The sequence below is a fragment of the Conger conger genome, chromosome 18 (genome assembly GCF_963514075.1).
Source record: "Conger conger chromosome 18, fConCon1.1, whole genome shotgun sequence".
Lineage (NCBI taxonomy): Eukaryota > Metazoa > Chordata > Actinopteri > Anguilliformes > Congridae > Conger > Conger conger.
Genome location: NC_083777.1, coordinates 22,968,060 through 23,085,559, shown reverse-complemented (window position 1 = coordinate 23,085,559; position 117,500 = coordinate 22,968,060). Strand labels below are relative to the sequence as shown.

Below are 117,500 nucleotides of genomic sequence, written 5' to 3'. Positions count from 1 at the left end.
TACCCCTGCTCCCTCTCATGCTCGCAGTATCTCACGTCCTGACCTTCTCCATTGTCATACGTTTATCTCTGCTCTTTTTTTATATACTTAACAGACTTTTTTAATAACACGTCAGCTCAGAGTGCAAAAAGAACATGAGAACGCATTAACGATGAGTATAGAAATTCAGTCTGGCCAGGCTAGGTTCATTCTTTTTCTCCTAGCTCTTAATGACTCATACACACAGGTTCATTCACAAAAGTACACGTTCCCTCTCTGTTACCCAATGCATTGTGACACTTAAACGTGTGACTCATTGAGGACCCAATGTCCACGCTGGGTCGCAAGGTGAAACTCCGTTACTGAAATCGATCTACTCTTTTCCTTCGGACTGTAGCAGCCGTCCCAGTTACCATAGAGATGCTGTGGTAAATACGTTACCTTTGTTGATAAACTGCACCCGATCATCTAGACCAACCCTGTTCCTGGAGATCTACCGTCTGAAGATTTTCACTTCAACCCTGGTTTGTCACACCTAATTCCACTAATCCACTCTAGCAGCTCAATGAGATCTGAAGCTGTTGAACGAGGCCTGCTTTGTTAGGGTTGGAGTGAAAACATACAGGACGGTAGATCTCCAGGAACAGGGTTGGTGACCACTGGACTAGATTATGCAAATAATACAGAAGTTTTTTCACGCTGGCTGGAGGTGTACAGTCATATCTTTACAGATGGCATATCGTAGATAAAGCTAGTGACTGTCAGCCCAAGTAACCCCAGCGAAGCACCTTTCGGATAACATCATCTCACCCAGGAGTGAGTTGGTTCATTCAGGGAGTTTCTGAGTCTTTGCATCATGAGTGAAATAAGAATGTGCATTCTGACATGTCATTCACAGAGAGCATTTGCAGAAGGGCCGGCGCACTGACTGAAACCGCGCCTTCGGTGGCGCAATGTTCGTTTTCGGGAAGAGGCAGGAAGTCAGTTCTTCTGTGAGGTGTGTCGCAGAAGTTACGAGTGTCACAGGTGGGTATCTATATGGAGTTAATTCGAAAGTGGCTGCAGAATATTCCGCTATATCATAATGTTTTGCCATAATGAGTGTGGAAGGAAATGCCTACTGCTGATATTGTTCAGTCGTATTGTGGTACTTTCAAACGGCAGACCCTGTTCACCATGGCTTTGCATTTTATATATTACAGTTTGACAGTATTATCAGTTAAATATCAGTTGGCTTCCAAGTTTAAATTTCTAAATAATCAAGCTCCACTTTTTATGACCCTCTGACCTTTCTGTGATGAGACACTGCAATGAGGTCAGACTACACGCACTTAGTTATTTTTGCATTCAATGAATACACGTTTACTTTGTGTGTTATTTCATGCATGATTATTCCATACAAGCACTCATCTGAGTAATGAATTAATGATCCCATGGTCTCATACTAAAATGGCGATTGTTGTGTCTATTTTTACTGAGGTGCTTTCTCAACGACCGCTGCCAGGAAGCAGCGTGGCACCTTCCGGCACCTTCTGGGACGCGAAGATGCTTCAAGGAGGAATTTCTCGCCGGTTCCCCTGGCACACCCAGGGACGGCCCCGAAAGGTGTACAGACCTCCCAAAAAAAGAGCAGGGATTCTCCCTTCATCGGAATGGCCACCCTGGTACCACTGGTGCCACACACACGAGCTGAGGTCAGTACCACAGTCTGACAGAGAAACAACCTCTTTCACACTGGCAGCCTCTATTATGCTTCTATTATGTACTATTATATCATTTGACCTTTGACCGGAGTACCCGGAGGAAACCCACACAGAAGAGAACATGCAAACTCCCAAAGACACAGGGAGAACACGCAAACTTCACACAGACACGTGGGAGAGCATGCAAACTCCACACAGACACGTGGGAGAGCATGCAAACTTCACACAGACACGTGGGAGAGCATGCAAACTCCACACAGACAGGGGTAGAACATGCAAACTCCACACAGACACGGGGAGAACATGCAAACTCCACACAGGAAGATGTCATCTCATTTCAATGTAATGTAATGTAATGTAATTTCCCAGCAAACTGCACTAAATAAACAGGAACTGAAGGAATTTCTGCGAGGTGAGTGTGGCTACTTGCCCTGGTCAGCATAAAACCAGACTTCACGCTAGTCCTCCTGTAGCTTCACTGTCAGCTCTGAGAAGCAGCCAGCTGTGTGAACACACTGTCCGCCGGAAAATTAAGCCACATCCTCATAAAATGCAACTTCTGCTTATGCTAAAAAAATCTGTTTTTGGTCTTATGAAACAGGGCTTCATATTCTGTTTTTATTGCCATTAACTATTTTCTTTATTTGAATCCATATTTGATTTTATAGTAGCTGGCTGTTTATCTTATGTATAGATGTTCGTGTTTATCTTCATCATAACCTTTCTGTTTTCCTTCATTGGAAAGGGACTCTAGTTTCTCACGACCGTTAAAAGTATCAGAACCACGCAGGTTTCAGAAAGCTTATTTTACCTCCTACAAACACTTTTGTTTCTTAATCAGAGGCCTGGTTTAATAAATGGTATAATGTTCTCCCTAATATATGACAAGATGTTTATTAGGAACATTTTTACTTTATTACACCTACTTATTAATGCGATTATCTAATCAGCCAATTGTGTGGCAGCGGTGGAATGTACACAATCATGTAGATACAGGTCAGGGGCTTCAGTTTATGTTCACATCAACCATCGGAACAGAGTAATCTGTGGCCATGTGTATGTGATACTGTTTTCAAGAAAATGTGATAAATGTTGGTTTGAGCATCAACAATGCAACCAATTATTAACCAAAAGAATCAGCAGGGAGACACGTACAGTACCTAAGTCATGAATCAGTGAGGTGAGTGGAGAGGTGTTTATAGGAAATCTTTAACCACCGGGGTACAAAGCAGCAATACACCCTCGTACACCAGCACCGGTGACTGACACTGGGAGGGAATTTTGGGAGGGAATTTTAGACCCACTCACAGCAGTGATGGGAAAATGTGAAATGATCTATTCTCGAAGACATGTATAAACCCTAAAACCACGCTTAACCCCAAACACCTGTCTCAGATCTGTCGCTCCAGGGTAATGAATCTGGCTCTGTCACATGTGATTTATGTCATGACTACTTCCCTCCCGACTCATTTCTCAACTAACTTATTTGCAGAACTGTCTTGTATCATGATACAGTTACCTGATAAAAGATTCAGATCTTAACCCCTTTATCTGAACTACTCACTTCAAAAACACTCAAAACAGAACTACAGAACTACAGAAACCTCACAAAATTATCTTTTAACAAATCTTCTGTCCATTTACGTTGCGGGGGCAGCCTGTAGCCTAGTGGCTAAGATACATGACTGGGTAGCCAGGATAAGATCTGCACAGCTATTGATCCCTTGAGCAAGGCCCTTAACCCCAAATTTGCTCCAGGGAGGATTGTCCCCCCTGATTAGTGTAATCAACTGTAAGTCGCTATAGATATAAGCATCAGCTAAATAACACATTATTATTCATTATTAAAGGATAGTTTTAGCCACCTAGCAGTCACTTTCCCGGGCAACACACATAGCTTATAGTTTATATTCTTTACATGCAGTGCATTTATATAGCTGTTCATCCCTGCGTCAGTGTCACTATGACACAGGACTGAACACTAGGTCAGGAGTCCTACTCTTTACAAAACAACCGAAATGACTGATCAACAGAAGAAGGCCGGGTCGTCTTACTTCATGCCATGAAGACAGCCTGCTAGCCGACACGTCAATGTGCAAGTGGCTCAATGCTGTAGTAGCACACGGCATGTTAAAAACGAGAAAATGAGTCAAAAGGCACACTACATGAGAGGAAAGGATCTACTGAAGAGCACACGCTTTTGTATACATAACAAGACGACTGACCACTTCCCTGCCACGCTTCTCTCCTTCCTATTTTCCTTGAATGACCTAAGACCATTGAACTGAATTGATCCATCCCACAGTGCACTGGGGTCCCTAACATGATGAAACACGAAGGCACAGATACAACCACCCAGACCACAGGACTGCTCACATATGAGGTCCTCACAACACACATGATTAGAGACAGCCACCACCAAAATGAAATATTTTCAAACAGCAATATTTTCTAGGACACAGTTGATTAAATGATGAAACCAGTTGGGCTGAACTCACTGTGTGTCCTTATCTTCATGAGTAGGCTGCCTATAATTCTAAATAAGTTTAATGGCAATTTCTCTGAAAGATATACCCAAGCACGCCCATGTCACTGGTTTTATCAGATTAAATAAATCTGTCATTTTAGAATCTGTGATTTTTGGAGATTAACAGTATGTAGCTTATCTGACCACGCAACAGTATGTAGCTTAACCACAAAAGTTATCTGCATTCACAACTCCTCCATAATACAAAGGCACTGAAATGATTACCCACCCGTAGAAAAGCAACGGACCCCACGTACCTCAATGTTCCAGACAAGGCCTCGTTCCCTGCACTGTAGCACTGCAGTGTTCTCCAGTGACGCACTGTAAACAATGGTGGCAGCGTCAGGCTGAGCTCGAATTTACCAAGCCAGACGGGCTACAGGACTTCCCAGCTTCCACCAGGAAAGAACCGTATGTACCGTCCTTCGCTTTGTGTACTCTCTGCAAATACACCAGCGGACTTTCCGCACCATCCCAGCTGACTCTCACAGAGAGGGTGTCGCAACGCCGTGGCAAGCGTTTCCTCTGGGGACGGTAACGCGGCCCTGGGGCAGCCAAGCTCACTTTACGTAGCTTATTACCCACAGAGTGCTGCTCTCGTGTGGAAAGCAGCATGCGTAAGTGTGCTATTTCATACCTCAGAATACCTGAAGTGTAATTAAAGTTTATATCAAGGATGCTGAGTGTACTGTTTTTTCACATGTGCTGTCTGAGCATCAAAACTCAAACGTTAACATGGATTAAGATCGTATAACATGTCAGAAATGTATTGCTTTTAAATTTACTTTTTTTTTCTTTTTTTACTTCTCTGTTATACAGTACTGAAAGCCCTTCTAGGGACAGGTGTTGGATATTAGCATAACTTGCAAACACTATGGGCCAAAACATCTGAAAACTGTGTACTGAGTTTGTCACTGTGAATCTGTATATGTACCATAAATAAATGAAACATAACAGAGTACATTCCAATAACTTAGGAGATTCTCTTATCCAGAGCACCTGGACAGAGCATATGAACAAAAAATGCATCTTATTGTTGCCAGTGACAGGAATAACTGAGGTCATGCCAACTGTATTAATAACATTTCAGCAGATTCTCTGAAATCTGCTTGGGTGTGGCAATCCTGCCAGTAATTGGGGGGGGGGATTTCACCCAAGGAAATGGCAATTCACACTGATAAGCCGTTTCTTTACGTCCACCACCATTATGCTATTCATTTGTGTGCAAGCAACCATATCCAAAGCAACGTATAGAGCTTACAGTATATCTGAAATATTATTATTAATTTCACAACTGGACATTTACCAGAGTGGATTTATCTAGCTTACTCTAGGGTAAAACAACAGTTCGTTAGCTAAATATTAAGACTTATCTATCAGACATTATTAATAGACAAAAAAGGATGACATTTAAAAGAAAGTTCTTTCTTGAATGAACACTGGTTTTTAGGGGTGAAGATTCTTCCTGCTCTGGGTACATTGGGGGGTTTTCCATCTATTTCAATAGGCGAATTTCCCAAGCACAATAGTAAGCTGACTTAGTGACCCCCAATTATTTTAATTTCCTGTTTACTGACATACATGGGGCAGGGAATTTGCTCAACAAAATATCAATGTAGAGTCCTGTAATGATATTCTCTGCACTGCACAAAATCTACCTGGCTGTTCTGGTACAGTAATATGAACGATATGCTTTCTTTCATATGCACATTATTTTGTACCCGTATCATACTGCCAACATATGAGTGCACCGTGCATTCATAACCAGTGCTGTTGCTGTGAACTTGGGGGAGGGGGTTGTTGCCAACATTTCACTATGGGAGTTTTTACCTCGTGAAAGGAACTAGTTTAGAATTATTAAACAAGTGCGCCTTATCAATCAGCCATGGAAACCCCACTGTCCAATGAAGCGCGATGTGCTGTATCTGAATTATTATACCACTGCAGAACTGGACAGCTACAGAAGCAATGCAACTTTTTCAAAGACACGTAGGCCTACAGCATCGGGAAATTTAAGTTGGAAGGAGCCAATGCGCGATGTTGCATATTGGCGACTATTTTAATTACAAATATTGTCAGCATTGTCCAGTGATTTCATCATGACATTTTGATTACTTTATCGTTACGTGTCTCACGGCACCAAAATGTGTGCGCACACAATCACATATATTAATATATAGCTGTCTGGCAGTGATCAATGTGACAAACGCTCTGCAAATATAATCCGCAGTTCAGTTATTAAATCTATTAAAAACTAATCATGCCCACTTCGTCTGACTTCATAATTCTATTTCTAGTGTAGTTAGGGCAGAAGCACACTTCAGTTTTTAAAGTATCTGGACTATCCAACAACATGAATCCTTGAAAAGAATTCTTACCTTGCGTTACTGTGTGCCACTTGGCTAAGGCACAGGTATTTCGTTATGCACGCTTCCGAAAGATAGTTATTTAGCGAACTACAAGATCACGAAATGTTTACGATGCAAAAACAAGATCCACACCGAAATCCAGGGTTTGTTCCATGAGAATTTACCTGTCTAGTCAATACTCATCCTGATAAACACAAACTGTTGCACAAGCGCCGGGCACATTCGTGTCATGTATCAACCAGCGGAAAGTCCCCGCTTGCAGGGGAATTCCTTAGACAAGTGTCAAATATCCGACGAGCACATTGGTTGTTGAGGTTGCGCACTTTGCATTTTTTTCCCACAAAGGTCCCGCCTTCTCAATAAAGTCACATCGACTCACCTCCGAATTTAATTAAATGCACTTATTTGGTCTCATTCCATTTTGCGTAATACGTACGTTTTCATATTATGCCATTTTAAAAATAATTTTATGCCATTCGAGTTTGAAATAACGTATGTATGAAAACCAAATATGGCTCATTTAAATTTTATAAATGATCCACAGAACAAATAAAGATGTACAGCATTGTAAAGAGCATGTAAATATTTATCTAGGCTATGCTATAAATGATGCAAGTATAACTTATGCTGTAGCGGTATACACTCAGTGAATACTTATTTATTAGACTTATCTATTGCTGTAGCTTATCCACTTAGAGTCATGATGCTTTGTGTGTTCAGAGATGCTCTTCTGCATACCACTGTTATGTAATTCTGTAATGTGTGGTTATTTGCGTTACTTTCACCTTCTTGTCAGCTTTGACCAGTCTGGTCATTTTGTTTATTTTTGCGGACCATTCTTTGCAAACTCTAGTGACTAGTGTGCACGAAAATCCCAAGAGATCAGTAGTTCCTGAGAAACACAAACCACCCTGTCTGCCACCCAATCATTGCAAGGTCAAAGTCTCTTAGATCAAATCTTTTTCCTATTCTGGTGATTGATGTGAACATTAACTGAAGCTCCTGACCTGTATCTACATGATTGTATCCATTGCACTGCTGCCACATGATTGACTGATTAGATAATCACATGAATAAATAGGTGTAATAAAGTAAAAATGTTCCTAATAAATTGCTTGGTGAGTACACGTATCACTGCTACCAGTGATTGGTGGTTGAGGTGAGTTTCCTACTCATGTAAAGCGCTTTGTGTGGTGTAAGGGTAATTTTCTTAATTGATTCTTAATTGACAATGTGTGTTAACATAAAGATAATCACGCGATTACAAATAACCTTTCAGTGATAATCCTTATTACTATTAGACCACTTTCTGAATTAACTGCATACTATGAGTCTTTCTCTGTCTCTCTCCAGTAGACAGACAGCCTTTGACCTTAATGTCTCTGCTTCTCAGCTAGCACATTCTGGTCTTACAGCAAGGTCAACAAGGGGTATTCAGAAGACAAAATTCCTGTAAATGTTTGTGGCCAGCTTCATGTCTTTTTGTTTTGGTAAAGCCCCCCCTTTGGGAAAAGTGAGTCTTACTGTGTCTGATGCAAATCAGAAAGCCGGTAAGCTTTCTCACTTTCTGTAATTTCTTTGCAAATAAATACGAAAGTTAAACTGAAGAATAGCTATTGTTGTTTTTTACTGGATCTGTTTCATCAGATGATGCTCACCTGTGAAATGTTAAAAAGGGCATTTCCCCCTAACAAGTGGCTAGAAAAGCACTATATAAAATGTAATTAGCTATCTCTCTCTCTCTCTCTCTCTCTCTCTCTCTCTCTCTCTCTCTCTCTCTCTCTCTCTCTCTCTCTCTCTCTCTCTCTCTCTCTCTCTCTCTCTCTCTCTCTCTCTCTCTCTCTCTCTCTCTCTCTCTCTCTCTCTCTCTCTCTCTCTCTCTCTCTCTCTCTCTCTCTCTCTCTCTCTCTCTCTCCCTCTCTCCCCTCTCCCATTACATTCTCATGGTATTGTTTGGTAAAATATAGAAACTTCTGGTGTCACTTGTGTAGTTGTAACAGTGAATGTCCTGCAGCCCGGTGTTACAAATACTGCAAAACACAAAACACACATAAATAAAATATAAATATTATTCACACCCCCTACTTGATTTCCTAATAAGAAAACAATGGGTTTTTTCCTAATTTTTACCTTAAATATTTCAGACATTTCTTGGATAGTTTTTTTCCCAATATTCCTTAATTACTGTGCATGACCAATATATGTGTATAATTTACTGCTTTTTCTCCACATCTTCTCCAACATATGCCTGAGATAAATTTTTTATGTTTTATTTGTATTTGTGGAGTAATAAAGTATCGCATGATATTCTCTCCAATATATAGAGTTGGTATTTTGACATATATTTTCCCATTCATGATTTGTTATATTTGTTTGTAATTCCTCTTCCCTTCCTCTTCTCTTTTTGGGTAGATATTTGCGATGTCCTCTTTCAACAATTTAATAATTTTGGCAAGTAGCTTTGAATGGTAATTTAACTGATATGTTTTGATCATGCATTTCACCAAGGGGTTTATGTCATGCCAATCCCTTCCTTTTACCACTTTATCTACATAACTTCTCACTTGTAAGTAGCGGAATAGGTGAGAGTTTGGGAATCCATATACAGAGGAAAGTTCTGAAAATGATTTCATACCACTATTATTAAATAATTGGCCATAGATACAATAGCCTTTTATGGCCCATGTTTTGAAAACTGAGTCTGTTCAATTTGGTATGAATTCCAGGTCTGAGGATATTTCTCTTAATAAAATTTGATCTTCCTTTAAACCCTGGATTCTGCACACTTTTCCCCAGACTTTCAATGTATTAATAACCCAATTATTATTCAATGTTTTACTATTATATTTTTTCTTATCATAAAAGGCTATATTTTTCTACCAAACACCTATCCCACTAATCTCAATTTCCCTCCATTTACTCTGTGAGCGGTCGTCCATTCATATGCTAATTGACCTTAATTGTGCTGCATTATTATATCTTTCTAGATCTGGAAATCCTCCCTTTTCTTTTTGAAGTTTCGGATAGTTCCTTTGTATCCATGGTTTCTGCCCATTCCCCACATAAGCCATTAGCATTCTGTTCCACCGTTTAAACAAACTTTGTGGAATGGGTATAGGCAGTGACTGAAATAAAAACAAAAAAACGTGGTAATACGTTCATTCAAATGGTCTCAATTCTTTCAAATAAGGAGAAGGGAGCTAGTTTCTATCTATTAAAGTCTTGTCTATTCTGTTTAACTAATACTTCATAATTATCCTTCCACTTTCATAGGAAATTTTTATCCCCAAATATTTTATTTTTTCACGATTCCACTTCAATTTATATCTTGATTAAATTTCCTCTGTCACTGTCCCTGAACCAAACATCATTACTTCACATTTACTTACATTCAGGCTGATACTTCTCCATACATCTCTATTGCTTGCATTAAAGCAGGGATGGATCTTTGAGGATTACCCAGGTAGACTATTATATCATCTGCGTATAATGCAAGTTTATAGGGCGGCCTGTAGCGTAGTGGTTAAGGTAAATGACTGGGACACCAAGATTGGTGGTTCTAATCCCGGTGTAGCCACAATAAGATCCGCACAGCTGTTGGGCCCTTGAGCAAGGCCCTTAACCCTGCATTGCTCCAGGGGAGGATTGTCTCCTGCTTAGTCTAATCAACTGTATGTCGCTCTGGATAAGAGCGTCTGCCAAAATGCCAATAATGTAATGTAATGATCTAACATTTTGACACTTTCTGTTGCTTGCTCTTGTCTTATATATTCAGCTAATGGTTCAATACTCAAAGCAAAAATAAGTGGTGATAAAGGGTCTCCTTGTTGAGTACCTCTTGATATAGAATACTTATTTACTATGTCTGGGATTATTTTTGCTAGTCGGTTTGCAATGATTGATGACAGTAGTTTTTGATCTCCGTTTATTGGTCAATAAGATTGGCACTCTGCAGGATCTTTCCCATCTTAATGCAGCAAGGTAGCCCATTGTCCGTAATCAACTGCCCAGTTGAATGCTTTCCTTAATAAAGGTGTTAGCTCCCTTTCAAATTCTTTATAAAACTCATTGGTAAACCCATCACTTCCAGGTGATTTACCCATTTTAGAGTTATTAATATGCGTCTGTTTTTCACGTTCTTCTATTGGCTCTATGAGGGTATTATTTTGTTCTATTGTTACTTTTGGTAAATAGATTTTCTCAAGGAAGGGTTTTATATTCTCATCTATGTTGCCTTCTTTCGAGCTATACAACTTTTCATAACAATTAGCAAATTGTGCTGCTAATTTTTCTGTTCTAGTTATAGGTTGTTATAGGGTCCTTCAAACTGTAAATGTGGGCTTTACCCTGTTGTTTTCCACAGCAGTATTTTAATTTGCATATCTGTTCCCCTCTCTCAGTATGACAGAGGCTGCCCTGAACTTGTGGTCTATGTGCGTTATGATGGTAATATTTGGCCCCATGAGTCATCTGGGCCCAGACACTGAGTCCACTTCCCTAACCCCTTACTGGTAATTTGACCTCCCTGCGTCTGATTCGCCTTTCTTTAAAATCGCACCTCTGCAAAAAGGGTGAAAAGAAGCATTGAACTGTTATTCGGTCAAAATAATCTTTTATTTTTCTGACCAGTTGTTTAACTACAAAGTCACTTTAAACAGATGTTATATTTTTATGAAAACAATGATCATAATTTACAGCCGGAATATTTACAGACATCCAAAAGCATGTTGACACACTGATGCATCAGGATAACAGTAACAGTAACAATAACCTTCACCGAACTGTGCTTCAAATATGCCATACATGTACAGTGTCTCCTTTTGGTCATGACTGGCTTAAAGGGACACCTGACCTGAATTTAGGCACACATGCAAACTGCATGTTATTTAATACCCAGATCCACAAACTCCAATTTCAAAGTTTTATCTGCATTTCCATGGAGACAGACAGTTTGAGTTCAGATAAAGCTGTACATTTACAGCATAGTGGCAGGGACAACTTGAGAGTTCAGAGTCTGAAGAGTAGGGGGTAAGGATGGATTCTGATCGGTGGGGCAGTTAGGGTTGGATGTCCAGCAGAAGGAAGTCCTGGGCGGTGGGGACGCTGTTCTCGTCGCACAGGAAGTGGCTGGAGATGGTCAGCAGGAAGTTGTCCCGGGGAATGGAGAGCAGAGACTGAAGCCTGTTGGCCACCACCTGGGTGAACTGCACGTCGGAGGAGGGGGCTGTGGGACCCAAGCAAGGAAAACGAGGTCATGATATCGGTGAGGTTAAAACTCTAAAAACAATGGGGAAAAACCCGAAAAAGCAGGAGGATAAACATTCCTCTATGAGTCTCTCTGCTACATGTAAGACATTATCTACTGACAAAGAACAGCTGTGAAAGCTTGTAGCCTATATCTGTGATGATTAACATATTAATAAAATAAAAAAATAAAAATAATCAAAAACGGCCCGAGGTTTCCTCATGGTCAAAAACGTTTTTTGCTTTTGCTTTTTTTTTTAATCACCATTGCTGAACCCTTCACTGTCGATTCACGACGGGCACAGACCGGCGAAGGCCCTTCTCTGTAGGTACCCGATGCTAATCACCTGCTATGTTTCGCACTCATTTCCACAAGTCAGGCTTGCATAGACATGAGTCAGAGGAGGACCCTTCATGTCCAGCTCAATGGGTGGTACTGCGGGCGCATGCTTGACCAGCAGGGGTCGCTGGTGCACAATGAGCCGCTGTCGTCCCAGGTGACTAAAACCCTGCCTTCCCAGGATGATGCTAGCTGGGAGTCACATTCAGACCCTGGGGTCCATGCGATGCACTAGAACAGTGCCTTAACAGGAGGAGCCACCCAGTAGCCTTACCAAAGGTCTCCGAAGCACAGAAATGTGAGGCCGGCTGCTTACCCACGGTCTTGCTCAGTTTGTCCGGGGGAGTGTTGAGCAGAATCTTCTGCACGAGGGAAGATGGAGCCAGGACACAGACCTTGCTGCTCCTGTCCCTCACCGTTAGCACAGCTGGCCTAGCACAGCAAACAGCACAGACAGACAAGCTCAATCACATGCACACTGAGCCTCACCTGAAATTGACCCTGTGCTTGGGTCATGTCTGTTCTCTTGGGTCATGTCTGTACTTTTTGTGTTGCCGTAGGAGACGGGGTGTCAGTGAATAGGACCGCCCCTTTTCCACCATATAAGTGACTCCTGCGGTCTGCCTGAGTAGAAACTACTCCAACAAAACAATAATATAAATTGATCCTGTAACCAGTTACAACCCCCGAAGATAGTGAAAATAGCATTTTTGTTTTGGGGAAATCTTCATTTAAGACAAATTGAGCTAATAGAGAAGAGGATGCACAGTGGAGGCAGCACTATGGTGCAGGAAGTGAAGGTTGTCACCGGAGCACTAGAAGAAGACTGGCTGCTTGTGGCTGACCTGTAGTAGCAGCGGACGCTGGTTTGGGGCAGGCAGGGGTAACAGGGCCGGTAAATCCCGTTGTCATCCGTGTCAAGCTCAGCACCGCACCGCCCACAGCCGGTGAAGGTGACGTCACCGGAAACCACTTCCAGAATCTTCCGCAGGGGCGTGTCCTCGTTCATCAGGAGCGAGGCATTCTGGGAGGAGGTGCCTTGGAACTGGAAGGCCACAATCTGCCCTTTGAACTCCACGTCACCTGATGGAACACAGGCACCACGCTGCTTCACAGACTACCCATGTTAGGAACGAGTAAGATTAGACACATTACATTACATTATTGGCATTTGGCAGACGCTCTTATCCAGAGCGACGTACAACAAAGTGCATACCCATAACCAGGGCTAAGTGCGCTGAAAGACCCTAGAGGGAAGTACAATTTCAATTGCTACCCGTACAACAAAGATAAGGACACGGCTGCCAAACACTGTGAATTTCCAAGATTTCACAAGTATGGAGTCGGTGCAAACTATATAATTTGCCTAATTTACTGGAATATTTTGCAGATTTACTTCCTCAAGCAGGACATGCTGTACGATTTAAACAATGAACATCTCTGTCATTAACACCAAAGACAGACAGAGGGCAATGGAGACTGCAGTGGATAAAAACTTTGTCACTGAGTATAAGCGGCTAAGAAGGTTAAATAGGTTAGACACACTGACCTCCCTTTACTGACACTCCTTCCAAAAAGAACAGCCCAAGTGAAATGAATAGTGCTTTTTTTTTTTTTTTTTTTTTTACCTGAGTACTTCTGAGACAGGAGCGTGTGCAGGTCTATCTCGACGCTGGCGGGCGGAGGTTTGGGACGGGCCCAGCTGTGGAACTCCACGGCCCTCCGGTCATCGGGGAAGAGGGGCTCGCAGGACCCCCACGGAGTGGAGTGCAGCTCCAGGCGCTCCGTGGCCGCGTTCCGCTTCACCAGGAGGACCCGGAACTCCCACACTGCACCTGGGGGACAGACGCAGCTCACTGTATACACTGGCTCAGGGGCCTCCTGTCTGAAATAATCAGGGAAGCACTTTCTTTATTATTGCACCTGCACAAGCTGACCAGTACGAGAACATGGCTGTACAGTATAGTATCTGTTTGCCCACAATGGCACTTCAGAACGGTTCAGTAAGATAAGATATGATAAGATATATTTTATTGAACTCCATGGGGTAATTCGTCCTCTGCATTTGACTCATCCAGCTCCAGTTCTGAGGCCAGTGCCTTGGACAAGGGCAACGGCAGGAGCACACCTAACCTGACATTAATATCTTTTGAGTGTGGGAGGAAGTAAACCCACACGAACACGGGGAGAACATGCAAGTAGTGTCTTCCAACGTGGTGGGTTTGCTGTAAATTCAGTATCTGATGGTGTTGCCTGTCAGTACTTTTACCAGTACTGAACGAGAACACAGGTAAGGGGCCGTGCCAACAGGAAAAACCCCAGGAGAGCACAGTCAGAGCCCGGCCCAGGCCTCACCTTGGTTCCTGCGGATCCTCTGCACCCAGGCCATGGCCGAGCCCCACAGCACCAGCGCCCCCTGGTGGCCGTCCCCCTGCTCCACGCTCAGCATGGCCTTCTGCACCCCCCCTGTCCTGGAGCAGCTCGCCGCCTCGTCCCGCCAGGCTGGAGGTAAACGCCGCCGTCACACCACGACCCGCCGCTTTCTACCACTCGCAGCCCGCTGTAACCGGGGGCCACCGTCTCCATGGCAACCGCACTGTCACCCCCAGGGCCGACCCCAGGGCCCCCGATATCAGGTGTGGAGTGAAAGGTCAGTGAACTGAACGGCAGTGCTGACAGAGTATCTATTTTTTCACTTGATGCCAGTGGGATAAGGAAGCCATTGCTAACTGGACCATTGGACTAAATCCAGATGACTTCGCTTTCTAAACGGCTGAACACACCAGGGTTAGGTCACTCCTGTGCCAGACCACAGCCAATACCAGGAGATGGGTACAGATGTGTGCACTGTGTGTGTGTGTGTGTGTGTGTGTGTGTATGTGTGTATGTGGGTGTGTCTGTGTGTGTATGCCAATATGTAAGTACTGTACGTGACAGTGTTATTGTGTGGTGTGTGGTGTGTGGGTGTGTGTGAGTGTGTGCGTGTTTTTGTGTGTATTCCAATATGTAAATACTGTACGTGACAGTGTTGTGTGTGTGTGTGTGTGTGTGTGAGTGTGTGAGAGGCGTGTGTGTGTGTGAGTGTGTGTGGCATGTGTGTGTGAGTGTGTGAGTGTGTGTGTGTGTGAGTGTGTGTGTGTGTGTGAGTGAGTGTGGGTGTGAGTGAGTGTGGGTGTGTGTGAGAGTGGGTGTGTGTGAGAGTGTGTGTGTGTGTGTGTGTGTGTGTGTGTGTGTGTGTGTGTGTGTGTGTGAGTGTGTGAGTGTGTGAGTGTGTGAGTGTGTGAGTGTGTGAGTGTGTGAGTGTGTGTGGCATGTGTGTGTGAGTGTGTGTGTGAGAGTGTGTGTGTGAGTGTGTGTGTGTGGTGTGTGTGGTGTGTGTGAGTGTGTGTGTGTGTGTGTGAGTGAGTGAGTGTGTGTGTGTGTGTGAGCGCACCATACTCGGGCACGCAGAGGATCAGGGAATGGTGGGCGGGGCGTACCTGTGACCGTGGCGGTCCCTGTGACCCTCAGCAGGGCGTGCACCAGCGTGTCGGGCTGCAGGACTCTGAGGCGGGCGTGCGGGATGGTGCGAGGGTCCTGGAGCACGCGCCGAGGGAGAGACACCAGCAGGGGGCGCTTCTTACACAGATGAGCCCACAGCTCCTTCACTGCACGGCCATTCACATTCTGTGGGACTGGGAACCCTGAAACGCAGCATGTTAAAACATTACTGAGCTCCCCAAATACCAGCCAGTATAACACAATACTGGACATTAAAAACAAGATTCACAAAGGTGTATGTCTATAACTGTTCATTAGAACTGCCATCAGTACTGGACATTATGCTCTTACCTCTTAATTTAGGAAGCTATAACTTAGAGGTAATTTCGTTCCTTTGTACACTGATAAACTTTGAAGATAATTTTTCGGAATAAATGAGCTGAAAAAAATTGTCTTGTTGTTTTGAATTATATTACGTTCAAGTTAAATATTTCAGCTCCAAAACAGTCGTCAAACACCATCGTCATAAAGTATGGTGTAACAGCTCACTTGCCTTGTATTGCATACATTGCATGTTTACTCTATAGTAAGTAAGTAAGCAAGCGATTTCAGACTGGGCCTGTATGTATTTAGCGCAAAGTTTTATGGCAGCTCCACAGCCCCACCTGGTGGAGGGAGGCTGGTAGTGAGTTGGCCCAGGTTGAGCAGCCTGCTGACGTAGGATGACTGCAGCACCATCTCTCCTCTCCACTTGTCTTCATTCAGTGTCAGGCCTGTGAGACACGACACAGTCGCAGAGTTTAGGCTCAGCAGGGGAGAGCGACCGGCAGGCGCTACACAAACAGCAGCCCACGCTCAAAATTCACCACCGTGACGTTTCTCCTCCTCCTCCTCCTCCTCTCCTGCAGGCCTTTCCACAGGGCACACTTTCACTCGCTGTGATGGGCGAACTGGGGATTTATCAGTTTCCGCTACTATGTACGAGACTGAAACCGAGAACATTTCAGCTCAGCGATTGGAGAGAACACGTCAGGTTCATCGTTTCTGTGTAGCCAAAACCAGGCAAAGCTGATGTAGCTTTTATTGTGGGTGAGCTAGACTGGAACTGAAACATCAGCTGAATTAGAACTTTGGGTTCATTTGTTTTTAAAGATAAATTGTTGCTTTAAAAAATATATATTGTATTGTATAACTGTAATATTTCGAACTCAAGTGGTATAAGTGTGTGCAAGCCTGTTCTTACCTGTAATAAGCAGCAAATCTCCCGGGTACACCGTCAAGGCCCAGAATGCCGCAGTCCTCCACAGGACAACCTTCATATCGACTCCCGATTGGTCGGTGACCACAATGGTCGCCAGGGGAACGGTGGAGCCCGCCCAGGTTCCGGACTTCACTTTGATCTCCTTCAGGTAGCAGGGGTACACCACGGCAACCAGGACGGAGTAACGCACTCCCCTGGCGACGCACCTGGTGAGGAGGGTGGTGGGTCCGGCCTGGGGGGGGACACAGGGGCGCCCTGTCCCTGTCTGTGCCCCCGTGGGGGACACCCTGCTCTTCTTAGCGGAGGGGGAGGTGGGGGAGGTCCGTAAGGAGGGCCCTGGTTTGGGGCTGGTCTCCTCTGCAGGGCCCCTGCTGGTGCTGGGGCTGCCCTGGGAACAGAGCACCCCCTCGGGCATGGCTTCCAGCACCACCCCGCCCTCCTCTTGCCTCTGGCTGAGGGTGTGGAAGAGCTCCTGAGAGCCCTCCTGTGCCCCCCTGGGGCTGCTGGTGGGGGTGTACAGCTCCGGGGAGCTCCCCGACCCTGGAGGGGGGCTGGTCTGGGGGGTACGGGGGCCCCCCCCGGCCTGCGGGCTGGACCCTGCCTGCAGGCCCCGCCTCCCCTTCAGCAACAGCGCCTGACTGGTGGTCCAGGCGCTGAGAAACTCCGCCTCCAGAGACAGGCGGGGCGGGGCCTCCCCTCCCGTCCCGGGCCGAGCGGGCAGGAAGCAGCTGTCCAGGTACGCCCTCACTGCCTCGGGCCGCAGGTCCGGCTCGTCGCTGGCGCTCCGCTTCTTCTGCGAGGGCCTTCTGTCCTCCGGGTCACGGTCAGACTCAGAAACGCGCTCACGCCCCCCCTCGTTCACACAAACAGGGCCGTCCGTCTCTGCCGGAACAGCGTCCAGGTCAAAGTTCAGTCTGTCCCGGTCTTCATTGGCCGGGTCGGCTGCGTCAGTCTGACCCTGCTGGTCTGAGAGCCCGTCCACGGTGGTGATGTCACTTCCCTGATCGCCACGCTCGTTCCCCCTAGGCCTCAGCCTCTCGCCCATCAAACACAGGTCCAGAGTCTCCCACTGCCCGCAGGCAGGCTCGCCGTTAGGGGCAGTGTTGAGGGTCGGGGCCCCAAGGAAAATATGAATCTTTGGCTTGTCCATCATCGGACGGTAAGCCCTTCCTGGAAGCTTTGTCTGTGACCTGAACTGTGATGTTCACTCCGGTGCCTTCTTTTAAATCTCAGCACGGTGGAATCTGTGAACAAAACAAGTCGTGTGAGTGTGTGCAGTTTGTGAGTTTGCCACACCAAGGTCACACGTCGTGATTATGAACACAAATCCTAGCTCAGAGGTCAATTTGAATTCTAGTCTGCACTGCAGTTGTGATTTTGGCTAAATATCGAAAGCAATCTTGGAGTCGAGTTATCTGGAGTGTTTTGTGGAAACAGGCAAGCGCACGCAGAGTAAACACTCTTTAGAAAGGCGTGGGCACATTCTACTGAGAGCCTGGGATGTGAAAACAGCTTGTTGCCTGGGCTACGGGCTTGGTGCTGTGAGTCAGTGGGTCAGTGAGAGGGGTCACCGAGCCACTCAGCGGGGCCATAACAAGGAGAAGACACAACTGAAACAGTGAGACTGCCCTGAGATTCAGCTCATGTTTGGACTAAGACAGACAGGGACTGTAACACAACATCAGCTTTAGGAGATGAGAAACCAAGCGGTCTTCAGTTCCCCATAACCAGGGGCCGGTAATCCCAGTCCCGGAGAGCCGCAGGGTGTGCTGGTTTTCGATGCTGCAGCAGTTGATTAAACTCACATCACCTTGCTTGTTGGGTCTGAATCTGGTACTGATTTTTAGGCGAAAATAAAAACCAGCACACCCTGCAGCTCTCCAGGACCAGGGTTGCTAAAATAGGCTCTAAAATAGGCTCCAGCAACACTAGTTTGACCAAATTAATAGTAATAATACTAGAGAGAGATAAAACTTTATTGAATCCTGTGGGTAATCCTGTGCTGCCCTCTGCATCTGACCCATCCTAGTTACTGAGGAGCAATGAAACAAGTGGAGAAAATACTCAGAGAATAGAGTAAAAATTGTTGGCATGAACACAACAATTTTGACCGCCACACAGCTCAAAAGCTTTGGCAGAATGTTGGGTGGTGCCCGGGCCTGTTCTTATCCCAATACATGGAATGAAACTGTTCGAGTGCAACAATACATACAATTCCAGTGAAACAAAACATCACATTACAGGAATTTCTGTGAAACACGTCAGGCTTTGTCTGTGCAGCGGACCTGAAACAAAATGGTATAATACCATTATGGTATAAATGTATTTGCGAGCCGCAGCGTGCGCTGACAGGTTAATGATACGAGCGCGTCCCCAGCTGAACACGGAGGGAGCAAATTAACGGGCTGCGGTAATAACAGCTTATCTGCGCGGCCTGACTGTGCGTCTACGACACGACGGGAGGTGGATTACATCACCCCTCAGCATGGGCCCGAACTGAGTAACGCATCCCTCCACTTATAGCTGACACTTCCTTTGAGTGCGGCTAAAAACAACACTCCATAAATATATTCCTGTTCTGTGCAGGATTCGATGTTGAACGATAAGGGAACAATAAGGCTTTCTGAAAAGTGAAGTGAAGCATATGTACCATAATAATTCTGGATGTGATGCTTTGACTTGTGGCAGAACCTATGCACTTGTAAGTCGCTTTGGATTAAAAGCGTCTGCCAAATGACTAAAATGTAAATGTAAATGTAAATGTAAGTGGGGAAGATCTATTACTTGGGTAACGCATCAACTGGCCAGCAGAGGTCAGTGCTGTCCACCTTCAGATCTCATTCCAGAGTGACTGTGTGTTTTCCACTGGAGCTGTCCCTGCTCTGAACACCACCCACAGAGCCGCAGTCAGTCTTACCTGCTCAGCAACATGCCCCCTGCCTCAGTCTGCAGCTGAACTCCCTCGCGCTCACACTGCTGAGGATTTGACTGACAGCCCAGGAACCACAGAGGGTACTAGACTATCTGGCTCACCTTGAGGGAAGGCAAGGGCAATGGAGACATTTACTCTCCAATCTGCTCCAATCCACTAAAAATAAATAACAGGACACCCTCGAAGAGCCAAAGTCGCCCGACAGCTGTTTTGTCAAAAAGACAGAGCTTCATTTCCGACGAGTCTGATGCTACACACATTTTTACTAGACACTCCAATTGTGATGTCACATCAGAATACTGTTTTTGTTATACTATTAACAGCATCAAATCACATATACTGTACACGCGGGAACGTGCTCGTGTATATGGAGGAGGTGGGAACGTTAATTAAAGCAATCTTGCCAAAGTGCTTTCACAGCCTCTGTAATTCCTCTCATTTAACAGCTTGTTCCCAGTATTAAAATATGCCGCGTAATGCAATCCTCCCGCCATAACTCCTCCCCATCCAGACAGTAGGTGTTGTCAGCACAGGCCAATGAAATGGCGGTGCGGTTTGAGAGCTGACCGTGATTGAGTCCAGCAGTGCTGCTGGGAGACCAGGATCCTGAGTAGGGGGGGAGGGGGGCCTCTGGTGGCTGCAGTATGCACAGACAGACAGACAGGCAGGCAGCAGTGTGTGTGTGTGTGTGTGTGTGTGTGTGTGTGTGTGTGTGTGTGTGTGTGTTTGCGCTTGTCTTTCTCCCTACCAGCACTAATACCTGCAGTGACGCGAAAGGCCTGGGATCTAAAGTACAACAGTAAACAAACACCAGGATCACTCTCTGCTACCGTTCAGAGAGTCACAGACTGGGCAAAAATACACAGACATATTTACGTCATAGGAAGGAACTGTCCTCATGAAGATGAACTCATTCGCTGTTGTGTGAAGGCTCTACGTGTGAATGTAACTGCTGTTCTGTTTGGGTCCAGTCTGAGATTTTTCTGTATCTGTTGTTATATTTAGGGAGGGTGTAAAATCACTACTGTTATAATATAATGGTATATTCATTGCAAAAATGCTCCGTCAGGGGCCACATTTGCCCCGTAGAATGAGCCTACAGCCGGCTCGCCCGAACAACGGACTTGCTAACATGACAACAGGTAGAAATTTCCCAGCATCCTCAGCCAAGTATTTTTACTCTTGCCAAAAATAACGGATCATGTGACCTCCACAGGCCGGGCACACAGCTGGAGGGAGTAAAAGTCGGTGAACTTCAGACGGGAAGGAAGGGCATTTGCTGAAATGGGAAATCTGAGCTCTCTTCGGTGGGTAACGTTTTTTGCTTCAAAGCCGATGACCTGTGTTGCGCTGGTATAACTGCAGGATGGCCCCGAATGGGTGATGTGATGACCACAAAACAGCCAACACTTCCTGAGACAGACTCACAAGGTGCTTAGCTGCCGAACTGACAAAATTCACAATACTATGAGCATGGTTCGACTGATAATCTTGGCATAACCTATGATCTCAAACATCAGTGAAAATTTCAGTTTAATTATTTCCTTCAGTTACAGTTAATAAGCTAAAAGCTGAAAGGTGAACGTAACTTTGATGGAATCTCAAATAGAGGCCGTCTCTCTTCCTCCGTGATTGACAGTTCGGTTCCAGTGAGCGATTGAACACGATAACATAACCCAGCTGTGTGTGCAGACATCAACCTGAACCTGGGTGTGCAATGATTGGTTGGAAGCCTTGGCCTGGGTCTGATCTGATTGGTTGGGAGCCTAGACTGAGGAATGCACTGGGCCTCACCAGCCCTGACACAGGAAAGTGTCCGGAGCCTTTGAAGGTGGGTGGAATTGTGGGAAGTAGAGTAGAGTATGGGTGTAAATATTCCATCCATCCATCCATCCATTATCTGAACCCGCTTATCCTGAACAGGGTCGCAGGGGGCTGGAGCCTATCCCAGCATACATTGGGCGAAAGGCAGGAATACACCCTGGACAGGTCGCCAGTCCATCGCAGGGCACACACACCATTCACTCACACACTCATACCTACGGGCAATTTAGACTCTCCAATCAGCCTAACCTGCATGTCTTTGGACTGTGGGAGGAAACCGGAGTACCCGGAGGAAACCCACGCAGACACGGGGAGAACATGCAAACTCCGCACAGAGAGGCCCCGGCCGACGGGGATTCGAACCCAGGACCTCCTTGCTGTGAGGCGGCAGTGCTACCCACTGCGCCATCCGTGCCGCCGGTGTAAATAGTCAACACTCTTTTTTCAACCCTTTCCTCACTGTGTGCACTATGTGTGTGTTTATACGAGTGATTCTGTGACACTGCGTGAGCTCTGTGTGCACATGCGGGACTTTGCATGTGCACAAGTGTGTTTATCCACTGCATGGTTCTTTACCGTATGTCAGTGTTTGTATACATAACTACATTCACATGTGGGTGTGTGTCTACGTTTGTGTGTTTGTGTGTGTATGTGTGTGTGCGTGTGTGGGACGGTGTGTGAGACTTAGTGAACGAGGAAGCGAATGAACGAGTTACTGAATTTCAGAAAGTGAACGCTCCCTTACATGCCAGTGAGTCAAATGTCTGACCTTGAATGTGAGGAGCAGTAAGTCAGGAAGCGGAACAGTTTCCAGGATTCCTATTGAGAACACGGTATGTAAAAGGCCAGTCGGCTCAAACAAGTCAAACCTAAATGCCTTTCAGGTTCACCAGCCACCATCTTAGGTGCACCTGAAATCCACAAATACTTGGAAGCTTCTCCCTTACCATTCAGCACACACGGCCATGCAAGGCTGGCATCCCTGAATAACCTTTCAATGGCCCTGTCAACTTGACATTCCAAAACAACTCCGCCTGCGAAGCCAAAACATTCGCCGGGGGTTAAACCTTCAACAAGACGTCTTCCGTGGCCCGCCGCCCTCCTGCAGGCCAGAATGCTGTACAGCACAGAGGCAGCCCGGCGGCTGAGGCCACAAGACTGTAGCAATGTGGAAATAAGATAGGCGGCGAAGGTTTGGCGGTCAAACGCGCGGTGGCTCGGGTCCAGAGGACAGGAACGTGGATCCCGCTGAGAGCTCCTCGGAGAGATATGGGAAGACCCCACTGCTGTGACACAGTGACCTCCATCGCAGATGGGTTCAGAGTGTCACCACGGTCAGGGTTACTCTACACGTTAGCCTCCCCTGCGTTATCTCAACCACGGAATTCCACTCCAGTGAGGCCTATTTTTGTAAATGAAATCATGTTATGAATGCTCTCTGCATATGTACCTTCGCCCAGCTACAAAGCACAGTACACGCCAAACAACAGACCTCACTGTGATATGAGTTACAACTGCATCATAATAAGACATACTAGAGGCAGACATACTATCAGACATGATAAAGCCGTTTCTCAATGGAACATGGCCAAACATCAACCCAACAGCTATCACTTGAGAAAGCTGCGACCCATTTGAACTAGTACTTTGGGAAAGTGAAAATTGCAGGTGAATAAACCCCAGGGAACGGGTTTAGTTGGACCGACCTGACTCTCACGCACACATACATGTACAGTAAACAACCATTACATTTGAATTAATTTCCCTGGGTTTTTTCCAGTCACAAACAACAGCCTCTGTGTGCCTTCTAAATGGCTGGGCGGAGCGGTACTCCTAATGTCTTCTCATCTCTTCAGGCTGCACCTTTCCCTCCCTACCTCATCACCATGATTAGCCTTGTATATGCCATAGACTATAATGGCACTTCTATAGTTAGATATAGATATTTTTGTGTTTTGTATTAGCTATTGTATTATTGTACTCAGGGTATTCCAGCTGCCAACAGTGGTATGCTAGTTTGTAAGTTGATGTATTCTTCAAGGGTTCCGATTGTATCTGTATGGTCACGCTAAGACTCGGAACCGCACTGTCCTCTCTGGTCCTCTTCTCACTTGTTCCTGTGTTTGATCTGCACTTCGTTGTACGTCGCTCTGGATAAGAGCATCTGCTAAATGCCTTGTAATGTAATGTAATGTAATGTGCAGAGCTGGGAGAGACTCATACCCCGCCTTTTGAAACACAGGCCCGGACTGCGTGACAAACCCTTCCAGCTGTTTGATCCCCAGGCTGTTTCCTTTTAGCATCCAGGACCGTGAACTGCTTCTCTGTGGAACATAGCATCCTGCCTCTCTCCACCTGGGATGCTGCTTTGTGTGCCCTCTGGCTGGAGGAGTGTACTACTGAAAGGTATGAGGTACACAGAGAGAGCACACTGGCCTCTCAGCTCTCCCTGCTCTGTGGCGTGAAGCACACACACCTGCTACGAAACACACACACCTGCCACATCGCTGTGTACCAGAAACAAACCTTCCAAAAAATATTTGACCAAGGATAATGTTTTTTCCCTTAGTGTGCGTGAAAGAACAATCCTAAAGCAGAAAAGGAAGGTGATTATGAAGATTCTCTTTAATTAACAGGCAGACATTAAATCAATACATGGAGAACGTGACTCTCTCTGTGTCTCTCTCTATTTCCCTCTCTCTCCCTTTCCCTCTTCCTCTTTCTCTCTCTCGCTCTCTCTCAGTGTCTCTCTAGGTTTCTGTGTTTGCGCTGCTGATCGCAGCAAACAGGAAGAGCGAATCGGTGGGGAGACAATGGAGCAGGAAAGGCGGCAAGTGGTGAAAGGGGGAGGTGGAGTCAGAGTCAAAGTGCTAAATTCTCAGCACTGTGACTGTGTGCATGTCTGCCAGAAAACAAGAGGGGAGGGAGGGAAGGAGAGAGATAGAGAGAGAGATTATCACTCACCTGGAGTAAGCAGGTTGCTGATGTCCTTTGGGTACATCCAACAATTGTGACACATGCCTTGGATCTACAGAGTAAAATGAGAAAATCACAAATTTAAACTAGACCGAAATCTAAATTCATCTTTGTAGAAACTTCATCCTGCAAGGCGACATTAAGTGACAGAAATGACTCTGCACACTGTGTCACTAGTCCATAACAGCTTGGAGGTAACTGTTGTACTGTATTACATCACTGAATAGTCACTCACCAGTGTTATTTTCACCCAGTGGTACGGTCTGCTGTTGTTCCCCAACCCTAATTAGTGTGACCCACATTTGTGAGAAGAATATGCTCTTCTTTATGGGGTTCAGGGAAATCCTACCCTCTAAGGCAAATGAGCAAGAACACCCTTCCTTAAAAAGAGTCCTCTAGTTTTTGCCTCATCTGTAGGACAGCACAGTTACCCCTTCACCATGCTTGGACATTGGATGTTCTATATTAAACAGAGGGAACAGTGCATCCAACTGCCACACCAACACCTTTTCCAGCGCTAACTTTGCCCAACAGGTTTCTTATCCAGGAACTAACCAAGCCCACACCCGCTTAGCAGCAGCATTTTGACACGAGACACGGGGTAGCTCAGATTCTGCAATACCAGAATGCCAGTACAGTCATTTAAAGTGTTCATTAAATAGCCAATATTGTATTGGGTTACATTCAACTGGATTATTTTCACATTATCCGCTTAATGGGTAACAGAAACGACCAATTTGGCAAACATCGTTAACTTTCACCGTGTGTCTGGGAGTTAATGATTGCGCACCTTTAATTTCTGCATATGACCTAACCTGGTTCATTCATTATTAATGCATTTTATAACTGAAAAACAAATTTAACTAGACCATTACATACACCTTTACGAAGTACAAGTTTTACCTCCCGACCTAACATTACACACGCGTAACACGAGGCAAATCGGAGGCCTCCAGGCCTGTATTTGGGAGTTTGCAGTCTACTTGCAATAGCCTACTGTCCGCTCCACGTCCATGTTCATATTCATGTTCATCCTTAACGCCCCTAGGCCATCCCCCGACACGCCTTCATAGGAGGAAGCGGGCACGCGAAGAGGGAAAACAAGCATCGACGCGCGTGCTCGCAGGCAGAAACATTCCTCCGCACCACTAGTATTTTCCACTGGTAAAAAAAAACTAACTTTCAGCTCAGATTAAAGCATTTCATCTCATTAGAGCATCACTTCCTAGGAACAGAACAATCTACAGATTTGGAGCTTAACTCAAATTTCTAAACTTTCTCAGCGAAGTACACAATGTTCTACAGGTGATCTGCAAAAAGAGAGAGTTTGGAGAAAGAGAGAAAGAGAGAGAGTTTTACAGAGGCATTTCTCTTTCGCATGTTTAGGGTGTAATAATAATAATAAGAAGAAGAAGAAGAAGAAGAAGAAGAAGAAGAAGACGAAAAGTACAGTAGTTATTTGTAACTGTATTGGTGTCCAGTCATTTTGGAAAAATAAAATCTAAGATGCTATGCAGCAATAAAGGCTGTCCAGACGAGTCACTTCATGGGACATGACAGCACCTAATTATCGAAGTTAACATTAAGAAGGAAAAACTATGTGTTATCTTTAGTTAAAAAACAGAAGATATTTTGGTATTGTATGGTACTGTGGCCTTTCATTCCTATAGAGTGTTAACTTCCCGGGTATGAAAATCATAATTTCTGATTAAGTTGGTAGAGAAGAAGAATCAATTTTGTGCATATGAGTTGATTGCCCATAGAAGAAAGTATATCTTGCTATTAATGTAATGTCATTTGGTTTGGTTTCTAAGGTGAGAGGAGTGACTTCTTATAACTTATATTTACTAAACATAGTTGTCAGAACTATGAAGGAAATACCAGACATTATGACACATTAAAAAAGAGAGAAATGTAAGTTAATGAATGCATGTCATTGGTGGCATTTACAATTTCGTATTCTTTAGCATAACCAATTTAAGCAGCCAGGTACAATGTGTTAAGTGTTATCTTTTTATATATTTTTTATTAGAGGTAACATGTAGGCCTACAGAAAATATACGAATGTATAAACTATCCGTTTTCTCCGACGTCCTATTCTGTCCCATTTTGAAACGTTTTTAAATAAAAAAGGAAAGTGCACGTGCGCGCGCATTATTCAGCTTTGCTCCACACAGCCCTCCCCCTGAGCCCTCAGAATGAACCGCACGCCTGCCTTTTAAAGCAAGGAGGGGACGGCATGAATGCTGTCAGTTAGATGCTGGACGGTCCAAAGTGAGGAGGAGTCGTTGTCTCGTTTTTCTTTTCCCTAGTCCATAGTATTCCCCGCACTTATTTTTTTTTTTTTTTTTACACACAGTGCCAGTTCGTCCTCATTGTTAAAATGTACAGGTATCTTGGGGAGTTACTCACTCGCGGAGCAGGTAACGTTAGTGCGTTGGCCTCGGGATGTGTCGACTCTGCTCTCCCCGTTTCCGCGTCTTTGATGCGGGTTCGTCACTACAGCGAAGCCGCTGGAGATGACGATCCAAACTTCTTCACAATGGTGGAAGGTTTCTTTGACCGTGGTGCCAGCATTGTCGAAGACAAACTGGTGGAAGGCCTGAAGAACAGGGAAACGCCGGAGCAGAAAAGGCTACGCGTCCGAGGAATTCTCAAGATTATCAAGCCATGTAACCACGTTTTGAGCCTATCGTTTCCCATTAAACGAGACAACGGCGAGTGGGAAGTGATAGAGGCGTATCGTGCCCAGCACAGCCAGCATAGGACCCCATGTAAAGGAGGTAAGCAAGCCCCGCTCCGGGTATTGGCACCGAGCAGTAAGCGATATGGTGGACTGTGATGACATCGCTTTAGGGGCGGGAGAGGTTTTTCTTGGGACAGGAGCAACAACTGCTAGCTGGCTAGCTAGCATGGTCGCCGGTCTGTCATTAATTTAGCTAAAGTTAGCCTAACTTTGTTGACTAGCTAAACGCTGCTATGAGCAGGAGAACAAACTTTCCATTTTGCTTACCATTATTAGCCAACATGGTTGGATTCACTGAAACGTCTGATATTAACTTTGCTAACGATTTCTACTATGAATAGAGTTATCTACAGTGACTTAGTCGGGCTGTCTAGAAGAGTTGGTGCAAGCTGGCTTGTTGGCTAACTTGCATTTTAATTGGCTGGCTGGGCAATTACCTGCACCGTTTAACGTTTGTTCGCTAGCTAGATCATTTATGAACTGGCTTAGCTGGACAGATTTCTAGATGTATAAACTAACTTCGCTAAATAGTTTTCAACTGACCTTATCGCCCAACTTATCTAGCTAGCTAGCTTTGTTGACGATAATGACGTTGAGTGATTGAAATGTCAATCTGAGAACCCCCACATGCATTAACTCGCTAACTATAGCCAGGTAGCAGTGTTCATTAATAGTGTTCGTTATAATTCATTTTCCTGTGATTACATTGAAGTTAAATACATGTAGTTGATCACCAGCTAGCTACCTGGCTGACAAGCTAGCTAGCTAACGTTATCCAAACGAAAAGACTGCGCATATCTGTTCATTTGAAACGAATTGGGTCGAATTTCTCAAAGTAAAGGGGAGATTAAACATTCTTGTTTCAGTAATGATCTTGACTTTGTTTTCAGGAGTGCAAACAATGAATGGTGATATGATTTGGTTATCAACTTCATAGCTTCTCACGCATAACTTAATTCAACACTTGTGGTATGTGGATAAATGCCTAAAACTTACTCTGCGTGATTCTTGCACCCGGGGTTTGAGCAAGCAACGTCCTGGGACAGTTTTAAGCACCTTAAACAAACCTATCCCCCGATCAATTTTGTTTTGCTTCATTAATGCCAATACAATGTTTTGTGTGTCCTCGTTTGGCTTGTCATTGGTATTCCTTCCAAATGTATTCTAGTTTATTAAAGTGACTTCAGGTGCATTTAGACCAATCCTCGCTGTATCACAGTAAACGCAATTTATTATTGAGAAATGTTTGTAATGATTTTACAAAAAGAAAATGCCTGAAGCACTGAATGTTTATGCTTCACATCACTCATGAAATGTCCTTCAGTCTTTTAAATGCAAACAAAAGATGTTCTTTGTCCCAACCTGATGGGCAACTACTGGGAATCTTCCTTACAGAGAATTTTCTGACTAGCGAGGGCTGTTAAAATATGCTTATGTACACACCTTATGAATTGGAACGGTTGTTGCAGCAAAACCAGAACGGCGCAACTCCTTTGGTTCGCATGGCTTTTGTGCAGCTTGACTACTATGCTGATGGGTCTCGCTCTTGCTTTTATCTTAATCCGTTTATAATAACAGGGAGCACTTCAATAGAGTGGCTGGGAACAAGACTGTATGGTGGTGTCCGTGTTTCTGAGCCAACTGTCAGGTGTCCTCAGCCACGCCCCATTATGAATGTTCACAGCAAGTCAAAAAAACATCATTGGCAGAGCTAAAGATTGAGCTCAACATCTGGTTAGTGTCGACTAAATATAGTGAAACCCATTTCCGGGGTCTGTTTAGGTTTGGGGACATGGCAAGTGTGCATTGTCGGAGAAGAGGACATTATTCTCTGCACTGCATCTGACGTGCAGCTAGAAGTGGAGGTGTCCTGAATGGGGTTTACAGCTGGGATACTTTGTTCAGACGCCAGTAAAAATGCTTCTGCATTTTCAATGACTGATTAATTAAATGAGTGTCCCACCAATTGTTCTGTGATTTATGTGAACGCCACCCAGTCAGTTGGAATGGAATGTTACACGGCTTCGCGGTGCGTGGAACCGCGAACGCCGTTCGGTTTTGGCGACGGTGCTCTAGCGCAGAGCTGATTGGGTGCTGTTTGCAGCCGCTCAGTCCCCTGGTGCCTCCCCTGGTGCCTCTCCTGGTCTGGAGGGGTGTTTCCGTCACGCATCCCGTCCTCCGAGGCCTCTGTTGCCGTGGAGAAGGGCGGCGCGGCTCGAACTGGTCTGAAGCGCTAACCGTTAACATATTTTGGAGCACACTAATGCATCCCAATTAGCAGATGCGCTCCTACTACTTTAAAAATAAAAACATTTAAGTATTTAACAACTAGCATGGCACATGATCGCTTGCACAACACTTCAAATGCAGGTGCGCAGTGCGGAACTACGTTTCCCCTCTTGGTTCCTGCGGGCCTGGGTGAAGTTGCGGCAGGGTTATAAACCCACGGCTGCTGCCCTTCACAGGGTTCTTCATGGCGCAAGTGCTGCCTCATCCAGCCAATGGGCTTGTTATCTTGGAAACCTGCCCGTCAGTGGGAGTATCTGGGGGTGGGTTGTGTTTCCCTGTTGGGGGTGGGGAGTATCTGGGGGTGGGTTGTGTTTCCCTGTTGGGGGGTGTGTCTAGTCATGCTTTATTTCTGTCAGGGTGAAGGGGCATCGGATGCCCTCTACACAAGCTCTACCGTAATGATGTCTGCACCCAAGCCACTTTGTCTAAGGTGACGCTATGTCAGTGGCAGTTGGTCTCGCCTATATCCACAATGGATCTTACCACTTAATGGTAATGACTTCATAGTGGGTTTGATGTCATGTTGGAGGTAAATTAAATGCCGCCCTTTTTTTTTTTTAACGACGTATGGCTTTTATAAAGCATTTTTGTGACTAAAGCAGTTTTGTTTTCTAGTTTTGGTTAGTTATTTGTCTTGTATACATGCTCTTGTACAACGTACCATAGCACACTTCCAGCAGAGAAAAGGTTTATCACTGGTTTAGTTCACTGGCGCTACATTGGTTGGGTTATTTAGTGTTTACTAAAGCAGTTTTGGAGCCCTTTTCTTCATAATGTTACTAGCCCTGTAACAGTGCCCATCCGGCTATCCCTGAGGCCTGCAAACGCCTGAGTGCTGGAGAAACGACCACACCCTCTTTCCGCAAAATCATCGCCCTCTTTAAAAGGCAGACCCAGACCTGGTTTTTTTGAATAGCTGGGTCATGAGTCATCATAAGGGAGGCGGGGGGGGGGGGGGGGGGGTTGGTCTCTGGCTTCTGCTCACAGAATGTTTCCCTCTCTGCCTCTCTCTAGGAGCTGCAGTTTTCAGTCAACATGCAGCTGCAGCCATTTTGTGTGTTTTGAGACCGCTGCTCTCACTGCACAGTTGAGTCTGGCTGGAGTCTGGCTGACACGTTTGGAGTCGTTTACTTGTTTGCCTGTTTGTCATATGTTTTTTTTTTTTAAAGACAAACTTTTGCAATGTACCGGCTTTGTGTAATTTGAAGCCGCAAGATAAAGCTCTGTACTCATTTCAGATTCATCACCTGGAATAATGCCTTTCAGTAAAGTGTGTCTGTTCTTTATGGGTATTGCATTCAAGTTCAGATCTGAAGGCAGCCCACTGAATGGGTACACTTCTGATTTGTATAAAATGGAAATGCCTGGTTAATCACGCAATAAACATGGTCTCCCGTTCACAAATACCAAAGGCACCTGTAGGGAACAGTATAAGCACTCTGTTGCTTTCAGGATAAACAAAAAGAGCTGAATAAAATGAGCTTCATATCATCAAGGGCACATGTTAATTTTCTTTTGTGTTATGTAACTATTTGTTTTAATAATGTATCTGGGTGTTGTTAACCCAAGGTTATACTTCCGTTCAGGTAATGGTGCTGTAGTGTTAAATGATGAAACGGCTGAGTGATCTGAAGGCGAGCCTGACGTTCCCTCCCGTGGTTCTGCGTAATTGGATTGCCACACCTGCTGTGTGGGTCTGGGTGGTCTGATCCCTGTCGGCATGGAGACGGGGATGTTCCCTGCCCTGTTTCCAGCCGATCCGCGCCCAGGTGACCGGCTGTGGCGTGTTCGGCGCGTGCCAGCTGTGCGCTCGTGAACTTGACAGATTCCGTTTTGTGGCGTTTGACGTTTCAGAACGCCCTGAGCCTGTTTGCAATGGGAGGAGCTGACTGGAGTCACAATAAGGGTAAACAAGATTAATGTCACAATGAAGATGATTCAGCCTCTGCCCGAGGGCTCCTTGGGCCCAGCACCTAATCCAGGAATGCAAACTGCAACAGTTACCTACAAACCCCAAGCAGGCTATACAAGTTCTGTGCGTTTTCCTGCGCAGGGCATGGCTGTCCTCAATCACCCAACAGCTTTGTTTTCAAAGTTTGCTCTTGTTTTTGCACTTTTGTACTGCACGGCACTCTGAGCTTCGGGAAATTATTTCTAAAAGAGAAGGGTCTGGCTCTGTGGTATGTGGCCTTCCCCTCCCCTCCCCTACCACCGACGCTGTGTTAAAGGAGTTCCTGTACGTTGTTTACCCGCTTCAGGCTAATCCCCCCCCCCCCCCCGCTCTGCTGCTCCCAGTCCACGGTTGAGGTGCGCCTCTCTTATTGGGCGTCTCGCCCGGGTTCCCTGAGGCCGAGTGTGGGCAGAAATGAGGGCACTGCTGCCGGCGATGTGGAGATAAACGGTGCCGATCACGCGATTCCAGTCCTGCCGTGAACTTGTGCTCCGGTGCCACCCCGGTTGGTAAATTTACATTCAGCGTCTGTCTCTTTGGGATCCTAATCTAAAGGGCTCTTGCGCACGGTTACGGCTTTGACATCTGTCGGCGTGCGGGGCTTTGTTCTGGGCGATCCTTCTGGGTGATCCTGGCCTGGCCATTTTGGGCTCTGAAGGTCCCTGGTCCTCTTCTGTGGCTCATGGCCCTGTGACCAGATGGGCCTCAGTGCTTGTGCCCTGTGTTCTGTTCTCGCACAAACCAGGTGCGTCCCAATGCATTTCTATCTTTGGCTATCTTTAGCAAATGGCAATTCCGTGGAGCACAGCGCAGAATTTCAAAACATTTGTGTTTTTGTTGTGTTACCATGCCAGTTTGGTGGAATGGTGCCAAGGTGATGAATTCATTAGTTTCCCAGCAACAAAGTTATTTCTGTTTTTATATTAAAAGAATGTGTGCTTTCTTCATTTCCCTCTGTTTCATTCGTGTGCTCAGAGGGCTTGCTGACGGCTGATTCTGTTTTCTCTTCAGGTATCCGCTACAGCACGGAGGTGTGTGAGGATGAGGTGAAGGCCCTGGCCTCTCTGATGACCTACAAGTGTGCTGTTGTGGGTGAGCCACTGCAGCCACACTCCCCAGAAGTCACAACGTTTCTAAAATGGTCGCCTGAACCATTTTCACTATGCATTCTGTTACAGTTTAACTTCACACTTCTGTAAGGAAAGGCAACACAGTGTTTTCTTTGTGCATTATTGCATTATTGGCATTTGGCAGACGCTCTTATCCAGAGCGACGTACAGTTGATTAGACTACGCAGGAGACAATCCTCCCCTGGAGCAATGCAGGGTTAAGGGCCTTGCTCAAGGGCCCAATGGCTGTGAGGGTCTTATTGTGTCCCAGTCATTTACCTTAACCACTATGCTACAGGCCGCCCCATTGAACTGTATTGAACACTGAAGTGATTTGCTCTGAAATGCCTTCTCATGTGCATGTCATTTCTTTCTTCCAGATGCGCCATTTGGAGGAGCCAAAGCTGGGGTGAAAATCAACCCTAAGAATTACTCCGTAAGCATCGTAGCACTGCTTCTATTGTAGTATTTTCAATTTAATATGAATTCAAGATTTGGGCTGATTCTGAGCTGTCCCCATCATGTAGTTATCCTGGAGAAATGGTGTCACTTTTGTTTGGCGTGGCAAGGAAGATTTACAGTCCACTCTATGGCCTTTATAGAATAAAAGTCCTAAGCACATCGTTCATTCAGTTAGCCGTGTGGAGAATTTAACCTTTAACCTTTAATATCTCTTGCGCCAGAACACATTTGAAAAACATGGATGTTGAGTGAATTGGAGGGAAATAGTTGTTGTGTATGGAGTAAAATCATAATAAATATTTCTTAAAGTTCTCTATAGTTAGTGTGCATGGGAAGTGAACCCAGCTGGTTTGTGCAGCATTTCCTGTCGCAGGCAGTATGCTCGTTACTGGTGGACATGTTTCCCTGGTTGGCGTCAGTTTTGGGAAGGGCAGGGCTGAGCGCTCAGCTGGGAGATCCTCACGCTTTTGAAACGCACGTGTGGCTCGGTCCACACTGCCTGGGGTCACGCTCCACTTCCTCTCTGAAGGCTTCCAAAAGAAAATCTGCGTGCCAAGTGTTCACTTTGCTTCACTTTCAGTACCCCCCACCCCCCCGTTTTGCATCTGCACGTTTTTAGCCCTAACGCCCACAGCTGAATGTCAGCCAATGAAAAACATGACTGTGAGCACCCTCCCCCTATGCTCCTGTTGATCTGATTGTTTAACAACAAAAAAAGTTTTCTCTAATGAGGCTCTTCTTACCCACACAGGACAATGAGCTGGAAAAGATCACGAGAAGATTAACCATCGAGCTGGCCAAAAAGGGATTTATCGGTACGTTTGTGTTCCTCTTTTGTGGCGAGATCCGGCGTCCGGATCTCTGTGGGTTTCGTTTGCGCGTGAAAGCTTGCGTCTGATTGACAGTGTAAGCATAAACATGCGTTAAGGAAGTCTATCCGTAGTTAATGAATGCTGCCCATGTCCTGCAGGTGGGTAACTGCATCAGTAGCAACCTGAGACCAAGGGATTACAGTGCCTGTGTAGCAATTACGCGACAGCCTTCTGCCTAAAAGAATCTGCACCCCATTATTCGCCAATAAACGAGACGCTCATTTGGTTCTTGTTTCAGAATTGTTTGCCTTTTTGTTATTTACCAATGTTGATGCCTTTGTTCATGAACACAATGGAGCAATTCAGTAATGGGACTGCTAGTTCCCCATCTCCAAAGTCTCCATTTTATTCCGGAACAGTTGCCTGGCCCCAGTGTCCAGGTCTGAGGTTTATTGCCACTGATGTGATTTGGAGTAAAGCCATGCAGTTCAATGCAAATCAAAATGGACGATGTTTGACCCAGTAATCCCATGGTGCTTTGCTCTGTTGCTTTAAAAAGCAAAGACCACAGCCTGTTTTTAAAAAGTAAATGTCTAAAAGTGATTAGTTTTGAAACAAGTTAATGTTTTTTCCAAGTGGATGTTCCCTGTACTTTCTTTACTATGAGATGGCAGCCATTTTGTTGAGTTGGTTTGAATGAGGCTGCTGCTGGCTGTAAGTACAGCGTTAGAGAGGGTGTATAGGGTAGCGGAGCATCTGCACGGTGCTGCTGGGTGTAAGTACAGCGTTAGAGAGGGTGTATAGCCAAGTACAGCCTTACAGAGGGTGTACAGCTGTAAGTACAGTGTTAGAGAGGGTGTATAGGGTAGCGGAGCATCTGCACGGTGCTGCTGGGTGTAAGTACAGTGTTAGAGACGGTGTACAGCTGTAAGTACAGTGTTAGAGACGGTGTACAGCTGTAAGTACAGTGTTAGAGAGGGTGTACAGCTGTAAGTACAGCGTTAGAGACGGTGTACAGCTGTAAGTACAGTGTTAGAGAGGGTGTACAGCTGTAAGTACAGTGTTAGAGACGGTGTACAGCTGTAAGTACAGTGTTAGAGATGGTGTACAGCTGTAAGTACAGTGTTAGAGACGGTGTACAGCTGTAAGTACAGTGTTAGAGACGGTGTACAGCTGTAAGTACAGTGTTAGAGATGGTGTACAGCTGTAAGTACAGTGTTAGAGACGGTGTACAGGGTAGCGGAGCGTCTGCAGGGTGTCTGAGCCTGTTATTGAGGCTCCGTTCTGACCCTTGTGCCTCGTGGGGTTAATGTGTAATGACTGTGCGAAACTCCCGGCCTCCCAGCTGTAACCACACGCTCACTTCTCCAGCTTGCCAAGCCGAAAAACATTACCAGGAACTCCGCAGGGCCTGGGGAGTCCACAGTCCTCCCCCCCTCCTCTGATTGGTGCGGGTTCTGACCCCCTATCGACACACAGGCCGCTCATCTCACCTCAGCTGGCCCACGTTATTTTTGGAGGGGGCACTTTGTCGGCCAGCGTCCCATGATATGGCCAGGTTTTGTGGTATCTGAATGTTAGAAGTGTGAGCCAATTTTTCCCTGCCACTCTGTTGCTGCACAGTGTCGTTTGGGGAAAGCCGTGAATCGATGAGCTGTCCACCTTTCAACAGCTGAACGTGGCGAGTACCAGAAAGTGCTGGTGCAGCATTAAAGTTTTCGAGATTCAGCCGAGCTTGAATGTGAGCTGTTATGTGCAGTTGAGCTGCTGTGCGTTCCCGTGGCTAACCGCATTGTGCCTGACCCACATCGCACGTGTTCCCTCCCTCCCTCCCTCTCTCTCTCCAGGGCCGGGCATCGACGTGCCTGCCCCTGACATGAGCACCGGCGAGCGGGAGATGTCCTGGATCGCCGACACCTACGCCAGCACCATGGGCCACCATGTGAGTACCCACAATGCACCGCTCGGCCACTTTCCCAAACCTCTTTTCGCTCATCCTATTTGTTGTGGGAATCTGCCCCTGAACAAAGGAGCTTCAGAGAAGTCTTTTCACACAGTCATGGGTCTTTTCACAGGGAAAGTGAAAAGCACTGTTGCGATTATCTCCCCTTTTTCTTTTTCCAATGGAGATGACCGCACAGGTGCTGTTTATATAGTGCTGTGAAGCACCAGAAATGAAAAATCATTTCAGCTTTCATTGTTGCACCTGATTACATGGAAGCCCCTGATCACTTAGTTGTTTAGAGAAGTGTCTCAAGAAGATGATGGTCGGCCATTCTAAATGGTAATGCATATTCTTGCAGTAATGGCTACTTTTCACTGAAAATGGGTTATTGATATTCAATTTATCCAGAACTTGGCGCTCGACCATATACTGCGTGCGTGTGAATTTGCGACTTTGCTCACTTCTTGCATCGTTCAGCTGGTCGTTGCAGGGGGTTGGACAGCCTTTGCTGTGTGAGCTCTTCCTGTGGGCCTGGCCTGTAACATGAGCCTTTCTGTGCCATTTCATCAGTAGTGTCAGCAAGGCTACCCCTGGCCTCCATCTCTTCTGTTTCACCGGCCCCTGGGGCTGACACCGTAGAGCCCCCGTGCTGCTCCTGTGGGTAAATGAACCTGCTCATACGCCGTCCGTGTGAGTGAAGCAAAGGGCTTTCTCTTCTCTTTAATGTGCCACCAGCAGGCCTCCATTCTGAAGGGAAACCTGTGTCGCCGGCTGTTCACAATAAAATGTTTCCTACATTACAAGCACTTGTGGATTTTCTGCAGATTTTCTTATCCAGAGTGACGTCCAGAAGTGGAGAGCAGTGTGCTTCCCAGGCACACAGTGGTGCAGTATCATCAACATGGCACAGAAGCCCAATTACAAATCAATAAGTGTTGACTTAAATTCATCAACAACTGGTTTTGCCAGCAAAAGTGTAAATTCCACTATACTTATTTTACTTGGCCATTTCTATATATTTTCCCTAGAGGAAATCCATAAGAGCATGGGTAATGTGGCTCAGGAGAGCCCTGGGGTAGGGTAAAGAGGGGTTGGTCTGCAGTCTGCAGGAGATGGGCGCGGTGTCTGCTGTCCTGACTGCAGTGGGAAGCTCATTCTCCCCGCGGGGCCCCAGAACAGACGGGAGGGAGGGGCGGAGTGCCCAGATGTAGTGGAATGGAGAGGTCTGACTGTCGGATCGGATTTGGGGTTCTTTTGAAGATCTAACGGAGCTGTCCCTTCAGCTGCAAAACATGCTAGCACCTTTTATTTGATGCAATTCGATATAGGTAGCCAGTGGAGGGCGATTAGAAGGAGGATATATAAACTTTCTGTATTTGCTCATGATTGGTTTGCTAAAGACGGGGAGCTGAAGAAAGTTTGCCTGTTTGTGCTTTCCCTGATAAGCGTGTCTTTGATCCGGCCCACCGTATCTGCTTGTCCTGGTGTTCCTATATCACACAGATAACCACTTTATTGGGCCGTTTGCCACACGAGAAACGGCACAGGCCTCAGGCAGCACTTATCTGTGTGCATTGGTGCGGTTATTCGTGCCTGCCTCAGTCAGACGAATGAGCGTCATATGACGGGTAGTGTGTGGAGCTGCTACCGTGTCTAACTGCCGTGAAGGGAAGGGTCTGCCACAAGAAGGTCAGCCATCTGCTGGGCTGGGGAAACTACTCTGAAAACTACCAGTTACTCGCCACTAGAAGTGGTTAAGCTGCAACCTCGATACTAGAAATGTAGGTGACTAAAGCTGCTTTTAAGTAGTAGTTAATCACTGGGGCTCTTCATCTAATACATCGTCTTGCCATGGCAGAACGCTGAAGAAAGACATCCCATGCACCGCCATGTTAAATCTCAGGAGACACCCCTCACCAGCTCTGAAATGTTAAGAGTGGAAACGTTCCTGACTGCATTTGCCTGCGTTTACCACACTGCCGTGCCGGGTACCTCCCTGTGTTTGTCTGACTCACTTGAACCGAACGAGACTGTGCCGCTTGAGCTACGCCGACCGGATCAGATCCGTGAGTCACGGGTAGATCAGGAGAACTCCACGCCCCGGTGGGGTTGAGTCTCCCTGCCCGTGGAGTTGGCAGTGAGCTGGGCAGAAGGGGCTTTTTACGCTGCACGGGAAGGCTGGGACCGGTCTGTTTACACTCACTACTGCACCGCGCCTTTCTTCAGCTATGACTCATGGTGTCCGTCCTATCTATTGCGTTTGTCTCATTTTAAAGTGTATTCACCTCTCTCTAAAGGCCGATCCTGCCTTTTCTCCTCAGATGCATGGGAACATTCGCTGGTGTCCCATTTCATCCCTGCTGCTTCCTTAATGATAATGATTTTTCTGTCCTGCTCAAGCTCCTAGTGTTTTGGTCAATACTCTACCATTTAAAAAAAAAAAGACATTTATTGTCTGAAGATGAATATGGCTCTGTATGAACCTGCTTTTATGCGCTGATAGGCATGGCTTCTCCCCTTCAGCTTTACTGTAGGTTAATGTGGTCACGGCAGTAGTGGCCATTTGAAATTAATGGAAACGGTGGCTGGTTTGTCCTCCGGTGAAGGATGCGTCCTTTCCCAGAACGCACTGCAGTGAGGATCACACCTCCCCTTGGATGCTTGCTTAAGATGGACGTCACGATGACACCGCTTGGCGCTGCTTACGGTACCTGCTATGGGTCTGCGCTCTGCAGATTTTATGCAGCTCACTTAATTAAATTTAGTCTGGGGCTTTTAGTGTGGCGGGAGGGCAGTGAAGTCACAATAAATCTAAAAATAGAGTGGGTTAGCGTGTGTAGACGCCGCTGCAGCCCCTCCCGATGCTGCTGCTCTGGGCCCCAGCCGTTTGAGTCCCAGCCTGGCACAAACGGGCCTGTGTCTGCACCCGCCTCTGGGCCTCCCCTCCCATCCTGCCTGGCTGGGGTCCACCGCTCCGTTAGCGCTGCTGGAGCCTCCTTATCCAGGGTATCTGTGCGGACCGGGCAGCGCTGGCGTTTCCGATGGACCGCACCCTCTCCAGTGTGGCTCTGCTCTCCGCCGCGCCGGGGAAGGGCTCCTGGAGCCCAGTCTTTGGGTTCTGCCTGGCTGCCACTTTTTCACTGCGACTGCTTAAAACTGAGCTTTTAATGAAGCTCAATTATTTTTTTGCGTGGGTGTGGGTGTGGGTGTGGGGGTCTGGGTGTGGGTTAGTATATTTGGGTGTGGCACATAGACAACTTGTTGGCACCACAGCAGGGGGTGTTTCCAGCTGTGTGCTCTTCGTTAGACCACAGAACATGTGAAAACGCTGCTGTTACATACCCGGCACACCCTCATGAATCCGTTAGCGCTGGGGTTTTTCCCCCGGAAGCTTCAGAAGTTTGGATATTTGCTACTGCGTCAGATATAATTAAAGGGGACCAGCCTGTAGGACCTGGCACGGTGATCAGGGCTGTGGCATGTTGCTCAGCCCTGTGGCAGCCAAGAGTAGGCTCCATCCACCCTGTTAATGTGCTGCACTGACTCTAGAACAGGTTGTGCCTGTACTGGCATCCTATCAGCCTTGGCACGTTATTACATTTCCAGCTTCCAGTTTTTTTTTCCGCCCGGTTGTTTTTGCTTTGGAGACGACCGCAGGTTGCATTCCTCTGGCCTGAAGGAAGCTGCATTGTTGTGTGTGTGTGTGATTCAGTCCTTCCTAACCATGGTGAACAATGGGCCATTTACACTTCTGCATGGAGATTCCACACCTAGTATCAAACTATAAACTACAAGCAGTTGCGCACTTTGACCCTCGTAATTCATTATTTCATTTGAAATCCAGTGTGCTGGAGTCAAACAACAAAAATTGTGTCACTGTCCCAGTATGTACAGACTGCACTGCATGTGTTCATTCTGTATCCTGACATGGGAACCTGAGAACACTCTTTAGCCTCACTAATTTTGGGTTTGCATAATTCATTTTGTTCATTGGTAGAACCAATTGAACCAAAAATGAAATCGACTCCCATCCTGGTTTAAAATGGCTGCCTTTCTGTGTGGATTTTACTTGTCCCCACGCCCCCACTGTGAGCCCTTTCTGCGCCTGACCCGGCCGCTGTGATTGGTGTGTTTCTGCAGGACATCAACGCCCACGCCTGCGTCACGGGGAAGCCCATCAGCCAGGGGGGCATTCACGGGCGCGTGTCCGCCACCGGCCGCGGGGTCTTCCACGGCATCGAGAACTTCATCAACGAGTCCGCCTTCATGAGCAAGCTGGGCCTCACCCCTGGGTTCGGGGACAAGACCTTCGTCATTCAGGTACAGAGCACTGCCACAGCACCACTGGGTCCCTTTATCGGATACTTTAAACCTTAAAAATGCTGCTCAGTTTCCTGCAGATTACTGGGTATTTACAGAGAAGCCTTTCCCCTGATGTTCAGAGCAGAATACGCTCGTATGATTGTACTTTTGTTAGAGGGCTTGTGTTACACTCTGCATGAGTGTTCAGGAAATTGACCATCATAACCCAAAGGCTATTTCTTGCACACATTGAAATGATTAGGTACAGTAGATGCTCTTATGCACAGCGACTTGCAGTGCAAGAGAACACAAGCTTTTCTTTTATTGTCTGCGTCTGTGCTGCAGGAAATTATACAAATGTTTTCTAGTTGGCTTTCCCTGATTAGCGCAGTCCTCTGATTTAAAGGGCATTTTCTGATAATTAAATATAACCTCTGCTGCAGGGAAGAGAGTCCTGGACGTCTGCACACTGTAGTGCCACTCATCTTAAACTCGGTTAGTCCAAATCACAGGCTCTAGATTGGCCCAGTGCGTTTTTGCTTGATTGACTGACGAGGCCCACTAAGTGTGTGACGCTCAGTGCACCCAGTCCAGTCAGGCAGCTGGCTATGCTAAGCTAAGCTAAGCATGTGAGGATCAGTGCACCCAGTCCAGTCAGACAGCTGGCTATGCTAAGCTAAGCTAAGCATGTGAGGATCAGTGCCCACTGCTGGCTATGTTAAGGTGAGTGTGTGAGGCTCAGTGCTCACAGCCCAGTCACACACAGCCGGCTAAGCTCAACTACTGCACACAGCCGGCTAAGCTACTGCAGCCCAGTCAGACCCAGCTGTGCTAAGCGTGTGAAGCTCTAGTCACACCTCTCGGGTGGGGGCGGCGGGGGGGGGGGGGGGGGTTGGGCTGGGCTGCCCGCCGTGCCTCTGCGTCTGTGCCCGTGTTTTCACGTGGGAGCCCTCCGGCTGAGCCCCTTGTGTGCGTCTCCCTCCCTCTCTCTCGCACGCAGGGCTTCGGGAACGTGGGCCTGCACTCCATGCGCTACCTGCACCGCTTCGGCGCCCGCTGCGTGGGCGTGGGGGAGATCGACGGCAGCATCTGGAACCCGGACGGCATCGACCCCAAGGAGCTGGAGGAGTACAAACTGGTGAGAGCCGTCGCCTGCCTGCGTCCACGTGCAACAGCAGGGGGCGGATGATTATAATAATTAATAATAATTCGTTAGCTGGCGACTTGGAGTTCATTAGGCGAAGCAGGAGACAATCCCCCCCCCCCCGGAGCAATGCGGGATTAAGGGCCTTGCTTGAGGGCCGCAACAGCTGTGTGGATCTTATCATGGCTACACTGGGACTTGAACCACCAACCATCCGGGTGCCAGTCATGTACCTTAGCCACTAGGATACAGGCTGATCCTGTTGGGGCAGGGGGGTAAGGGGGGGGGACATACTGAAATGGCCGTCTGTGGTTCGACAGGGTGCAGCCTTTCCCATTTCCCGCCCCCTGTTAAAGGAGTTTGTTCCTAACGTGGTGGACACAGGAGGTGGAGGGAGGCTGCCATCTAGTGCCTGTTCTGCGGTACTGCAGCTAAAGGCCTCACGGTCTCATCTGCCAGCTGCAGATTGCTGTTTGTATAGAGGCTTGAGCAAATATCAGTAGTCACCGGGGTTATTAAAAGCCATTTCCTCAGAATTGATTAGCTGCTGTAAACTCGCTGTGTGGAGCCAGAATGGAGGACAAGGCAACAGGTTGTATGGTCATTGCAGTGTTGGAATGGTGAAAAATATTTAAGCTTTCAGTGCATGGTGGTTATATTTCCGTATAGCTGAAATTTAGTAGCTATATTCATGAGTTTACTCTGCTTCTTAAAATAAATTTTAATTCCTTAAAAGGAATTACTGACATTGTAATTTCTATTTTTTGGGGTCTTATGTGGTTCTTTTTTTATTTAGAATGTAGAAATTTTTTTAATTAATAAAACTGAAATGAGAAAAATCCCCTGGTAATTCCCCAACTATCGAGTCATTTGTCCCTGACTTAATCCAAAGTGTTTTAACTTTGCAAATTTGTGCCATTTTACTATTAATTGTAATTTGTGTTTTTATTTATTATATTCATCATGTTTTTAAGTCTCACTACTTGCGTTAAAGGTTATCATGCAGAAAATAGTTTTTAGGACTCAAGGTGTCCATGGTTCAGATCTAGGAGTGCTCGTGTAATCTTTTGACCATATTGAGCTGAAGGGAAACGGTGGGGGAATGACCGTTTATCTCCTGCAGCAAAACGGCACGATCCTGGGCTTCCCCAACGCACAGCCCTATGAGGGCAGCATCCTGGAGGCCGACTGCAACATCCTGATCCCCGCGGCCGGGGAGAAACAGCTCACCCGCCAGAACGCTCATAAGATCAAGGCCCAGGTCAGAGGTCACCTAAATACCATAAATACTATACATTTTAACAAATGAGTTCATTTAATGAGCTGTTGCCTTGTGAAGTTATACATTGTTTTGTTTATTTATTTTTTCTCCTTCCATGAATATGCTTTAACCATATACTTTTTTTCTTCTCCCAAATACACTGAAACACAAATTAAATTACCAGCATGTGATTTTGGAATGAGCGCTTGAGGTCTGACAGAGCGCACTTTCTCTAATGGATCCAGCACACACTGCTGATTTAGATACGCAATAAACACAGTCACCAATGACCTCTGCGAAATTCTGGAACAATTCGGTATAAGCACTTAAAATGTCATTCAAGCTCACCTGAACGAAGTCAACGGTATAGGTTTTCTTTAGTTCTGTGTGTATAAATATTGCTTGGGGTCTTTAGGAGACTGTTCAGCATGCCAGTGCAGTGAGGTCTCTCCTCTTGCATTGTGAATCTCACTGGGCTGTTCATATGTTCCCAGATCGTGGCGGAGGGAGCTAACGGCCCCACCACTCCTGAGGCCGACCGGATCTTTCTGGAGAAGAACATCATGGTGATCCCGGTAAGCCCTGCTGCTGTTTAGTTTAGTGCATGGTCTCTGTATAGATGGCTAGTTTAGTGTATAGGGTGGATGGTTAGTTTAGTGCGTGGTATCTGTACCGTGCTCTGGATTAAACCCCACAGCTCCTCAAACTGAGTTGTGTGGCAATAAATCCTTTTGAGTGCACTTGTGTGTGTGTGTGTTCCCAAGTTCATCATCTTTGCAGGCTAGAAGGGCTCTACTTCCTACACTGCAGCTGCGTGTTTTTGTGCTGAAATGTGTTCTTGCTCTAGGCTGTAGTACAGAAACCTTACACAGAGATTTATTGTCTCTTGTGGTGGTCGCCCTTTATGAGCACAGTAAATTATAACTCTAAATCTGAAGCATAAAAAAATGCATCATGTGCAGTCTTCGGATCGTTGATTATTTCTGAGGAATGTCACATCTAAGACCTCAAATGCAAAATAATTTACCTTCAACTACAGTTGCTTCAAAATTGGATTATACTGGATTATTATATTGGATTATATGATTATAGAGGCGGACTATTTTAAACTTGTATTTGTGGTGGGGAGCTGGTGTGTGTGTGTGTGTGTGTGTGTGTGTGTGTGTGCTCCTGTGGGGATCTGGTGTCTGTGTGTGTGGGGAAGGAATGCAATGGCTCCCCGGTGTGCTGTAACCCACCCTCTCCCCTGGTCTCTCCTGGTCCTGGGCAGTCTGGCAGGGCTGGGCAGAAGGGACGTGTGGGTCATTTGGGAATGGCCCCCATGCCCCCATGCCCCGGTGAGAGGGGCGAGTGCTCCCGTTTCAGGGCCGCTGGCTGGCAGGCATTAATCATTCTGCGGGGTTGGGCTGTGAGGTGGGGGGGGGTTAACGTGCAGACTGAGCCGCTCCTCCCCAAACCACCCAAGACCACGTTTCCCTGCTTGTTTGAAGGGCCCCTGTCCTTATGCATTTGCATATCCACTGTGCTTTGAGCCAAAATGGAGTGCCCCCTGGGTTTATTGGATAGGATAGGTCTTGCATGCAATCGCTCATTGCCCAAAGGTTTTGGAACTTTACAAGGATGGAATTAGCCTTCTACATGGAGTTGCCTTTTTATGTGATGGACTCTCAGTTGGGTGCTATTGGGGGGTGTGGGGGCAGGGCTTTTGGTTTTGAGTTAGATTTGAGTGGGTGTGGGGGCAGGGCTTTTGGTTTTGAGTTAGATTTGAGTGGGTGTGGGGGCAGGGCTTTTGGTTTTGAGTTAGATTTGAGTGGGTGTGGGGGCAGGGCTTTTGGTTTTGAGTTAGATTTGAGTGGGTGTGTGTCTCCTCCTGCAGGACTTGTACCTGAATGCTGGCGGTGTGACCGTGTCCTACTTCGAGTGGTTGAAGAACCTGAACCACGTCAGCTACGGCCGCCTCACCTTCAAGTACGAGAGGGACTCCAACTACCACCTGCTGAGTAAGTCCCCTGTGTTCAGACAGCCTGCCTGTCGCATCTTCTGCCTGCAATTACTAGGACCAACCACCAGGTGGAGCCCTCGCACCTCTTCCCCTTTATTCTGGTTCGTCTTCTGAAGACCTGAGGACTATGATGCTACTTGACAGCCCCATTTTTAAACTATTGGCTTAAATTTGGAAAGAAGCAGCGACCATCAATCTCCACTCAGAATCCATGATCATTTTGGTGTAGGCATGAACCTGTTTGTAATGGTATGGTTTTTATCCTCAGTTTTGTGAGTGTGTGTGTCCTCTGTGGTTTGTGTTCAGTAGGGTGTGGCACTAATACTCTGCAGTGTAATAAATATCTCTGCGTTTCTGCTCTGTGGAGCGGTCACGTGCCCCCCGCCCCCCCTCTCGGGGCCTCTGCAGCAGGGCATTATTGGCAGTCATGTGAGCTGGGTGTTCCTGGAATCAGGGAGAGGCAGGCTGGTAATTGGCTCCTTGTGGCCGCGGCTGCCCGTACAGTCAGGTGGCTCCTCCGGGCTGGGCTGTAAGCAGCAGCATCGATCAGCCACGGTCTGCCCTGTTCTCCACAGAGCCAGGCCTCTCTCAGTGCGCTGTGTCTGCCCTGTTCTCCACAGAGCCAGGCCTCTCTCAGTGCACTGTGTCTGCCCTGTTCTCCACAGAGCCAGGCCTCTCTCAGTGCGCTGTGTCTGCCCTGTTCTCCACAGAGCCGGGCCTCTCTCAGTGTGCTGGGCTCTGCCCTGTTCTCCACAGAGCCAGGCCTCTCTGTGCACTGTGTCTGCCCTGTTCTCCACAGAGCCAGGCCTCTCTCAGTGCACTGTGTCTGCCCTGTTCTCCACAGAGCCAGGCCTCTCTCAGTGCGCTGGGCTCTGCCCTGTTCTCCACAGAGCCAGGCCTCACAGTGCACTGTGTCTACCCTGTTCTCCACAGAGCCAGGTCTCACTCAGTGCGCTGGGCTCTGCCCTGTTCTCCACAGAGCCAGGCCTCACTCAGTGCACTGTGTCTACCCTGTGCACCATGCAGTGAAAGGAAGAGGTTCTGAGTCTCAGGTGCTCAGTTTGGGCTCTCTCAGTGCCCATCAGAGCCCTGCACTTTGGCTCTGGAGAAACAGGCTGGCTCTGATCTCGGGTTGGGGAGTTTTTAAATCTGTTTTTCCCCGTGGTGTCAATTCGCAGTGACCACCTGGGAAGTCAGAATGGCGAGGGTCTGCGTAGCCAATCAAACGCAAGGCAGGATTGCGTGACCAGATGTTGTAGAGAGGCAGTTATTGTGGGAATTTGACGAGGACCCCCGGGTTGAGACTTCATCTCTTTGTAAGAGTGCTGTGCGCTCTTCTGTGATCACACGGAGTCACAGGGGACCCCTGTTGAATGTCTCATTCAGTAAGTGCATCACCACCCACGTCACAGTGTACCCATTACTGTGCTAGGGCTCTGGATATCTGATGATCCAGAGGGTCAATCGGTACCTCATTTTTCACAGTGCCTCCTTCCCAAATCCTAATTGAGCCCACACCTGCGTAGCCTTCGCATAACCGCACTCAGGTCTCCAGATATTTGCCTGGGTTCAGAAGTAAACGCCGTATTCATACGTGTCATTAAAAATGACCTGAACCACATTTTCGTCTGTAGATTGGTTCCTCGGGTGCTCGAATCTCGATTCTCACAGGAACTGTTGCCAAATTATTTAAGTTTTAAAAGAAAGGAAAGGAAGAAAAGGTTGTGTGTAATAGCAGTCTGGTCACAGTGGTTTGTGCCTGCTCCTTGTGGGAGCTGTAATGGAGGATTGTGGGCAGCTGAGGAAATGAGACACCATTACCCATAATGCATCATATCTTACCATCAGGAGACAGAAAAAAAAAACAATTGTGACTGAGGGAGTTGCATCAGAATTACTAACGTTTAAAAAAACGGAGGTTTCCGTTTGTCCCGGGCATGATCGGGATGTGTTGCCGTCTAATGCTACAACTCAAGAAGATGGAAATGCATCGGAAGGTTGCCGAGGTCGCTGATGGAGGAAGAAGCGTTTTGCAGATAAAGAATTTGATCTGCCTCCTTGGAAATGGTGTCCTCATAGGGTGCACGGTTAAGCTACATGTTTTCCTTGGGCATTGATTTTTTTTTTTCAGATTATTATTCATCAGATTTACTGAAGGTGCTAAAACTGTCTTGGAGAATTCATATTTGGGCATTGAGCACATTCTCTTGTTCAGAGCTACTTTGTGTTTTTGTTTTCCATGCAGTGGGTTTGTACAGCTGGATTCATTACAGAGGTTCAAAAGAGCTATAGCAGTACCCCCCTCGGATTTAAACCTGAACCCTTACCGCTGCAAGCCCAGTTCCCTCACCGTTATACCACCATGCCAGAGCACACATGGAAGATGTATGGGGCTGTTTTAGATTGAATTATGTGGGGTGCCATTATGTGGTTAGTGTGCAGAATGTGCCATAACCTGTGTGCTTATTTGCCTCCGCAGTGTCTGTCCAGGAGAGTCTGGAGCGGAAGTTTGGGAAGCACGGTGGAGCCATTCCCGTCGTCCCAACTGCGGAGTTCCAGGCCAGAGTGGCTGTGAGTGCCCCGCCCCGCCCGTCCGGCCCCGCCCCGCCCTGCCCTGCCCGCACTGCTGCCATCTGACACTGCAGCTAGTTTTCTCTCAAAACAATGGATGCTTTGTCATTCCAGCCTTTATTGCACTTTACCTTCTCAGCCTGAAATGCTATGAAGTTAGTTTTTTTTTTTTTTTTTTTTTTTTTTTTGAGAGGCGGGCTAATGCTAATTTGACAGAACAGACATGTGTAGCAGAAGAGGCTGTGGCTAACCCGAGGCAAACCTTTGTAGAATGGACAGTTTTTATTTATTTTGTTTTGTTTATTTTAGTCTCACAAGTTTGTTGTATTGATTAATGTAATGATCTGATGGTGAGGCTTGACCCTCAGAACGGTGTCGGTCACCTTGTTTGAGCCGCTGCTCACTGCCGGCTGTGGTGCAGAGACACCTGTAACGTGATCCAGGTGAGCTCATGCTGAGGGAGAGCTCAGACGAGATGCCCCGGGGCCTCACACCACGGCCCTCCCAGCCCTGTCGCTCAGACCGTAGGGCCTTTGTGCTGCCCTGTAGTCCTGTGAAGTGCTTCATCGTTTCAATAAACTGTGGCAGGAACCTCATAGGAAACGCGGAACAGATGGTCGACGGGCCCATTATGTGTGCTTCTGCGAGGCACGTTATTGTTTGTTTCATCTCTGAAAGCAGCCATTATCGATGTGGTTTCCTACAATGGGAAGCCCATTTGGTGATTGTGAATCGCTCAACCTCTTGTTTTACTGAATGCACTCAAGCGAAAGTCTTCAGGAAGGCTGAATATTGGACAGTATAAACACTGTAGGCTCTTAGCTTTTTTTTCCCTGCTTTTTCCTGCAATGTGTTTGTTGCTGAGTGTGTGTGTGTGTGTGTGTGTGTGTGTGTGTGTGTGTGTGTGTCTCTGTTGCTGAGTGTGTGTGTGTTTGTTGCTGAGTGTATGTGTGTTTGTTGCTGAGTGTGTGTGTGTGTGTGTGTGTGTGTGTGTGTGTCTGTCTGTCTGTTGCTGAGTGTGTGTGTGTCTGTTGCTGAGTGTGTGTGTGTTTAATGTGGATGAGTGTGGGTTTAATGTGGACCATCTCTGCCTGTTCCCAGGGTGCTTCTGAGAAGGACATTGTCCACTCTGGTCTTGCCTACACCATGGAGAGATCTGCTAGGGTGAGTGACACCGGTCTTTAACCATCTAAGACTGCAAACCTGACATCACGTCCTGCTACTCATATCTCAGGCTCTGTAATAGTAAATTATTATTATTGGCTGCTTATTGCTTGAACAAGACAAATAGACAAGATGAACCACCATATATTGATTTGGTGCTTTAATTTCTTGCTCCAGACCTCCACTCGGAAAGCTCAGGTCTGGAGTGCAGGAAGTGCCTTTGGTTTTTGTTCTCTTCAATGCTGAAATGGCATAATTGCATGAATTATTAGTCTTAAATGAAGGCAGGTGAGCACTTTCTCATGTTACTCTGTATTAGAAAACGAGCAGTCAGTTGCTGCTCTTGGGGAAAGGAATGCCAGCCCTCGGCTGCGGACCAAAAGCGAGGAATTGAGCAATCCGCTTTCGGCCATTTTGGAGGAGGTCGGTGTGTTTGTGAAAAGCCCATGCCTACGGCTCCATTTTGAAACGTTGCCTTGTGTGTCCACAGCAAATCATGCGCACAGCAAACAAGTACAACCTGGGCCTGGACCTGAGGACCGCTGCTTACGTCAACGCCATCGAGAAGGTCTTCAAGGTGTACAACGAGGCCGGACTGACCTTCACATAGACGCCCAACCGCCCCCCTGCCCCAGTCTATGCGTCGGTCTGTCCCGCTATGGAGATCCAGGCCTCCCCGCTCCCCCACCCAGCCCAGCCTCTATAACATATCGGGCGTTTACAGCTTATTGCATGTACTCCCCTCTCCCTGTGTACCGCATTGCCACCAGACCATTCCTCTCTCGCGTGTTAAGATGCTTTGTGCAGTCTGTCCTTCTGCTAGCTGGGCTCCCACTTCCTCCTGAGCCCCCCCCCGCTCCCTGCCTCTTCATCTTCATCTTCCTCTCCATCCCAGTCTTCGTCGGCCTGTAACGGGTTTCACTGCCAACAAACGCCAAAAAAAAACAAAAAAAAAACACGGATGTACGTGGCCTTTCGTCCTCACTGCCTCCTTTCCCCCCCCCCCCCACAAACGGTGAATAAAGCCGGTCGCGGTCCTCTTTTCTGTTCAGAGACGCTGGTTGTGTTCTGTTACCCCCGTGGTGTAACGTTGAGTTACTGCGTAACAATCCTCCTGTGTACACAGTCCTGCACACGTGCTTAAAATTGAGTCTCTCAAACCGTCCTCTGTTCTCCTAGCCCCTTCCACTAATCTTAAGTTCTCCGTTTTTAGTGGAATGGTTATGTTTTTGAGCAAGACAAGGCTCTTGGGCTGTAACCTGAATTTGGAGTTCAGGATATATAATAAACGGATTGGTTCTGTTTTTAATCCTGTAGTTTGTGACAAACGCGCTCCCAGATGCACTTCATTTTGTACTCTGCACGCCCTCGGCTCGCCTCTTCCTTAATCTTTCAGCAATACTCTTTCAGATTTTATTTAGCTGCTTTCAGGGCGAGTTGGAGATCCATCTCCCTCAGAAGCACATTTTCTCTGAAGCTGTGCTTGGGTAGCTTCATTTTCTCTGGATTATAAGTGTCTTATTTGGATCTGTAGGGATTATGGAAGCAGAGACTGAGAAGAGGGAGTTCATTTGGGAACCAATGGTTTTGTTTTTGTTGTATTTTTTTTTGTTTTTTTTGTCTCTCATTTCCTTGTTTTTTTTCCATGTAAGCCTTGATTTGAAAACTGCTTTGGGGTTATTGGTGCATTTGTATTGTCTTTTTTTGTTGTATACAAATAAAACGACAATGAACTCTACCGAACACCTTCCGTTGTGTAGCTTCATTGGCTGTGTGTACTGGGTAACGTTACAAGTGTACACAAAGAACGTTGGGACATTCACATCGAATTTCTCGGAAAGGTAAGGCAATGTTTGATACCCAATATACCCCTTGATATGTCATATTCAGCTTTAATAAATGGCTAATGAGTACATTTGTGTTATTTGGAAAATTGACCATTGCTCAAGTGGGAGCTGGAACGCTTTTTGCTCAGGCATTGGTTGAGTCTTGGGTATCAAACGAATCGCAGTGCCTCTTGTCCAATGTTTTCAAATGCCAGTTTTGGTTGTATTGGCAAAAATCAAGGCATTTGGATTTATGCGACTCGCTGTAAACATGGGATGAATGCTGCCCAAACTCGTCTTTCCCTGGGAGAGCCATTTAAGTGCGTTATGTCCAACACAAGGCATGCAAGTATTTTGACAGAGACCATCGCAAGAAAGGGACTAATGCTTGTGTGCCTTTTCTGTACCATAATTCTGGCATGCACCAAATATTTCCCCCAGCATAGCTGTGGGCCAGTTCTGCATAAAACCATTGAAACCGCTTTCTGCTTTCCATTTAGGAGGTGGACCAGCGCATTAATTGTCATGAACATTACCTGGGTGTGTAGGGAACAGATGTATGTTCTGTTCGTGTGGTCTGTTTAAATGACTCCTATCACTTCACACCTAAATAGAAGTCGTTCCTGTTCATGAGTTTGATATCAAATGTGTTTTGAGAAACAAATTTCAATTTCCTTGGTTAGCGAAATCCTTTTCTGCTGCTCTCTTTCTGTGCAACCCAAACTCTCCACCCATCTGTATTCAGATTCCTGCTGCCTACATGAGGTGTGTGTGACTCAGCTGGATAGGTAAATGTAATGTGCATACCGGCTGATGACTAAAATATGAGACTCAAAACAGTCAATGTAGATTTTAAATATACATTTATTTGAAATTGCCTCGAAGGCAAATGCAACTCTGAATATACACAGATTTCGGATCACAATTGCTCAGGATTGGGGGCTGGATGAGTGGTTGAGGTTCTCCCCAAAGAGTACCTCCGAGCCAGGGCCAGGAGGAGTCCTGGACGACTGCAGCTTTGGGTGGGGCTGGGCTGGGCTGGGCAGGGCAGGGCAGCTCCAGGAGGGCTTGGCCAAACGAGCCCCCGATCTGGCCCACGGGGTTGAACTATTTCTTTTCAGAAATATCGTCCGCCACGTCTTCTAGGGCGCCCATGAAATCTGGAGGAGGGAGCACATTGTGTTAGACACTGACAGACGCGTTTCACTCTCGGCTTCTTTAAAAGACGCCGCTGACTTTTCCAGCAACATGCTGAAGCGGTGGATGCGTGGAACATTTGCAAATATGCTCTCTAAACCTGTCCTGGCTATTGCAAATGAGTCAACATATATTTGACTGCAAAGGCAAAGAAACTTCAAAGGTCAAAGTGCAGACACGGGACATGCGTGTAAGGTCAACCCACACAGGCATGGCATAGATCCACCAAACGTTATATATTGTATAAGTATGCAAGCGCTGGTGCCCGCCATCTGTGCTTGCATGCTAACAGAAAAAAATCTGACGTGTTTCTATTGTCACTCAAAAGGAGGTTGCTATTAATTCATTCAGAGGTGAGATGGCATTTTCCAAGGAGCTGACTGGACGAATCATCTGCTCAATCCGTTACCATAGCGATATACCCTGATTTAAAAACGAGGTTAACGCTCCAAGTTTGCCTGCTAACCCCGTAATTTCACTTTGTAGTCTACCGGCTGGATTCCTGTGAACCGGATCTGGGTCAAATGCATAATTGTTTTGGATTCAAATACTTTTCTGTGCTGTATTGATCTTGCCCGGTGAATAGTATTTCATAGGTTCCAAAACACCAGACAAGCTCCGTAAAATGTTGAAAAGTATTTGAATCCGAAACGATTACTTGTTTGACTCAGGTCTGTTGGGAACATGATCTTCAATCCCCACGTGTAAGCGCAAGCAACTGTCTATGCCTGCACAATTTCTACCCCCCCCCCAAAAAATGGAGTTATAAAGAAATGTACAGAAGTACAAGTACACGTTGATGAGAAGGAAGATACTGTACCAAACCCTCCTCCTCCACTGCCTTTATCATGTGGCTTGTCCTCGAATGAGATGCCGAAATCTTCACCACCTCCTCCTCCAGTGCTCTCATCATCGTCTTTTTTCCCGGATGAGAAAAGGCTCCCGAATCCTCCGCCGCCACCTTTCACTCCGCTGTCCCCCCCGAATGAGAGATTCATTCCTCCACGTTCTTCTCCTCCACTCTTATTATCATCATCTTTGCCCCCCCCTGAGAGAAAGTTTCCGATTAGCCCTCCTACTCCGCCACCTCCCTTGCTGGACCCTTCTGTCTCATCCTCATCTGCGGTTCCTCCCATTAACTCCTTTGCCTTCTGCTTGGCTGCGTTTGCTGAAAAGAGCAGGAAGGTTGCGTTAATCTCTCAAATACATCTATTTATTAATCTTTATTTATACAGGGTAAATTGACAGCCCTGTTAATGCTACCCGCCAAGTAACCTAATGTCTTTTGTATGGTAGGAGGAAACCGGAATACCCTCACAGACTTGGGGAGAACATCCAAACTCCACAAGGAAAGGCCCAGGCCGCGATCGAACCTGGGACCTTCTTGCTATGAGGGGACAGTGCAGGTTGGGGGAAAAAAGTTTGGTACTGGCAGATCTAATCTAGATCAGTAGCTAACCTGAATGTAACTTTAAAATCATGAAATGTTATAGAAGTTATATTAATCATATTGTCGTAGTAACTTCCCTTTTGCTCTTTCCATTTAGTCAAATTTGTATTCAAACTGGGATAACCCCGTAAAGGAATTATATGTATATTATACATTACATTATTGGCATTTGGCAGACGCTCTTATCCAGAGCAACGTACAGTTGATTAGACTAAGCAGGAGACAATCCTCCCCTGGAGCTTAAGGGCCTTGCTCAAGAGCCCAACGGCTGTGTGGATCTTATTGTGGCTACGCTGGGATTTGAACCCCAGACCTTGCATGTCCCAGTCATTTACCTTAACCACTATGCTACAGGTCGCCTCTTATATAACTCCTTAATGGTTACCTGCAACAGTTCCTAATTATCTTAATTTATTAAATATAGAGCTCCCAGCAAGCCTTCTAGGGAGGCAATTTGCTTTGATGCTCTGATAAATTGGAAAACCCTGTGCCTTACCAAACTCTCATGGAAAGTTATAAATACAAATTAAAATGTGATTACAAACATCATACAAGCCCGTGGAAATGTGGATAGACTCTTCTCAGAAAGCTCGTACTAAATTAAAAAAATGGTAAAGAATCTGACATTGTTCTGACTGTCATCGAGGAGATGTGCGATTAAACGATAGAGAGAGAGGAATGCCACAGAGCTGGTTTTCTGCAGGGAAGGGTACGCTGAAGACGGCAGGACAAACTGAGGAGAGGACACGCTGCGCTCTGAAACGGAAAACTACTGAGGTCTGTTCAAAGAACTGGAGGTACTGAAGCCAAGAATCGGGTGCCAAAAGGATAATAAATTCTTGCGTTGGAAGGCTCTAAAAACTATAAATAATCATTTGATAATGTGTATGTTTACAAGGGTACGTTTATTCCAAATGTGATGCAATTGGCTCTTTCATCTGCAGAATTAGTCAATCCACAATCAGCTAAGTACTGTATAAGACATTTATTTTTTTCTTTGAAATTATTTTGAAAACGCTATCCCGACTGCATTATCCACCGCCACCACCACCACCACCACCACCACCCCCTCCCCCTCCCCCTCTCCCAAACCCCACCCCCACTGCCTCCCCCTACTAACACCACCGCCCCTGGATGCTCACCTGCGCAGTCGACAGCCTTGTCAATGAATCCAGAACAAAACGACATGCCTCCTGCGGTCTGACCTGCTGATTATTGAGTTGCTGTGTGTGTTCCTGCGTGAGAAGCTTGGCTTGGGCTCTTATAGAGGTCGGTGCTCTGAGTTTCGGGCCCCACCCCACAGCTCCGCCCATAGGACAGCGGGACTGGGGTGTGTCAGGGCAGCCCTTAGGGGAAGGGCATGCAGGACTGGTTCCTCTTGCTCTGATGTGCTCATTAGTTGTGCTACAACTAATGCTTTTGGTATTTTTTTTTGTGTGTAACCTTGTTACGAATTACAGGCTCTGAAACGTAGGAATGCAAAATGGCTCCCTCTGCTTTGTTTTCAGACGTGAATCAACAGGCATCAAACAATATTTTAGTGAGCAGTTCACAACTAGGAAAAGAAAGGGATATATATGTGCGAGTGTATATATATATATATATATATATCTATATATCTATATATGTGTATATATATATGTATATATATATGTATGTGTGCATGTATATACATACACAGGTTCCATTCCCTAGCTTTTCACTGGACGTTTCACGAGTAACATCCAGTTGTATAGAAGGATATCATGGACTGCATACTCCACTTTGGATGGGGGAATCTGCCACTCTAGAATAAAGAAACAATGAGTGAACGAAGTGCTGTATGTCTATCCGGTCTAGTTTCGGTGGATAAGCTGGCGAAGGCAGAACGTAGTCACTTCACAAGACGTGGGACACGGGAATGTCTGACTCATTCTGTCTCCTCCCTGTGCTGGAATGTCAAAATGTTCCGTTTTTCACCAATACCGCGTTCCCTGACAACACAGACCTCTCCAAAACTCGGCCAAACCACAGCCCAAGTCATCCAAGTGCTTCTGGTTCATAAAAAAAGGACTAAGTGAAAGTACTGCTGCTAAGAAGTACCTAAAACAGTCTGCAGAGTTCTGGAAAAGGTCCTGTGGACTGATGAGACCAAAAGACTGCCAAAGATCCAAAGCACGCCCTTCATCTATGGCTGCCACTGGTACTGGCTCACCCTTCTTTGATGTAACTGAATGGAATAATCTACTGAAGTTTCATCCAAATGCCTCCAAACAGCGCATACTGCAGTGAAACAATGATCCCAAACATACAGCGAAAGCAACAAAGAGGTTTTTCAAAGCCAAATTCTTCAAATATTATTGAGTGGCCAAGTCATTCAGCCAATCTGAAAAACAAGCTGAATTGTTTGATCAAAAATAGTAGAATACGGACCCAAATCAAGAATGCCTTACTCCTGAACGTTATGGAGCTTACTGCATGTTACTTTATTGTTGAATATATTTCACTTGCAAATATATTTTGTGCATAGGATTTCAAATAATATATACTCTATTGCAGTGTTGAAATTTTTTTTTATCCAAAAGGACCATTAAGTAGTGAAGTAAGTGCATGGTTCTGCTGTCTGAAACAGAGTTGCTCTCGCCCTGCTGATGATGAATATTTGATACCAGAGATCAGGCGTGCCTGAGAAACACATAAAGAGTGTGACGTGCGAGGACTCTGGGCGCGGTGGTGTCATCGTGTGCCTTTCAGTTTTTGTTTTTGTGTGTGTGTGTGTGTGTGTGCGTGGGTGCGCGTGTGTGTGAGGAGAGTGGGACATTGCATTCATGTGAATGCTGGTGGGATGGCGATTTCAGTTTGGCAGGGCGGAGGGTATCAGGAAACAGAGGGCCCTAGACAAAATATCTCCTTGTGAGGCCACATTACATTATTGGCATTTGGCAGACGCTCGTATCCAGAGCAACGTACAGTTGATTAGACTAAGCAGGAGACAATCCTCTCCTGGAGCAATGCAGGGTTAAGGGCCTTGCTCAAGGGCCCAACGGCTGTGCAGATCTTATTGTGGCTACACCGGGATTAGAACCACCGACCTTGTGTATCCCAGTCATTTTACCTTAACCACTACACTACAGGCCACCCACATAAATAAACATGCTTTATAAGAAACATAGCTTCCTCCGCAAGCACTATCTGTGTAGCGTAGATACTTCTTCAAAGGAATATATTAATTCAATAGTTCCCCTTGTTTGTCTCTATCCTTGTCTACCACAATAGGGTTCCTTGGTCTATAAATAAATGAATCCTTTGTGTCTCTGCAATCCGTTTAATGAATGGTGTATAACTTTTTCTGTACAGGCGGCAAAACCCATGAAATGCATTGCACGAAAATGTCAGTGCAGCAAAAATTTTTTCTTTTAACTTTCATTTTTAAGTTAAATTTAACAGTTCAGTTCTTTGAAATTATTTATTGTTTTTCCTAAAATGTATTTGATAGGATAAAAAAAAAAGAAGAAAAAGTTTAATTAATTATTTAGAGCTTGAAACATTTTACACTCACACATACACGCTAGAAATGTTTCTTGGACAGCTTGTGTTCTTTGTGTACTGCCACACGAGCAGGAAAAACATTCAAACAGACCAAACACTACAGTGCTCTGCCAAAGCTTCATTCCTCAAAACTCCCCACAGTGTTGGCTGCTGCTGCTGCTGCTTCAGGTGAGCTGTGCGATGATTGGCTGGCCTTGCTCTCCCAGCCCGTTTCAGAGTATCATTCAATCATTCCTAGTGCTTGGACCGGCTTGGGCGCATTCCTCAATGCTGGCTCATACTGATGAGGGTAGCCTTTTATTTTCAGCTGGAACTGAAATGAACTGAGATCAAAGACCAATTGTACTACCGACTTCTGTCCCCCCCCCCAGCCCACCCCCCACACACACACTCAGTAAAAAAGAGAGAATCTTATCACATTTATACACCAAGCAGAGGGTAGACTTCATGTCGTCATTTGTTTATTTGACAGGGTCAATGCACAAAAATCACTGTTCTGTGAACTTAGATTTTAAATTAATAAAGCTTAATTTCAATCTGTAGGCCCTGGGCATCATGTCCATGTTTGGACTGCGCTGGATATTACCATGGGGCTGGCCTCATGTAAACCCATGTAAATTAGTTTGCAAATAAAGGCACACTGCAGAGCGGCTCGCTGAAATGAACAGTGCCTTGTGTTTTACATATTTAGAATTTTTCCTTTATTTTTTCTTACTTTTACATTACATTACATTACATTATTGGCATTTGGCAGATGCTCTTATCCAGAGCGACGTACAACAAAGTGCATACCCATAACCAGGGATAAGTTCGCTGAAAGACCCTAGAGGTAAGTACAATTTCAACTGCTACCTGTACAACAAAGATAAGGACAAGGGGCTTTTTTTTTTTTTTTTTTTTTTTTTTTAAACAAACAAACAAACAAACAAACAGAGCAAAAGTCACCAAAGTTAACTATCCAAACACTGCTTACCTAGCCAACTAAAAATACCGATACACAAAGCAAGTCACAGAGACAACAATTAAGGTTCACAGGGAAGTAGGGAGGGATGGGGAGAGGTGCTGCTTGAAGAGGTGCGTCTTCAGCTTGCGCTTGAAGGTGGGGAGAGATTCTATAGTTCTGACCTCAACGGGGAGTTTGTTCCACCACCGTGGAGCCAGAACAGACAGTAGTCGTGAGCGTGAGGTGGAGGTTCTGAGAGGGGGAGGTGCCAAGCGGCCTGTGGACAAGCCTACTTGAACAAGAAGACCATAGACAAGGGTGACAAACTCTGCTGCTATCTGCTAGCTGTTTCAGCATGTTTGGTTATTTTATAAAGCTTAATTTCAATCTGTAGGCCCTGGGCATCATGTCCATGTTTGGACTGCGCTGGATATTACCATGGGGCTGGCCTCATGTAAACCCATGTAAATTAGTTTGCAAATAAAGGCACACTGCAGAGCGGCTCGCTGAAATGAACAGTGCCTTGTGTTTTACATATTTAGAATTTTTCCTTTATTTTTTCTTACTTTTACATTACATTACATTACATTATTGGCATTTGGCAGATGCTCTTATCCAGAGCGACGTACAACAAAGTGCATACCCATAACCAGGGATAAGTTCGCTGAAAGACCCTAGAGGTAAGTACAATTTCAACTGCTACCTGTACAACAAAGATAAGGACAAGGGGCTTTTTTTTTTTTTTTTTTTTTTTTTTTAAACAAACAAACAAACAAACAAACAGAGCAAAAGTCACCAAAGTTAACTATCCAAACACTGCTTACCTAGCCAACTAAAAATACCGATACACAAAGCAAGTCACAGAGACAACAATTAAGGTTCACAGGGAAGTAGGGAGGGATGGGGAGAGGTGCTGCTTGAAGAGGTGCGTCTTCAGCTTGCGCTTGAAGGTGGGGAGAGATTCTATAGTTCTGACCTCAACGGGGAGTTTGTTCCACCACCGTGGAGCCAGAACAGACAGTAGTCGTGAGCGTGAGGTGGAGGTTCTGAGAGGGGGAGGTGCCAAGCGGCCTGTGGACAAGCCTACTTGAACAAGAAGACCATAGACAAGGGTGACAAACTCTGCTGCTATCTGCTAGCTGTTTCAGCATGTTTGGTTATTTTAAATCATTGATTGGCCAAAGAATCCACACAACTTGTTCTCAAGGCCTTAGGTCGACACTGATTGAAAATAAACCTGCTGGCACCGTGGCCCTCTTTGACATGCCTGCTATAGATTTCGGTATTTTGCCCATTTTCCCACAAAAACCTAATTTTCAATAAAAAATTACTAAACACATTATTTGTCATTTCTTCCATTTTGGCTGTTGAATGAAAATGATTTCCCATTGGTCTGAATGAAAAGACAGTATAATATAATTTTTACATGTATTTTCCTTTTTTGACATAAAACCAAGTTTTCATCATGTCATAAAACACATTGTTCTTCAAGCTTATTCAACGCTCTCTGTGAAACAAATTCAGAGTAATGGTTTGAAAATACGATGCTTGTAAAATGCATTTAAAAATGTTATGTAATATTTTCAATCTGGGAAATAAAGTTTTTCAAAAGCCTCGGTGAAATAGATTATTAACTATTTTTGTTACTTTTTTTTACATGATTAGAAAGAAATTGTTTCAGCATTTGGACATGAGTCTATAGACTTACATATTTTGCCAAAATTAAACTGAAGCCAAACTTTCATGCAAGATGTGTTTTCATTCACCAGTTTAACTGGGTGTTGAATGAAAATGATATCCTATGAATGAAAAACAGCAAGATTTTTTTTTACTTTGTTGTAATTGAGTCTATGAAATGAAATAAATGACAAATTAATTTTTGCATTATTTCTCTATTTAAATTAAAGACTATAGTCTTATATATTTTTCCTATTTCCACTGAAAAACATTTTTCTTCATGAAAATTTTCAGAGACATTAATGATTATTTATTTAATTGTTAATGTTAAACGAACACGATTCCCTTCATATCTATATAATAAAATTGAATTTTATTTATTACACAATTTTTGGACATAAGACAATTATAGTCTTATATATTTTGCCTATTTCCAGTGAGAAACATTTTTCTTCATGAAAAATTTCAGAGACATTAATAATTATTTATTGAATTGTGAATGTGAACAGAACACCATTCCCTTCATATCTATATATTAAAATGGAATTACATTTTTTTCACCATTTTTGGACTTAAGACTATATTCTTATATATTTTGCCTATTTCCACTGAAAAACATTTTTCTTCATGAAAATTTTCAGAGACATTAATAATGATTTATTTAATCATGAATGTGAACAAAACACCATTCTCTTCATATCTATATAAAATGGAATTTCATTGTTTCACCATTTTTGGACATAAGACTATTATAGACATATATATTTTGCCTATTTCCAGTGAGAAAGATTTTTCTTCATGAAAACTTTTCAGAGACATTAATAATTCAATATTTGATCGTGAATGTGAACAGAACACCATTCCCTTCATATCCATATAATAAAATGGAATTTTATTTTTTTCACCATTTCTGGACTTAAGACTATATTCTAAAATATATTGCCTATTTCCACAGAAAAAAAATTCATAAAAATTTTCAGAGACCTTTCAAATAATTTATTTTGTTGTGAATGTGAAAAGAACACCATTCCCTTCATATCTACATATTAAAATGGAATTACATTTTTTTCACCATTTTTGGACATAAGATTATATTCATATATATTTTGCCTATTTCCACTGAAAAACATTTTTCTGCATGAAAACTTTCGGAGACATTAATAATAATTTATTTAATTGTGAATGTGAACAGAACACCATTCCCTTCATATCTATATAATAAAATGGAATTTTATTTTTTTCACAATTTTTGGACATAAGACTATTATAGTCTTATATATTTTGCCCATTTCCACCTAAAAACATTTTTCTTCATGAAAACTTTCGGAGACATTAATAATAATTTATTTAATTGTGAATGTGAACAGAACACAATTCCCTTCATATCCATATAATAAAATGGAAAACAGAAAATTTCACCATTTTTGGACAAAAGACTATATTCTTATATATTTTGCCTATTTCCACCAAAAACATTTTTCTTCATGAAAACTTTCGGAGACATTAATAATAATTTATTTAATTGTGAATGTGAACAGAACACCATTCCCTTCATATCTATATAATAAAATGGAATTTTTTTTTTTTCACCATTTTTGGACATAAGACTATTATAGTCTTTTATATTTTGCCCATTTCCACTGAAAAAGAATTAATAAAAATTTTCACAGACATTTCAAATAATTTTTTGTGTTGTGAATGTGAAAAGAAGACCATTCCCTTCATATCTACATATTAAAATGGAATTACATTCTTTTCACCATTTTTGGACTTAAGACTATATTCTTATTTATTTTGCCTATTTCCACAGAAAAACATTTTTCTTCGTGAAAATTTTCAGAGACATTCATAATAATGTATTTAATGGTGAATGTGAACAGAACACCATTTCCTTCATTTTATTTTTTTCACCATTTCTGGACTTAAGACTATATTCTAAAATATATTGCCTATTTCCACAGAAAAAAAATTCATAAAAATTTTCAGAGACCTTTCAAATAATTTATTTTGTTGTGAATGTGAAAAGAACACCATTCCCTTCATATCTACATATTAAAATGGAATTACATTTTTTTCACCATTTTTGGACATAAGATTATATTCATATATATTTTGCCTATTTCCACTGAAAAACATTTTTCTGCATGAAAACTTTCGGAGACATTAATAATAATTTATTTAATTGTGAATGTGAACAGAACACCATTCCCTTCATATCTATATAATAAAATGGAATTTTATTTTTTTCACAATTTTTGGACATAAGACTATTATAGTCTTATATATTTTGCCCATTTCCACCTAAAAACATTTTTCTTCATGAAAACTTTCGGAGACATTAATAATAATTTATTTAATTGTGAATGTGAACAGAACACAATTCCCTTCATATCCATATAATAAAATGGAAAACAGAAAATTTCACCTTTTTTGGACAAAAGACTATATTCTTATATATTTTGCCTATTTCCACCTAAAAACATTTTTCTTCATGAAAACTTTCGGAGACATTAATAATAATTTATTTAATTGTGAATGTGAACAGAACACCATTCCCTTCATATCTATATAATAAAATGGAATTTATTTTTTTTCACCATTTTTGGACATAAGACTATTATAGTCTTTTATATTTTGCCCATTTCCACTGAAAAAGAATTAATAAAAATTTTCACAGACATTTCAAATAATTTTTTGTGTTGTGAATGTGAAAAGAAGACCATTCCCTTCATATCTACATATTAAAATGGAATTACATTCTTTTCACCATTTTTGGACTTAAGACTATATTCTTATTTATTTTGCCTATTTCCACAGAAAAACATTTTTCTTCGTGAAAATTTTCAGAGACATTCATAATAATTTATTTAATGGTGAATGTGAACAGAACACCATTTCCTTCATATCCATATAATAAAATGGAATTTTATTTTTTTCACCATTTCTGGACATAAGACTATTAATGTCTTTTATATTTTGTCCATTTCAACTGAAAAACATTTTTCTTCATTAAATTTTTCAGAGACATTAATAATGATTTATTTAATCATGAATGTGAACAAAACACCATTCTCTTCATATCTATATAATAAAATGGAATTTTATTTTTTCACCGTTTTTGGACATAAGACTATTATAGTCTTATATATTTTGCTTATTTCCAGTGAGAAACATTTTTCTTCATGAAAAATTTCAGAGACATTAATAATTATTTATTGAATTGTGAATGTGAAAAGAACACCATTCCCTTCATATCTATATAATAAAATGGAATTTTATTTTTTTCACCATTTTTGGACTTTAGACTATATTCTTAAATATATTGCCTATTTCCACAGAAAAAAAAATTCATAAAAATTTTCACAGACATTTTGAATAATTTTTTTGTTGTGAATGTGAAAAGAACACCATTCCCTTCATATCTACATAGTAAAATGGAATTAAATTTTTTTCAGCATTTTTGGACTTAAGACTATATTCTTATATATTTTTCCTATTTCCACTGAAAAAAAATTTCTTCATGAAAATTTTCTGAGACATTTTCACTCATTTATTTCACTGTGAATGTGAAAAGAACACCATTCCCTTCATATCTATATAATAAAATTGAATTTTCTTTTTTTCACCATTTTTGTACATAAGACTATATTCTTATATATTTTGCCTATTTCGACTGAAAAACATTTTTCTTCATGAAAATTTTCAGAGACATTCATAATAATTTATTTAATGGTGAATGTTAATAGAACACAATTCCCTTCATATCTATATAATAAAATGGAAAAAAAACATGTTCACCATTTTTGGACAAAAGACTATATTCTTATATATTTTGCCTATTTCCACCTAAAAACATTTTTCTTCATGAAAATTTTCGGAGACATTAATAATAATGTTTTAAATTGTGAATGTGAACAGAACACCATTCCCTTCATATCTATATAATAAAATGGAATTACATTTTTTTCACCATTTTTGGACTTAAGACTACATTCTTATATATTTTGCCTATTTCCACCTAAAAACATTTTTCTTCATGAAAATTTTCGAAGACATTAATAGTAATTTATTTCATTGTGAATGTGAACAGAACACCATTCCCTTCATATCTATAAAATAAAATGGCATTTTTTTTTTCTCACAATTTTTGGACATAAGACTATTATAGTCTTATATATTTTGCCTATTTCCAGTGAGAAACATTTTTCTTCATGAAAAATTTCAGAGACATTAATAATTATTTATTGAATTGTGAATGTGAACAGAACACCATTCCCTTCATATCTATATATTAAAATGGAATTACATTTTTTTCACCATTTTTGGACTTAAGACTATATTCTTATATATTTTGCCTATTTCCACAGAAAAAAAATTCATAAAAATTTTCACAGACATTTCAAATAATTTATTTCACCGTGAATGTGAACAGAACACCATTCCCTTCATATCTACATATTAAAATGGAATTACATTTTTTTCACCATTTTTGGACATAAGACTATATTCATATATATTTTGCCTATTTCCACAGAAAAACATTTTTCTTCATGAAAATTTTCAGAGACATTCATAATAATTTATTTAATGGTGAATGTGAACAAAACACCATTCTCTTCATATCTATATAATAAAATGGAATTTTATTTTTTCACCGTTTTTGGACATAAGACTATTATAGTCTTTTATATTTTGCCCATTTCCACTGAAAAAAAAATCCAAAAAATTTTCACAGACATTTCAAATAATTTTTTTTGTTGTGAATGTGAAAAGAAGACCATTCCCTTCATATCTACATATTAAAATGGAATTACATTTTTTTCACCATTTTTGGACATAAGACTATTATAGTCTTATATATTTTGCCTATTTCCAGTGAGAAACATTTTTCTTCATGAAAAATTTCAGAGACATTAATAATTATTTATTGAATTGTGAATGTGAACAGAACACCATTCCCTTCATATCTATATATTAAAATGGAATTACATTTTTTTCACCATTTTTGGACTTAAGACTATATTCTTATATATTTTGCCTATTTCCACAGAAAAAAAATTCATAAAAATTTTCACAGACATTTCAAATAATTTATTTCACCGTGAATGTGAACAGAACACCATTCCCTTCATATCTACATATTAAAATGGAATTACATTTTTTTCACCATTTTTGGACATAAGACTATATTCATATATATTTTGCCTATTTCCACAGAAAAACATTTTTCTTCATGAAAATTTTCAGAGACATTCATAATAATTTATTTAATGGTGAATGTGAACAAAACACCATTCTCTTCATATCTATATAATAAAATGGAATTTTATTTTTTTCACAATTTTTGGACATAAGACTATTATAGTCTTATATATTTTGCCCATTTCCAGTGAGAAACATTTTTCTTCATGAAAAATTTCAGACATTAATAATTATTTATTGAATTGTGAATGTGAAAAGAACACCATTCCCTTCATATCTATATAATAAAATGGAATTACATTTTTTTCACCATTTTTGGACTTTAGACTATATTCTTAAATATATTGCCTATTTCCACAGAAAAAAAATTCATTAAAATTTTCACAGACATTTTAAATAATTTATTTTGTTGTGAATGTGAAAAGAACACCATTCCCTTCATATCTACATATTAAAATGGAATTACATTTTTTTCACCATTTTTGGACATATAACTATTATAGTCTAATATATTTAGCCTATTTCCACTGAAAATCATTTTTCTTCATTAAAATTTTCAGAGGCATTTTTACTCATTTGTTTCACCATGTTTTTGACCAAACTTCATTCCTTTTATATCTGTATAATAAAATGGCTTTTCATGTTTTTCGCCATTTTTGACATAAAACTATAGGCTTCTGCTTCTGTCTTTTTTCAGTGATAATGCATTATCACAATGAGTGAACTTATGAGTTTGAATTGCACAATGCAAGGTTTTGAACAGGCACAGACACTGGCTGTGTTACAAGTGCTGACCGTTTTGAGTCTTGTGCCTAAGACTTTGATAATTGAACACAATGATTCATGATAGTACAACACTGCAAATGGAAGAAAGAAACATGAAAATGAGCTAGAAGGCATGAGATTTACAATACAATTAGGTTAAAAGTTTTGTTTCAATTTTTCATTTTACAGAAACACACTCACTGTAACACACACCAAAGAGGGAATAACATGTAACCACAGTCAACAAACCAGAATCTTAAACAAGAGTTTGGATTTCAACAAAATTGTCTTTATTTTTAGTTTTACAGTTTATAAAATCAGCCGTCTGCTTTGATGCCAACTTATAAATGTTGTGAGTGCATGTATATGTGAGCATATTTGTGTGCATGTGTTTGTGCGTGTGTGCATGTGTGAGTGTGTGCATGTATATGTGAGCATATTTGTGTGCATGTGTTTGTGCGTGTGTGCATGTGTGAGTGTGTGCATGCGTGGATGCGTGCATGTGTGCATGTGTACTGTGCATGTGAGTGTTGACCTGAGTTTGTGTGGGTGTCTGTGTATGTATTATACATGTGTACATGGGCTTGAGCATGTTTGTGTGTTTATGTATTTGTGTGTGTCAGTGCATGTGTCAGTGAAAGGACAAACATACAATTGCTGATAAGGCAACATGCAGTCTTCGGTTTCCATTGGCTTCAAAGAAATAACACTGCTGTACTTTAAAAGACCTGTTCTAGTCACTTTAAGCAGACACAAGGCTGGGTGACGGTTGGGTGCTGAATGATAGGGTGGAGGTAGGGGCTGAGATTATGGGGGGGGGGGGGCAGATTGACAACGCTGGAGACACTTTGTTAGCTGAGTTAATCCACATGCATCCCCACCCACCACTGGGATGAACACACTGCACTCTGACAGCCTGGCAACTATCAGCCAGAGTCAGATCTTACACCCGCTTTCCTTGTAACTGTTTCCCATTGGCTTATATGGTCGGCGGGTTGTGGTCCCAGCAGTACGGGTGGCTCCCCTCTTTCTCTGGGCACGAGTGGCGCTACAGCCCTCTCTCAGGTGTCTGTGTTGAAAAACAGGGACAGGTGACTTAATGGGAGATTTTTATACCCCTTAGTTTCCCAAACCTGGGTATCCACACTGTGTGGGTTGGGGTGGGGTGGGGTGGGGTGGGGTGGGGTGGGGTGGGGGGGGAGGGGGGTATATGCAGGTGCGGTGGTGGGGGGTGGGTGTTAGATAACAAACTGTTAGGTAACACAGGCCTTGTTCAGAAAACCTTGTAAAGCAGACTATTACTGTATGAGGACATCTAACGTTACTGCATTAGTACAGGCGTTACATTATTCATTAACGTATTAACGTGCACACTACCGGTTAAGTCTTTACATTTCTGCACTTCTAAGACGACAAGAGTTACACAAACTGGTTATCGGGTGTGTACGTCTCTCTGACCGGATGGGCGGGGCCAATGCGCGGGGACTGCAGACAAACACCGTCCTGTTCGGGAGGGGGGGCCGTGTTTTTGGTGATGGGGGCAGATGGGTAGGTAGGAAGGGAGGGTAGCGGAGGAATTAATGTATGGGCAGATTGTGAGAGGGAGGGGGCTGGGCATGGAGTCCTTTCCAAATTTGGTTTCCATTAAGCCGTGAATAATATTAGCCAGGAGATGTCCGGGGCTGGTGTTGTTTTGGGTATGGGGGCAGGGGTGTGGTGGGGTGTGATGGGGTGGGGCAGTTGGGTGGTCTGAGCTGCTGCCATGGGCACTCCTTGCAGCAACTTGGGGGGCCGGGGGGGGGTCGCTGCTGGTCCCTGGACAATGGACTAATATCCCTGAGAGAGAAAGAGAGAGTGAGTGAGTGAGTGAGAGAGAAAGTGAGAGAGTGAGCGTGTGAGAGCGAGAGCGAGAGAGAAAGAGTGTGAGAATGAGTGAGTGAGTGAGAGAGAGACAGTGAGAGAGAGTGAGAGTGTGAGTGAGAGAGTGAGAGAGAGACAGTGAGAGAGAGAGTAAGTGAGTGAGTGAGTGAGTGAGTGAATGAGTGAGAGAGAGAGAGAGTGAGTGAGAGAGAGACAGTGAGAGAGTGAGTGAGAGAGAGACAGTGAGAGAGAGAGTGAGTGAGTGAGAGAGAGAGAGAGAGAGAGAGAGTGAATGAGTGAGAGAGTGAGCGTGTGAGAAAGAGAGATATAGATAGGGATAGAGAGAGAGAGAATCAATTTCTTGTAAATCACATGCATCTGCGGTAGAAGATGCTTCATTAATCTGCACCCTGGATGTTTTTGTGGTACATCCAATAAACTAGCATGGATGAGGAGTAACAGTCCATTAGCATCACAATTTCTGCCAGAATATAATGTGCTTTCTGGCACAGGAAGGTACAACACAAATTCATCAGGGAAAATATATTAAAATTGTTTTTAGTTTTTTTTTCAATATTGGACTAAAACACTAACACTATTTTTTTCTTTTAAAAGCAGGATGTCCAATTTTACAAGTTGATATATTCATGTGGTTTTCAATCCTAAAAGAGGATAACATGACAACATAATGTCTCACGTACTTCAAAAATGAATAGCATGTCAAGTTTCACGATATTTGCAGACATCTGTAAAGCAAATACAAATGTGCAGTGATCCCCATAATGCGGTTGAACACCAGCTCAGATGTTGGCTCTGCTTACACTGTACCTTCTCATCTCCATTCTCCCTCTCTGCCCACACCTCCTTCCCCATCCACCCATCCCTCCATCCATTTCCCCTTTCTCTCCACATCCGTTTCCGCATTTCTCATCTCTAATTGCTGGTAGTCTATCTCTGTCCTTCCTCTTAGTGAGACCAGTTTGAATTTGAATTCAGTACTTTGCCAGCAGTACTGGCAAAATTGAGAAATTGTGCCACCAAACGTGTCAAGTAGTAGACAACGGTGACCTAACAAGGCGGTCTCCCTCCCGTTCCCCCCACCCCTCTCACCTACTGTCCTGCTTCTCCTGCCTGCTCCACAGCTCCCTCAGGGTGGGTCAGGTTCCCCTGCGGGGGGCACAGAGAGGGGCATTAGGGGGCTGGAGTCTGCTGATCACCGGGCCCCCAGGCTCACAGAATGTTAGTGCTGCTCCGTCTGAGCCAAAAGCAGGGCAGGTTTATAAGTAGCAGCCAATCAGCACTCAGAATCCAGTGTGCCACCCACCGCTCCTGCCCTGCAGCAGCCAATCAGCTCTCAGAAACCAGGGTGCCACCCACCACTCCTGCCCTGCAGCAGCCAATCAGCTCTCAGAAACCAGTGCCGCGCCATCCCCTTGTCCTACCAGGCAGTGCATCCAGCCTGCTGGCTCGCCAGTGAATCACACCAGCATCTCAACATGTTACATAATACTCACTTTAACCCACACTGAGACTCCCTCCCCACAGAGCGAAGGCATCAGTGAGTATCTCTTTATGAGAACAGTAAGATGCAACCGAGGCTGCCGTGTGGATGCTTTAGAGCTGGGCTCCTGCAGGTACACTACACCTGCAGACACACTCGCACACAAAAGCAGACGTGCGCATACATACACGCAAAGAAAGAGAATCTCAGTGAATGCTAACAGAAAGATGGTCTCAAGTTCAGTCAGGAGCACAGTTCATTAATCAAGGGCAGAAATTCAAAGGGGAATTTTGTAGAAGATGCATCATTCACCGCTGGGAATGGAGGATAGTTAAAGGACAGAGAAAGGATCAGGGTCAGTCCGATAGAGTAACGCAGGGATGGGAAACCCTTTTAGGCCAGTGTGTACAGGGGATGTTTTCCACAAGTTACCCGATTAGTTCATAAGCTTTGTACTCTGGTTCACTTGACTAGACCAAAGAAAAACACTTGCATACAGGGACACAAGCAGAGGCCTTAGTGGTCATTCATGAGCTTATCAAGAAATGCAGTTAAGATTTATGGTCCCATAAATGGTTGGACTGATTAAATAGAGAGCATGAGTAGGTATGAAATCTGGAAGCACACAGTACAGTATATGGCTGTCCAGTAAAAGGTTCCCCACCCCGAGAGCAAAGAGGGATTTCAGCAGGAAAATTGCAGTGCTGTTAGTGCATTTCAGTGGTATTTCAGTGTGGAGGTATTTCAGCTGCAAGCTTCAGAGAGCCTATTCCATCAGCCTCCCTGTGTTCCCAAACACCTCCTTCTCTCACACTCCTACCCCCCCCCACCATCTTACTTTCTAATTTTGTTACTCTATCACAGTCTTCCTCTCTAATCTTTATGTTACCATCTGTCCCTGCACACACACACAAACACACACACACACATACATGCACACGCACACACACACTCCCGCACATGCACACAAATACACACACACACACACACACACACCCGCACACACACATGAACACACACACACACACATACGGATGCAAAGCATGCATAGACACACACACATGCACATGCACACACCCGCACACGCACACACGCACATGCACATGCACACACACACACACTCACAAACACGCACATGCACACACGTACATGTACACGTACATGTACACATGCACACAAACACGCACATGCACACACACGCACACACGCACACACACACACACACACACACACACACAGATGCTCCCTGGGACAGTGTGAGGTGAGCAGAAGGAGAAAGACAGGGAGGGGGTGAGAGAGCAGAAACCATGGATACAATTACAGCCATGCCTGCTTTTAAAGAGGGGAAACATTAGCCTGAAAATGGAAGCAGGATTAAAGAGACACACGCAGAGCAAGGGGAGAGTCCAGGAGAAGAGAAACGAGGTCACCGCGATGGCGAGACCCAACGCCATTGTACCCCTCACAAAAGCAGTCCTCCCAGCATGCACCATGTCTGGCTGGCATCGAGCAGCCAGCCCGCTGTTTCTGAAAGGGCAGGGGTGCATTCTGGGACAGCAGCTTTAGAGCCGGCATGTCGAAACACATTACCCTTCACCCAGCTCTTCCTCTACCAGAGACTGAGACTCAGGGGACCGCCATGTCCCCAACCTACTCTGCTGTGGAGCGCGTCTGTCTGCGAGGCAAAGCAACAACATTTTATTTATCTATTTTACGTTCTTTTTTTTTCACAGTGCCCACTTCATTAGGTAGACCTGCTTGTTAATATATGCACATATCTGATCAGCCAATGATGTGGCAGCAATGTGATGCAAAAAAGCATGCAGAAATGGTAAAGAGGTTCAGTTGTTGTTTAGACCAAACATCAGAATGGGGAAGAAATGTGATGTTGAGTGACTTTGACCGTGGAGTGATTGCTGGTGCCAGACAGGGTGGTTTGAGTGTCTGAGAAACTGCTGATATATTGGGATTCTCACAATTAGAGAGAATGGTGCAAAAAAACAAAAAGAAATGCAGTGAGCAGCAGTCCTTCTTAATGAGAGAGGTTAGAGGAGAATCCTCATACTGACAGGTTCAAGCTGACGGAAAGGTGTCAGTAACTCAAATAACCACCAACAGTGCAACAGTGGTAAGCAGAAGAGCATCTCTGAACACGCAACATACAATAAGGGGCAGCCTGTAGCGTAGTGGTTAAGGTACGAGACTCGAACCCACAATGTCGGTGGTTCGATCCCCGGTGTAGCCACAATAAGATCTGCACAGCCGTTGGGCCCTTGAGCAAGGCCCTTAAGCCTGCATTACTCCAGGGGAGGATTGTCTCCTGCTTAATCTATTCAAATGTACGTCGCTCTAGATAAGAGCGTCTGCCAAATGCCATTAATGTAACAACATATCGAACCTTGAAGTGGATGGGCTACAGCTGCAGAAGACCCCATTAAGTCTAAAAATAAGTGTAATAAATACCTAATAAAGTGGTCACTGAGGGTAAAAATCTGTTTGAAGTGAAGCGCGTATGATGTGTGCTTGCTTTGCCACTCACACATAAAGTCATTATCTTTTCCTTTCCTTCACTAACATTGACCTGTTTTATAATCACTGAAGAGGCCCATTAGCCGTGGGGCCAGGGATGGGTAGGATATATCTAAACTTGTTTAAATATTTGAAGCACTTTGCCCCCCTCAGCCAGCTGGGGTAAGAAGGCATGGAATATTTGGTAACTTATGACAGAATGACTAAACAACCCACCCCCCATGATTCTCCACAATAGTGGTGGATGTGTTTTTTTGTTTTGTTTTTTTAATCAGCGGGCACCGCAAAGACAAACAAGTTGCAAACAGCAAGCAGTGCATACACCCCACCCCCTCCCAACAGAAACACACCCCCGCCCCTCCCAAAAAAGGCACCTCAGTGACAGCTCCATCCTGATGCCGGTTACAGGGGTCATCCCATGGAGAGACAAAAACACAGGTTAATGACACCATCACAGAGGTCAGAGGTCACAGCCGAGGTGGGGCGAGGAGTACATGTTACAGACACTGACATGGAAACTGCACAGGTAATGGAACTGCACAGGGCTGCACAGGTAATGGAAGTGCACAGGGCCCATAGACACTGGACACTCAGCTTCCTCACAGGACAAGAGAACGTCCTAGAATTATCTCTGCTGTAAAAGAAACAGAAGCGGTCAACAACACAGGTCTCACCAGCCCTTCTGCGGTTCTCAGTTTGAGAGTATCTCTGCCATGCAATGATACCTTCGCCTGACCTGAACACGAGCTCCATGTGTGATAGACTGCATAGACTGTGGTCTACAGTGGTGAACGCACTCTAAACTTTCCAGTGTCGTTACCCGGTGACCACAATGCTCAAATATTCCTAGACTAGAGCACTATTGCTACCCTTTGCTATAAAGGCGGAGCAAGTTACATTTGAAGGGATGAGCTCCTTGGATTTCCTTTTACGTTTTGTGATCGGCTACTGTATATAGAACATTTCACAGAGTCACTGTCATATCACTGCCCTCCAGCACAGTAATGACTCACTCAAGTCCCAGTCTGTGTGAAAGAGCATTAGATTGTATCACCCCCGCATACCGGATTGACCAGTCCGGTGGAGAGCGCCACGTTCTCCACCCCCTCCACTGTTTTCTGGGACATTTCGTTGGCACCGGTAACCGCCGCTTCTCCCACGATATTCGCCTGTTCGGTTGTTTTCTGAGACACTGTGGAAGAAGGGGAGAAACACACTCCGTTGGCTCAACGGGAGGGCCCATCCCCACCCACTAAATCACCAGGACTGGGTAAAGCGCACGCCGTCTGCTGAATTTAAATGAACCGTTTTAATATTCTAAACCGTTAGCATTAAGACAAGTCCTCCAGCTCCAGATCCAGCCAGGTCTAGTGGTGCTAACATCAGGCATATCTGAATCAGGCCAGAGTAGAGAAGAGAGAAGTCTTCACACTAGCACGTCCTAAAAAACTCATGCAGCCAGCTGCCACTGATTTTGAACTCTATGGTGCAGCAGCTGAGCTATAAAATATTGATCTAAGTGATATGCTTTTTCAGAACAAGCCACAAGTCCTGCAACATCATAGCACTTTTATTTCGATCCATGGTGTCTTCTACAGAGAGCAGTGATGCAGCATACTCACTGTACCTGAATCCTTACCTGTATTTACCCCGGAGACCACTCCTTCCTTTGTCTTTGTACCTGCCGGGGAAAAAGGAAAGACCGTTACTTCTGTTTCTTCAGCCCTACAGCCCTGTGTGTTTCCTCTTCTGTCTGAGAGGGACTCATCATTTTGAAGCCCATCGCGGTGTCGTGACTGACATTCCCCACGCACTCCCGCCGTCAATTTCAATGTCACGCGCCAACGTCAATCATTCATTCGGCGGGTCACTTGTCCTCCATGGTTACTGCGGCTGGCTTGATGTCGTTTTCTGCCTGTTTTTCTGTTCAACTGCTGGCATGCGATTACGAACAGTGCTGGCCTAAACACTGTGCAAAACCGGGCCACACAATTCAAGTCACATTTTAACTACAGTAATTTAGTGTCTGAGGCTATTGGCTCCATGATCTGCAATCGCTTCTGGCAACACACCCCAACGACCCCCCCCCCCCCGTCCCATCTCCTCCCTCCCCCCGATAGTTTAGAGCCACCGAAATCCTCGAGCTGGCTCTGCATGAGACAGCAATTCCAAACAGGGAAGAGATCAACACCCTGCTTCCCCCCCAAATTGAGCAAGAACAGCCCAGTCTGTTTCTCCAGCCGACGGGCCCTGTCTGCTCTGCGGGGCTGGGCTGGTCTGGACAGACTGTTGTCTCTCTGGGCCCAACAGCCCGCCTCAGTCTGGCAGCTGGAGCTCTGCCTGTAGAGCTGTGGGGAAAGGTCAGCAGGACTGGTCCCCCCCCCCGCCTCCCCGCCCCCATGCCAGCCCTGACGGGAGCCGGGTCCAGAAACCCACCATCTTCAAAGACCTGGCAGATAACTCAGTCTCTCTCTCACTTTCTTTCTCTGTCTCTCTCTCTTTTTTCTCTCTCTGTCCCTCTCACGCTATCTCGCTCTGTCTATCGTGCACTCTCTCACCGTCTATCTCTCTGCCACCGTATCTCTCTCGCCCTCTCTCCCTCTCTCTCTCCCTCTCTCTCTCGTGGACGCCCGGCTGTAACAGACCGGCGCTCTGTTCTGCCCAACGTGCGGCGCTGGTCACGTGTGTTCATAACGGAGGCCTCCTCCGGTGCATCCCGTGGCTCGCACGTCAACGCTCCCGCCGTGACGGACAATGGGCTTCTTCAGAGTAAACACGCACACACAGACACCAACAGGGTAACGGGCACCAATGGATTAAACGAGACTCAGACACCCAGACAACTTCACACCAGCCAGAAATTAGAGACGGTGGAGCACACTGGGCAAAGAGAAATGCACTCTGTTTATTCTGAGACTGTCGTTTCCACGACAAACGACGTCTTCCCGAGAGTCAAAGTGAGGAGATGGATTTTTAGGGTTTAGACCATACAGGGGAGAGAGCAGGTTAGAGTTTAGACCATACAGGGTAGAGGGCTGTTTAGGGTTTAGACCATACAGGGTAGAGGGCTGTTTAGGGTTTAGACTGTACAGGCACTCTCAATAAGGATGTGTTAATATTTTGTCTCAAAGTCACTGCTTACGTGTTAGGCTAAGTGGTACAAATGGAGGCTTTTTAATGCAGACTGCATCGAACGTAACACAAAATGTGTCATCCTTAACTCGACACGGAAGCGTGTTAAAAAATGACACGTCGTGCGCTGTTTTTAACACATCTGCTTTGATAGCGGAGGAGAGGGTCATCGTGATCGGCAGAGTAGGTGAGCGCCGTCTCCTAACCGACACAGCTCCTGTTTACGCGCCGAGTGTGCCGTCTCCACCCCTCTCGCCATTAGAGGCTTTTCTTGAAGGCGTGTTGAACACGCTCACATCCCCAGCAGTACAGGAAATCTCGATGTGCAGTGAAGCGGGACTTCAGAGAGATTGCTCTGTGTAATTGGGCCAGTGTCGGCTCCCTGAGAGCTGCATAAGATTCCTAATTTCCCCTCTCCGCTTGTGATTAATATGTTATGATTAAACACTACTTATGTAACCACCTGGAGGGGGGGGGGGGGGGGGGAGGCGGTGAGAGAGAGAGAGAGAGAAAGAGAAAAAGAAAGAGAGAGAGGGGACTATAGAATCTGTACGATGGCGATCAAACACAAAGTAGACAATTCTGATTATTGGAAATGTTGCAGTGTCAGAAAAGGAGGCTGGTGCAATGCCTTCTGGGAACGCGTGAGCATGTACATTTCATGCACCGTACAGAACCACAACAGGCCACAAGCACATCATGTCTCAGACATGCCTCAAAACGCTGTCAAGCTCACATCACACCGTTACATCACATTACGTGGCATTTAGCAGACGCTCTTATCCAGAGCGACGCACAACAAAGTGCAAATCAAACATAAGAAGTGCAAAAGTGGACCTGAGAGGACAGTACAGTACACCATACTAAATTACATTTTACATTTTAGTCATATGGCAGACGCTCTTAATCCAAAGCGATTTACATCGCTACAGTACATGCTACAGAATACTACCATACCATACCAATAAATACCATGCTGTGTTAAAATATACAATTCAACCATACTAAAACATAAACACCCCACACCATGCAGTATTGTACAATGCCGAATTCAAAAATGGAAATCTTCTCAGCGGTGCATTATTACAAAAATATATGCATTGTCTGCAAGTCTATTTTTGGTGCAAAGACTAGAGAGATCAGTTGCAATAAATAACATCTCTATTAATAGCTCTAGAAATAGCATTATGGGGTTATTGAATTAGCATTTTTTTTAAAGTCCCAACTGGCATTTAAACTAGGCACCAGCATCCAATAATGAACATTTTTAACTGTTTGAGGGGGAAAAGGGGTAACCTCAATGAAGAGACCACTGACAAGTATTGTTCATGGGATTTTATTTTGAGCTCTGTCTTTGAAGGGAGGGGGTGGCATTGTGACACCATTCTGCAAAATAACTTCATCCATTTCACACCAGAGCATGACACAGCACCCAAACAATAACACAACACACAATATGCACATCAGAGCATGACACAGCACCCGAACATTAACACAACACACAATATGCACATCAGAGCACGACACAGCAGCCAAACTGCAAACAGTAACACACTGTGTTATATCCCCACTAGACAGAGTGCTCAAACAGTAACTCAACAAACTGTAACCATACCACATGATCCTGCACTACCTCAGACTGAAACCAACCATGGTGCCAACAGATCAGGCCACACTTTCACCTTTCCGCACCACTCTACACCACACTAGTCTACTGTATGCAATACCACTCTATAACATACCAGTCTGTACCATATCATTGTATAGTACACCAGTCTGTACCATATCATCCTATCCCATACCAGTCTATACTTTATCACAGTATACCACATCAGTCTATACCATAGCACTCAATACCACACCAGTCTATACCATATCTCTCTACACGATATCACTCTATACACAAGTCTATACCATATACAGTATCTGCAGCCACTCTGCCTAGATGGACCACTTGTATTTTAAAAGAACAAATCAATACATGATTTAAATCAATCAATCACTCAACCACATCGGTCTATACCATGTCAAAGTGCACAATATTCTGAAACACCACAAAACCACCTCACCCAAATGCCTCGGCAGCTATGCCGTAATGAGAGCACTGAAGTCCTGTATGCCACATGCAGACGGCAAATGGTAACATTTTGATGGTGCTTTTAGTACTGCGGGCAATGCCCTTTCTGAATGTCAAACAATGGCTTGTTAATGAGGCTCCAGAAGATTTACCCACACTCCACTGCTTTACCAGAGCCGAGCCACGAGTGTTGATGAGACGTCCCTCCCTCTGAGACTGGCCCTTGAGCATTGAGTACCTCATCGGAGTCCATTTGAACTGGCCTACCGATAGCAGACCACAGAACAAATGGTGCAAGCTAGTCTGCTAGTGAGCTAGTCGCCTTAGACCTTCCGATGTGCTAGCAGCTATGAGACCCTGCAACAGTACCTAGGCCAGGGCAGGTACAGTATGCACAATGCATGTAACTCTTGGACAACATCTTACCAATACTGCCATGTCATGTGTGACTTTGTCACAGATATTTATTGTTTACTATTATTACTGCTATGCTGCTGTGTCGCACAAATTTGAGGATCAATACAGGCATATGTGTCTCTCTACGGGGTGTTTCCGCTGAGTCACGGGCTCTCAGTCGGGAGGGTAACAGCTCAGAGACTCAGACGGAGCGTACGCTGGCCGGCCAGCGCGCGCGGCTCCCCGTCGAGCCCAATTAACCGCATTGCTCCGCCAGCCGTCACCCGCTCCGGTGGTTCACCGAACCGGGGAGACGACCTTGATGCGTGCGCCGTATCCAGACGGGCAAAGTCTGCTGAAGATCCTGAAGTCTCCTGGACTGAAACCTTCCGCTTCACGTAGCCCGTGGAAAATATCCCAGAAATAAAAAAATGTCTCTCTCCCTCTCCCTCTCCCTCTCTCTCTCTCTCTCTCTTTCACTCCCTCTCTCTTTCTCTCTCTCTCGGTTCCTGGACTAGACAGGTCTCTCTTGAAAAAGAGTTTCTCAACATCAACAGGTCTCCTAGTGAAATAAAGGTTAAAATAAATCATAGTAATCTGCACTGGACCTAAATGTTCTACTGAAACACAGCAGGGTTGTGAGCTGGAAAGATCTAGAAGGGGCACTGAGTGCTCATGGGAGATCAGTATCAGGGCCTTAAGGATGTTGTTTTTACATGTCTTTGGTAAGCCGCCTTACGGAAGAGAAATGGGCCGGATATAGGATATTGCTTTAATAAGATCACTGCTGAATGAACGGCTGAAATATTCATTATCATGCTCTCAATACGCTCACACCCTCCCTCCACATTATCCAATATGCTATCCCTCTCTCCCTTCCTCTTTTTCTCTCATCCTCTGTTTCTCGCCCTCCAGTAAAACAGACTATGTGGAAAACAAGGCACTAGTATAGCTAGTATAGACAGATACAGTGATGTAGGGTGGCTATGGTTCCTGATTGGCTGCATGCTTGTATGGGAATTTACATATTATTTGCTGATGGATGATTGGCACGGATTCAAAACTAGGTGGTGCAAGCAGGATAGCCTGCCATCGATGTATGATGAAAAATTGGTCAATAATATTTCAGCATGATACTTGGATAGTTCCACTCTGCTTTTTTCTGCTGTTTCGTATGTTGAGGTTGACATAGTATATTAATGCTGGCCTTTTCTGATTAAGAATTGAAGTCTCGCTCTCTCTCTCTCTCACCCTCCCTCCGTCTCGCTCTCCCTCCTTCTGTCTCTCTCTCGCCCTCTCTCCCCCCCCCACCTCTCTCCCTCCCCCCCCTCTCCCCTCTCCCCTCTCCCCCTCCCTCTCTCTCGCTCTCTCTCCCGTAAATCATGAGTGGTGTGACGCAGTGTGAAGCCATGGCCTGCTCTTACTGCCTCCCACGTTTACAGGAGAGTGACGCTAAGCCTGGTCCTCTGGCACCCAATGCACAGGGACCCAGAGTGCCTGCGCACAGGGACCCAGAGTGCCTGCGCACAGGGACCCACAGTGCCAGCGCACAGGGACCCACAGTGCCTGCGCACAGGGACCCAGAGTGCCTGCGCACAGGGACCCAGAGTGCCAGTGCACAGGGACCCACATTGCCTGCGCACAGGGACCCAGAGTGCCAGCGCACAGGGACCCACAGTGCCTGCGCACAGGGACCCAGAGTGCCAGCGCACAGGGACCCACAGTGCCTGCGCACAGGGACCCACAGTGCCAGTGCACAGGGCAGGGGTGAGGACCCCCATCGCCTGCCTGGATTCAGGTCCAGGACACCCCATTCCAATGCTACGTCCTCGACACTGGACACTGAGACATCACACAGTCATTTCTAATCCTTTTAACAAGCCTTAATCAATAATAGCCCTTTAAAGATGAATTAGCAACAAGCTGATGAGCTTCAGAAATAAATGGCTTTAGTCCTACTTTTGGTTCTTCTTCCCTTTTTTCTCTACACAACCCTTCTGCACTTTCCCTCACCATCCTCCCTCCTCTCTCCCTCCTCCACCCTTTCTCTCTCTCTCTCTTTCTCTCAGTATTTGTCTCTCCTCCACCCTTTCTCTCTTCCAGTGTTTCTGTCTCTTCCTCACCCCCCCCCAGCCGCCCCACCCTCGCTCCCTCTGCCTGTCTCTTCCACTCAGATCTCACCCATCAGCTCTAACCTACATTTTACAGCCCCCCCCCCCCACCCCCCACCCCCTTCCACACCACAGTCCCCCCCCTCCCTCCGGCACACAGTCATCCCGCACCGCACCGAGAGACGGCACACAGTCATCCCGCACCGCGCTGAGAGACAGCACACAGTCATCCCGCACCGCACCGAGAGACGGCACACAGTCATCCCGCACCGCGCTGAGAGACAGCACACAGTCATCCCGCACCGCACCGAGAGACGGCACACAGTCATCCCGCACCGCGCTGAGAGACAGCACACAGTCATCCCGCACCGCACCGAGAGACGGCACACAGTCATCCCGCACCGCGCTGAGAGACAGCACACAGTCATCCCGCACCGCACCGAGAGACGGCACACAGTCATCCCGCACCGCACCGAGAGACGGCACACAGTCACCCCGCACCGTGCTGAGAGACAGCACACAGTCATCCCGCACCGTGCTGAGAGACAGCACACAGTCACCCCGCACCGCGCTGAGAGACAGCACACAGTCATCCCGCACCGCACCGAGAGACGGCACGATCCGCAAACACAGCGTCACCGATCACGCGCCGTTCCTCCGCCCGTCCGCTCTGTGAGGGAGCCTGCGGTTATCTCCCTGACAGGGACGCTGATAATCACAGGCTCTCACACAGGGCATCAGTACCCTCCCTCTATCGCACCTGCCCCGTTCTGCTGCCCCATATCACACCTGCCCCGTTCTGCCTGCCCTGTTCTGCCACCCCCTATCACACCTGCCCCGTTCTGCTGCCCCCTATCGCACCAGCCCCCTTCTGCCACCCCCTATCACACCTGCCCCGTTCTGTTGCCCCATATCACACCTGCCCCGTTCTGCTGCCCCATATCACACCTGCCCCGTTCTGCTACCCCATATCACACCGGCCCCTTTCTGCCACCCCATATATCACCGGCCCCGTTCTGCCTCCCCCCAGGTCCTGCCCTCGCCTGTACTCACCCACATACATGACCCCCTCCTTGGTCTTGGCAGCTGCCTCCTCCAGACCCTCTTTGGTCTTTTCCGCGGCTGCCACCACCCCCTCCCTGGCGATGGAAAAGCCTTTCCTCAGGGCGTCCATGCTGATCTGAGGGTCTGTGTCGGTGTCTGCCGGCCGGAGAGAAGCTTCCACGCGTGTGCGAGTGTGTGTGTCTGCGTGCCCCACGCGTGCCTGTGCGTGTATGTGTGTGCGGTGTGTGTGTGTGTGTCTCTGCGCGAGCCTACAGCCGGTGTGCGCTGCTCTTCGGAGAGTAGCCTAGGCGATCTGTGCTCAGACAGACAGACTGGGACTCTGTTAACGAGAACAGTGGTGACGCGGGAGAGGAGAGAGAGAGAGAGAGGGAGAGAGGGAGGGAGGGAGAGTGTGAGAGAAACAGAGGGAGTGTGTGAGAGCGCGTGAGAGAAGAAAACAAGCAGGCGAACGAGAGAACAGAATGCAGAAAGATGCTCTCCACTAGATGCTGCAGTGGATTTAAACCCGATTGCCCACCCAGCCCTACCCTTCCCCTTCCCCCTCCCCCTCCCTCTGTACTTCAGCTCAGAGACACACACACACCCTCTCTCTCTCACACACACACCCTCTCTCACACACACACACTCTTTCTCACACACACACACACACACACACACACACACACACCCTCTCTCTCGCACACACATTCTCTCTCACACATACACACACACACAACCTTTTTCACGCACACACACTCTCTCTCTCTCCCTCACACACACTCACACACTGGTGCGTCAGCCTGGTGGATAGCATTCCCAGGTTGGGCGGCCGTCTCCTCGATGCCCCTGGTCTCTGAGACGCATTAGCGGAGCTGAGTGCACCGCCATGTTGGCAGGCGTCTCCAACTTTGGCCTTTTTAAATTTCCCCTCAGATACCCTCACATCGATCTCCATCTTGCCACTTAACCATTATCCTCACGGAGAACACACAGGCTTCAAACAGGCCAACTTCAGCAATCCCCTCCCCTCCTGATGTGTGGTTTGAAACTCAAGTACTCTCATAAATTATGAGGTGTCACCATTTACATATGAATACACTTCTGTCTTACGGAAAACACACTTTTGAGAGTCTAATCGATGTGCAGTTACAGGAGGGGGCCTGGTCCGCTGTACTCTGAACCCAACATCTATAATAAGCCTGGTCAGGTTAAATGTTCAGATGTGGTGCAATCCAAAACTTCCCATTGGTTTCATAATATTGGCTTATTTTTCAATATTTTAAAAATAACTTTCGTCCCCATTTGGGATTCCTGGTTGCATTTTTCAGCTGTCAGTTGTTATGCGGCTGACGCAGGCAGAATGCAGGCTTCCTATTGGCCACAGAAGTGAGGCGAGGTAAAGTGGAATATTTAACTGACGGACAGCAGGGCTGCACGATTTATCGAATCACATTTTTTGAAAGCATAATAAGAATAACCATCGCCATGGGGCGTATAGATTTTTCGTCTTTTTTTCCTTTAATCATATCAACCCCGATGTGGTAATAAATAACCGAATGTAAGAGGCCATCCTGAAACGCTTCCAGAAAAAACATCACTGATAAGACAGCCAATCAGCAGCCTCCGTGTGATTGAAAAACCAAATCACATGATCACAGAGTGCAGCTGTATGACAGCAGACTGGCCCAGGAGAGAAGATACGACTGATTTTTTCACATGACTTCACATTTCTTACTACTGCATCAGGCATAATTAAAGAAAAAAAGATGAAAGATTGCCTATACACCTCATGGTGTCTTTAAAGAAAATGTGATTTGATATATCGTGCAGTATTAATGGATGGCCATTTCCTGGATCTCAGAAATAGTCAGCACTGGCACGGTTATGATTGGTTTCCTAACCGGGGGGCACATCGCTGCACCTAGGGGCTTTGTTGGACAGGCCCCCAGGGGCCTCACCTGGGATTTTGGGACCCATTGGCCCCAACCACTCAAGAAAATCTTTTGTTTTAGTCTTTTTTTTTGAGGGCCCCTATCAGTCAGGGCCCTTGGAGTCGTCCTAACTTCCCCTCCCCCAGACGGTGGCCCAACACACCCCCCCCCCCCCCCCGAGACGCCACCAATTTCTTTATCGGGCTGTTGGAATCTGCATAGCTGTAGAGGCAGGTCAATGTGTTTTTACTTTGGAGTCATACATGTTATGCTCAACCTACTTCCATGTCATTTGGCCGTTTAGCCTTCCTCTTACAGTGCACACTGTACAGTGTGCCAGTGCTGTAGCTGCCCACAGTCTCGATCAGGAACAGCACTGGGTTTCCCTGGCCATTTCTTTAAGAACCTGCCATTAGCGGGCGGTAGCTGGTAATTAGGGCGATTGATTTCCACAGAAGACAGCAGCCAGGCTCCTTCCCGTGCCAGCTCAGGTCTCACAGCACTCCATCAACCTGGGGCACTGATTGGATAGGACCCTGAAATGATGATCCAATCAGACGGACTGTCCAGGAGCGGTGAATGCAGGACTACGAAAATAAAACGAGAAAATGGGAAGAGTCAGGTCTTTTTAAATCGGGGAATCTACATCTACAGTAAGGGTCAGCAACAATGAGTAGTTTTGTTTTACAATGCGTATTATAGGCATATTATATCCATCTGCAGGCGCAAACCAGAGGGACTTAACGTGGTATCCTGTAAAATGGCTGCACCCCCCAAGGTCTAGAGGGAAGACAACCAAAGATCACACGTTGTTTAACCCTTTTAGCAGTTCAAGGAGTGAAGACCAAAAAAATGTCAGCGTCACTGTGTCCGCTTGCCTACATAAAACTTCATTTCTTCAATCAAAGGAATGCAGGTTACTGAAATGGGCCGAACAGCCAGCAGCCCCGAGGCCCCACCCACACGCAGTGTCTTCCTGTGGCCAAGGTAGAAGCAGTGACTCAGCGATTTAACCTTCACCAGCCTGCACACTCCGGCCACCTCCCTCCCTCCTTCTGATTGGCCGAGGGCCAGTGCCTGAGCTTTTATGGATCTGTTGATTTGTCGGCGCAGTGAGAGAATGTTTGTGGATATTGGCTTCTCCACGGTCAATTATCACCCCTCCTGATTTGGGGGTGGGGGGGGGTACATCGATCGGGGGGTGGGTGGGGGACCTCAGTGCCATGACACAGCACCTGACAGCACTGTGTGAAATAATTACACCCCGGCCCCTACTGTATGGGAAGGAGTGGCAAAAATGAACAAAAGCTTGTTTGTCAACCGCAAGGGGAAGATTAGGAACAGATGTCTAAATCAGAGCCTGTGTGCCAGCTTATGCGTCTAGTGGCTTACAAACACATAAGCAGATGGTTTGATGGGGCACAAGCTTTCACCTACTTATTTTTACATTACATTACATTAATGGCATTTGGCAGACACTCTTATCCAGAGTGACATACAGTTGATTAGACTAAGCAGGAGACAATCCTCTCCTGGAGCAATGCAGGGTTAAGGGCCTTGCTCAAGGGTCCAACGGCTGTGCGGATCTTATGGTGGCTACACCGGGATTAGAACCACCGACCGTGCGTGTCCCAGGCCTTTACCTTAACCACTACGCTACAGGCCGCCTTTTTATTCATTTCTGCCCTCACTCATCAGCTTACAGTGGTGCAGTGGCACATTTTATACACTCGGCGAAGTGCACATGAGAAAGAGAGCTTTTTGAGGCGGGTTGGCTTACGTTGCTAGGTCAGGATTCCAATGTGGGATTCAAACCCATGACCTCCCATGCAGTATAGCCATGTTGTTGTTCTGTGACCAGTATAGGCCTGAAACATGCATGTCAGGCAATTCTACGCTGGCTGAAAGGCTATTTCACGGTGTCTGCATAGCTTACACCGAAGCTTTTCATAGCTACCGTGACATTTCTGTCTACATTCATAGCATGTGGGTAGCCATGAAGTGCTTTATCATTTAAAAAAATGTATTACTATTATTCTAAAGATTTTTTTGAGGCAGTTTTTTATGACACCTTGGGGGTATTTTGTGAAGCAGGATTACTGGGTTAGATGGATGACTGCGCTGATTAAAACACAGAACGACTCTATTTACTTCAGTCCATGGTCCAGATTGAGAGGGTTTCCAGGTTTTACTCAGTGCAGTCATCCGGCTAACTCCAGTAATCCAGCTTTGTGAAACAGGGCCATTGTCAGACAAAACCAGAGCTGGACATCCAATCACGTGGCAGCTATGTGAAATGGAGGGAGATGGAAGCCCAGCCCCTCCACCTGCCTAAAATGGCCACCGCCGGCTGCAGCTGGCAGCCCCGGGACCCGCCGGAGCCGCGAGATCAAACAGGAGGGCACGCCGAGGAAGACAGGTAAAAGCAGAGAGGATTACAGGAAACCAGACACTCAAGCTCAGACCGAAACATCCGACCCATCTCTCTCGCTCTCTCACTCACTCCCTCTCTCTCTCTTTCTCTCTCACTCTGTCTCCCTCTTTCTCTCCCTCTCTTTCTCTCTCTCTCACTCCCTCTCTCTCTCACTCTGTCGCCCTCTCTTTCTCTCTCTCTCTTTTTCTCCCTCTCTCACTCCCTCTCTCACTCTTTCTCTCCCTCTCTCTCTCCCTCTCTTTCTCTCCCTCTTTTCTCTTTCTCTCTCTGTCTCTCCCTCTCTCTCCCTCTCTCTTCCACATGCCCCCAATTACAGAGGGCGTGGCCTGCCTGTTTTCCCTCAGATAGAGGAGGACAGGAACAGGGATCGGAGGCTGACAGAGCGAGAGAGGATGATCTTGCTTCATCGCCCGGCGCAGCATAAAAGCACAAGAAAGAGGATTGAGGAGAGCCAGCTGTTAGCGGCTGACCTGGAAACATTTTTCAGCGTCCGAATCTGCCCCAATTGTGGGCCGCAAAACATATTTATTTGCCCGGGTATAGAGGCTTCAAAGAACAATGACTTACAGCAGTGCTTGAAACAAGTTTTTTTAAAACTTTTGGTTTGAACTGTGATGTGTGCTTCTTAACTTCATTATTCTTGAGTAGCTCATTGTTAAATTATGTCTATTGTATTATACAACACAGCTATGCTTGTATAATACAGTACAACACAGCTATGCTTGTGTAATACAGTACAACACAGCTATGCTCGTGTATGCAACTTTATTATATCCACTTGGTATGTTGCAGGCATTTGTAATGTGAATTAAGACCAGTTTGAAAGGGTCTAAATATCACTTGCTAGATCCCACACTGATGCAAAGTTCTTTGCCCAAATCTAAGCTGAAATTCTTACTGCACTACCTAATACTGCAGAGGTACACAGGATGACCCCTATTTTGGCCGCCAGGTGAGAAAATTATGTCCGGTAGTATTTCTGCAGTGCTAAGTGCTGGAGAGCTAAGGTAACCCTTGTAAATTCCAGCGCTGTGACAGGGTTTGAGTGCTGCATTCAAGGGCAGTTACCCCGTGTGAGAACACCACAGCCGAAAATAAACATGCCACGTACAGAACAACACGATTGGGCGGAACGCGCCTTGCACCTCGGACAATACCAAGCGCGCCCAACCTTAGAGGGCACTGCCCATTAGTGAGGGGGTGCCAAGTGCCTCACAGAGGGGTGAGGCATTCCCCTACGGGGCGTCCCGCTCTGGGTAACGGCACGCACCCAATGACCTCAGATGGCAGGGCCTGACCTGACTGTACCCATACAGCAGAGGTGGGCAATGGGGGCCCTGTCAGTTTAATGCCAACTTCTGGCCTTCATTACTTCAATAGTCCTCACACTTACACCATCTGACATTTTGATTAGCGCATGAGTGACATTCAAATACTACTTTCGCATCCCCATATGGAAGGGATTACTGTGGACCTAGTCTACAAGTGAACCAGTGTTGGTGCATATCACCAGAGTAATTGGTGGACACAAAAACCAGCATACATCAATCCTCCAGCACTGGAACTGCCCACCCCCTGCTACTGTATACAGGATAATGGGCCTAGTCCCTACATGCATCACAGAACAACCGGCTCTGTCCTGTCCCTGCACAGGTAACAGAACCTGAGGCTCCACCCCTCCTCTTCACTCCTCTGATTAAAGTCTGAATCCTTCTAAACCAGAGATCACTGCCTAATATCCCAGGAGCAGGCAGGGGAACGTCGATACAGAGCTAACCGGACCATCACTCCACAGCTGCTCCTCAGTGTACAGCACTGTACAGGGATCAGTAATTCCCCTATTCCCCACGCCCCAGTGCGCTTCTCACACCAGTGGATCTACAGGCGCTTGTCACGGCTAGTCATTGGCTATTATTCACACGTCAGGCTTTCTGGCTTCCACTTCTAGCTCCTAGAAGGAACATTTAAGGGGTTGGAATGTCCTTAAAGATAGCGGACCTCCATGGGTTTCCGGGGTCAGGAGCAAGGAAAGGAGGAAAAAAAGAAAGTGGAGAAAAATAAGCAATTGGAAATCGGAATGAGCCCACAGATTGAGTCCGGCGAGACTTCTCGCAACACCTGACTAAGCAACACCTCCAGGTGCCACCAATCACCCTAATAAGGGAGAAAGAGAGCACAGCGAGACACAGCAGCACCCCACTAAGGCACAGCGGAACAGGGCATGGGACCCAGCAGGGAGTCACAGGGCTGCCCTCATCCATGAGGAGCTGCAGTGAGGGGTCACTTCATGTTCGTGTCTCATAGCTGAGGTGTGTGATGCAGAACTGTCTGTGGCAGCAGAGACAGATACCAGTGGCTGTCAGTCTGGGGGAAGAATAGAGGAGGGAGCTTTGTTTATAGACTTCAGGGAAGGAGCTGTGTGGTGTAAAATATTCAGTGATTTTCTGGGTAGGGATTCGCATTGGGGCATCATGGCTCACCACCGGAGCAGCAATTCCTTCCCACAATGCCGTGCTCTTTTTTACTTATTTATTCTTATCAAGATTTGCAGTCAGGAGACTGAAGGGACAAGAAAGCAGATGCTTGTAAAATGCTAATCTCCAAGGTCCACCCGTTCTAAAGGATACGGAGAAATAGATTTGAGAAGATGCGTAAAGCACATTAAGGTTAAAAGAACAATGTCTCCCATTTGTCCTGAGGCAGGCCAATGACAAGGCAGCTGCCATATCCTGCTACAAATACCCACCATCCCCTGGGGCTGCCACTCACCTGTGACTGGCACATATCTGCTATCACTTCCTCAATCCAGCGGAACATGCTAGGGCAGCACTTTCAGGCTGAATGAAAGCACTCTGAAAGCGGGGGGAAAAATCAATGGTGGGCTTTGTCATAAATATCGCCGAGACAGGTCATGACATCAGCGCAATCAGCTAACGTGGCCATTCGCCTGCCAAAGGCACACGCGTGTGTGATTCTGCAGCCTTCAGTCAATGCGACAGCCTCCCTTCCTCATCTCCCCTTCCCCTCCCCCTCTCCCTCCCTCCCTCCCTCCCTCATCGCCCTGTTTTATCTATCCTCCATTGTTCTGACAAGGACGCGTCATTCGAGATTTCCACCTGAGCCACGAGCCCTGGTCGCCGGAGGGCTCCGTCCGCGTGGCAGCTGTGCTGACACACCCTGACAACGGACCGCTGAGAGACGGCTCACGCCCTGACAACGGACCGCTGAGAGACGGCTCACGCCCTGGCAACGCGGCACTGAGAGACGGCTCATGCCCTGACAACGCTGGAACCCGAGCGCCTGTTTCCAAGGGCGCCGGGAACGGGATGACGGAACCCGTAAAGGCGATCGTGGCGGGCGGAAGCACGCCTTCACCATTTAATGCCTTCACCAGCTGTGTTCCAACCAGTCATTGAGAGGTTCTGGCCCTTGCATGCATCCCCACTATGTTGGCTAGTTTCCAGTGGCTCCTCCAAAGTGTCCAAGCAGTTCCAGAGAGATCCATTGTTTACAAAAGAGACTTACAATACTTGTTACATCCCTGATGCTATCTCCAGGAAATGTAAGGTATGATGTCATCGGCACGTAGAAGAAGGAAAGTACCGCTGCCAGGCTGGGCTTTGAAGTTGACCTTGGCCTCGGTCAGCCCCGTTAGCAACGACCCCGCGACCCCTGACCCCAGTCCCGGTGACCCCCGGGGAGATACATCATGCGGCAGGAAGTGTGCGTATTCCCTTCAGGGCTGTAGAAAGATCTGACAGGTCGGCTGTGGTTAAAGACGTTCTCTCACCGCACTAAAACAGACCCGTGATTGAAGGCCAGGCCCACGCACACACATCCGAGCCTTAAAGGAGGTCTTCATCGCTCCTCATCGCTCTTCCAGATATGCAGCGCCTTCCTTGCCGCCTGGGGACCAGCTTCGTTTGATGTGTCCAGGGTTTACACAGAGGAGCTGATCAAAGTACGGCCATTTGTATATGCCAGCTTTGTGTATGTATGTTGTCACGCTGGAACTTCTCTATCGCAGTGCCTCTGTAGTAGAGTCAAGGGGTCGGGCCTTGCTATAGACCAGTGCTCCCCAATCTTTTCCAGACAGGTCCCCCCTTTGGTGATAGGAACTTTTTTTTGAAGCCTCCCTGACAACTTTGTTTCCTCTTGGATGCCATTTCCGCTTAATGGGGTGCTGGATGTCTTTTTGGTTTCTAATGGAATTTGTACCTTTTTACTCCTTCAACCCTCATAGTGGGGGGGACCCCCGTTATCTGTGTGTGTCCCCCCACTTTGAGAACCACTGCTGTAGACACAGACAGAAACACACACACACACACACACACACACACATACATACATACATACATACATACATACATACATACACACGCACTTATGCTTGTACACACGGACAATGAGAGGAGGCGGGGGGAGAGTGAGAGAGAGAGAGAGGGAGAGAGCAACAGCGAGACAGACAGAGAGAGAGAGAGAGAGAGAGGAGAAAGAGCAGCAGTGAGAGACAGAGAGTGAGAGAGAAAGAGAGAGAGATAGAGTGAGAGGGAGAGACAGAGAGACAGACAGACAGAGAGAGAGAGAGAGAGAGAGAGAGAGAGAGAGAGGGAGAGGGAGAGAGAGAGAGAGGAGAAAGAGCAGCAGTGAGAGACAGAGAGAGTGAGAGAGAAGGAGAGAGAGATAGAGTGAGAGGGAGAGACAGACAGAGAGAGAGAGAGAGAGAGAGAGAGAGAGAGAGAGAGACTCTAGTGCTTAGTGAAGTGGTGCTCCTCAGCACTGGGCTCTGTTCTAACGGTGAGGAATGTGTTTTTTCTCCTCTCCTCTCCTTTGGTGGGATGTTATTGTCGGGCCGATGGCGATTGGCTGAAGTCTGGCCCCACCGAGAGCCTGTGAAAACAAAGCCTCCTTATGTGCAAATGTGCTGCCACCTGCTGTTCGTCTGGGGTAAAGCGCCTGGCCTTCTTCAGAGCTTTTAAAACCGCCCCGGGGGGGGGGTCTCTGCTCCAGTCAAGAGGCCCATATCAGCGTCTGTGAAGGACCCTGCCAAGATGGCTGAAGACCAGGTGTCCAATGAATTCTCTACAGGGGCTGGGGGGTCGGAATGGGGGCTGGAATGGGGGGCTTACGTGGGTAGATGTGAATATTACGGGTTAGCGGCGGAAACTGCAATGATCCAGGTTACAGCCATCTTCAGTCTCTGTCTTGAGTTTCTAGCAACAGATATCAGGGAGAGATAAGAGACCAGGCAGGAGTTTTGCCGTTTTTGCTGAAGAGAAACATCCTCTGTGAGATATCGCAGATGCAAAGATTACTTCGCCGCGGCCTTCTGAGTAAGTCCGTGGGAAAGGCAGAGAGGCGTCTGAGTCACCCGATCCCCCCAAAATGTCCACAGATGACCAATATGCCCCCGGGTCACAGGCAACACAGTGCTAATACGGCCCAGGATGGAAAGAAATATGAACATCCGTCTCCATGGCAGCAAACGCCCGGTAAATCAAAGGAACTACAGTATATGTTTTCAAACACTGACCGGTCCCAGCGGCTCATCTGACGTCACAGCCCGTGTCTGTCCCATCGTGTCGGTGAGAAGGCCCCCCCATCTCGCTCCAAACTTGGCCAGAGCAGCAGGTTTTGTTTGGGGGGGGGGGGGGGGGGGGGGGGGGGGTTATTCTCCGCGGTCCTTCCTATAGGCACATAAATCCTGGCCCCGCCGGCCTATCTCCGAGGCTGCAGTTCCTCGGACGGCTTTAAAACTCGTCCAATCTTGCCCTTCACCGGCTTCCCTTTCCTGGACGCTCGGCGGGAGAGGAAACAGGGCCGAGGATTGGGGGGGGGGGTGGGGGGCAGCGATAAGAATTCCGGAGACCTGCCAAGAGAAATGGACGGCTTCCTCGGGCCGAGCTCTTCGGACCCTGGGGGAGCCGGGACCTCCAGCGTCAGGGGGGGTCCGTGTAGGGGGGGGGGGGGGGGCATTGGAGCATTGTTCCAGGAGCCTGCGACCTTTCCAGTGGGGGGGCGGGGGGGCCCTGTGGGCGGATCGTTTCCGATGATTGTTGGAGGGCTTTGAAACCTTCCAGAGGAGAGGAGAGAAGGGGAGGGGAGAGGAGAGGAGAAAAGGGGAGAGGAGGGGAAGGGAGGGGAAGGGAGGGGGGGAAAGGGAGGGGGAGGGGACTCTTTCGAGATGGGGGGCGGGGAGTTTCCAAACACACTTGGAGCAGCTCCTTAAAACAAAAAGCCATCGCGGAGCAGGGCTCAGATTTTTTTTTGGCAGCTACGGAGAGGCTGTGGAACATGGCAGTGAGGATCCTGCTTCTCCTGGTTGGGCTGGCTTTGGGGGTGCGGGGTGACGTCAGGGCCCGGGACCCCGAGGTGGAGGACGAGCCCAGGACCGTCCCGGGACACGGGGGCTGGGAGCACCTCATCCCCGGGGTTTTCGGGACGCACCGGCGCAGCGGACCCCATGGGCACCGACCGGCCACCCCCGGACCCGCACACCAGCCCCAGGGCCACGGGCCACCCCTCCCGGGACCGGAGCACCTCCCTGTGGGACACCGCCCACCCCACGCAGACCCTGAGCACCACCCTCTGGGGTATGGACCCTCTCTAGGCGCACCTGAATACCCCCTGCTGGGTCACAGGACCCCCGCTGAGGGACCGCCGCACCACCCCCTCGCCCACGGGCCACCGCCCAGCGGACCTGCTTTCGTCCCCCCAGGCCTATCAGAAGAGCCCCTCCCCACCGGAGACGGCAGGACCCAGCAGTACCCAGCCCGCACAGGGTGAGTCCAACCCACACCCGATTCTGGCTGCAAGAGAGTCTGGACACTTACATCAGTGTCCCCACCATTAGAGAGAAAACACACACACACACACACACACACATGGGGAGAGCGAGAGACGTGCAGGAATACACTTAGGCACACTGTGTGTGCATCAAATTTTCATATTCCCTTTAAATTATTCAATAATAGTCAAGACTCTCTGTCACTGTGTACATCAGTAAAACACATGGATCTCGGGAGTGTGAACACACTGGTGTACTTAACGGTCTGTCAGATGTTTCCAGCTCTTTCTCCGGTCTTCTGAGCCAGTGTTGCAGTTTGTTGGGAGCATGTCATATGGACTTGATTGATGTAATTCTCGTCTTCTATAATGAGGACAAGCTGCTGAGAAACTAAACAGGTTAATTTTATTTGCTTTTTTCAAGTAAACATTTAGATGAACCACAGTCAGTGTTCTACATACAAACACCCCACACACAGCATTTACTTTTTTCCAAGACGTTCTGGCAAATGTGTCGGGCTGTAAGTGTACACAGAACTTTCTTCCAACCTGGAACCGATACCAATCTAATTGCAATTGGCGGAAACGTGATAGGGTTACGGATTTCCTGTGCTCAGAGATAGACCCTAAACCCTCCTGGCATGGCTTGATCCCTGATCTCGCTCCCAGTTACCAGGGACAAATTGTTTTAGCCCAGACACACACATTACATCCCAAATTGCAATGCTACCAGCCTGATCCTCAGATAATGCTCTCCCCTAAGGAACAGAACAAGCCACAATTACCTCTTTTGCCTGGCCCAGTTCAGCCGCTTTAAACAACTCTACTCAGGCAGGTTTTGTGTGTCACTAGCACGGCTCTAATGGAGAGCAGATTTCTCCGGTGGACGTGAGGTAGTGTTTTTGTAACTTTTTCTGATGGCGGGTCTCACTTTGACTGGTGACTGGGAGTGCTGTGAGGTCATAGGTCAGTCCTTGTGGGGATTGCTGGTTTGTGGCGCTCTGATTGGCTGCTGGAGTGGGCCGAGTGCCAGGCAGCCGGTCGTGGAACGCGAAATGTCTGAGTGGCTCCCTCAGAGACCACGCGGGGCACAGGTGGCATGCCAACGAGCAGGAAGGGTTTCGAGGGACAGCACTTGGCATCAACGTTAGTTTTGGAAAAGGGCAGAGTCTGTGTGAGTCAGTCCTGGGGGGGTGGGGGTGATGGTGGGGGGGGTTATGTTGAGTTGTCCTTGGCAGCCCAGCCAGGTGTGCTCACGCTTGGAGGGCGGAGTCCTGGGTCATTCTGGAACCAAGTCTGGGCTGTTGCCATGGAGACGTGCCAATGGAGGGGAAGTGACTGGAGGAGGACAGGAAATGGAGGGGGGGCAGTGAGGGGGGGCAGCTACACCAATTAGTGTTGTAAGGCACTCTTAGTGGGTTTTTGGCTGGCGGATAGCAGACAGGGCGCTGTCCTAAACAGGTGTTTACTTTCGTTCTTCCTCTCCTGGCGGCCATCTTCTCGCCAGCCAGATAAACAAACCCCTCCCACTTCCTCTGAGGAAACTTCCTCAATTCGGGAGCTGCCTCAGGCCAGACAGGAGGAGCTCAAACCAGCACAATTTCCTGCAGGAGCCGTTTGGAATTCATTTTCTGCTGCTGTCTCACAACCCGGAAGCACTCTCCCACGGAAACTCTCCATCTCCATCTCAAGAAAGGGGCAATACACCCAAAAATGTAATTAAAGTATGTTTCCACCAGAGTACTATCTATCCATCTAAATAGAGATGTTACAAATTTCCTAGATTGGATTACTTAGAAGCAGTTCCCATGATATAAAGGACCTGATCTTTCTGGTAATCAATGCAGTGACAAAAAACTTTTTTGCTTTAAATGGAAAGTTCAGCTTGTGCTGTCACAGTTACCACAGTAGAAGTAATAGATTAAAATGTGAATTTTTGAGCTCGGTTGATGTTTGCAAGTAACTGTGGCATTTGATTTTAGAAACGATGGGAAAGATCAGGAGCATAGAGGTCCATTATATTGTGGTGAATATCATCTAAAAACATCTTAAAAAGTAATCAGATCTAGAAAATTCATCAGATCTCTATTAAACTCTATAAAACTATTTGGATGGATAGATAGATAGTACTCTGGGTAAGATGAAAAATACTTCATTTTTAGGTGAACTGGCCCTTTCGCGGGTATGTTAGATTTAAAATCTTGTATCTATTACTTTTTAGCAAAAAATGCAAAAAGACAGTTTTGTCTCACCTCATTTGCCTGAATTGTCTTACCACATCATGCAAGACACTTTCACTTGTCAAGCAAAAAGCAACTTACAGATATTTTGAACTTGAGATAGAGAAATATGAGTTTAGGTCTCATAACGAGACTGAAATGCTTGTTAAGAGACTTATTAGTGCGGAGCCCCTGGAGCCAGAGCAGTAACCTCCACCCACAGCTGGTCATTCTAGCGTCCCGTATTTTTGCTTCTGAACTCCACCAAATGAGATCTTCCCGTTCAGGCTGCAGGGCTCAGCTTGCGAGTCACCGAAACACTAAAATACGTTTGCGCCGAATTCGTTTTCTGGGTCATCATCTGCGACTCTGAACAGACTCCATGTTAAGACTGGTTATTTCTTTTTCTTTGTGTGTGGATCAACACAATCTGGAGCACTGCTGGTGCCCCCCCCCCCCCCCCCGAAGAGCTGAAACGCTGTGAATAGAATAACACAATGTGGCTTTACTTAAACGCGCTACAAAAACAACAACCGCATAACGGAGACCTTGTTGTCGCTGCCAGATGTAACATGTACCCAGCAACAAAGTGTAGCCTCAGGAATGCGCAAAAATAAGTCCAAACGCACTCCGGCCCCGGAGAAGGGCAGCCTCAGCTTGGTTCCCAGCAGAAATAAGAATGGAGCTCTTGTATTTGTTTTTCTTCTTCATTTATTTTCATTTATCACAAGAGAAAAGCATTCAGCCTTCAGGCAGATTGTGCCTCTCTGACCAACACCGCTCACATTTAGATCCAAAATGGCTGTTGGGGAGCACAGGGAGGAGTCAGGGAGGAGATCCAGAGGACACACACAACCTCTCCATCTTTCCCCCAGATAACGTGACAGGACCCGTTAAAACATCCTCGGCACGACAACCGCCATTGTGATGTCACCAGTCAGGAAGCGAGGGGCGGGTGGGGGTCGGGGGGAGAGGTGTTGCCGTGCGGTCGGAGGAGGGCCAGGGTCAACCGCGGCGCCCTGTCGGCGTGTAGCCCCGCGTGAGAAAGGTTCCCAGGATGCAGTGGGAGCCCGTCAGACGTTTCCTTCCTCCCGGCAGCGGGAGCCAATCAGCAGGGAGCAGGAGGACACTGAGACTGAAAATACACATGCCTCTCATGCCTGTCCATGACATCAGCAGGAGCGGTGCACGGGGTCTGCCAATCGGAATGGTCTTCACTCTGGCCAGTTAGGTCACAGAGTCCAGTGATTCAGCAAAACACCTCTATGCAAGGGCTGACTGAGCCTGGTCTTGGAGACCCACAAGGCCAGCTGTGATTTTATTGTATAATCAGGTTCAGGTTCTGAGGACCAATGACAACCAGCAGACCCTGCAGATCACCAAGACCAGGGCTAGTCTCTCCTGTGATATGCTGAAGCCCTATTGGTCTTTGTTAAGAGAATTTATAGGCGTTTCGCACGCCATTCATTTCTGAGGCAATGACCTGCTCTGTTTGCTAAAATGACACTGGAAATTAATCAGGACCCAAGTTTGTTTATCGCTGCATTGTACAGTCTGGAGTACCGTGTAAACAGAGTGTGTGACTGCAGCGGAAAATGAACAGCCAAGGTTTTTACTTGTCCATTTGAAAATGTAAATATTGCAGTGTTCAGAATTGTCTTTTCGTGCTGCTCTTTTCCCATGGCAACGGGTCGGATTATCCTAACGCTGACCAGGTGTGCTCGGACCCAGCCAGTCACACGATGATGGTGTCACTGGCTGTGACTGCAAGGCTTCCCCTTGCTTGTGGGCACACAGAAAGAACCTGTGTAGCTGTGTGTCCCGTGCTTCATCTTAAACCCCCCGAAGACCACCCAACCGCACTGCTGCCCCACACTCTGCTGCCCTCGACACATTCTGACCTCCCCAGTTTGTTTTACTTTGCCGTGGGATACGCCCTGATGCCATCCCGGGCCTCAGCCTTCTTGACCCGTCCCCCCTCCCTCTCGTTGAGTGTTTTTATTGGCTCTACACGAGGATGGGGGGTCAATTGGCCCAGGGCTCTCGCACAATGGGACATGCCAACCACAAGGTCTCGTGTGTTTGCACATTCGGTGACCCCCGGGCGTGGTAAAAGAGGGGCTGGAACCGCGAGAAACTGTATCTCACAAGACGTGGCTTCCTGTCAGCGCATGCCCTCTCTCCCTGTGGGCTTCGGCTCCTCTCCGAGGCCGGCACCGGGGCTCCCACTTCCTGTTAGCGTAGCGCTAGCGCGGCTAATCGCAGCCGGTCCTGCCGCCCGCCCCCCCCAGCGCGGAACACGCCGGCGCTTTAGAGTAAACACAGCGAGAGGGCCGCCGCTTCTCCTGCCGTAACTAACAGCGCGGGCTCCGGCCTGTACTCCGCAGGGCGAGAGGTGAGCCAAGAACAACGTTTACTCCCCCGCACCCCACTCTGCGCCGTGAGCAACATCTCAGGACTCTTCCTCTCCCTCTCCCCCTCCCTCTCCCCCGCGTGTGGAGGCATCTTGATTTCGGTGGTGTTGACCCCTACGGGTCGGCTGTGATGACAGAGCTCGTGTCTTCACTCTGAACTCTGACAGCAAAAAAACAAAAAAATAAGTCAATCTCAGCAAGTCTTACACTGAGAGTTAAAGGGCCAGTTTCATGACACAAATTCTTCGTCTTACTAAATTCTATTTGGAATGGACATTCTCCATACAAAACTCAAGTTAGTCCAGGACTAAGCACAATTTTTGTTTGCAAAACCGGCCCAAAATCTTATTAAAATCGTACTTTAACTTTTTTTTTTGCTAAATAAAGACACAAATGTTGCCAACGAAGTGAGGAAATTGAACTCATTTCAAGATTTGCCAATCGGATATGAAATAGTTTTTAGGAGACGGTACCTCAAAACATTTTCTACTTTCGACTGTCCTTTAGGTCTTTAAGTGCTCTTTAAACGCTCGTTAAGACAGAAATTGTTTCCAGTGAGTGTCATGTGGCTGAAGGCTTCTGTGTCGCGCTGGCCAGTCGTTCCCAAACACCGCACTGTGACCGTGAAACCCCCCTCGCCCTGCGTCCGCCCGCGCGGGTAATGAACGGACCTGTCTCTCCGCCTCGACCCCGCTGCCCTGCCATCCTTCTTCCCGGCCGGAATGCGCAGGCATTTCGGACCTGGCGCAGGTTAGGGAGGGACCCCCGGGTGGAGACCAGGGCCCATGAATCAGCCGGTCGCTGTGGGAACGGGCGGCCGGGGGGGCAGTGGGAGGGATCGTTCAGTCGGCGCTGGGACTGTGTGGAACCAGGGCACACTGGGGCAGTTCTGAGGGGAATGGATCACGAGAGAGAGGCAGGCCTGGCATTCCGGCGGGGAGGGAAAGATCTCGCTTCGCTTCCTGGGGAATGCTGTGATTTCATATTCCAGGGAGGTACCTGAGCCCTGCCTCAAATTGCACACTTGTGGACTAGCTAGTGCGTATATCAAGTGCTGAAGTTAACTGACAAGTACTCATAGATTTCAGAAGTTCTCATGTTGTACTTGGGAGGACCGACAATTGAGTGTGTATCTCCAGGTGTGACTTTACACTGGACACTGTGGTATCTTGGGTAATCCAGAAAGGAGCTTGTTCAGCAGACAGTGGTATACCAGGTGTGATGTCATCAGATCAGTGTGCAGTCTTGAAGAGTTATCAAGACTCACACTGAGGACCACCCTCTTATTTCTGTTTAAACAGACTTAAAAAAAACAAGGAAAAGTACTCTACAGTTCTATAATGTGACTAAGCCAAATAGCACAGATGGCTAGCAAACCACACTCATTCAAAGCATAATGAAATATTGCCATGAAAATATTTGGGAAGGATTACATAACCTCTGTCGGCCAGCAACTCAAACAAACATCCCAACGCACAGTCCATTCAGTGTAATGTCCCGCCAGCAACTGCGATCTGAGACTCATGTCCAGTACACGTATAAGCACACGTAATGCAGAACACCCTGTTCGTACGCACGGCACCCATTCAACAATAACATGAAATACTATGAGGATTCAATCAATCAATCAATTTGTCCCAAACTTAACTTAACTTGTCACTAACTAACAGTTGAAAGCAGCAATATTTTTTTCCTACACAAACATATTGTGGTGAGTTGACCAATCACTAACCATAGCTCTACCCAAATTGATTTTGTGAAGAGAAAGTGTAAAGTTTGCGGTGACTTCAGATATAAGGACAAATGTTGATTGCATGCAGCTTGCAGCCCGGGCTGTGGTGAGCAGCTGTGAGGAGCTCTGGCCCACAGAACAGGAAAGGAAGCCACAGAACTACAAACAATCGCACAAATATGAGGGGGGCGGATAATAGAGGATATCCTCAGAGGAAACCGCACCATGGGAAGATGTCCTGGGACAGTGGTGGCAAATTGGGACCATGAGATCAGTCCTAGCAGTCTGTGTGTGTGTGTGTGTGCTGGTGCAGGAGTGTGTAGGATTAACCATATGCTTGTGTGTGTGCGTGCGTGCGTGCGTGTGTGTGTGTGTGTGTGTGTTTCAGGAACTGGTGTGCCTTCGTTCACCATCGAGTCGTGACCACGGCGGTTTCCTGTGGCACGGAGAAGTACACCATCAAGTCCCAGAGCCCCTGTCCCAACGGCACGCCCGACTGCCAGCTGGTCATGTAAGAGCGTCCTCACAACCCCAGCATGCACCTCTCTCCCTTTACCATGGCTCACAATCCCAGCATGCACCTCTCTCCCTTTACCATGGCTCACAATCCCAGCATGCACCTCTCTCCCTTTACCATGGCTCACAATCCCAGCATGCACCTCTCTCCCTTTACCATGGCTCACAATCCCAGCATGCACCTCTCTCCCTTTACCATGGCTCACAATCCCAGCATGCACCTCTCTCCCTTTACCATGGCTCACAATCCCAGCATGCACCTCTCTCCCTTTACCATGGCTCACAATCCCAGCATGCACCTCTCTCCCTTTACCATGGCTCACAATCCCAGCATGCACCTCTCTCTCCCTTTACCATGGCTCATAACATTACATTACATTAATGGCATTTGGCAGACGCTCTTATCCAGAGCGACTAAGCAGGAGACAATCCTCCCCTGGAGCAATGCAGGGTTAAGGTCCTTGCTCAAGGGCCCAACGGCTGTGTGGATCTTATTGGGGCTACACCGGGAATTGGACCACCGACCTTGCATGTCCCAGTCATGTACCTTAACCACTACACTACAGGCCGCCCTAATCATAATCCCAGCATGCACCCCTCTCTCCCTTTACCAAGGCTCAGAATCCCAGCATGCACCCCTCTCTCCCCCTCCATCAGGACTCACAATCCCAGCATGCATCCCTCTCTCCCTCCTCTGGGACCCAATGATAAACTGGCATCCTCCTGAAGTTTTGCACAAACTTGCATCAAAATATCCTGATGAATACAGAGCCGAAACTTGTATGTCACAATCGAATGGAAAGGGAGGGATTTCAGCAAAACATGACAACTCCAAATAATGATATCTTTGTAACGGTGATGATAACATCTTGTTGTGTGTGTTGTGCCGGCAGGTACAAACTGTCCAGTCGCCCAGTGTACAGGCAGGAGCAGAAGATTTTCACCGCCCTTCTCTGGAGATGCTGTCCTGGTCACGGGGGACACAACTGTGAGGAAACAGGTACGATGACATCATCGTGGCCAGCGCAGCCAATCACAGAACACCTCTCACACGTCACTCCGTGTGCACTGCATAGACAAACACAGGAAACCATTTCCCCCTGCTTCTAAATGCGTTCCATTACACACCCATTACTGAGAAGGTGGTTTCATTTCCCTGGGGAGACTGTCCTTTCAAGTCCAAGTGAATTCTTCACAGGTAGAAAACACGATGAGACAAGACACTAGAACAGCTAGAATTTAGCTTGAGTCCTCTTTTCACAACGTTAAGCTCCAACCCGCAGAATCTGTGTCCGTAAATGGATTCATATGGAAAAGGTTCATAAGCATTAGCACATTTTTCTGGGTCAGGATTTTATTTCCCAATTCACAACAGTAAACACCAACATACGGATCCAGCATGCATAAATGTATAATTTAGAACAGACATCCTGTCTAATAAAAAACCTGTGAGCAAGAGAGAGGGGGAGAGTGAGGTCGAGGGAGAAAAGAAGATGGGGAAGGGGGAGAGAGAGAAAGAGAGAGGGAGAGAGGGGGAAGGGGAGAGAGAGAGGTAGAGGGGGAGAGAGAAAGAGAGGGAGAGAGGGGGAAGGGGAGAGAGAGGGAGAGGTAGAGAGAGGGAGAGAGGAGGAAGGAGAGAGAGAGAAAGAGAGGAAGACAGAGGGAGAGAGGAGGAAGGAGAGAGAGGGAGAGAGAGGGAGAGAGAGAGAGCGAGTGCAGGCTGGTAAGTGTATGTGTTTTACAATGAGTGGCAGAAGCCCATTAAAGTGACATCCTCACATTCCCGACAGTCGCAGACGGACACACCAGTGACCTCGGCAACCGGACGACAGGAAGTGGGCTGCCAGGGCCGTCGGCGGCCCACCACCCAGGTACGCTCGCCGGTTCTGTTCTGTGCGGTCCGAGGCGCAGGTACATGCCGTTTTTTTCTCTCTGGCTCCCTGCTGGCTGCTGCTCCTGCCTGCATGAGGCCCCTAACGGCCACAGAGCCAGGAAACGGGAGCAGCCGCGGGCCCTGCCGGGGCCTCTGGGACGGGAGACGGGTGTGTGAACGGCTCCCAGGGTCAACAAAGGGCCCCGAGTGGAGCCCCTCCCCCTCAGACACTCAAGTGTATGACCTGTAACACACACACACACACACACGCACGCAGATGCACACACACACACACGCACACATACATACACACACACACACGCACGCAGAAGCACACACACACACACATACACACGCACGCAGATGCACACACACACACACACACACACACACATACATATACACACACACACGCACGCAGATGCACACACACACGCACGCACACATACACACACACACACACATACACACACACGCACGCACGCACGCAGATGCACACACACACACGCACACATACACACACACACGCACGCACGCACGCACACAGATGCACACACACACACGCGCACACATACAGACACACACACACACGCACACATACACACACACGCACGCAGATGCACACACACACACACGCACACATACACACACACACACACATACACACACACGCACGCACACATACACACACACATGCACGCACGCACACAGATGCACACACACACACGCGCACACATACACACACACACACACACACACACACGCACACAGGCATGCAGATGCACACACACACACACACACGCATGCATGCACGCAGATGCACACACACACACGCGCACACACACACATACACACACACGCATGCACACAGATGCACACACACACAAACATGTGCATGCACGCGCATACGCATACTGTACACTTACACACACACATGCAGGCATGCACATGGACACACGCACACAAGTACACACACGCACACAGACACACGCAAGCACACCAACACACACACATGGACACACACACATGCTTACACGCACGCACGCACATGGACACACACACACACACACACGCACTTACGCACATGGACACACACACACACACACACACACACTTACGCACATGGACACACACACACACACACACACGCACTTACACACATGGACACACACACAGATGACGCCATGTGTGAGCACATTTTCAAAAAATAGCCACTCAAACGCTTGGCTGCCCTTTCAAATTTCAGGCCACAAATAACCAGGAGAAAACAAAGCAGTTCCCAGACTGAGTGTGTTCTCTCCCACACCCTGCACTGTCTACAAAGGCCTCTCACAATGAATCTCTCTCCAACATGTGAATAACAAATATTGTACTACAACCCCCCCGCCCCCACCCACTACCCCCCGCACCTAGCCAAAGCCACAGGACTGCCGGGAAGGGGGGGGGGGGGCAAAGGCCAGAGGTTCTTCTGCCCCACACTGGATCTCAGGCAGCTGGGCTGTTATGGTTTGGCTAGACCACCAGCTTTTTCCCAACATTATTCCTCTCACTCCCCCTCCGTCCCCCTTTCCCCCACTCGTCCTCTCTCTGCAGCGGCTGAGAGGTTGTCACAGCCGGCTGGGGACCAGACCTGGGAGCAGAATGATTTCCAGCACCCCGGCGGCCCAGCGTTTGACCGACAGCACCCTAACACAGAGCCCAGCGCTGGCGCCTTCACCTCCACACCTCACCTGGACCTGTCCGGCTCCGAGCACAGACGCAGATACCACCAGGGCGCGGATCCTGAGTACGGCCCCGACCCTGACTACGACTACGACCACGACCGCGACCGCGACCATGACCACGACCAGGGTCAGGAGCACGGGCGGGGGGAGAACCGTGAACAGGACCACGGTCAAAGCCATCACCAAAGCCCTAGAGAACGGGAGCACAGCCGACACCAGGACAAGGACCGTGCGCGGCACCATGGCCAGGACCATGACCAAAAACCCTACCGTCACCATGACCCCAACCATGTGGGCCGGGTCGACCATGACCATGACCAGGACCAGGACCAGGACCAGGACCAGGACCAGGACCAGGACCAGGACCAGGTCCATGAGCGGGTCCGTATCCACCATCGGGTGGCGGACCGCGACCAGGACCACAGCCAGAACCATGAATACCCACACCAGGACCGCGACCACAGCCAGAGAGGTAAGAGGCAGGAGGAGACCACATCTGGTCTTTGGGCGGGGTGGGGGCCTGGTCTTGCGTGGGTGTGACGTGGGGGGGGGGGAGGAAGCAAGGGCTTCTCAAGATCACTCATGGAACACAGCTGGACACCCGAAAACGTCTGTTTAAAAACAAACTGCCATTCCTACGGTCCCCGCTCTACACGAGCCAGAGGGCAAAGGCAGGAAGGCACCGGTCACAGTCAAACACGCAAGCATAACAGCGCACATGAGCGCGTATGGCCTCCACATGCTACCCAAAATACACCGCAACGGCAGCCCTCTGGTGAGACCTGAAGTCAGGTATTGAGGGGCAACATTGGCTCAGGTGGTCAGAGCAGTAGCCTCTCCCCCTGGTTTTAAATGGCCAGCTGTACCCACAGAGCTGCCCCATGCCACCAGCACGACACAGCCACATGCCTGCCAAAGGTACTCCAAAAAATCTTCTCTTTGAGAGCACCACTGTTTAAATACAGTCCCGCAATGCTGGACCGCAAAAACTCACATACATTGCCAACTGGTGCCCAGTCAACCAGACAAGCCCATATTGACCGATATCGTCAGGAACATCCTGCCAATTGTACCCTACCCTCTAGTGACAGGCACCATACGTGTCTTGAAGGACCACAGTTGGTGCCTGACACAGTTAGCATTAGGCCAGGACCGATGGCGCAGAGCCATGCAGTAGTGCACGGTATATAGTAGCGCCAGATCAGCGCTGAGCCAAGAACACACTGTAAAATATCCAGCTTTAATTAAACTCTGACAGAGGACATGTACATTTAACACTGGACATTTTCCTGGAAGCCTGTGAAAAATACTGCTCTTTCCAAAACCTCTAACATCCTGGCTGTGACACTTTGGAGACTCACCAACATTCGGAACAGCCGGAGCGTACTTTATCATTCGCCCGGTCGCACTGCTATCTCTCCCAGCCGAAACCGACCGACTGATATAAATTCTCACGTAACCATTTTGTGGTGTTTATCTTGGCCAACACTGCCGCGCTGCAGTCAGGGAGGACTCGGTGGTTGACCTCAGACACGAACAGCACGCAGTTCTAAGGGTTTTCTCCCTATTAAACAAAGATTAAACAAAGCCACGCAGGTAGACAGCGGCCTATAAGAGCTCTCAGACCTCAGAGCCATGTGCTCCGTACATTAATCTGACATGGCGGCTCCTTCAGACACGCTATCGTCTATAGTCTATAGTCTGGGTCGCTGCCGGGTTCCTACACATCCCCGGGTTTAGACTTGGCCCGGACACAAACCCGCGACCTTTCCCCACTTCTCCTGCCGACCCATTCTTCTGCCGTAACGCACCGCCACACCGTCTCAGACCTTTACGGCTTCCTCCGCAGGAAATCCTTTCTTTCTTCTGCGAAAAAAAAAGAGTGGGAATTTTTATTTTTTATTTTGAAAGGAGTGATGTAATGCCCTAGTGGGAGTGGGGCGGGGGGCCCGGGCCGGACCCCAGGGGGCGCTTTGTAACGGCCGCAGCTCCGAAAAACAAGACGCCTTGTCCACCCGTCCGCCCGCCGGCCCTGTGCTCCCTGTGCGCCTCCCCGTGCACCTCCCCGTGTTTGGGGAGGACGGAATGGGGTCAGCCGCCCGTGACCCTCTCCCTGTCTCTCTCCGGCTCATTAAACGCGCTCCCGTTTACGTGGAACATTCCGGAAACCTGCGCCAGTCACAATGAATAGCGCATGTGAACGGCAATGATAAAAATAATAACTTTTTTCTGTCCCTTTGACAATTGGCCTTAAAATTTTCCTGGAATTAGGCATAATCATGCAAAATTATGCGTACAACTGAAACCGTTCTGAACCACGGTCAGTTGAAATGGTAAATAGACTGCATTTATTCAGTGCTTTTACCCAAAGCGCTTTACAATGAATGCCTCTCATTCCCCATTCACACACACTCACAAACACACACCAATGGCGATTGGCTGGCACCAACCAGGTCCTCAGGACCAATTAGGGGTGAGGTGTCTTGCTCAGGGACACTTCGACACACCGAGGGTGGGGGATCGAAACGACAACATTCCAACTTCCAGACCTCCTAATTTTGCCCCCCAGTTGAAGTGCATTAACTGAAGAATTTCGTTCCCACATGTCTGTGCCCAATGTCACGTGGACCTAGGGGGGAGAGACCAGCCCCACTGCATTAAAAAAAGAACTAAAACACACAGGTAGCCTGTCGCCAGGGAGACCTCATTCACTCCGTTCACAACCCCAAGGGTGACATCACAGGAAGTGACCTCTGACCTCAGCATGTGGACTGCCATAAGCAGTGTACATCATGTCATTATCCTAAAGGAAGCACGTCCTGACCGCGGGAAGCCCCAGCGCACACAGCACATGGGAGTGTTGGGCAGGAGCGGTGTGCGGGGTCTGGGCTCCTCAGACAGGGCTGTGGGGGGGTGACAGGGTTAAGCAGAGGCCTGAGGCCCCGGGGAACATGCCCGAGAGCCTGTGTGGAACAGAGCAGAGCAGTGGGTGAGAGGGAGGGGCAGGAAGGGCTCAAGAGTGCTCAGCTCTGTGCACTGGCCTTTTGTCTCTGAGGGGCCCTGCAGTAGTGCCAGTGTCAAGGGCTTTGCCTGCGCGCGCTCACACACACACAAACACACACACACACACACACAAACACACACACACACACACACACACACACACACACACACACACACACACACACACACACACACAAACACACACACAAACACACAAACAGGAACACGAACACACAAACACACACACACACACACACACACACACACACAAACACACACACACACACACAAACACACACACACAAACACACACACACACACAAACACACACACACACACACACACACACACACACACACACACACACACACACACACACACACAAACACACACACACACACACAAACACACAAACAGGAACACGAACACACAAACACACACACACACACACACACACACAAACACACACACACACACACAAACACACACACACACACAAACACACACACACAAACACACAAACAGGAACACGAACACACAAACACACACACACACACACACACACACAAACACACACACACACACAAACACACACACACACACACAAACACACACACACACACACACACAAACACACACACACACACAAACACACAAACAGGAACACGAACACACAAACACACACACACACACACACATGCAAACAAACAAACAGGAGCACAAACACACATACGCACACACACAAACAGGAACACGAACACACAAACACACACACACACACACAAGCAAACAAACAAACAGGAACACAAACACACATACACACGCACACATGCACATGCACGCATGCACACACACACGCACATACACATGCACGTATGCACTACTCTCTCCCAATCTTTCTTTCTCTCACACACACATTTGGATTCAACATTTGCTTTTGGCATGAATAAGAAATTGAATCTTATTGCCAAAGCAAATAATGTCTTAAACTGAAACTTTCCAAAAATAACACAAAACAATGAATACATTGTAACATGAGGAGTAACAATAACAGCGATAATAATCGGATTGATATCGGTCTCACATACACACTACCCTTTCCTGCCCACTCTAAAATACACTCACTTTGATCTTTAAGTATTCAATTCAAATTCCACTCACGTAAACATTATTAAACGCATTAGTCTAGCGGTTTAAGACAATCCCAAAAAACACACACACACACATACACAAACCTGTTTTGTGACACCAATAGTCATCACACACGGCACTCAATGTACATTACATTCAATATTCAATTTCATTACATTCATTGAACATACTGCATAATCTTATCCTGAGTGACCTACAATATCAGAGAGTATACATGCATCACCCCCTGCCCCTCAAATTAACCAAACAAAAGCGTCTGCCATTTCCAGAGCAGCTTCACCAGACCACATCTACCCCAAACTCCGCTATAGCCACACCAAACTCCGCCATAGCCACACCAAACTCCACTATAGCCACACCTACCTGCTGGCTGGTCCACATGGACCCTGGAGGGGGGGACAGGATGGGGACGGGACGAGGCCAGGGGACAGGGGGGTTGGGTTAGACCTCCGTGAGAAGAATGGAGGAGATTTGGAAGGAGCACCAGCCGTCAGCAGGCCTCAGGAGTCATTACTCTGCATTACCTCATACTGTACACTCATAAAGAGGAACCTACGCGCACAAGATGATTGTTTTTGGGGAAAACTACAAATCTCCAAATATAGTTATCCTCTATTTATATTTTTTGGGAACTTGGCTGGAAAATTGAGGGACTGATTCATTTTTGAGATACAAGCACAGTAACTGAAATTATGTTCCCACCAGATACGGGGTCTGTTCCACTTCGAAAACAGTCAGTTCAGGAAATTGAATTAAAATTTAATGTATGGACTTTAAAGTACCCAGGACTCCGCCCTAGGGGCTGATTCACTGGCCTCAGCCTTTGAGTTGGAGGCCCCGTCACCGATTGCGTTTGTCCCACAGGCCCGGGCGGGGAGGATTTTGCACCGGGTGTTTCGGCCGGCCCCGACTCCCCCCAGCTCTCGTCCCTGCCCCTCCTGATGCAGGCGCTGATGGCCCAACTCTGGCCCGTCCTGAACGGCTTCAATCGGACGCTGGAGCACCTGTCGCGGGAGGTGGGCGGCCTGTCCCGGGACCTGGCCCGGCTGAAGCTGGAGAGAGAGGGTCGTGGTGGGGCCTCGGGGGGGTCCGGCAGGGGAGAGATGGGGGACTTCGAGGGCAAGCTGGACGAGAGTCTCTACCAGCTGGAGCAGGTGCGGGAGGAGCTGAGGCACCAGAGAGGAGAGCTGGAGGACCGCATACACGCCCAGCAGGCCATGATGCACTACAACCTGACCAACTTCAAGACCGACACCGACGTCAAGATCAAGCGCAGCCAGAAGATGATACAGGTCAGTGTGCGGGGAATGACCCACTATCCACATACAAAAACACATTCAGTCACACACTCTCACACTTTTTCTGCAAAGCACGTTGCTTACTTGCAAGAATGAATCCAATTACCGTTATTACTAAGTCCAAATGTATCCCTGTAGTCGCTGAGGTATCAGAACATTGGTTCCGTTAATATATGCAACGTTGGGAGTTCTGGAGAGCCTCACTTCTTTCTCTTCCACAATTTCCCCCCCAGGTCCATCTCCTCTCCCTCAACACCTCCTTGGCCGAGGTGAAGCAGAATCAGGAGCAGCTGGAGCAGGAGGTGCAGAGAGGAGGTCCGCATCGCAGCCAGCACACGGAAGCGCCCGCAGTCTGGACGGCCATCGACAGGCTGGACACCCAGGTGGTGAACAACACGGTGAAGGTCAACGCTCTCCTGGAGGACCTGGACCTGACCACCGGAAACATCCGGGACCTGCAGAGGGGCTTCCGGGGCCTGGAGGACCGCATCGGCCAGACGGGCCGCCAGAGCCAGATCCTGTTCATGGAGACGGGCCTGGAGGTGGAGGCGGCCAAGGTGGAGGTGCTGAACCGCGTCACCGAGCTGGCCAGCAACCTCACCCTCCAGGAGGATCAGCTGAAGGAGATGGAGTCGGACCTGGACTACCTCTACACGCAGTTCTACAGGGTAAACTCCACCGGCAAGGACTGCGACTGCAAGGCCTTGGGGGCCAGCTTGGCCCAGCTGGAGGTGGAGGTGGCCAACGTCTCCAAAATGATGGATGAGAATCGCCAGGAATTTTCAGAGGGGCAAGACCATTGGGACATGGGTGGGGACACCTTGGCGGAGGACCTGAAACACGATCTGCTGCAGGTTAAGGAGAGCCTGGCCTTTGAGCAGAACCAGAATCGGGTGATGCGCCACAATGTCTCCCTGCTGCAGGCCTCCTCCTGGGTGAGTCAGCAGGAGATCCACACTCTGCAGGAGAGCGACAAGAGGAAGGCCACTGAGATGAGGCGGCTGGCCAGCTCCTTCTCCTCCCTCCTGAAGGACGCCATCCGGCACACGGAGGTGCTGGAGGTCCTGCTGGGCGAGGAGGTGCTGGAGTTCAAAGACCGACCCTTAGCCGAGCAGGAGGAGTACTCCATCCCGGTGCTCCGGGACAGGATCCAGCAAACGCTGGTGCAGATCAAGCACCAGAACTTGAGCCTGAACTCGCTGTGGAAGTCTGTGCAGGAGGCCGACCTGCCCGCGGGGGACCAGGCCTTGGGGCATAGTGAGCCGGGATCCAGGGGTCTGAGGATGCGCAGTGAAGACCCCCTGGAGGAGGGCCTCCCGTATTCCCCTATGGGAGACCGCCCCGACTACTCGGTCAGCGATTTCTGGAGCCTGGGGAAAGAGGTGGAGGACCTGGAAGCCAAGGTGAGCCGGCTGGAGGAGCAGCGGTGCATCTCCTGCTGCAACTGCACCAAAAACACTGCCCCAAGTGGCCCGGTGGAGGAATTGCAAGGTGAAGTGGCGTTGCTGCGCAGGGGCCTGGAGGACCACCTGCGGGTGTTCAAAAATATCTTCAGCGATATGGACGGCCTGGCAGACTCCGATGGTACCCTGGAACTGGACAAGCTCTGGGCTCTGATCAAGAAGAAAGAGGCAAAGAAGCAGAGGAGGGCCCAAAAAGAGAAGATGGCGGACCAGAGAGAGAGTCACGGGGGCAGGAAACTTGACCTCCGCAGCAGGAGGGACGCATCTCTGGCGACAGCGGGTGAGGATTACAGGACATACTGAACAATTTCTACATCATAACCGCTTAAATTTGTAATGCAGTGTTATCAAGATATAACCTCTATTAAAAATAATAATTTAATAACTTGTGTTTTGCTTGGCTCTGCGATAAAGCCAGAGAGGAAACTGGCTGAGCCAATATCCAAACAGATAAAATCCTACATAAGAACTAGATGAACACTATGGGTGAACATAAATGATGACTCATCCTCCAATAATAAATATGTGCTATTGTGCATGCTAAGAATAAGGCCACATTTTTTTTGTTATGACCAGCATTAAAACGATAAGATGAGCAAGAACAACAGGGCCATCAGTCATCAATTTGAACACCAACAGTATGATTTTTGCCTCTGAAACTTTTTGAAATATTTATAAAGATCAGCATCTCATTATTGGTTCCATTATACCGACCTCTTCATCCTGTTACTGTGATATGAAAAATCTGGCCGGAACTCATAGCTGTACTTTGAACTTAAAGAGCTGTGGGGAATTGCCTTTTGTTTACATATCCAGAATTGGATGAAGTACACAGACCTATGGCACTAAATAAGATATTAGCGTTTCCACGAAGCGTGCCGCTCATACAGCAACACTTCCCTCTAGCGGCCTTAGAATAAATGACTATAAATTTCACGTTTAATATCCATAATTTTAATGAAGATTATAGCAGGTCATAAAGAGATTAATTATTTCATAAAAGTTTATAAATATATTACAGATTTTTTATTTAAAAAATGAAATTTCCCGACTCAAACCATCTTGAAAATTGTAACGCAAAGAAGTGCAAAGAATAAATAAATAAAAAACACGTATTGCGTCGTGTGAACTTTTCCCACTAAGTTTAGTCTCTCTCCGTCCATCTTTCAGCACTCACCCAGGCCACAGACGTGCCCCTCATGTTCCTGGCCGGTACCCACGGCGGCGCCAGCGAGGCGGGCACGGTGATCTTCGAGGAGGTGCTCCTGAACCACGGGCAGATGTACTCGGAGGAGACGGGGACGTTCCGTGCGCCCACCGCGGGGGTCTACCTCTTCATACTGACTGTGGACTTCGGGCCAGGCCCCGCTTTGGCCCGCCTGAAGAGAGGCGAAGTGACGGCCGCCACCTTCCGCCAGAACCTGAGGGAGTCGGCGGGGCCAACGTCCCGCCTGTTCCTCCTCGAGCTGGAGCGGGGCGAGCAGCTTCGCTTCGAGCTGTCGGAGGGAACGGTTCAGCAAAGCAACGTGGCGGACAACACTTTCGCCGGACTCCTACTGTTCAGGAACACCTGAAGCCCGGCCGAAACGCCGCTAATGGGCGTAAACCGATAACGGTGCCCCGACAGATCGAGAAATCGTTGGACAGCTGCTACCTTACAGTGTTTCCGTCTTACAGAGTCGAATGATGATTCCAATTCAAAATGCATACTTTTGGTCTTTATAATAGAAATGTGTGAAAGTTGCTACTGCAATGACTGGTAAAATGATTGAGGATTTAGCCTACAATCATTAATCTGAGAGAAAAGGACAGTCAACCGCTCAGTAACTCATGGGCTGACCTCTCGTGATTCAAAGCCAGCAGCCTGGGTGTGAAGCACACACACACACGCGCGCGCGCGCACACACACACACACACCCACGCAAATCTCCAAACCCACTTTCAAGAAATACGAATCACAAAACCGGGCTTTCAGTGATGATCAAGAGAAGGATGTCAAAGTGCAGGCCCACAGACAGTAAATAATGTGTTTCATGTAAGAGTCACGATAACACGCAGTTGTGCAACCCTGGGGAGTACGCCGGTAACATTCTTATCTGCTGTGCCAGTGACCACACTGATTCCTGGAACTGCCTCTATTGCCTCACATTCAGCAGACCTTTGACAAACGAACAACATAGATTTGCATAGCCTGTCAAACCTTACACAATAAGATGAATGCGAATAAAACTACATATTACATGCAGGCTGACTATGCCCATGGACACAATTGTTGATGCAATTACTATTTCTGTCCACCAGGTGGTGCACGAGACTATATTGAGATTGAAAACCTGGCCACTTCTGTTCTGTTGCGTGTTTATTTTACAAGCTCAAATTCAACTACACCCACACACTTACATTTAGAAAACCCCTGAAGTGACATTTAAATTTTAGTATCCATGGTTTTTCTTGTACCTTCACAGTAAGGGAGTGAAAACTGTGGTTTCACATGGTATCCAGTTCCTCAGCCCAAGTCAAAACTTACACCCAGACACCTTAAAACATTGGAAATAACGACCAGAGACAAGACCACATTTTTGTGTACTAAAATAAGGTTATTTACTTAAAAATTGATACATTGGACATAATCTGTGTACAGTTGTTTTCCTTGGTAAACTTAATAAGGCACCTTTTAAAATCAGATGCTGTACAAAAGACACTCAAGAGTAACATTTTAGAGGTTATTCTATATAGTTCTGCATACATCACAGGCGGAGAGAGAGAGAGAGAGAGAGAGAGAGAGAGAGAGAGAGAGAGAGAGAGAGAGAGAGAGAGACGGGTAACTGCTCTGTGGTGCCTCCATTTTCAATAACTATGTACAGCTAAGTTTAATTAATTACAGTGATATTCCTTTACAAACACTTAAAATGAATTGGGAGCATGGTTTCGGCGAACAGACAGCTTGTGCAGAACAGTCACAGGGTATGAAACATAAAAAGGGTGTTGTGTATCTTATTTTTAATCATGTGAGGGGCTAAGCAGACACTTGGAAGTCGCACAAAGCAAAGAGAAATGGACACACAGCGAGATTTACACTGGCGGGCAAACCGCATTTATCAATCACGCAGGCTACAATGGTTTGATTGTACGTTGATCCAAACACACTTGAAACAGTCAAGGGTGGCTGAGGACTACGCGTTTTCATCAACTACACGCTCTTTGATGATGCAGAACTTGTACTAGCTTAATCTGCCTCTGCAACACGCTGTTGATAGTAGAGTAAACTGGTGCGAGATCTACAAAGCTTGCATTGATAGGACTGGATGCAATTAAAAGTTGTTTTTTTTCTTTTACACCACTTGTACATATATTTTCCTAAGCAGATACAAAAATACAATTATTTCACGGATTCACTCATACAAGTTTTTTTTTTTTAGTGCACAACATTTTTTAATGCATGTATTTATTCCTAATATAATATGTTGTCTCACATGCATTAATCAAACCCAAACAATGTTAACAGAAATGTGGCTTTAATGTGGAGCCACGGCTTTCTTTTTTTGTCATTATATGTATTTCTACTCTGGATATTACACTAGCGTCGAGTTAAAATATCAATTTGTTCTTTTAAGTTAATAAAAGAAGCTTTTTTTTCTGAAATCTTCTCCTAGTCTAAATTTAATGGAACGTGAAGGCTAAGCTTTTTTCAGATGCCGAGCATCCACGGGCGACAAATATTTACACGAAACCTGACGGAGGCACGGAATATTCTGGAAGACTGACTGTGCCAGGGCACTGCATGCTGTTAACCGTTTGGCTCTGAACTCCATGACAGAATGGAAACGGCAGATACATGGTTTCAGCCAGCCCACGGAGTGCCAAACACATTTTCAAATCCAACGATCATTTAGAATGTGAGAAAAACAAACGGCAACTAATGACTGTCGCGTTTTTGGCAAAGCATTAATGTCACAGAGCTCACAATATACCCGTTTCTGGCTTTCACTGCGGTTTTAGAAGACCCTGGAAGTTGACTGGAAAAACGATATCTTACAATACTGACCAAATTATATTTGTAGGAGATGACCTCCTGCGTGTTGTTTAATAGCGCATCCTCTTTTTACTCGAAGTACCGAAACGGTGACATTGTTTGAAATGGCCTTTCGTAGACAGATTTTTGGCTTGTGAGGAATTCTGCGAACTAATTTCGCGGAAAGAGAAGATCATTGAAATAACCTGGTGGGAATTTACATAAGTTACACAAGTTGCATGGCCCCTCCCACAGGCCAAAGTTGAGTGGTTTGATATCCACAGTATTTACAGAGCTTATATCAATTCAGCATGTTACAACATGATAAATAATGTGTATCCACAGTTGTGCATTAGACTGTACCCAATCTATATCCAAATGTAACCACGTCAACCATGTGAAGCTCAGACTATAGTAACAGACATGCGACATTAATGACAACCATAAACACGCCCCCCCCCACCCCCCACGACTACATGGTTATGAAATTATAATTTGATATCCCCATGAAAATAGCATTGCTATTTCCATGGCGACAGGTTTGACACCACCATTGAAATGAACAGAAAGAACACTCTTGTAGGTCATTTCAGTTGATGGAATTCTTCATAAAATTAACATTTTAAGGGAAGGTCACACTATTTAATTTTATACTTAAAAATAAATAAATATAAGTACTATTTGAGTTAATAAGAGTGTGAGTCGAATTTTTCAGTTGACTCCTCCAATTGGTGACCTGAACATTGTTTAGGGTGTGTGTATTTATCCTTTTCATATTCGGTAAAATCGTGTGCTGGCCAGCTCAGGACGGGGATCCCCCAGAGATACCTCCCTCTGTTTGAGCAGTTTATTCTTCCCACTGGGGAGTTTTTAGTCACCTCACTTGCAAGGTTTTTGGGGCTCAAGTCTTTCACACATTTTCCATTTCCTGTTTTCATGTGAAGCATCTTTGCGACAGATTCTCTTAAAAGTGCTATACAAACAAAACTGAACGGAATTCAATTTCAGCGTGCAGTGAAGGTAACCGTTGTGCACCAGCACCACTAAGCGTTCCTCCGTAACCAGTCTGAAGGCTGGTTTCAGAATCATGTCAAACGAACCGAACGTACACGCACCACATCCTGCCTGGCCTTACCCTCCCCTGTGACATGCATTTTTTTCTCCAACAATAGATTTACACAACAACAAACAAAAAGCAAAAAACAAAAAACCACATTAAAGACAGGAAAACGAGTCAATTTTAGACAAGAAAAACGTTATGCAGATCGCCATATTCTCCTGATAATTTTGTTCCTATGAAAAGTTTGTTTTGTACATTAGGTGTTTCCCGGACTGGATGAGGTCTGTTGTTTTATGCACAGTGAGCCAATCCTGGGATTCAGGCACAGTCCCACTGTCCCACGATGCACTGCACCTTAGAAACCAACCGTAGATGTTTGCAGCATAAAGTGTTTTTTTCCGTTTTTGTATAGGCACAGCATCTAGTTATGATTTATTTACATTTTTAAATACAAATGGATTCCTGTTACCTTCCTTTATAATAACTATACTTAAAGAGTCGGAAATATATTTTAATATGGCAGGAAAAAGACATTGTCCTGGTACAAACAAAACAGCTTGCATGTAAACAGGCGAAAAACAAAATGGCGGGTAATGTCTTTTGCTGACGTGGTGTCGCAGGCGAAGTGCTCCACTTCTTGTTCATGTCGTTTTCTCCTTGAATGACAATCGACCTTCCCCCCAAAACACCCCCCCCCCCTTTCTGATGTAGTCAATGGCTTTCACAGAAAGCACCAATCACAGCTCCTCTCTTCCAATTTCCCAGAATTCTGATGCTCAAGAGCAGGGAGAAAAGAACCAATAGCTGGCTGTCTGCGAGATTCCATTTGTCTCAGCACTGTCTGTGAACCAATTGTCTGTCAGTGCTTGAGTCTGAGGGGCGGGGCTGGCACTTTCTCCCTGTCCCGACTGCCGCCACCCTTCTCTCGAGGTTGAAGCGATAAATTCATAATCATAATCTTACAAACTGCAACGAGTTCCTCCCCTGCGTGGCTGTGAGACGGCGAGCTGCTCATATTTTGATGTCCTGAGATTCCACCATTTTGGCGAGGGTCTTCTTCACACGCAGCACGGTGAGTCGAGAGGCGGGGCTATGGGCCCAGCATTCCGACATGAGCTTCAACATGGCTCTCAGACACTGGGGAGAGACAGAATAACGGAGAGAAAGAGGGAGAGTGAGAAGGGGGGGAGAGAGAGAGAGAGAGAAAGGGGGAGGGGGAGAGAGGCAGTGAAATAGATGGAATGAGCAATGGCATTAGAGAAAAACAAGAAAGTAGCGGTCACACAAATACCATACCTCGCAGTTGCATCATTAGCAAACCCGCCTAAAGAACGTACTTTGAAGACCGAGAAACGTACTTGGGCCATTTTCCCTCTCCAGTAAAGGGCACCAAGGCTGCTCAAGCGGGCGGCCCTGACTCACCTCGTCGCTGTTCCAGCGGTTCGACACGGTGGGCCGGAGGGACTTCACACACACCGCCTCCCGCATGTCCTCGTACGACGGGTCTGTGGGCACCATGTCGTAGTACGGCAACTGGTACTCCTCCACTATACCTGCGGAGAGGACGGCACGAGCCCAGAGACAGAGGGAGGAAGAGAGGGAGAGTGGGAGAGAGGGAGAGAGAGAGAGAGAGAGAGAGAGAGAGAGAGAGGGGGGGGGGGAGAAAGAGAGAGGGGGGAGGGAGAGAGAGAGAAGGAGATTGTGAGGGAGAAGAGAGGGAGAGTGGGAGAGAGAGAGAGAGAGAGGGGGGGAGGGAGAGAAGAGAGAGGGGGGAGGGAGAGAGGGAGAGAGAGAGAAGGAGATTGTGTAATAGTAATATTATTACTCTGATACAGCCAAGTGGTTGTTCCTGTTGTTTCCGCAGTTGCCACCGCATAGCAATTATAGCTTAATTTGCATTCATATTCTAAAGCGTTTCAATATTTCCTGCGTGTGCTTTGGCGAGATTCACAAGTGTATTTCACGCCAATAAAGCATTTCGAATTTGAAATTGAGAGTGAGAGGGAATGGGAGAGGGGGAGAGGGAGAAAGAGAGAGAACTGGCATCATATCAGGGCCCAGCTATAACCACACTAACAGTCCCCCAGCGGACCTCCAGTTCAGGGGAACGTACCTCCAGTGACACAGCGCCGGGCCATCTCCCAGATGATGAGGCCGTAGCTGTAGATGTCGGCCATGATGTAGGCCTGGAAGTGGTTCTTGTTGAGCGTCTCGTCCAGAACCTCCGGAGCCATGTAGCGCTTCGTGCCCACGCGTGTGCTGAGGGGAACGTCCACCTCGTTGGTGTCACTGAACGAGGGAGGGAAGAGGGGTGAGCTCTGGGTTAAACGGGTGCGGTTTAGGGAGGGCATTTCAAGGTAAATCGTTTTTTGGATTTGAATATTTTCTACGCTTTACTGAGCTTTTCTGGTGTATTGGAACCTATGAAACACAAGAAGCGTTAACCCCAACTTCTGGTCCTCTTGGTTGGCCAATCGCGTCAGGGAATATTGACACACTGAACGCACACAGCAGGACAGTACCTGTTGGAGTTGACAGCCAGCCCCAGGTCCGAATGCAGTGCAGTGTAGTGTCGTGTATTTGTTGTCTAGTGTAGTGTGCATAGCGTATATAAATACCTGTTGAACTTGACAGCCAGCCCCAGGTCGGCGATGCAGCAGGTGCCGTTCTTCTTGATGAGGATGTTCTTGCTCTTGAGGTCTCGGTGGGCGATGGCGGGCTTGCCCTGCGTGCCGTAGATCTCCGTGTGCAGGTGGCAGAGCCCGCAGGCCGCAGAGTACGCCAGCTTCAGCAGCGACTTTGTGTCCAGGGTGGTGAACTTCAGGTAGTCGTACAGAGAGCCGTTCTCGTGGTAGTCCGTGATCAGGAAGAGCTGCGTGAATGAACCGGTGCCCTTGATGTCCGCCGCTATGAATCCTGGGAGGAAACGGTGGAGGGGGAACATAAATACGTCATGAACTACAAACATCTGAAGAAGATCGTTATTAGTCGCAGTACAGAACAAAGGGATAACAAAACCTTCAAATGATTGGTTTCAAAGGGACATAGTGGGACATATTTGTTTTCTGAAATTATAACAATCTCACAATTGTTATTGCGACTGATTTTTACAAGATGCCCATTTGAGGGAGGTGAGAGGTCTACTTTAAGAAGAACCGTTTCTTACCCTCAATCCGAAGACCATCAGATGAAGAACTAACTGAAGAGAAGTTCTAACCACCATGTCACATGATGAAAGGTATAGCCAATGATCTCAATGGGTCAGGGGTCATGTGGAACGTACCGAGGATGTTCTCGTGCCTCATGAGGACGGTCTGGTAGATCTCGGTCTCGCGGAACCAGCTGGCCTCCTCGCGGGTGAAGAAGACTTTGACGGCCACCTTCTCCCCTCGCCAGCGGCCCAGCCACACCTCACCGTACCGGCCCTTCCCGATCTGACGCACCATCTGGATCTGCTTGGCGATGGTGCGCTGCACCTGGGGGGGAGCCAGAGGAACAGGAATTGAGCCAGAGAAACAGGAAGCGAGCCAGAGGAACAGGAAGCGAGCCAGAGGTACAGGAAGTGAGCCAGAGGAACAGGAAGTGAGCCAGAAGAACAGGAAGTGAGTCAAAGGAACAGGTAGTAAGCCAGAGGAACAGCAAGTGAGCCAGAGAAACAGGATGTGATCCAGAGCAACAGGAAGTGATCCAGGGCAACAGGAAGTGAGCCAGAGAAACAGGAAGCCAGCCAGAGGAACAGGAAGTGAGCCGGAGGAACAGGAAGTGAGCATGATTTTGATTTATCTCCGGGCTGTGACATCTCGAGATGTTGGGGTATATGGTCTGGAGACACCGTGTGATTGGCTTACCAGCAGGGGGAGGCCGGACCCGCTGCCTGAGCTCTGGGATTGGTTGATCAGGTCTTTGAGGGACTCTCCCACAGGGATGAAGGCCTCGTCCTGCTCCAGGTCCCTGTGGTAGCGCTGCCTCTCCGTCTGCCACTTGTACCTGAAGAGATCGAAAGCGGTAAGAGACTCCGCTGACCAGACACACTACAGCTACACTCTAAACCACTGATATAACATACCACAGCTACACTCTAAACCACTGATATAACATACCACAACTACACTCAAAACCACGCGTATAACATACCACAACTACACTCAAAACCACGGGTATAACATACCACAACTACACTCAAAACCACGGGTATAACATACTACAGCTCTAGTCTAGACCACTGATATAATGTTCCAGAGCTAGTCCATTT

General features: G+C 46.8%; 6 protein-coding genes across 7 annotated transcripts in view; 2 read left to right on the top strand and 4 right to left on the bottom strand.

Moving 5' to 3' along the window:
- Positions 1–24,687, bottom strand: part of LOC133118645 (uncharacterized) — a 38,627-nt gene extending 13,940 nt beyond the window's left edge. Inside the window, exons 1-11 of the mRNA XM_061228771.1 lie at positions 24,624–24,687; positions 16,886–18,147; positions 16,308–16,415; positions 15,642–15,836; positions 14,518–14,664; positions 13,791–13,997; positions 13,008–13,245; positions 12,479–12,594; positions 11,642–11,802; positions 6,588–6,667; positions 4,467–4,530 (exon numbers count right to left, since the gene is read on the bottom strand). Of these exons, the coding sequence (XP_061084755.1) occupies positions 4,467–4,530; positions 6,588–6,667; positions 11,642–11,802; positions 12,479–12,594; positions 13,008–13,245; positions 13,791–13,997; positions 14,518–14,664; positions 15,642–15,836; positions 16,308–16,415; positions 16,886–18,056 (2,487 nt within the window). The 5' untranslated portion in view covers positions 18,057–18,147; positions 24,624–24,687. The remainder of the gene's footprint in view (positions 1–4,466; positions 4,531–6,587; positions 6,668–11,641; positions 11,803–12,478; positions 12,595–13,007; positions 13,246–13,790; positions 13,998–14,517; positions 14,665–15,641; positions 15,837–16,307; positions 16,416–16,885; positions 18,148–24,623) is intronic.
- A 2,162-nt stretch (positions 24,688–26,849) lies between these two features.
- On the top strand, positions 26,850–50,131 carry LOC133118208 (glutamate dehydrogenase, mitochondrial-like). Its single transcript, XM_061228018.1, has 13 exons — positions 26,850–27,418; positions 32,633–32,713; positions 33,111–33,166; positions 33,944–34,007; positions 35,852–35,946; positions 40,090–40,269; positions 41,252–41,389; positions 42,519–42,656; positions 43,151–43,231; positions 44,533–44,656; positions 47,138–47,229; positions 48,331–48,393; positions 48,884–50,131. The coding sequence occupies exons 1-13, from the start codon at positions 27,019–27,021 to the stop codon at positions 49,001–49,003; spliced, it is 1,632 nt and encodes a 543-aa protein (XP_061084002.1). The 5' UTR covers positions 26,850–27,018; the 3' UTR covers positions 49,004–50,131.
- A 934-nt stretch (positions 50,132–51,065) lies between these two features.
- LOC133118517 (heterogeneous nuclear ribonucleoprotein 87F-like) lies at positions 51,066–54,125 on the bottom strand. Its single transcript, XM_061228591.1, has 3 exons — positions 54,009–54,125; positions 52,237–52,584; positions 51,066–51,379 (listed from the first exon to the last, which is right to left on the bottom strand). The coding sequence occupies exons 1-3, from the start codon at positions 54,052–54,054 to the stop codon at positions 51,327–51,329; spliced, it is 447 nt and encodes a 148-aa protein (XP_061084575.1). The 5' UTR covers positions 54,055–54,125; the 3' UTR covers positions 51,066–51,326.
- An 11,123-nt stretch (positions 54,126–65,248) lies between these two features.
- On the bottom strand, positions 65,249–80,159 carry sncga (synuclein, gamma a). Of its 2 annotated transcripts, XM_061228602.1 has the most exons (6): positions 79,641–80,159; positions 72,511–72,552; positions 71,936–72,063; positions 71,246–71,263; positions 67,952–68,008; positions 65,249–66,817 (listed from the first exon to the last, which is right to left on the bottom strand). In XM_061228602.1, exons 1-5 carry the CDS (start codon positions 79,759–79,761, stop codon positions 67,952–67,954), a joined length of 366 nt encoding a protein of 121 aa, XP_061084586.1. In that variant the 5' UTR covers positions 79,762–80,159; the 3' UTR covers positions 65,249–66,817. The 2 variants fall into 2 exon arrangements, with proteins under 2 accessions (XP_061084586.1, XP_061084587.1); XM_061228603.1 differs by lacking the exon at positions 71,246–71,263.
- A 10,130-nt stretch (positions 80,160–90,289) lies between these two features.
- Positions 90,290–111,811, top strand: mmrn2a (multimerin 2a). Its single transcript, XM_061227972.1, has 8 exons — positions 90,290–90,778; positions 97,536–97,658; positions 98,557–98,663; positions 99,454–99,534; positions 101,130–101,732; positions 106,280–106,707; positions 106,947–108,456; positions 109,347–111,811. Exons 1-8 carry the CDS (start codon positions 90,291–90,293, stop codon positions 109,748–109,750), a joined length of 3,744 nt encoding a protein of 1,247 aa, XP_061083956.1. The 5' UTR covers position 90,290; the 3' UTR covers positions 109,751–111,811.
- A 2,145-nt stretch (positions 111,812–113,956) lies between these two features.
- Positions 113,957–117,500, bottom strand: part of bmpr1aa (bone morphogenetic protein receptor, type IAa) — a 60,370-nt gene continuing 56,826 nt past the window's right edge. The window contains exons 8-13 of the mRNA XM_061227680.1: positions 117,097–117,235; positions 116,532–116,724; positions 115,867–116,164; positions 115,362–115,537; positions 114,671–114,801; positions 113,957–114,385 (exon numbers count right to left, since the gene is read on the bottom strand). Of these exons, the coding sequence (XP_061083664.1) occupies positions 114,260–114,385; positions 114,671–114,801; positions 115,362–115,537; positions 115,867–116,164; positions 116,532–116,724; positions 117,097–117,235 (1,063 nt within the window). The 3' untranslated portion in view covers positions 113,957–114,259. The remainder of the gene's footprint in view (positions 114,386–114,670; positions 114,802–115,361; positions 115,538–115,866; positions 116,165–116,531; positions 116,725–117,096; positions 117,236–117,500) is intronic.

What these genes read in the sequence shown, in the direction of transcription:
- LOC133118208 (XM_061228018.1), top strand. Translation starts at nt 27,019, where the DNA reads ATGTACAGGTATCTTGGGGAGTTACTCACTCGCGGAGCAGGTAACGTT. An exon ending in CTACAAGTGTGCTGTTGTGG is followed by an intron (nt 32,714 to 33,110) that starts GTGAGCCACTGC and finishes TCTTTCTTCCAG; the next exon opens with ATGCGCCATTTGGAGGAGCC. An exon ending in AGAACATCATGGTGATCCCG is followed by an intron (nt 43,232 to 44,532) that starts GTAAGCCCTGCT and finishes CTCCTCCTGCAG; the next exon opens with GACTTGTACCTGAATGCTGG.
- LOC133118517 (XM_061228591.1), bottom strand. Translation starts at nt 54,054, where the DNA reads ATGTCGTTTTGTTCTGGATTCATTGACAAGGCTGTCGACTGCGCAG. An exon ending in CAAGGCTGTCGACTGCGCAG is followed by an intron (nt 52,585 to 54,008) that starts GTGAGCATCCAG and finishes TGCTCTTTTCAG; the next exon opens with CAAACGCAGCCAAGCAGAAG. An exon ending in CAGTGGAGGAGGAGGGTTTG is followed by an intron (nt 51,380 to 52,236) that starts GTACAGTATCTT and finishes TCCCTCCTCCAG; the next exon opens with ATTTCATGGGCGCCCTAGAA.
- sncga (XM_061228602.1), bottom strand. Translation starts at nt 79,761, where the DNA reads ATGGACGCCCTGAGGAAAGGCTTTTCCATCGCCAGGGAGGGGGTGGTG. An exon ending in GGAGGGGGTCATGTATGTGG is followed by an intron (nt 72,553 to 79,640) that starts GTGAGTACAGGC and finishes TTTCCCCGGCAG; the next exon opens with GTACAAAGACAAAGGAAGGA. An exon ending in GGTCTCCGGGGTAAATACAG is followed by an intron (nt 72,064 to 72,510) that starts GTAAGGATTCAG and finishes CTTCTTCCACAG; the next exon opens with TGTCTCAGAAAACAACCGAA.
- mmrn2a (XM_061227972.1), top strand. Translation starts at nt 90,291, where the DNA reads ATGGCAGTGAGGATCCTGCTTCTCCTGGTTGGGCTGGCTTTGGGGGTG. An exon ending in GTCGGCGGCCCACCACCCAG is followed by an intron (nt 99,535 to 101,129) that starts GTACGCTCGCCG and finishes CTCTCTCTGCAG; the next exon opens with CGGCTGAGAGGTTGTCACAG. An exon ending in CCGCGACCACAGCCAGAGAG is followed by an intron (nt 101,733 to 106,279) that starts GTAAGAGGCAGG and finishes TTTGTCCCACAG; the next exon opens with GCCCGGGCGGGGAGGATTTT.